Genomic DNA, 144179 nt, shown 5'->3' with positions numbered 1-144179 from the left:
CATTTACAGATGTTCCAAAAACGTTTTCCACATTCCTCATTCTCCATTCTTTGTGGGGAATCACCGTTTATGTTAAAAAAAATCAGTAAAGACAAAAACGTCACTAGCTAATAATACCAAATATTAACAATCATTCTCAAAATTTTCAAACCACAAAAAAAAAACTAAAAATTGAAATCAATCAATCACCTAATTAAAATGTAGTTAAATCATCCAAAAAATCAATTATCACAGGAAATAATCGGGAATCCCCATCAGGGATTAATGGGGTGGGAATGGAGATTCCCGTGTAGCGGGCATACCTTTCTCCATCCCTACCACATCCCCATCACGGAAAACAAGATAATTCCCATCACCGTCCCATGAGGATCTTTATTGAGATTCTCCATTCCTATCGGGACGGGTCACCGATGGGACAGGGATCCCGCCCCATATACATGCCTAGATTTAGTGTGTTTAAAAATAAATGGTCAAAGTTAAATTGAACATGAGCTTGAATATTATTTTTCCAATATTTTATGTTGGTTTATTTTAAAGGAAATTACATCTAAAAAATCAGATTTTAATTTTAATTTATGTTTATGAAAATCATTTTATCAATTTTAAATCTTAAAATATCAGAATATCACAACTTTAATTTTGTTTTTTTAAAATTTTTTAGTTAGTCACTTTTAAAAAACAGTTTTAAAAAGGGTAAAATGCATAAATATTACAATTAAGTACAAAATTACAACTAAATCATATTACCAAACTTAATTCTTAATATGTCATTATTCTTTATATATTATGATTTTACACCATAATTTAAAAATTATAGACTCCAATTCATAAATCATAAACCCTATAAAATATATTTTAAACTTCTAATTTATAAATTCTAATCTTTAAAATATATTAAAAGTACTGATTTTACTAGTTTGACATAATCCAAAATTATGACTTGACATAGTTGTAAATAGTTTTTAAAGGATGAATTTCTGTGTAATTTTCCCTTTTAAAAAAAACCTTTTGGAAAAATCTAAACGAAATTATGTCTTGCCTTAATGGGCTGGGCCAATGCGGGAATTATCCAATGGCGTTCTTCGGGCCATGTGGAAACTGATGTCAGCTTGACAACTCATGTGGCGGGCCATTTGACGAGGCGTATTACAAAATTACAAAGATGTCGAAGAAATATTCTTCGCACGCCAAACATCGAATTTTCTGGCTTGTACATTCATCCAGCTCTAAGCATTTTGATCTTTGTTGCGGAATTTGAACACAGATGGATGAGCAGAAAGGATCCAGAGGAGAAGGTAAGAGAGTGGTGGTGATTGGAGGAGGTATTGCTGGCTCTCTTCTCGCCCAATCCCTTCAATTCGATGCTGATGTTACTCTTATTGATTCGTATGCCTTTCTTCATCATCCTCTTTTCTCATTTTATTGATTCTAGCATCGCTTTATGCTTCATTTTTCATTTCTTCAGTTTTTACTTGTAATTGTCATTATTATCTTTTTCTCTTTTAATTGGACTCTCATCATCCATGAAGTGAATCGAATCGCACAAGAACAAGTTGCTATTTCTGATCATTAGTTTAGTTTACCCCTTCAAATATGAAATTTTAGCGAAAACTGTCCAGAACTGTGTTTAATATCTGTAGTTTGTGTATTTGAATTCGCCTGGCCCGGGTACGGGCAATTGTGTGTATATACTTGCAATACTATGTTCTATGATGTTCTTGTTTAGCCTATTACTGTATAGAGCTAAATCACAAGCTGTACATCCAATCTTAGACTGTAATTGATCAATGATGCAATTCATCATCCATGAAGTGAATGGCACAAGAACAAGTTGCTATTGGCGTAGATCTTTGTGAACATTAGTTTAGTTTACTCTTTCAAAAATGAAATTTAGAGAAAACTTTCCAGAACTGTGTTTATTATCTGTAGTTTGTGTATTTGAATTCGCCTGGCCTGGGTACGGGTAATTGTGTGTGTACACTTACAATGCTATGTTCTATGATGTTCTTGTTTAGCCCATTATTGTATAGAGCTAAATCAGAAGCTGTACATCCAATCTTAGACTGTAATTGGTCAATGATGGAATTGCATATGTTAGAGAAGAATCCAATATTTAGTGGTGAAAATTAGTTTAGTTTACGCTTTCAAAAATGAAATTTCAGAGAAAACTTTCCAGAACTGTGTTTATTTATCTGTAGTTTGTGTATTTGAATTCGGCTGGCCTCGGTACGGGTAATTGTGTGTATATACTTGCAATGCTATGTTCTATGATGTTCTTGTTTAGCCCATTACTGCATAGAGCTAAATCAGAAGCTGCACATCCAATCTTAGACTGTAATTGATCAATGATGCAATTGCATATGTTAATGTTAGATAAGAATCCATGGTGCTAAGTGAATGCAAAATTGATATCAGGAAGGAGTATTTTGAGATCACATGGGCAACCTTGAGAGGTATGGTGGAGCCATCATTTGGGGAGAGATCAGTGATAAATCATAGAGATTACTTGACAAACGGCCGTATTGTTACCTCTAAAGCAACTAACATCACAGACAAAGATGTATTAACTGCAGAAGGCCAAGTAATTCCCTATGACTATCTTGTCATCGCTACTGGCCATACAGATTCTGTTCCGAAGACTCGGAGAGAGAGATTAGCTGAATACCAAGCAGGTAAAAACTATGGGAATGAATGCATATACCTTTTCAGAAACATTATAGGTCGTGAGTCCAAGGAAATTGACATTATGCATGTCCATATCATATATACATTACCCTGACTTATATTTGTGTAAGTAAGGTTGTACTTTGTAAGCAAAATTTTACAATATATAGGATTGCTTAACATTGTGTTTAGAGTATTGGCCTATCTCTATCTTACTGTAAAATAGTATTGGTTACTTTGGAGGGAAAAGAAAAATTGAAAAGAATCACATTGCCATCAGACAATAGTATTGCAATTTTGTGATTGAGTTCCAATGATATGACTACTTCATGAATTCATTAATTATCATGTTATTATTTGAAAAATTATTACCTATATATTGCTGTCCTCTCTGCTTAAGTTAATTATGTTCTGCTTGGACTGGCAGAAAATGAAAAGATTAAGTCTGCCACTTCTATTTTGATTGTCGGAGGAGGCCCTTCAGGCGTTGAACTTGCAGGAGAAATTGCTGTTGATTTTCCAGAAAAACACATTACTCTGGTGCATAATGGATCAAGATTAATGGAATTTATGGGACCAAAAGGTGCTGGTAAGGCTCTAAAATGGTTGAGATCAAAGAAAGTTGATGTGAAGTTGGAGCAAAGGGTTGATATAAATTCTACTTCCGAGTTAGATGGTAATAGTAGCAGAATATATCATACTTCCAATGGCGAAACTATCAAAGCAGATTGTCATTTCCTATGCATAGCGAAACCACTGAGTTCAGCATGGCTCAAGGATACTGTCTTGAAGAACAACTTGGATTCTTCTGGATGCTTGGAGGTTGATGAACACTTAAGAGTCAAGGGGCAAACAAATATATTTGCAATTGGAGATATTACTAACATTCCAGTAAGTTATCAACTCAATTTTGCTAAGTTTTTAAACTGCCTTCTTTTGCTACTTGCTAGGATCTTTAAATTTTCCAGTGCGATCGCACATAATTGATTCAGGTTCAATTAGATTATAGTTAGTTCCCATTTAATTGAGAAAAAGCAACTTTGATAGTGCTCCAGTTTTTTAATTTCTAAAAGAGTTAGTATGTGGATCTTTGAATTTCAATTTGCTCTCATTTTTTAAATGACTATGGTTTATTCTCTGCTGACATCAATGGATAAGTTGTGAACACATCTGGCGGTGGTACCACTACAGACTACTTTGCTCTCTTGTTTTAGCTTATATCAGCATGATTTTTTTTTTCTTTTTTAAGACAATCCCATTTTCTGTGTTAGCTGAAACTTGAGTCCTCTTCATCCTGTCTAGTTTATGTGCAGACAGAATGGAAAACTATATAATTCTATGTAATACATCTTTGATAAGATTGAGAATCGTAACGCTGCACGTTAAAATGATACGATTTATATAACAGGAAATGAAACAAGGGTATTTGGCACAGAAGCATGCTGAAGTAGTTGCTAAGAACTTGAAGTTATTGATGGCTGGAGGAAAAGAATGTAAGATGGCTGTTTATAAGCCTGGTTCAGAAATAGCAATTGTTTCGTTGGGAAGAAGAGATGCTGTAGCTCAATTTCCATTTACAACCGTAATTGGCATTATCCCTGGCATATTAAAATCCAAAGACTTATTTGTGGGGAAAACTAGAAAGCAAAGGGGCCTGGAATCTCATGTAGTTCTGTAAATTGTGTGACATTGTACATGCATATTTAGCTCCTTAATTTGTGAGCTGTGGTGCCATTTGTTGTTACTTGGATAGTTTGGCTGGAGCTTGAGTTGAATTTTGGAAGATGCGAGTGCCAAAACTAATCAAACATGTATACTTGTTTCTATGCTATAGCAGATTTTTTCATGGGGAATGGGATAAGTTGGGAGTTGGGCACATGTATTATTACATTTTTTTATTTATTTATTTACTTTGTGATTGATTGATACTTGTTTTGTATATTAATGCTATATGAAGTCTTCTATATATTTTCTTTTTGTTAATTTCAGTGGTTTGAGTTCAATGAATCAGATCAATGAAATGTTGGTATTTGTTTGTTGGAAGAATGACTAGTTGCGGCTTTCAAATTGGGATTTTTGTTCAGAATAATGCTCCAAATGAGCATTATTCGCTGCAAATGGCCCGATTAAATATTGCTCTCTAGATGGTGTTGATTTAACTAGGATGAAGTTGGACGAAGTTTGTCCGTCTTCTTTACATCCTTGTAATCCAAGCATTAATCTTAGGTTACACAAGATATATAGAAGTCAGATGAACTTTATCAGATTCTTTTATGGTTTTGAAGTTGGAAGAACTTCGTCCGACTTCACCCTAGATAAGCCAACATTATATGGAGAATAATGTTTAACCGGGCTATTTGCAAGGAGGAGCATTATTCTGAGCAAAAGTTTCAAATTGTGTGTTTTTTACTAACTATAAAATTAAAGAGGATTTTCTGTTAACAGTTTTATTTCTTTTTCCTTATTTTTCTGCCTCTATGCTCTCTATTTTGATGAAGCTTCCTCACTTATTTTTAGAAGCATACTGTTAAATCTTTTTTGGGTACAAGCATACTGTTAATAGCCAATTCCTGATGTTTTTGTAAATACATGAAACTATATTTGAATTTTTATTTGTTTATTTAATAGTTTTCTCTTATAAACATTTATAGTTCGTAATGAATCAGATTTGTGCAATAGTTTGACATATTTAGTTATATGTGGTGTTAATATGAGTCAGTATAGTTAGCAAAATATTCTAGCTTTCCTAAGTTAAGTTTGAAAGTTTGTGAGGTTCAATTATCCTTTAATTACCATATGTATTTAATTAATTTTTAATTCAAAATAAAATAAAATAAAAAGTAATTAATTATGGTCTAACTCTCAACTCATAAGACCAGTAAAAAAAATACTTAAAATATGCTTTAGTATTTAGCTAGTTTGAAAATTAGTAATTCAAAGTTCAAAATACTAATAGTTTCTCTTTTTACTTTGTCATCTATACTAGTACCATTAAGGACTACCATCTATATATAACCACATCGGTAATAACGTTCATCTTCTACAACCATTAGTAGCTGCTACTATTTTCGGAGCTCGTCAATAATGGGTTTTTGTTTTTTTCCTTCTTCTATGTTACTTGTTCGATGCACATACAATGACTCTGGTCAAATTTCGATTCGAGACATTAAATTTTGATTCGAGATGTTAACGAACCAATATCAAACCTACCTAAATTGGGTATCAAAGTGTAACAAGGAAGTAAAGTGAAATGGAGTTTTATCTTATTGTTTTGGAACTAAATAAGAAATAGTTTAGGATGTTGTTGGAGGTAATGGCAGTGATGATGATTGCAGCTATATAATAATATCTGTCCAAAAAACTGCAGGTAGGATACTAAAAAAGGACGACTGCAACACTGTATCGCCACTTAAGTTTACCCTCACTATCTCTTTCAATCAATCCATCAATCATTCGATTATTCCCATTTTGATACTACAAATTAAGTCATCATCCTAATATATATATATACTCTCCTTCTCCTATGGCTGTGCTAAATTCGATCTCCAGTATAAATTAGTAATTAAACTTAAAAGGCAAATGATGGATGTAGCTTGCCTATATACCTATATCAGGGATGATGACGTCTTAAGGATAACGGAAACTAGCTGTATGGATATGATGTTTTTATATTTTATGACCATACTGTGACATCAGCTACCTACGTACCTATCTATGGATATATATGGACGACAAACCGATTTAGTTTTGGTCTAAAAATGCAATTTTAAGTCTAATATTTAAACAACGTGATGTAATTTTAGACGTAATTATTAGAAGATGAGTTTTTTCTATTAACATAATATATGCGGTTTTGATTCTTGTTAGGAGATTAGAATGTTGGATTTTGTTTTTTCTATTAACATAATATGTGCGGTTTTGATTCTTGTTAGGAGATTAGAACGTTAGAGTTTGGAGAGTGTTGAAAATGTAAAATTCGATATTAATAATAAGAGTGAAATTCTACAATATTCTTGCAATAATTCATGTACCAATCAATTAATGTTATTTTGTTCTTAGAAATCATTTTTCATGTTATGGTATGTAAGGACAGAGTAGTGGTAGTTCCGTCTTTGTAGTTCTCGTAATATTATTTTATATTTATTCTTGGCATAATATCTTTTTGGCTCTCCAAACTATAACTTCAAAGTCAACAGTCAATTTTTTTAATTCAATCTTTAAATTAAGGAAAAATTATTAATTGAGTCTCAATCCTAAGCAAAATCTTTAATTGAGGCCTCATCGAAAATCATTAATTGAAGCCTCATCAAAAATCATTCCGTTGAAAAGTTTCATACCCCTTTCCTAAACTCATTTTGAATCAACATAGAGATCATTACAGTCCATATATTAAATATAGTCATGGTTTTTGATTTTAGGATAGGATGAAACTCAATTGATTATTTTTACTTAGTTCAGGGATTTAATTAAAAAATTTGATAGTTTGAGATCCTAATTGACTTTGAAACTTTAGTTTGAGGAGCCAAATGAATATTATGCCTTTATTATTTGTGGTGTTATTTTAATATTTCAAGGGTAAATAATTTATTAGTCCCCTTATTTTTACCGAACACACTGTTTAGTCCTCCTATTTTAAAAAACACATTATGAGGTCCTTATCTTTTGTCAATATTAACCCTTTGGTCCTTATGTCTACTTATTTTTAGATTTTTAACTGTTATATTTGACATAAATAGACAGACAGAAAATTACAGAGTAACATGATCATTTCGTATAGTACTGTGGCTATCCTGAAACTAAGATATGTTCGGTTAAATATTAAAAAAACATATACAAAAGGACCAAATGATTAATATTGATAAAACATATGGACATTGTAATGTGTTTTTCAAAATAGGAGGACTAAATAACGTGTTACGTAAAAAGATGGGGACTAATAAATTATTTAACCATATTTCAACGTAGTTGAGCTGGTTTAAAATGAATATTTCAATATAAGAGGTCATGCGTATATGTCTTATTTTATTTTAAAAGAATTTTATTTATTTGAAATTTATTTTCCAAATTTTTTTATAACTACATTAGCATTATTAAGAAAAATTCTGATGGAAAATCTGTGAATTGCAGAGAGGATGACCTAACCCTTCGATGGCGTCTTCTTCCTCGGTGGCCGGTGACGAGCCGTTCGCCATTGCGCATCTTTTTGATCGGAATTCTTTCGCTCGCTACTCTAATCATGTCTCTGCTCCTAAGCGGCCTGAGTCGCGCAACTCTCCGCCCTCCTTTGCGGAAGCTGTGAAAGGCTCGTCTTCCTCAATGGCAATCCCTGCGCCATCCCATCCGACGGTAACTGAAGAGGGAGGCTTCATGATAGTCAAAATTCCCCAAGAAATATATGAGGAAAGGATCAAATCTGTGTAGCACTCTGTAATCGGTAGAGTCACTCTGAATAAGGGAGATCGGCCATGGAGGCAAGCGGGGCTAAAACAGAAATTGAATCAGGTATGGAAACGCAACCTAGACTGGAATCTGATTTCTCTTGGGAAAGGGTTTTACCAAATAATTATGCCTGATGCTAAAGCACTTCAATCTGTTTGGGGACTTGGTGCTATTTCGCTAAAACCAGGCATAATTAGGTTTTCGCCTTGGACGCCTGGATTTAATCCGGAGGTACACAAGTCCACTTCTGCACAGGTCTGGGTTAGGCTATATAATCTGCCCTAGGAATTCTAGGACACCAGAATCATAGCTAGCATCGCTAGAGCAGTTGGGGTTCCCATCCGATTTGACCAGAATACGGTAAATGGTGAATTTGGGCACTACGCCAGAGTGCTAATTGATGTTGAGTTGAACAAGGAAGTTCAATCTAAGCTCCGAATTGATACTGATAACCATAAGTCGTGGGTTTACTTAGAGTATGAGAACCTCCCAATGCTTTGTGGTACTTGCTCGGCTATTGGGCATTCGTCGGCGCATTGTCGATGAAATGTTGAAGCACAACAGCGGGTTCAGAAAGGAAAACAGCAGATATTGCCCAAATCTGGGCGACGGGTACAATCTGAGCATAATAATGGTAATGGTTCTCGAAATGAGGAAGTGAATTTGAATAAAGAGGAAGTCCCAAGTGATGCAGGTGATAAAGACCTGTTGAATAATCCTTTGCAAATGGTTATACACAAAACTCAGGCCCCAGGGATTGGAACTGACAGAAACGGGGTGGAGACTTCACTATGGGGTGATTGCAGCGAAGAGGGAAGTCGCTCAGTCTTTGACTCAGAAGGATTTGCACTGATAGTAGCGGTTGTACTGCCCAAAGAGGTAAATTTCCTAACTGATTCTCCTGAATGGACTCAATATGTGAATAGATCGAAGAATAGAGTTTTGAGAAATAGTAATGAATATGCAGCTGAAGGAAGTGACTGGATTACTGCTCGGAAAAAGCCTAAGGCCAGAAAGCTAAAAGGCAAAGTTAGTAATCCTGTTAAATACACATGAAAATTCTGTACTGGAACTGTAGGGGAATCCATAACACGGGTACCCAAAGAGCGCTCAGGCTAATCTGCAGATCGAATAACCCTGACCTGGTTTGTATTTCTGAACCAATGGTGGACTTTGATAAAATTCCGGCTTTCTCCCAAAATGCCAACAATTCCATTTGGCTATTTTCGAGGATAGGAATAAGCAATAGATGTGCTACCATTCTTAGTCATGAGCAGCATATCACTATCAGGTACAGTTTAGCTGCGTAATGCTTTCAGATTAGCTTTGTATATGGTAATAATAGCGCTGGTATGAGAAGAATTCTTTGGGATTCTGTTCTTGATATTTCTAACTGTGATAAACAGCTCGTTTTGGGAGATTTCAATGCAGTTATGGGTGCTCATGAGAAAACGGGGAGAAATCCTTCAGAAAGTAGCCGTCACAACTTTAGGGATTTTATCCGGAATGGTGGCCTGAATGAGGTAGAGAGCACTGGTTTATAGTTTACTTGGTCGAATGGCAGAATGGGGGATAATCATGTGGAATGCAAGCTAGATAGGGCCTTGGTAAATGACAACTTTATTGATAGCTGGGACAGAGTTAATTGCTCGGTTTTACCTCGCAACAAGTCTGATCACTCCTCGATCATTCTCAATTGTGCTTCTGGCATTGCCTGTAAAGGGAGATTTTGTTTCCTCTCTATGTGGACCACGCATAACTCTATTCACAAGCTTATTAGTGATCACTGGACTTCCTGCAATATCTCTTTGCCGCCAGCTCAGCTTCTGTGTCATAAGCTAAAGACTCCCAGGCCTAAGCTCAGGACTTGGAACAAAGAAGTCTTTGGCTTGGTGAATAAAAATATCTCAACTGCCTTGGTCAAACTGGAAGAGATTCAAGCCAAAATATCTAGGGAGGGTCTCAATGACACTTCCTTTGCTCAAGAGGCCGATGCGCAGCAGGACCTGGATCTTCAGCTGTATAGATAGGAACTGCTCCTCAAGGATAAAAGCAGAGAAAAATGGTTAAATGCAGGGGATAGAAACTCAGCCTTCTTTCACCGCTCAGCCAAAATTCAAAAGGTACAGTCTTCTTTGAATAGCCTTTTGATCAATGACACTATTGTGCAGGATGAAAATGTTATCTCACAGCATGTTGTTAGCTACTATGAATCACTCTTCACTGGAAGTCTTCGGCACATCGATTATGACGCTGTCAACTCTGTAATCCATCGCAGTGTGACGTGTTGAAACACCTTTCCACATGATTTTGATTTGACAAAATTATTTAAGTTAATCCATGATTAAGAGGCAATTAAATTTAAGTGCTTTGATTTAATTGTACTAATATGTTTGTTCAATGGTGAGTATAAGTATAAATGAAAACAGAATAAAAAAGTAAGACATGACGAAGTCAGCATAAGCTAAGTGGAGTGCAACTCAGCAGAACAGAAGAAAAGCAAGCTTCAGAACAAATGTTTAAAAATGAAGCTGACCAAAGAAGCTGAGTGAAACGCAAGTCCTTCTCGAAACTAAAACTTGCAGACGAAGCTGACCACGGAAGCTGAGTAAGAGTAACTCAGAAACGAAGAACAAAAGCAACGTCATTAAAGTCGAGCTGAGTGTTCGTCAGGACAACATGAATGATCTGTTTGCTAGAAGACAAGATCCGACAACTGTCTACACCAATAATAGAAACCTTGGAATTTCGCACAGAGTCAATTTCGAGATGCATGGGTCAACTGTCCGTTATCTAAAAGACGAACTGGCACTAGAAGACACACCTGCGGGAAGAAGACAAATCTGACGCCTGCGGAATTCAGACGACAGGATTGGCCTGCAAATCAGAAGCTGACCAGAACAATGTTGCAAGAAAGAGCCGTTTGAATCCAACGGATAATTCCGGATTCAAATGATTGTGTCTTCAGATTTCAACTATAAAAGGACAAGTTCATGCTTAGATCCTAAGCCAATTTTGCCAAGAAAAATACAAGAGAAAAAGATAAAATATACAAAGCACATTCAAACAAGAAAAAGATCTTACACCAAACTTCCATTTCTGTGTAAAAGCTAGATTGATTTTGTAATCATCTAAAGTGTTCTTCATCTAGAAAGAACAAGTTTGTATCAATTGTAAAATTGAGAGAGTGGTGCTAAGTACTCGGTTTTAAGTACTCAGTGGTAGAGAAATCTAGGTGTTCGGTTATAGCACTTAGTAGGAGTTGAGTAGACGAATAGAGGAAGGTACTCTTGCATATTCAACTGCCTTGTAAACGGTTTGTGCTCTACCTTTAAAGAGCTCAGTATTGGATTGAAAAAGCCCGGAGGGACTCTGGGGACTGGACGTAGGCGGAGAGGCCGAACCAGGATAAGTCGTGCTGAGTAATTTCTAACTCTCTCTCTCAATATATCTATATATGTGTTGTCTGATTAAATTGCTCAGGATATAAATTGTAAAAGCTGACACTGAGTAATCTTGGTGCTGAGTTGGAAGCTGACCTCAAGTGTTAATTCCCAGCTCACAAGTAAAACAGTTCTAGTCAGCATCTGACTAAAGCTGTCTTACATTTCTCGGTCGTGCTGACCTAAACTAAGTTAAGTAACTTAAAGAATTAATTAAGTCAGCATTATTTAGCAAAAAAGTTACATTAGTTCCTAACCCCCCCTTGGAACTAATCACATAGGACCAACAAGTGGTATCAGAGCTAAGTAGCTCACTACTCAAAGATATAACTATCTTGAGCTGATCCCGATAAATGGCTGAGAACAGCACTCGTTTCCTTCCAGGAAATCAAACAACACAGATACTCCCTGAGGGATTATCAATTAGTCGACCTCCCTTCTTTTTCGGATCAAATTATACATTTTGGAAAAACAGGATGAAGAATTTTATTCAAGCTACAAACATGAGTGCGTGGCTTGCAATAGTTCAAGGCCCATATGTGCCTTATAAAACTATTGACAACGAAAAGGTTGTCAAGAGTGAAACTGAGTGGTCAGAAAATGACCTTAAAAAATTACAAAACAATGCTTCGGCTATCAATATGCTTCACTGTGTGCTAGATGCTGCAGAATACAATAAGATTTCAGGTTGCGAGTCAGCACAGGAAATATGGAAAAAGCTCGAAGTGACCTATGAAGGCACAAGCAAGGTCAAGGAATCCAAAGTGAACCAACATATGAGATTATACGAACTGTTCGAGATGAATGAAAATGAAGACATCTCGGAGATGAACTCAAGGTTCACCAATATTATAAATGAGCTTAAGAGACTTGGAAAGAACTTCACAGAAGAGGAGCAGGTGAAGAAAATCCTAAGAAGTCTCCCTAAGAGCTGGCAAGCTAAGAAGACAGCTGTGGAGGAAGCTCAGGACTTGACCACGTACAAATACGATGAGCTGATCGGATCTTTGCTGACTCATGAGATCTCTATGAAAATTTTTGAAGCCAAAGAAAAGTCAGAGGGCAAGAAGCAGAAATCACTTGTCATGAAAACTGACTCAACCGAAGCTGACTCATCAGATGATGAGGAGATGGCCATGTTCACAAGAAAGATGAAGAAGCTGTTCAGAAAGAATGATAAGTACAGCAAGAGGCCATACAAAAGAGGCGATAGGTACAAAGCTGAGTCCAGTGACAAATACAAAAGGGACAGCTCCAAGCCTGTCACGTGCTTTGAGTGCCATCAAACTAGGCACATTAAGTCAAGCTGCCCTAACTTAAAGAAAGAAAAGAAGGGAAGCAAAAAGGCAATGGTGGCCACATGGAGTGACAGTGATGAGTCAACCTCATCAGAAGCTGATGAAAATGAGACAACAAATATATGCTTCATGGCCGATGACGCTACTGACCAAAGTCAATCTGAGCAAGCTGACCTCTCTGACGGTTCTGACCAAGAGGAACATTCCAATGAGGTAACATCTCTACACTTGCTTAGAAATGAAATGGTTAACGCCCTGAGTGATTTATATACACTGACTAAAAAGTGTAACAAGAAAATAAAAGCACTCAGCAGGCGGTGTGACGAGATTGAAGAGGTCAAACTCAGTGACCTTCGATATCTTCTCCAAGACAACTCAACTTTGCATAACAACATGGAAATCATGCACAAGTTTGTCTCGGAAGTCCAATCAGATTCAAAGAAACTGAGAAAGGATGTCACAACCCTACAGAACCAAATAAAAGGTTCAACCAAAAATAAATCCCACGCTGAGTACTCAGGTACTGATCAGCGTAGACATTTCACTCAGTGTGACTGTTGTGGGAAAAGAGGACACATAATAGATGTGTGTTGGTATAATAAGTGGACGGTCCAATGTGACTTCTGCGGAAAGAAAGGTCATACCACTAAGGTATGTTGGCATGCTCAGTACAATGGTGCTGACCAAAGACAAAGTCACCCTAAAAGGGTAACTCATTGTGACTTCTGTCGTAAACAAGGCCACACCATAAATATATGCCGTCACAAATTAAAACATGATATTGCACCTGTTTATGCTAACCAACGAGGACCCAAAAAGAATTGTGTACCTAAAGATGAATGATTCAAAATGCAGGTAAGCCTGAGGTGCGTGGAGAAGTCAAAGCTTTGGTATATTGACAGCGCATGCTCGAGGCATATGACTGGTGATGAAACTCAGTTCATCACACTTGAGCTTAAACGAGGTGGTAACGTAAGCTTTGGAGACAATAAAAAGGGTAAGATAGTTGGATCAGGTACTATCAGAGGTAACCCTACTATTGAGTCAGTCTCCCTAGTTAAAGGTCTCAAATATAACCTATTGAGCGTAGCTCAGCTGTGTGACAGCGGTAGAAAGGTTGTATTTGATGCCACTGAGTGTCGAATACTCGAGGGTAAAACAAACAATTTGATTTTAACTGCCCCTCATGTTGACAATGTATACATGTTGAGTTTAGAAAAACAGTTTTCTAAAAATATATGCTTAGTGTCTAAAGAGGATAACTCCTGGCTATGGCATAGGAGACTTGGTCATGTAAGCATGGACCTCCTTGCCAAATTAGCTAGAAAGCAATTAGTTGAGGGATTGCCCAAATTGAAATTTGAGAAAGATCAATTATGTAATGCTTGTCAGCAAGGTAAACAAACGAAGAAGTCTTTTCAAAGTAAAAATATTGTCTCAACCAAGAGACCATTGGAATTACTACACATGGACCTTTTCGGACCTGTCCAGCCACTTAGCTTGGGCGGTAAGAAATTTTCCTTAGTCATTGTAGACGATTTCTCTCGGTATACTTGGATCATCTTGCTGAGTAGCAAGGATGAAACATTTGAGATGTTCACAACATTGATTAAAAAGCTTGAAAATGACAAAGACCTAAGAGTAGCTCATATTATAAGTGATAATGGTGGAGAATTCGAAAACTAACAGTTTGATGAATTCTGTGAAGTCAGTGGCATTGACCATAACTTTTCTGCTCCTAGGATGCCTCAACAAAATGGGGTAGTTGAAAGGAAAAACAGAACAATAGTCGAAATTGCTAGGACAATGCTGAGCGAAAATAGGCTTCCAAAGTATTTCTGGGGTGAAGCTGTCCACACAACATGTTATATACTGAATAGGGCTTTAGTTAGACCTATACTCAAGAAAACCCCTTATGAACTTTGGAAAGGACGAAAGCCCAACATTGGCTACTTTCGTGCCTTTGGGTGTAAATGTTTTATACTCAACACAAAAGATAACCTTGATAAATTTGATGCTAAAGCTGACGAAGCGATCTTTTTAGGGTACTCAACTAACAGTAAAGCATATAGGGTGTACAATAAGCGAACTCAGGTTGTAGAAGAGTCTCTACATATTGAGTTCGATGAAACTGACCTTGCAGAAAAGACAACTCAGTCTGCCGAAGATGACCCAAGCTCAGCTTCCGCTGACCAAAATGGAGCTGCTGAGTCGTCACCACAAGGGCTGACCAAAGGTAAACACGAACCCAAAATTACCTTCGCTGACCAATCTACTCCTGCAGATATTGTAGAAACACCTATTCCAGACAACTCAACATTGCCCAAAGAAATCAAAATTCCAAGAGGACATTCAGAGAAGTCCATTCTTGATGCTGCTGAAAACAAGCTGATGACAAGAGATCAGCAATGTTGCATTCGTCTCAGTACATGAACCAAAGAACTTCTCAGAAGCTGAGCACGACGAACATTGGATCAATGCTATACAAGAGGAGCTTGATCAGTTCAAAAGAAACGAGTAAACAGATGCAAACTGAGTTCGAGATGTCTATGATGGGTGAACTCAACGTCTTTCTTGGACTTCAAATCAAGCAAGGAAAGAATGGCATCTTCATTAGTCAGTCTAAGTACGCCAAAGAAATGTTAAAGAAATTCGATATAGAAGAATGTAAGCCCATATCAACCCCAATGGGTACTGACACTGTCCTTTGTGCTGACGAAAAAGGTAAGCCTGTAGACAGCAAGTTATATCAAGGTATGATTGGCTCTCTACTTTATCTTACTGCAAGTAGACCTGACATTCAGTACTCAGTATGTTATTGCACAAGATATCAAGCTGACCCCAGGGAATCTCACCTTATAGCTGTAAAAAGAATTTTCAGATATTTACAGAGCTCAGTTAATGCAGGTTTATGGTATCCAAATACAAATGACTTTACACTCATTGGATACACTGATGCTGATTATGGATGAGATAAGCTAGAGTGTAATAGTACTTCAGGAGGGTGTCACTTCCTTGGAAGCTGTCTAGTATCTTGGTTCAGCAAGAAGCAATCATCAGTGGCCTTGTCAACAACTGAAGCTGAGTACATTGCTGCTGGAAGCTGTGTGGCTCAAGTCCTATGGATAAAGCAACAACTTGAGGATTATGGTGTAAAAACAGAAACAATAGAAGTCAAATGTGACAACAAGAGTGCCATTGACTTATCCAAAAATCCAATCCAACACAGCAGGATGAAGCATGTCAGCATAAGGCATCACTTCATAAGGGATCATGTACTCAAGGGTGAGATCAAGAGAACCTACGTTCCTACAGATGAACAACTTGCGGATATCTTCACAAAGCCTCTGGCTCGTGAGCAATTTAATATACTAAGGGAAGCTATCGGTATGTCTAATCCTCTTTACTAAAATTATATGTCTAAATCGAATGATGAATGATTACCATGCTGAGTGATCTGGGCTATATGAGTAACTATTGCATGCTAAGCTAAATATGAACTATATCACTCCATGCCGAGTAGACATACATACTAGTGATTAACATAAGCTGAGTTACTAAGCACGAGAACAATCCTTCTACGTAAAACTGACTTTCTAGAATCTCAAACGATTAGGCTTCTCGAAACTGAGTAAAACTCTCATGCACAATAAATGCTAGCACGCGCATTAATAGCCACCTAGGATGACGTAACCGCAATTATTAGAAAACACATGCGCCGATTGTGTCATAAATGCCAGAATTATTGTCGATTGATCATCTCGAGGAAAAACGGCTACTCCAACGTATCAGATCAACTCGGTATCTCTATAAATAGTGGACGAATTCCCACTTGTATCTCTTTACACTCAAAAATTCTGGCATTCTATCTCTCTCTCTCTTAAATCCCAAAACCTCTCTAAAATTCTTGAGAAAATGATGTCTGATTCTAAAAACATCTCTGGCGGCGATTACGACCAAAATCGCTCCGATGAAAACCCTTCGTCTCCTGCTCAGCAGGAATATGTAGAGACCTCCAGTGAGCCTCAAGGTCATGGTCAGCATGACCAATCTAAGGTCAGCACCTCCGGCAAAGACCCTCGAGCTGACCAAGCAACTCCATCCAAGAAACAGAAAAAGAAGAAGGAAAAGAAAGACAAGCAACCTGATGAAAAGGAATTTGTTCAGGTTTACAACTGTGTAAAATATTGTGAGGTACTTCGCTGCCGGTGGTTCTCCCCAAGTTTCGTAACAGCTGAAAAGCCGTTCTGCGAATGGATCTCTAAAAATGGGTGGTCAGAATTCTTTTCTCTGTCTGGTAAAACTTACCCCCGGTTAGTAAGGGAATTTTATTCAAATCTCAAAGTGGATAAGGAAAACGCCGACCATCTAGTCACCAAGGTCACAGGAAAGGACATCACAATAACTCCATCCTACCTAGCAACTTTGCTAAAGCTGCCGAATAAAGGTAAAGAATTCAGAACCACAAACGTCAAACTTGACTACCCTGTTGAGTTCTGCAAACTGACGACTCACAAAGGGGAAATAGCTAGTACATGTATGGGTCAGAATCAAAAAATGGCTCATTACATCCTTGTTGAAACACCTTTCCACAAAATTTTGATTTGACAAAATTGTTTAAGTATAATTAAAAACATATTCTAAACACACTAAGTTTAAATGCTTTGATTTATTCTACTAATGTGTTTGTTCAATGTTGAGTTAAATTGCTTATAAGACATAAGGATTAAAAGGCCCAAGCCCAATACAAGAGTCAAAGCCCAATACAAGAGTCAAAGCCCAAGTCAAACGGTTCAAGACAACTCGGCCCGCGTATGTCAAAACGTTGTCGTTATGGACAAAACGCAACTCAGCGGAAGAAGGATCTAGAAGACCTTCAGGGAACAACTTCGGAACGAAGCTGCTGAGTTGATTCGACAAAGCGTACAAGACAGCAGCTGGCTAAGGAAAACTTCCAGACAAAGTGTTTCCACTTTGGGTAAAGTTCAGACGACACAGTATGATGTCCAGTTGACTTTACCATAAAAGGAGAGACATTCTGCCGAGCTGACCAAAAGCTGACCGAGGACAGAAGATACTAAAATCTGATTGGCCGAGAGCTCTGAGCAAGTCAGGATGACAACGACAGGAAGCCGTTTTCCTCCAACGGTTATTTCAAAATTCGAAATGACCGATGCCTCAAGACGTCTCTATAAATAGTGCCATCAGAAGCTTCATTCAATACAGAACTTGATCAAGCCATTACGCTGACCAAATTTCTACGCAAGTTCTGCAAGCAAAAAAAGCAAAGCAATCTTACACTAAATTTCATATCTTTTGTGTAAAAGTCTAGAGTGATTATTCAATCATCTAAGGTGTCTTAGCAATCATTGTTTAGGACAAACACTTATCATTTCTAGAGATTAGAAAGGAGAGGCTGAGTACTCGGTTATAGTACTCAACGAGAGATTAGGATTGACTAGAGGTATAGAGGAAGGTACTCTTATTATACTCAGTTGCTAAGATTGTAAAAGGTTTGAGGCTCTACCTTTAAAGAGCTCAGTAGAGGATTCGAAAGCTCAGAACGTGTTTCGGGGATAGGACGTAGGCTTAGAAGCCGAACCTGGATAAATCTGCTGAGTAACGTATTTCTTACCTTAAACTCCTTATATATATTGCTTGCTTAAATAACCAAAAACTGACCAAGTAAAGAGGTCAAGCTGAGTTGTGCGCATCAAACATCTGAGCTCGGGAATAGACTTTAAGTGCTATATCCTGACTCAAATTAAGAAACTGACCTAGTCACCAGTTGACTAAGCCAGTATCTTGCTATTTACTCAGCACCGCTGTTTAAAACCTTTTCTCCTAAGAAAAGAAGTCTGCCCTAAATTAAGAAAAAGTTTAAATAGTTCCTAACCCCCCCTTAGAACTATACTTGTAACGTTATAAGGGACCAACAATCCTGACCAACTTCATATTCCCTAAAATCAACTCTGCCTCATCAGCATCCAATTTCGAGCAAAACTTCATCTGGCACATGCTGACCTATAGACCACTCAACATGCCCGTATTTCTTGTCGGTGCATTTCAACGGAGCACATGGAAACTCAGGATGGGCTCCCTCATCATGAGAATTCTTGAAGACCAACAAATAAACACGGTTGATGAAGCTGAGTCATGGCGTACTGAAATTACAGCGGCACTGCTGTTTGGGTTAGCATACAACCAACCTCTTAAGTCTAAGAAAGGAAAGGGGGTTGTTGAAGAGAATGAGGAAGTAGGTAATGCTGAGGGAGGAGCACAAGCTATGCCGACCAAGAAAGGAAAGACGGTGGTGGCAAGCAAGGAGCCTGCTGATCGCACAAGGCAGGACAAGAAGAGGAAAGCTGACCAGTCAGCAAAGGAGATGAACACAACTCCTAAAAAGCTAAGAATTGTATCCAGTGCAAAGAAAGGTGATGCTGAGCAAGGTAAAGAGGCACCTAAGTCAGCAGAAAAACTGAAAAGGCAAGTTGAGCCTGAGGAAGAGAGTGAAGATACTCCTGAACAGCCTCTGAGAAAGAAGAAGAAATCCTCTGGACTTACCCCAATCGATGCACTGCCGCTTGACTGTGTAATCTCTAAAGATTCACACTTTGTGAAAAGTCAAGAGATTGATCTTGAGAGAACTCCTGCTGACCAAGAAGAAGAATTGGGTAATCTTGGAGGTCAGTTTGATGATGAAAGGACAGATGATGTTGAGCTATGTAAAGAAGTTAGTGATGAGCAAAACCAAACAGTTGGTACTGAGCGGGTTGAGAATCTAACTAAGACAGTTGATGCTGAGTCCACAGAACAAGCAAGAGCTGTGGAAGATCTCAATGCTGACCTTGGGTTAACTTCATCTTCTGAGTCCCTTGACTCCATTGCTGCTGATCCATCTCCTCCAACTTATAAGTCCAGCACTGGCAAACAACTCAAGAGAAAAGCTCAAAAGTCTCCTATCATTGATCTTCTGGACGATTCTCCGCTAAAGGAACCAATCTCTAACCTTACCACACTCCAGTTCCAGTTCTTCAACAATGCCATTGAACCAAATTTGGACCAACTCAAGGAAAAGCAAGCCACTGTTTCTCAAGCTGAGGAACAAGCCAAGACTCCTGAAAATCCAATTCCTGCCGAGCAAGAGCTCGAAGTCCAAGCTACTCAAGACAATGAGCAAGCAAAAGAAAATCCTACCCAAGTTGGCTCTGAAGTGCCTCCTCCTGCACCAACTCAACTTCAAGCTGACTCTGAACAGGTTAATATCTCTACCGATCCACCTCTTCCAAATCCTTCGACGTAGAAAGCAAACCAGTCAGTTCTTGATGCTGACCTAAACAAAAGTCCAGCCGCTGACCATGCTGACACATCCAATTCTGGACAGCACCAAACTCCTCCTCCATCCGGTGCTATTCCAATTCCGGCCACTTAGCATCATCCTGATGGGACTTATGCTTACTTGCATGCAACTGAGTCTGGGTGAAGAATCATTGACTCAGCTCAATCACTACTCCAGGATATTAACCAATCTCATGCCGATGCTGATGGGTCTGTCCATGTTGAGCCTCAACACATATCCTCTGTCACTCAGCTTCTGGCAGAAATCAAAGGTCTCAAAGACTTGCTGAGTGTCATGACAACCTTCCAATCTCAACAACCCAAGCAAGAATCTATAGTAAAGCTGGCTGAACTCCAGCTGACAATGGTCAATCATATGAATGCTATCCAGGGCCAACTCAACGCCTTGTCAGTTGCGAACCCACTCTATGTAACCTCTGCTGAGGTTCATCAACTCTTTACCCAGCTAAGTTCTGAGCTGACCGGGATGCGTGAATTAGTCTCCTCCTCCTCCCAGTGTTCCATTGAGCAAATTATCGAAGCTGTTCGCCTACTCAACTTGAGTAAAGAAGAAATGGATACTGACCAAGTCAAGATAAATGAGATTCTGCAGTATTCTCAAGCCATCCTTAACCATGTCCGTTATACAAATGCCCAACGACAGTTCTATGATTCGGCTCTGCTCAAAATGTACCATCAATCATATGCCAAGCTGACAGAATCCATCACTTGGATCGGGAAATCACAGGAGTATCTATTGAGCATGCTAAGTGCTAATATTAGGATCCCTGCTGCCACGATGGACGATGGCATGGCTGTCTTCGACGGTCTTCGGGAGAGTACGAGTCAACTCCGAGCATACTCTGCCAAACTCACTCGTGCTGCTCTTCACGAGACCTTTATTCCCCCTTCATCTGATGCCGGCAAAACGGGGGAGAAAGAACAAGCTGATGGAACTCAGCAAATGGGGGAAGCATCCGGCAGTCAGCAACAACACACCGCCAAAGGAAAAGGCAAAGTAAATCCTGCTCACCAAGCTCAAGTCAACAGGAAGAAATAGATTGGCTAGTTGTAGCTTTTGACTTGTAGTATTATCTGGCGTGTTATGTTTTGTTATTGATGACCATCTATATATATTCATGCATCCTTTATTCAAACTGACAAATCTTATGTGATGCTTACTTACTTATTGTGCTATGTGTTGATCTGTCTTAATTGAACAAACAAACAAAATTAAAATGGAACATACTCAGTACACATTAGCTCTGATACATCCCTCCATAAACTCTGATACCTAAACTATCCATGTATCAAACTGAGTAAACGTATGTTTCAAGATTAAACTCTTCTGAAAGCTGACCTAGGCTCATCTGAATTAGATCTTGGAAGGTCTAGAATTGAACTAAGTCAGTATAGGCATGTCTTAATTTTTCTCGATTAAATCTTAGAAGGTTTAGAGTTAAGTTAAGTCAATAGATGCATCCCTTACGGGGGAGTAACTTCAGAAGCATAAAAAGAATTTCAATCATGGGGAATCTCAATGTTGAGTTCCATTAATTAAATATTTTGCCAACATCAAAATGGGGGAGTTTGTTGAAACACCTTTCCACATGATTTTGATTTGACAAAATTATTTAAGTTAATCCATGATTAAGAGGCAATTAAATTTAAGTGCTTTGATTTAATTGTACTAATATGTTTGTTCAATGGTGAGTATAAGTATAAATGAAAACATAATCAAAAAGTAAGACAGGACAAAGTCAGCATAAGCTGAGTGGAGTGCAACTCAGCAGAATAGAAGAAAAGCAAGCTTCAGAACAAATGTTTAAAGATGAAGCTGACCAAAGAAGCTGAGTGAAACGCAAGTCCTTCTCGAAACTAAAACTTGCAGACGAAGCTGACCACGGAAGCTGAGTAAGAGTAACTCAGAAACGAAGAACAAAAGCAACGTCATTAAAGTCGAGCTGAGTGTTCGTCAGGACAACATGAATGATCCATTTGCTAGAAGACAAGATCCGACAACTGTCTGCACCAATAATAGAAACATTGGAATTGCGCACAGAGTCAATTTCGAGATGCATGGGTCAACTGTACGTTAGCTAAAAGACGAACTGGCACTAGAAGACACACCTGCGGGAAGAAGACAAACCTGACACCTGCGGAATTCAGACGACAGGATTGGCCTACAAATCAGACGCTGACCAGAACAATGTCGTAAGAAAGAGCCGTTTGAATCCAATGGATAATTCCGGATTCAAATGATTGTGTCTTCAGATTTCAACTATAAAATGACAAGTTCATGCTTAGATCCTAAGCCGATTTTGCCAAGAAAAATACAAGAGAAAAAGAGAAAAGATACAAAGCACATTCAAACAAGAAAAAGATCTTACACCAAACTGCCATTTCTGTGTAAAATCTAGATTGATTTTGTAATCATCTAAAGTGTTCTTCATCTAGAAAGAACAAGTTTGTATCAATTGTAAAATTGAGAGAGTGGTGCTAAGTACTCGGTTTTAAGTACTCAGTGGTAGAGAAATCTAGGTGTTCGGTTATAGCACTTAGTAGGAGTTGAGTAGATGAATAGAGGAAGGTACTCTTGCATATTCAACTGCCTTGTAAACGGTTTGTGCTCTACCTTTAAAGAGCTCAGTATTGGATTGAAAAAACCCGGAGGGACTCTGGGGACTGGACGTAGGCGGAGAGCCGAACGAGGATAAGTCGTGCTGAGTAATTTCTAACTCTCTCTCAATATATCTATGTATGTGTTGTCTGATTAAATTGCTCAGGATATAAATTGTAAAAGCTGACACTGAGTAATCTTGGTGCTGAGTTGGAAGCTGACATCAAGTGTTAATTCCCAACTCACAAGTAAAACAGTTCTAATCAGCATCTGACTAAAGCTGTCTTACATTTCTCGGCCGTACTGACCTAAACTAAGTTAAGTAACTTAAAGAATTAATTAAGTCAGCATTATTTAGCAAAAAAGTTACATTAGTTCCTACCCCCCCATTGGAACTAATCACACGGGACCAACATGATGGATGAGGATAATGGCAATCTTACCGGGAGACCCTCGAACTCTGAGATTAGAAATGCTGTTTTCAACATGAGCAAAGATAGTTCTCCGGGGCCTGATGGATTTGGAGGAGTGTTTTATCAGCACTTTTGGGACATTATTGGGCTTGATGTATGCCAGATGGTTCACTCTTTCTTTGATACTGGATATATGCTCCCTGGATTAAACTCTAGCATCATTGCACTCATCCCTAAATTTGAGGGAGCCAATGAGATTCAGCATTTTCGGCCTGTTGCAATGGGTAATTTTAATTACAAGATCATTTCAAGAATTATTTCTGACAGGCTTGCACCTATTGCCTCCAAAATAATTTCTGAAAATCAATTTGGGTTCATAGCAGGAAGAAATATTCACCATTGCATCGCTGCTGCTTCTGAAGGTGTAAATTTGCTTAAAAAGAAATGTTTTGGGGGAAACATGGCCTTGAAAATTGATATCAGAAAGGCCTTTGACACCTTATATTGGAACTTCCTACTTGCTGTGCTGGATGCTTTTGGATTCTCCCTGAGGTTCAGAAATTGGATACTGGAAATTCTGAGATCAGCTAGAATCTCAATTTCTTTAGGTGGTGGAATCAAAGGTTTCTTTGGTTGCTCTTGTGGAGTCCGTCAGGGCGATCCTCTCTCATCCACGTTGTTTGGAATTGCTGAGGATTTCCTTGGCAGGTGGATAACTAAGCAGGTTGATGATGGTAATTTAGACCCTATGATTTATGCTAGAAGTGATGCTTTTCCCTCTCATCTATTATATGCAGACGATATGATGATTTTTTGTCGTGCCTCAGTCAAAAATATGAACTGTATCAGGGATTTGTTTACACTTTATGAAGCTAATTCTGGTCAAGCAGTTAACTGGGAGAAATCGCAGGCCATTTATGGAAATTTCATAACCGCGGCTCGCAAAATTCGGCTTTCTGACACACTAGGCATTAGGATGGCCTCGCTTCCCTTTAATTACCTAGGTGTTCCTTTTTTCCAGGGGGCACCTAGGGCTAGATTTCTTTAGCCGCTTGTTGACAAGTTCTTAAGCAAGTTCAGCATATGGCGGGGTAAAACCCTATCGTTTGCAGGTCAGCTAACGCTGATCAATTCCTCTCTCACTGGTGCTCTTGTGCACTCATTCCTCTTGTACAAATGGCCAGTTGCCTTGCTTTCTTGGATCAACAAAGCTGTTCGTAACTTCCTTTGGATCGGAGATAGGGATAAAAGGAAGTTAATCACTGTCCCGTGGAGAATCTGCTGTCAGAAAACAACCAATGGAGGTTTGGGAATCAAAAATTTTAAGCTCTTTAATCTAGCATTGATTGTAAAATTCTGCTGGGAACTTCTGCAGGGTAAGAGCTTTGTGGCATCCTTGATTAGGATTCGTTTCCTTGATCCATCTGGCCTAGCAAAATGTCTCATTGCCACCTCCACCATTTGGCCCTCTTTGCGAGCTACATATGATCAGGTTAGGTTAGAGTCTGTCTGGTGGTTTGGGGAGGGATCCGAGCTTAACTTCTGGACCGATAGATGGATTGTGCCTTCCGTTGCTGATCAGATTGGGATTCCTCGGAAAGAACAGGCTAAACTTCACACACCTCTGCATGAATGCAGATTGAATGGGGATTGGATTAACCTTCAGAATCTCCCTGATAATGTGCAGGATAATGTCAGACGCGTTGATGGTACTGACGAGGCTGACGCTTGCATTTGGCAGCCGGCTGACTCCGGAAAGCTAACGGTGCAGGACTATTACCGTAAGCTCAGTCAAGGGGAAGCGGTCACTTGGTGCAAATTCCTTTGGAATCCTTCCGTTCTAGAAGAGCCGTCACCTGTTGGATGATTCTGAACGGCAAATTGGCGGTTCAGGAACAGCTTCAATCCCGAGGAATGAATCTTGCGCAGAGATGTGAGCTGTGCAAAGTTGAAGGTGAATCAATTAATCATCTGTTTGTTAATTGTCAGGTGGCTCAGGAGATGTGGAATGTTTTTTTTGGCAAGTTTGGCGTTAGCTGCTATCATTTCTAGAGATTAGAAAGGAGAGGCTAAGTACTCGGTTATAGTACTCAGCGAGAGATTAGGATTGAGTTGAGGTATAGAGGAAGGTACTCTTGTTATACTCAGTTGCTAAGATTGTAAAAGGTTTGAGGCTCTACCTTTAAAGAGCTCAGTAGAGGATTTGAAAGCTCGGAACGTGTTCCGGGGATAGGACGTAGGCTTAGAAGCCGAACCTGGATAAATCTGCTGAGTAACGTATTTCTTACCTTAAACTCCTTATATATATTGCTTGCTTAAATAACCAAAAACTGACCAAGTAAAGAGGTCAAGCTGAGTTGTGCGCATCGAACATCTGAGCTCAGGAATAGACTCTAAGTGCTATATTCTGACTCAAATTAAGAAACTGACCTAGTCACCAGTTGACTAAGCCAGTATCTTGCTATTTACTCAGCGCCGCTATTTAAAACCTTTTCTCCTAAGAAAAGAAGTCTGCCCTAAATTAAGAAAAAGTTTAAATAGTTCCTAACCCCCCCCTTCGAACTATACTTGTAACGTTATAAGGGACCAACAAGTGGTATCAGAGCCTAAAAGCTCACTGTAAAAGGTTTAACAACCTTGAGCTGATCCCCACTATGGGCGAAAACAGTACTCGGTTTCTCCCAGGAAACCAAACAACTCAGATATTGCCTGAGGGGCTGTCCATCACTCGGCCTCCCCTATTCTTCGGGTCTAACTTTACCTTCTGGAAGAATAGGATGAAAAATTTCATTCAGGCTACAAATATGAGTGCCCGGCTATCTATAGTGCAAGGCCCATTTATACCTGTCGAAGTTGTGGCTGGCCAAACAGTTGTAAAAGCTGAGGCCAAATGGACAGAGGATGATCTCAAGAAGCTTCAAAATCACGCTTCGGCTATTAATATGCTTCACTGTGTGCTCGATGTTGCAGAATATAATAAAATTTTAGGTTGTGAGTCGGCGCAAGAGATCTAGAAGAAGCTGGAGATCACCTACGAAGGAACCAATAAAGTAAAAGAGTCCAAGGTGAACCAACAGATGAGACTGTACGAGCTGTTCGAGATGAACAATGATGAGGGCATATCTGACATGAATGCAAGGTTTACCAACATCATAAATGAGCTCAAGAGACTTGGGAAGATCTTCACTGAGGAAGAACAAGTCAAAAAGATACTCAGGAGTCTTCCTAAAGACTGGCAAGCAAAGAAGACCGCTGTTGAGGAAGCTCAGGACTTAACCACCTACAAATATGACGAACTCATCGGCTCGTTGCTGACCCATGAGATATCAATGAAAAACTTCGAGGTGAAGGAAAAGTCTGAAGACAAGAAGCAGAAATCTCTTATCATGAAAGCTGACTCCACTGATGGGAGCTCAACAGATGATGAAGAGATGGCTATGTTCACAAGGAAGATGAAAAGGCTGTTCAGGAAAAATGACAAATATTCTAAGAAGCCTTACAGAAAGTTTGATAAGTATAAAGCTGAGTCCAGTGACAGCAAATACAAGAAAGACAACTCAAAGCCCATTACATGCTTTGAATGTCATCAAACTGGCCATATAAAGTCAAGTTGCCCCACGCTGAGGAAAGATAAGAAGAACGGCTAAAAGGCAATGGTAGCTACATGGAGCGACAGTGATGAGTCTTCATCAACAGAAGCTGAGGCCACCGAGTCAGTGAAGATATGCTTCATGGCTGACGAACTTGCTGAGCCATACGTCTCTGAGAATACTGACCCCTCCGTTGCATCTGACGATGAGGAGCAATCAAATGAGGTAATACCACTTTCCCAGCTCAGAAACGAAATGGGTAATGCCCTGAGTGATCTCTATACACTTGTCAAAAAGTGTAATAAGAAAATTAGAGCACTCAGCAGGCGCTGTGACGAGGTTGAAGAGGTCAAGCTGAGTGACCTCAGATACCTTCTTCAGGACAACTCAACTTTGCATGATAACATGAAGATCATACATGAGTCTGTCTCTAAAGTCCAATCAGTTTCAAAGAAACTGAGAAAGGACGTCACAACTATCCAGAACCAATTAAAGGTTCCAAATAAAAGAAACATTCCTCTGAGAACTCAGTACCAAGGTACTCAGCAGGGATGGAATCCCCAGCGGAATGTCTAGTGTGACTTCGGTGGGAAGAAAGGCCACACCACAAAGGTGTGCTGGCATGCTCAGCACTGGGGTGCTGACCAGTCAGTGAGACAACCTAAACAGAAGGTCAGCTGTGACTTCTGTGGAAAGAATGGCCATACTGTCCAAGTATGTCGCCATAAAATAAAATATGATGCTTTACCTATTGCACCTAACAAGCAAGGACCCAAAAAGAATTGGGTACCTAAAAGTAACTAGTTACAATGCAGGTAAGCCTGAGATGTGCTGAGAAGTCAAAGATGTGGTATATTGACAGCGCATGCTCGAGGCATATGACTGGTGATGAAACTCAGTTCATCACGTTTGAGCGTAAACGAGGAGGAAGTGTAAGTTTTAGAGACAACAAAAAGGGTAAGATAGTAGGGTCAGGAACCATCGGAGATAATCCTACTATTGAGTCAGTCTCCCTAGTCAGCGGACTCAAATATAACTTACTCAGCGTAGCTCAGCTATGTGACAATGGGAGAAAAGTTATATTTGATGCTACTAGATGTAAAATATACGAGGGTAAATCAAATGAGTTAATTTTAACTGCCCCTCGCATAGATAATGTCTTTATGCTAGACTTAGAGAAAAAGTTTTCAAAAACTGTATGCTTAGTATCAAAGGAAGAAAATTCCTGGCTATGGCACATGAGACTTGGTCTTGTAAGCATGGACCTCCTGGCCAAATTAGCAAGAAAGCAATTGGTTGAGGGACTGTCTGAACTTAAATTTGAAAAAGATCAATTATGCCACGCTTGCCAAGCTGGAAAACAAACCAAACAATCTTTTCACAGCAAAAACATTGTCTCAACTAAGCGTCCGTTAGAGTTACTACACTTGGATCTCTTCGGTCCAGTCCAGCCACTGAGTCTGGGTGGAAGAAGATTTTCCTTGGTCATTGTAGATGACTTCTCTCGGTACACTTGGGTCATCTTGCTGAGTAGCAAGGATGAGACCTTTGAGACATTTTCAAATTTGGTAAGAAAAATTGAAAATGATAAAGACCTAAAATTGGCTCACATCCGAAGTGATAATGGTGGAGAATTCAAAAACCAAAAGTTTGTTGAATTTTGTGAAGCCAGCGGCATTGACCACAATTTTTCTGCTCCTAGAACACCTCAACAAAATGGGGTTGTTGAAAGGAAGAACAAAACTCTGGTTGAAATAGCCAGGACAATGCTGGATGAGCATAGGCTTCCAAAGTATTTTTGGGGAGAGGCTGTTAACACAGCGTGATATATTCTTAATAGGGCTCTAGTTAGACCTATATTAAAGAAAACCCCCTATGAACTTTGGAAAGGACGAAAGCCCAACATTGGATACTTTCGTGCCTTTGGCTGTAAATGTTTTATTTTGAATACCAAAGATAGCTTAGCAAAGTTTGACTCAAAAGCTGATGAGGCTATCTTTTTAGGCTACTCAACAAACAGCAAAGCATACAGAGTTTTCAATAAACGAACTCAAGTTTTAGAAGAGTCAGTACATGTTGAGTTCAACGAGACTAACCCTGCAGGTAGATACCAGCCACTGACCGAGGATGATCCACACTCAGTAACCGCTGACCAAGAACCAGCTGCTGAGTCATTTACTAAAAGGCTGGCCAAGAGTAAGAGTGAACCTAAGATTGTTTTCACTGACCAGTCTACTTCTGCAGAGATTGTTGAAACACAGACAGAACAAGACATAAATCTACCTAAAGAGATAAGGATTCCAAGAGGGCACTCAGAGAGTGCAATCCTTGATTCTGCTGGGAATACCCTGATGACGAGGAATCAACTCAGGAGGTACCTCAGCAATGTAGCCTTCGTCTCAGTTCAGGAACCTAAGAACTTCGCTGATGCTGAGGAAGATGAATTCTGGATGAGCGCAATGCAAGAGGAACTTGACCAATTCAGAAGAAACGATGTATGGGAGCTAGTGCCACATCCAAGGAATCAAAAGACCATTGGAACAAGATGGGTCTTCCGCAACAAACTGGATGAGCAAGGAAATGTAGTCAGGAACAAAGCAAGGCTTGTAGCTCAGGGCTGCAGTCAGCAAGAAGGTATTGACTACGGTGAGACCTTTGCCCCAGTGGGAAGGCTAGAAGCTATTAGGATCTTATGTGCATATGCATCTTACATGAACTTTAAATTATTCCAAATGGATGTTAATAGTGCATTTCTTAATGGAGTTATAAACGAGGAAGTTTATGTTAATCAACCTCCAGGGTTTGAGGATCCAAAATTCCCAAACCACGTTTATAAACTCAAAAAGGCTCTGTACGGCCTCAAGCAAGCACCACGTGCTTGGTATGAGAGGCTGACCAGTTTCCTGCTGACTAGAAATTATGTCAGGGGCAAAGCTGATACAACCTTATTCATTAAGAGAAAGGGTAAAGATACCCTGCTGGCTCAAATTTATGTTGATGATATAATATTTGGTGCAACTAACGAATCAATGTGCAAGGAATTTAGCAAACAAATTCAGACTGAGTTTGAAATGTCGATGATGGGAGAACTCAACTTCTTCCTCGGACTTCAAATAAAACAAGGAAAGAATGGCATCTTCATCAGTCAAGCTAAATATGCCAAGGAGATATTAAAGAAATATGACTTGGAAAATTGCAAGCCAATATCCACTCCTATGGGCACTGACACTGTCCTCTGCGCTGACGAGAATGGTAAGTCAGTAGACAGCAAATTGTATCGAGGTATGATAGGCTCTCTACTTTACTTAACAGCCAGTAGACCGGACATTCAGTTCTCAGTATGCTACTGTGCTAGATATCAATCTAACCCTAAGGAATCTCATTACATAGCTGTAAAAAGAATCCTTAGATACTTGCAAAGCTCAGTGAACGCAGGTTTATAGTATCACAACACTCATGGATTTACACTCGTTGGATACACTGACGCTGACTATGGTTGAGACAAGCTAGAATGAAAAAGCACCTCTGGAGGATGTCATTTCTTAGGAAGCTGTCTTGTATCTTGGTTCAGCAAGAAGCAGGCGTCAGTAGCCTTGTCTACCACTAAAGCTGAGTACATTGCTGCTGGTCATTGTGTAGCTCAAGTCCTATGGATTAAGCAACAGCTTGAAGACTATGGTGTTCAAACAAAGACAATTGAGGTCAAATGCGACAACATAAGTGCAATTGATCTATCAAAGAACCCAATTCAACACAGCAGAATGAAGCATGTCAGCATAAGGCATCACTTCATTAGAGACCATGTACTCAAAGGTGAGATAAAGCTGACCTACGTCCCAATGGATGAGCAGCTTGCGGATATCTTTACAAAGCCACTGGCTCGTGAACAGTTCAGCATACTGAGAGAAGCCATTGGTATGTTTAATCCTCTTCAGTAAATTCCTGTTCTAAAATGTAAATTTATGCTGAGTGAATTACTATGCTGAATGATTTATGCAAATGCATGCTGAGTGATTGTTATGCTGAGTACTTAACACAAAATACACATCAATACTGAGTCAATATGCACACCGGGTAGTAATCTTAAACTGAAAAATCATCCTTTCATATACTACTGACCACTCAGAATCCAAAACGCTTAGTATTCTAAACGCTGAGTGTTAGATCCGTTGCACTTAATGCTTAAGCACGCAAACAGCCACCTAGGATGACGTATGCGCCGAATGTGTCATAAATGCCAGGATCTTTGTCGGTTGACAATCCCAAGGCAAAACTGACACATGGATTCGATAAGATCCACTCTTCATCGCTATAAATAATGGGTAAATCCCCATTCTTTATTTTCTTTACACCTACCGAATTCTAAGGCAAAGCTTTCTCTCTAAAAACTCCCAAAGCTTCCCAAACTTGTTCTGAAACTATGACTAAAGTTTCCGTCAACATCTCCGGTGCCGGTCATCCTAAGACCAGCTCCGATGAACCCTCCAGGCAAACCTCTGTGCCTAAAACTACCAAGGTCACTACGCCGAGTAAAGGAAAAACTGGGCAAGCTACTTCCTCCAAATAAAAACCGACCAAAACCAGAACCTATACCAAGGTCTTTGGTAACATTAGCGAATGGAAAGTGGACTTCTCACGATGGGTCTCTGAGTCCTTCGTGACTTCCGAGCAACCCTTCTGCAAATGGATATCGCAAAATGGATGGACCGAGCTGTTCTCTATTAAGGATCACACTTATCCTGACCTAGTAAGGGAGTTCTACCACAATCTCCGTGTTGCTGATGACAACCAGGACTATCTGGCAACTGTGGTAAGAGAAAAGACCATTTTCATAAACCCTAACTATCTAGCAAACTTGCTAAAGTTGAAAAATGAAGGAGCAAAGCTGAGAAGATCTGGAGATCATGACGGTACTGGATACGAAGTCACCTTCTGTAAACCTGAAGGCCACTCAAGAGAAGTCTCTAGTTCCTCTATGGGACAGCACCAAAAGATGGCTCACTATCTGCTGACCTACTTCATTTATCCTAAGATCAACTGCACCACCTCAGCAACGAACTTTGAGCAATGCTTCATATGGCATATGCTGACATACAAACCAATCAACATGCCAGTATTCCTGATTGCTAGGTTCCTACGAAGCACTGGAACTCTAAGGTTGGGCTCGCTCATCACTAGGATCCTCATTGATCATCAAATAGACCTAACTGATGAAGTTAAAGCTAGAGGATCTAAAATCACAGCAGCTTCGCTGAGGGCTTTGAAGTTCAATCAGCCTCTGAAGAAAGGAAAAACTGCTGCTGCTGGTGAACAACAAGCTGAGGAAACAGCTGTCCCGAAGAAAGGGAGAAGAACTAAGGCTCCAGCTGCCCGCAAGAGGAAAGCTGTTGAGACCCCTTCAAAGAAGGCTGAGCCTAAGGCAAAGAAGCCTAAGTCAGTTGCTGAACCAGGTCAGGAGAGACCTAAGTGAGCTGAGAAAAGGAGCAGGCAAGATGAGCCTGAAATTGAGGAAAGACAAGATGCTGATGAGCAACCTCAAAAGAAGCAGAAGTCTTCTTCACTGACTCCAATTGATGCTATCCCTACTGACATCATTGTTCCTGGTGACTCTCACTACACACAGTGTCTAGGAACTATAGCTGAGCATCAAGAAGATGAGGTGCATTTGGATGATCAGTTCATTGCTCAAGTTGAGGAAGTGCTAGATGGTGACAGTTCAGAAGATGATGAAGAAGAAGAGGCCAGCGGTCAGGATGATGCTGAGGACAATGAGGAAACAACCAGTGAGGTTGAAGCTGAGCAAGCCAATACTGAGTTGGCTGCTGGAGAAGAACAAGAACATGACCAACACAATGTTGATCAAGTACAAGAATAAGCTGACCAGCTTAATGCTGATCAAGAAGCTGATCAAGAAGAAACTTCTCCATCTCACTCATGAGAGTCTATCCAAGCTGACACTCCTCCTCCTCGCAGAAGAAGATTGGTTAAGGCAGGTCAGATGACAGTCAGTGACATTCCTGTTCAACAACCAACCCTTCCTGACTTTGTTATTCAGAAGCCAACCAAGGACCCCTCTGCACTTAAGCTGAAATTTTTCAGAAAGCAACCATCCTCTACTCCACCGGCTTCTCTAGAAAAGCAAGCCTCTGTTTCTTCACTAAAGGAACATGCCGACTTGAATGCTTCCGCAAATTCTACGAGTCAAGTGGAATCAATTCCCGTCGATGCTGTCAATCCAAGTCTTGTGCTGACTCAGAACATTCCTGCCTCAGTTAGCACCGACAGCATCCAGATTATTTCTTCTCCAATCAACACCTCTGCCGATCAATCAGTTCTACCTGAAACACAAGTGCAGATTGGAAACTCACTTCCAGTCACTGACCACGTCATTCCCTTGACTCCTCTTCCAATCGGTCATACTGATGTCACTGGACAACTTAATGAAGGCTCTCAAAGTTACATAAATACCACTGAGTCTGGCAAAAGAATAATCGACTCAGTGCAAGCATTGATCAAAGACCTTCAACAAACTACTCCTCCTGCTGCTGGGTCTTCCACTATTGAGACAACTCAGCTTTCCCAAGTCACTCAGCTTCTCAACGAAGTTAAGGGATTCAAGGATTTGCTGAATGTCATCATTACCTTTCAAGCCCAGCAAGCTAAGCAGGATTCCATTGCAAAGCTGGCTGAGATACAGCTGACAACAGTTCAATATCTCAACGCTCTTCAAGAACAAGTTCAGACTTTGTCAGCTGCGAACACACGCTATGCTACTTCTGATGAAGTTAAAATGCTCTTTGCTCAGCTTCACACTGAGCAAATCAAAACCAACGAGCAAATGGTCTCCTATTCTCAGTGCTCAGTGGAGCAAATTGGTGAGGCCGTTCGATTGCTGAATCTGAACAAGCAAGAGATGGATACTGACGCTATGAAACAAAATGAAATGCTGTCTATCACTAGACAAACCTTCAACCACATACGTCACAGTAATGTTCAGCGTCAATACTATGACACCTACTTACTCAAAACATTCCATCAAGTCATTGCTGGTCTGACCGATGCACTTACATGGATAGGCAAATCTCAAGCCTTCACAGTCAGCATGATCAGCGCTGCTGAGCTTAATATACCCGCCGAGGTCTCAGATAATGGAGTGGCTATTTTTGATGGTGTCAATGAAAGCGCCGATAGACTTAAAGCGTTGTCCATAGAACTGACCAGAGCCGTCTTAACCGACGCCTTTAGGATTCCTCCTCCCGATGCTGACAAAACGGGGGAGAAAGAACAAGCGAGAACACAGCATGAGTCTAGTCAGTCCAAACAGAAGAGAAAGAAATAGATATAGGCTAGCTCAGTATAGGCTAAGTATGTAGTCTCTATGCCTGTCTTGAACTTTTGTTTGTAAACACTAACTATCTATATTAAATATCAATACTTGCATCTTCTGTTCAAACTCTGAGTTATGAATTATTTTTATACGATGCTGTGTATTATGTCATTATGTATCTTCAATAAAATCAGCTATGTTTAAAGGCTTATAAAATTTATTGATTGAACCCAATGCTGATAACATGTTTGACATTGACTTGAATGTTTATAAAACATCGTCTTATAAAACTCATTGAACAACAAATTACTCAGCGCTCTCTGAGTGCTATAATTTCCACTTAAACACTGAGTAAGATAGAATATGATCCATACGCTGACCTATATCTGAAAACTGACCTTAGACTTACTCGATTAAAACATTTAAATGTTTAGAGTAAAACTAAGTCAGTAGCTCAACCCTTACGGGGGAGTTTGCTAAGTTATATTAGGTCAACTATCATGGAGGAGCTCAACACTGAGTTCCTCGCTGAATAGTTTTGCCAACATCAAAATGGGGGAGTTTGTTGAAACACCTTTCCACATAATTTTGATTTGACAAAATTGTTTAAGTATAATTAAAAACATATTCTAAACACACTAAGTTTAAATGCTTTGATTTATTCTACTAATGTGTTTGTTCAATGTTGAGTTAAATTGCTTATAAGACCTAAGGATTAAAAGGCCCAAGCCCAATACAAGAGTCAAAGCCCAAGTCAAAAGGTTCAAGACAACTCGGCCCGCGTATGTCAAAACGTTGTCGTTATGGACAAAACGCAACTCAGCGGAAGAATGATCTAGAAGACCTTCAGGGAACAACTTCGGAACGAAGCTGCTGAGTTGATTCGACAAAGCGTACAAGACAGCAGCTGGCTAAGAAAAACTTCCAGACAAAGTGTTTCCACTTTGGGTAAAGTTCAGACGACACAGTATGCTGTCCAGTTGACTTTACCATAAAAGGAGAGACATTCTGCCGAGCTGACCAAAAGCTGACCGAGGACAGAAGATACTCAAATCTGATTGGCCGAGAGCTCTGAGCAAGTCAGGATGACAACGACAGGAAGCCGTTTTCCTCCAACGGTTATTTCAAAATTCGAAATGACCGATGCCTCAAGACGTCTCTATAAATAGTGCCATCAGAAGCTTCATTCAATACAGAACTTGATCAAGCCATTACGCTGACCAAATTTCTACGCAAGTTCTGCAAGAAAAAAAAGCAAAGCAATCTTACACTAAATTTCATATCTTTTGTGTAAAAGTCTAGAGTGATTATTCAATCATCTAAGGTGTCTTAGCAATCATTGTTTAGGACAAACACTTATCATTTCTAGAGATTAGAAAGGAGAGGCTGAGTACTCGGTTATAGTACTCAGCGAGAGATTAGGATTGAGTAGAGGTATAGAGGAAGGTACTCTTGTTATACTCAGTTGCTAAGATTGTAAAAGGTTTGAGGCTCTACCTTTAAAGAGCTCAGTAGAGGATTCGAAAGCTCAGAACGTGTTTCGGGGACAGGACGTAGGCTTAGAAGCCGAACCTGGATAAATCTGCTGAGTAACGTATATCTTACCTTAAACTCCTTATATATATTGCTTGCTTAAATAACCAAAAACTGACCAAGTAAAGAGGTCAAGCTGAGTTGTGCGCATCAAACATCTGAGCTCGGGAATAGACTCTAAGTGCTATATCCTGACTCAAATTAAGAAACTGACCTAGTCACCAGTTGACTAAGCCAGTATCTTGCTATTTACTCAGCGCCGCTGTTTAAAACATTTTCTCCTAAGAAAAGAAGTCTGCCCTAAATTAAAAAAATGTTTAAATAGTTCCTAACCCCCCCCCTTGGAACTATACTTATAACGTTATAAGGGACCAACAATCCTGACCAACTTCATATTCCCTAAAATCAACTCTGCCTCATCAGCATCCAATTTCGAGCAAAACTTCATCTGGCACATGCTGACCTACAGACCACTCAACATGCCCGTATTTCTTATCGGTGCATTTCAACGGAGCACAGGGAAACTCAGGATGGGCTCCCTCATCATGAGAATTCTTGAAGACCAACAAATAAACACGGTTGATGAAGTTGAGTCATGGGGTACTGAAATTACAGCGGCACTGCTGTTTGGATTAGCATACAACCAACCTCTTAAGTCTAAGAAAGGAAAGGGGGTTGTTAAAGAGAATGAGGAAGTAGGTAATGCTGAGGGAGGAGCACAAGCTATGCCAACCAAGAAAGGAAAGACGGTGGTGGCAAGCAAGGAGCCTGCTAATCGCACAAGGCAGGACAAGAAAAGGAAAGCTGACCAGTCAGCAAAGGAGATGAACACAACTCCTAAAAAGCTAAGAATTGTATCCAGTGCAAAGAAAGGTGATGCTGAGCAAGGTAAAGAGGCACCTAAGTCAGCAGAAAAACTGAAAAGGCAAGTTGAGCCTGAGGAAGAGAGTGAAGATACTCCTGAACAGCCTCTAAGAAAGAAGAAGAAATCCTCTGGACTTACCCCAATCGATGCACTGCCGCTTGACTGTGTAATCTCTAAAGATTCACACTTTGTGAAAAGTCAAGAGATTGATCTTGAGAGAACTCCTGCTGACCAAGAAGAAGAATTGGGTAATCTTGGAGGTCAGTTTGATGATGAAAGGACAGATGATGTTGAGCTATGTAAAGAAGTTGGTGATGAGCAAAACCAAACAGTTGGTACTGAGCTGGTTGAGAATCTAACTAAGACAGTTGATGCTGAGTCCATAGAACAAGCAAGAGCTGTGGAAGATCTCAATGCTGACCTTGGGTTGACTTCATCTTCTGAGTCCCTTGACTCCATTGCTGCTGATCCATCTCCTCCAACTTATAAGTCCAGCACTGGCAAACGACTCAAGAGAAAAGCTCAAAAGTCTCCTATCATTGATCTTCTGGACGATTCTCCGCTAAAGGAACCAATCTCTACCCTTACCACACTCCAGTTCCAGTTCTTCAACAATGCCATTGAACCAAATTTGGACCAACTCAAGGAAAAGCAAGCCACTGTTTCTCAAGTTGAGGAACAAGCCAAGACTCCTGAAAATCCAATTCCTGTCGAGCAAGAGCTCGAAGTCCAAGCTACTCAAGACAATGAGCAAGCAAAAGAAAATCCTACCCAAGTTGGCTCTGAAGTGCCTCCTCCTACACCAACTCAACTTCAAGCTGACTCTGAACAGGTTAATATCTCTACCGATCCACCTCTTCCAAATCCTTCGACGTAGAAAGCAAACCAGTCAGTTCCTGATGCTGACCTAAACAAAAGTCCAGCTGCTGACCATGCTGACACATCCAATTCTGGACAGCACCAAACTCCTCCTCCATCCGGTGCTATTCCAATTCCGGCCACTGAGCATCATCCTGATGGGACTTATGCTTACTTGCATGCAACTGAGTCTGGGTGAAGAATCATTGACTCAGCTTAATCACTACTCCAGGATATTAACCAATCTCATGCCGATGCTGCTGGGTCTGTCCATGTTGAGCCTCAACACATATCCTCTGTCACTCAGCTTCTGGCAGAAATCAAAGGTCTCAAAGACTTGCTGAGTGTCATGACAACCTTCCAATCTCAACAACCCAAGCAAGAATCTATAGTAAAGCTGGCTGAACTCCAGCTGACAATGGTCAATCATATGAATGCTATCTAGGGCCAACTCAACGCCTTGTCAGTTGCGAACCCACTCTATGCAACCTCTGCTGAGGTTCATCAACTCTTTACCCAGCTAAGTTCTGAGCTGACCGGGACGCGTGAATTAGTCTCCTCCTCCTCCCAATGTTCCATTGAGCAAATTATCGAAGCTGTTCGCCTACTCAACTTGAGTAAAGAAGAAATGGATACTGACCAAGTCAAGATAAATGAGATTCTGCAGTATTCTCAAGCCATCCTTAACCATGTCCGCTATAAAAATTCCCAACGACAGTTCTATGATTCGGCTCTGCTCAAAATGTACCATCAATCATATGCCAAGCTGACAGAATCCATCACTTGGATCGGGAAATCACAGGAGTATCTACTGAGCATGCTAAGTGCTAATATTAGGATCCCTGCTGCCACGATGGACGATGGCATGGCTGTCTTCGACGGTCTTCGGGAGAGTACGAGTCAACTCCGAGCATACTCTGCCAAACTCACTCGTGCTGTTCTTCGCGAGACCTTTATTCCCCCTTCATCTGATGCCGGTAAAATGGGGGAGAAAGAACAAGCTGATGGAACTCAGCAAATGGGGGAAGCATCCGGCAGTCAGCAACAACACACCGCCAAAGGAAAAGGCAAAGTAAATCCTGCTCACCAAGCTCAAGTCAACAGGAAGAAATAGATTGGCTAGTTGTAGCTTTTGACTTGTAGTATTATCTGGCGTGTTATGTTTTGTTATTGATGACCATCTATATATATTCATGCATCCTTTATTCAAACTGACAAATCTTATGTGATGCTTACTTACTTATTGTGCTATGTGTTGATCTGTCGTAATTGAACAAACAAACAAAATTAAAATGGAACATACTCAGTACACATTAGCTCTGATACATCCCTCCATAAACTCTGATACCTAAACTATCCATGTATCAAACTGAGTAAACGTATGTTTCAAGATTAAACTCTTCTGAAAGCTGACCTAGGCTCATCTGAATTAGATCTTGGAAGGTCTAGAATTGAACTAAGTCAGTATAGGCATGTCTTAATTTTTCTCGATTAAATCTTAGAAGGTTTAGAGTTAAGTTAAGTCAATAGATGCATCCCTTACGGGGGAGTGACTTCAGAAGCATAAAAAGAATTTCAATCATGGGGAATCTCAATGTTGAGTTCCATTAATTAAATATTTTGCCAACATCAAAATGGGGGAGTTTGTTGAAACACCTTTCCACATGATTTTGATTTGACAAAATTATTTAAGTTAATCCATGATTAAGAGGCAATTAAATTTAAGTGCTTTCATTTAATTGTACTAATATGTTTGTTCAATGGTGAGTATAAGTATAAATTAAAACATAATCAAAAAGTAAGACAGGACGAAGTCAGCATAAGCTGAGTGGAGTGCAACTCAGCAGAACAGAAGAAAAGCAAGCTTCAGAACAAATGTTTAAAGATGAAGCTGACCAAAGAAGCTGAGTGAAACGCAAGTCCTTCTCTAAACTAAAACTTGCAGACGAAGCTGACCACGGAAGCTGAGTAAGAGTAACTCAGAAACGAAGAACAAAAGCAACGTCATTAAAGTCGAGCTGAGTGTTCGTCAGGACAACATGAATGATCCATTTGCTAGAAGACAAGATCCGACAACTGTCTGCACCAATAATAGAAACATTGGAATTGCGCACAGAGTCAATTTCGAGATGCATGGGTCAACTGTCCGTTAGCTAAAAGACGAACTGGCACTAGAAGACACACCTGCGGGAAGAAGACAAACCTGACACCTGCGGAATTCAGACGACAGGATTGGCCTACAAATCAGAAGCTGACCAGAACAATGTCGTAAGAAAGAGCCGTTTGAATCCAATGGATAATTCCGGATTCAAATGATTGTGTCTTCAGATTTCAACTATAAAAGGACAAGTTCATGCTTAGATCCTAAGCCGATTTTGCCAAGAAAAATACAAGAGAAAAAGAGAAAAGATACAAAGCACATTCAAACAAGAAAAAGATCTTACACCAAACTGCCATTTCTGTGTAAAAGCTAGATTGATTTTGTAATCATCTAAAGTGTTCTTCATTTAGAAAGAACAAGTTTGTATCAATTGTAAAATTGAGAGAGTGGTGCTAAGTACTCGGTTTTAAGTACTCAGTGGTAGAGAAATCTAGGTGTTCGGTTATAGCACTTAGTAGGAGTTGAGTAGACGAATAGAGGAAGATACTCTTGCATATTCAACTGCCTTGTAAACGGTTTGTGCTCTACCTTTAAAGAGCTCAGTATTGGATTGAAAAAACCCGGAGGGACTCTGGGGACTGGACGTAGGCGGAGAGGCCGAACGAGGATAAGTCGTGCTGAGTAATTTCTAACTCTCTCTCAATATATCTATATATGTGTTGTCTGATTAAATTGCTCAGGATATAAATTGTAAAAGCTGACACTGAGTAATCTTGGTGCTGAGTTGGAAGCTGACATCAAGTGTTAATTCCCAACTCACAAGTAAAACAGTTCTAGTCAGCATCTGACTAAAGCTGTCTTACATTTCTCGGCCGTGCTGACCTAAACTAAGTTAAGTAACTTAAAGAATTAATTAAGTCAGCATTATTTAGCAAAAAAGTTACATTAGTTCCTACCCCCCCCCCCCCCCCCCATTGGAACTAATCACACGGGACCAACATGACGGATGAGGATAATGGCAATCTTACCGGGAGACCCTCGAACTCTGAGATTAGAAATGCTGTTTTCAACATGAGCAAAGATAGTTCTCCAGGGCCTGATGGATTTGGAGGAGTGTTTTATCAGCACTTTTGGGACATTATTGGGCTTGATGTATGCCAGATGGTTCACTCTTTCTTTGATACTGGATATATGCTCCCTGGATTAAACTCTAGCATCATTGCACTCATCCCTAAATTTGAGGGAGCCAATGAGATTCAGCATTTTCGGCCTGTTGCAATGGGTAATTTTAATTACAAGATCATTTCAAGAATTATTTCTGACAGGCTTGCACCTATTGCCTCCAAAATAATTTCTGAAAATCAATTTGGGTTCATAGCAGGAAGAAATATTCACCATTGCATCGCTGCTGCTTCTGAAGGTGTAAATTTGCTTAAAAAGAAATGTTTTGGGGGAAACATGGCCTTGAAAATTGATATCAGAAAGGCCTTTGACACCTTATATTGGAACTTCCTACTTGCTGTGCTGGATGCTTTTGGATTCTCCCTGAGGTTCAGAAATTGGATACTGGAAATTCTGAGATCAGCTAGAATCTCAATTTCTTTAGGTGGTGGAATCAAAGGTTTCTTTGGTTGCTCTTGTGGAGTCCGTCAGGGCGATCCTCTCTCATCCACGTTGTTTGGAATTGCTGAGGATTTCCTTGGCAGGTGGATAACTAAGCAGGTTGATGATGGTAATTTAGACCCTATGATTTATGCTAGAAGTGATGCTTTTCCCTCTCATCTATTATATGCAGACGATATGATGATTTTTTGTCGTGCCTCAGTCAAAAATATGAACTGTATCAGGGATTTGTTTACACTTTATGAAGCTAATTCTGGTCAAGCAGTTAACTGGGAGAAATCGCAGGCCATTTATGGAAATTTCATAACCGCGGCTCGCAAAATTCGGCTTTCTGACACACTAGGCATTAGGATGGCCTCGCTTCCCTTTAATTACCTAGGTGTTCCTTTTTTCCAGGGGGCACCTAGGGCTAGATTTCTTTAGCCGCTTGTTGACAAGTTCTTAAGCAAGTTCAGCATATGGCGGGGTAAAACCCTATCGTTTGCAGGTCAGCTAACGCTGATCAATTCCTCTCTCACTGGTGCTCTTGTGCACTCATTCCTCTTGTACAAATGGCCAGTTGCCTTGCTTTCTTGGATCAACAAAGCTGTTCGTAACTTCCTTTGGATCGGAGATAGGGATAAAAGGAAGTTAATCACTGTCCCGTGGAGAATCTGCTGTCAGAAAACAACCAATGGAGGTTTGGGAATCAAAAATTTTAAGCTCTTTAATCTAGCATTGATTGTAAAATTCTGCTGGGAACTTCTGCAGGGTAAGAGCTTTGTGGCATCCTTGATTAGGATTCGTTTCCTTGATCCATCTGGCCTAGCAAAATGTCTCATTGCCACCTCCACCATTTGGCCCTCTTTGCGAGCTACATATGATCAGGTTAGGTTAGAGTCTGTCTGGTGGTTTGGGGAGGGATCCGAGCTTAACTTCTGGACCGATAGATGGATTGTGCCTTCCGTTGCTGATCAGATTGGGATTCCTCGGAAAGAACAGGCTAAACTTCACACACCTCTGCATGAATGCAGATTGAATGGGGATTGGATTAACCTTCAGAATCTCCCTGATAATGTGCAGGATAATGTCAGACGCGTTGATGGTACTGACGAGGCTGACGCTTGCATTTGGCAGCCGGCTGACTCCGGAAAGCTAACGGTGCAGGACTATTACCGTAAGCTCAGTCAAGGGGAAGCGGTCACTTGGTGCAAATTCCTTTGGAATCCTTCCGTTCCCCCTAGAAGAGCCGTCACCTGTTGGATGATTCTGAACGGCAAATTGGCGGTTCAGGAACAGCTTCAATCCCGAGGAATGAATCTTGCGCAGAGATGTGAGCTGTGCAAAGTTGAAGGTGAATCAATTAATCATCTGTTTGTTAATTTTCAGGTGGCTCAGGAGATGTGGAATGTTTTTTTTTTGGCAAGTTTGGCGTTAGCTGCTATTTTAATAGCGGGATTGACAGTTTCTTTAGCAAAATCCGAGAGATTCGAGTGAGGAGGAGATGGAGGAAAGGCTGGATATTCTCTGTGGTTACATGCGTATGGTTCATATGGTTCATTCGGAACCGAGCTATTTTTGACAACGATCTCCCTTCAATCCAAATTCTAAGATATCAGCTGCTGCACTATATCAGTAAGAATTCGGTTGCTGCTGTCCGCGAAAGAGCACCGCCTGAGTCAAATTGCATAATTATCAGATGGCTGGCACCGTTGTCGGGGTGGCTCATGGTAAACACGGATGGTGCAGCTTGTAATTCTGGGAACGCCGGAGCAGGAGGAGTCTTCTGAAACAGCAGATGCTTCGCGGTAGGAAGTTTTGCGGTTCCGATTCAGGAAGCGACGGCACTTGTGGATGAACTCAAGGCGATTATCTTTGCAGTTAATGTTGCGTGGGAGAGAAATTAGAGAAATCTTTGGATTGAATCCGACTCTAGCCATGCGGTCCATCTTCTCCGTAATAAACGGACGGAGGTCCCGTGGAGAATTAAAAGGGAATGGTGCAATTGCTTAGCAAAATTATGTGATATGAGCTGGACAATCACACACATATTCAGATAAGGCAACCAGGTAGCGGATCGACTTGCTAGCTTTGGTCAATCGGCAATTACTAATCACTGGTGGGATACGGCTCCACACTTTTGTCAATCTTTTCTGTTTGACGATTTATGTAATGTAGGTCACATTCGTTTTCTTTAGGCTTTCTTTCCTTTTGCTTTTGTTTCTTTTCTTCTTCCTATCTGTAACTCTTCTATTTTTTTTAATAATATTCGGGTTGTTGGCTGTGTCGGGGGTGCCAACCTAGTTGGGATGTCCGGCCTGCCTTCGCGTCCCAACCTTCACTCAAAAAGAAAAATTCTATTGTACTTCTGGTACAATACAACTGTCCAATCAAATAATGTCACTTAATATAGAAATCCCGTAAGTTTTCTTTTAAACTTGAAATAAGATAGAAACATAGTTGAAGGAGGATTAAACCCTTATTTAGGGTAATTTTTTTTAAAAATTATTCTATTGGACTTGATTAAAAAATATTCTCTTGGAAGGGGCTGTTTTTTAACCAGAGTTATAATATATTTTACTCATTACGGCGCCATTGACGCTGTAATGAGTTAATAGGCAGGAATCCAAAAGGGATTCTTCCAACTAGTGGGACAGTGGCGTGAAGCCACTGCCCCAAACAATTATAATTTTTTTTTTATTTTTTAAAATAAAAATTATAAAATAAATATAAAAAGAAATTAATTTATTATTTTATAAAAACAAAATTATATATTAGACTCATGTTGATAAATTTTAGTTTTATAGAATTTTGATTAAAATTTAAATTAGATTTTGCTTTGAAAATGTTAGGTTTAAATTTGCACAATTTCATACGTTAGGTTAAATCTGTACTTCGCTTAAAACGTTAAAGTTAAATATTTAGTGCATTACTAACAAAAAAAAATATATAGTACATTAATAACACAGTAAAATATTTAGACAGTTTCAAAAAAAATTATGATTAATTTATCGGTAACAAGTTTTTTTTTAAACAGTGTAAAATATTTTAGTGTATTATTAATATAGTTACATAAAAAAATGTAAGAAGCTGCTTTAATTTATAGACAAAATGGTTTAGAATGTCCGATGTGGCTAAATAATAGTCAAACAATTTTTTTCAAATTTTCAGTAATGTATGGTTAAATTGATCTTGCTTGGAAATATTAGGGTTAAATTTACACAATTTCATACATTAGGGTTAAATCTGCACTCGCTTGAAATGTTAAGTTTAAATATTTAGTGCATTAATAACATAGTAAAATATTTTAGACAATTTCAAAAAAAATATTGTGATTAATTTATATGTAAGTTTTTTGAAACTGCCTAAAAAAATTTGTTTTACACACCACGTGTAAAATCGTCCCCCAACCGAACAATCATGTATTCACCACTGTTTGATCCTGATATTTTCAGTGAATTATAGATTTTGTTTAACGTATAAAATAGTCTAAACCAGAAACCAGTTTTTTCAAAATTTCGGTAACACGAGGTTAAAATTGATCTTACTTATAAACGTTAGGTTAAATTTAGACTATTTTATATGTTAAATCAAATATATACTTCACCGAAAAAAATTAAAATTTTGGATTTAAAGCCAATTTTGAAGTGCTAATTTAGCATGCGATTATTATTTATTGAAAACAAGGGATTGGAACGACCACAGCTTCAAATTTCGTAGAAACATGAAGGCTGAAACTACTTGTAGTTATAATAGTCCAAATAGTCGAAGGAGCACGTACCCCCTATTTGTGGAATTGAATTTGACCCTTAATCCAATTAATATTATTACTAGAACTTTTACTAATATTAATATTTATATTCAATTTAAAAATTATAAATATATGTTTTTTTATTATTTAAAAATAATAATAATAATTCCCTCCTCCCTTTAAGAGAGGAGAGTTGGGCAGTGGCTTCACAAAGCCACTGCCTAAATATTGCAGGAATCCTAAACATTAAACAAGGGACTCTGCTTTTGCAAAGTCCTTTAACTTTTTATACCATTACGGTGTGCACTGCACTGCACTGTAATGGTTTTTGTTTTTTTAACCACAGTACAAAATAACCCCTTGGATGGAAATTTATTTTAATTAATACCATTTAAATAATTATTTTTTTAAAGAACCCCAAATTAAGGTTTAATCTGTTAAAGGAGGGGCCGAAGTCCGCTATCGTGATCTGAATAGGGAGAGGAAGTTATAAACATTGGAGAGTGTTGAACATGTGTCACTTGTTGATATGTGAACATATTCTCGCAGATCGGGATTTGGGATCTCTCAAGCAGGGCCGATCTTGACAATTTAGGGGTCTTAGGTAAAATAAGCAATAAGGGACCTTTTAATAATAATAAAAATTATACATAACAAAATAGGTCTTTTAATTTTTTTAACAATGACCTTTCAGAAAGAAATAAGTTCTTCTATATGATTTTATCAGTATTTATATTTAAATAAATAAATAAATTTCATATATAATATAAAGCTAAATTTTTTTTGAGCCCCTCTAACTCTGAGCCCTAGGCCGGCGCATCCCGGACCGGCCCTGCTCTCAAGCCTACTTGGTCCGTGTTTAATAGGGATGGGCATTCTATGGGTTGATTTGACGGGATGAATGGAAATTCGTTGGACCAAAGATTATAAGAGTGAGTAGTATTATAAGTGGCAAGTGAGTGTTTATATTTGTTTAATATTACCATTTATACATATTTTTTTTTTAACATGGATCATCTTCAATTAATTAATATTCATCCATTTTTTAATTGATGAGGTGTATTACATCCATATATATAGAATTTATCCATTATTAATTATTTTCAATGGATTTTTTATTTTTATAACACTTTTTAATTCATTTTTATTAAAAAAAATCAATTTATAAAATTCAAATAACTTTATTTTTTAATTTATAATAATTATACAAAAAGAATTATAACTAAAAATGAAAATATTACCATTTTTAAGAAACGAAGAGGAAATTTTGTTTGACACTTGTACTTTTTACCCAAAACACTAAAACGAGGCATAGTAGAAATTCTTCATTTAAACGAGGCATCCTTATCATTATATGATGCATATATATATATATATATAGTAGTACGTACGTACATAAGTTGGTTCCATTAGGTTTGGGGGTTTGGGGCTGGCTAGTGACGTCCGCTCATGAAGTAAGACGGCGCCGTCAGGTGATTGGCCCCCCGCCCCCATCATTAAAATAGGATCTCTGCAGAATAGAGAATCTCTAATTATTTCTTCCTCCAAAAATGGCTGCTTCCGCAATCATTTGCATCCCTATTTCTCATCTATAAATTCCCCCCTCCCTCTCACTCCATTACCTAACCTCAAAAGAAATTTAATCTTGCTTCTCTCCAACCTTCTTTCTTCTGATCTTAAATTAAGAAAAAATGGCGCATCATAACAAAACCTTGTTCGTAGCACTTTTGCTCCTGGTAGTCGTCGTTGAAACAGCTTCTTCTGCTTATGCTTCTGGTCTGTTAATTTCTCCAAACCCAAAACCAGGTCTAGAGATCATCCGAAGCAGCAGAAAGGTTAGCTTTGTTTTGTTTTGCTGTTTAAATTTATCATTTCATCTCAGTTTATATAAATTAGTTGCTAATGTTTATATGTATGACTGCAGATTCTAGTGGGATCAGTTGGTGTAAATGGAGAGCAGCTAAGGACGGTTCCATCTGGTCCAGACCCTCTGCACCATAACGGAGCTGGTCCCAAGAAACCAACGACTCCTTGACTTCTCTTTCTGAACCATCTTTTTTGGTTAATGTAGCTAACTCAGCTCTTTTTGTACGGTGTTTTGTTTTGTTTTGTTTTGGTTAGTCATATATATAGATAAACTTACTTTCTGTATGTAAGTAATGGTATTTATTTATGTTCTTTATTCTGTGTCTCCTCTTTTTTATTTTATAAATCAAATCACTTATGCATCCATCTTAAATTGTTTATTTTAGAAGGATTGGATACCTTATGTTTTTGCGCCCTAAATGATGCTTGTTTATTGAATTACATAACCTTAAACATAAATCTATAACCTAGCCGAAATACACAATGCAAAACAAACAAAAAAGACCTAAAAGATTTACTTTTGATTTGGTTTTATCTATCTATTACTTCTTTCTAGATTTTGCTTTTCGCTACGTTCTCTGTTTTTTTTTCTTATTGCAAATCGCCACTATTTAGTCATAAATAGCTTTCTAAAAATGGAATGGAATGGAATGAGGGGTTTGAATAAAATAAGCTTGTTCTGGATATTCGGAAAGTCTGAAAATTCTGGTTTGCTTTAATAGGTTTGAATGAGTATAAATGTAATTGTATTAGTTCTGTAAAACCCAATTTGAAGGGGACTAAGTTTTTGTGATTAGGGTATAAATAAATTAACTATGAAGTTGTGCAAGTAAGTGGGTGGAAATTAGGCAGGCAGTGTCAAAATCAAGCAAGACTATTTGTGGATTGGATTTTGTTGATAGGAATGGAATAGAAGAGAATACTGCCACATATAAGCTGCATGCGTAACCAAATATATGTATGTATATATCATCATGAACACGTCAGTTCCATCTTTTCAAACACCAAGTCAGAAGAGAAGAAGAGCCTTGATATCTCAGTCAGTCCACAACCAAATATATACATCACAATAACCTAACAAATCGAATTTATTTCAAACTATACACCATAAGTTTTGTTTAGGATACGTCTTTTTATTTACTACCAACAAGCAGGACCTGGAGGAAGCCAGACCTCTCGCACTCAGAACTTCAAGGGTGTAAACGAGCAGAGTCGGGCCAAACTTTAGGTAGGTTGGGTATTGACTCATTAATGTTTCGAGTCGAATCCTTTTGAACCGAATTTGGTCGAGTTTTGACCGAACCTGATCGATCCGAGCTTCTAACGAGCCAAGTTCATCATATATGCATAAAATAAGTACCGTAGAAAATAAAAAAAACCTTATAACATACTTCATATGAGTTTAAAATACTTATAAAGGAAAACAATCATATTATTGTCGAGATTCCAGAATACTAGATGGTGCTTGTGGCCGGAAAATACAAGACTCGGAGAAAAAATTCAAACAATAAAATATATATTAAAGTTTATAATGTATCTGTTCCTTAACCTAATTGTCTAGCTAAAAACTTAAATGTCTAAGCTTTTTTTTATCATTTTTTATGGGTTAAATCTTATTTGAGTCGTGAATTGTGATGATAATAACCAATGAAAGATATATAGTAATTAAAAATAATCGAGCATGGTCGCGAGTTTTCGAGTCGAGCCTGAAGAAGTTCGGACTCAACTCGTTAGTGCTTGAGCCGATCTCGAACTCGAGTCGAGCCTTATCGAGCCGAGTTTTGATCAAGCTTTCATTGAACCAAGCTCGAATAGTTTGTGAACTACAAAAGCTCGTTTGCATTCTGAGTCAGAACTAGACCTGACAATTTCGCATTCGAATCGTGTTCGTGTCGTGTCATATTCGGGTTCGTGTTGAAAAAAATAAACCCAAACCCAACTTAAAAGCATTCGTGCCACAATCGTATTAACCAGTTCGGATTAGTGTCGATTTCGTATTGTGTTTTTGGATTACCTATAATTTTGTTATGCATATATATTAATGATAAGTTTAAAAAATATAAAAATATAAGATACTGTTTTTATAATATTAGTATATTAACATTAACCATCGAAAAGTCTACTAATATCATGTTAAAGATAATGTAATGTGTTTATAACAATTTAGGAGGTTCGAATCATATTTGTAAATAATAATTATAATCTTATTATTTTTATTTTATAAAATGACATATGAAAATACGAGAAAATATAATAATAATTTTAAATGTTCGTGTTATTTCGTGTCATTTTCGGATTGACATATCAACCCTAACTCAACCCAAAAATTTGCATGTGAGTTTCGTGTTAACCCAAAAATGACACATTACCCACTAAGCTAAACCTAAACACTAAAATTACATGTTGATTCCGTGTCGTATAATCAGATCATGTGTATTTTTGCCACCTCTACTCAGAACCACCCTAAATATGGATTGTTTTTCGGTTTTCTAATCTTATTATGATGGTTTTAACTCATTTGTTTTCAGTCAATTAAAGTTCAAAGTGGTTAATTAACTAATTGAGTTTGTATTTAATTACAAAATTCAACTTAATTAACATATGATAGACGATAAATTTCTCCAAGTTTGTTCAAAACGACTCAATCTTACGTTTGTATTGACAGTCTAAACTAACTAACAGTGTTAAAAAAAGTCAAAAAGTCAAATGTGAAGTGATTTTTATCCCTAGTCATAGTTAAACTCTCAACCACTAGGCTAAGAGTTTCACCACTCTTAAATGGTACAATTTACCTCAACATCAGTAGCCAAAAGCAAATTTATCCCTAAAGTTGATAAGTTTGGTCAATTTGAGAAATAATTAATCAAATTGTCTTTTCAATCATGAATCTTGCCATCTATACTTCATATATGTGTTACCTTGTGTTTCACCCATATTTTAATTTAGGCCAATTTCACAATTAATCTACTTAATTTGGTCCAAATTAAAATAATTGATTGAGTTTGGGGGCAATTGGGTAATTAGGAAATTTAATTTGGCTTGGATTTGGTATTATTTTGCCAATTGTATTTTTTTTATCAAAATATGTGAGAAATTAGAAGTATTTGGCCGATTTGGTAATTTATCAATTATTCTGGCTGAATTGGGTAATTAACCCGTTAAATATAGTGTACAAATTCGTGGAAGTTGGAAAGTTGGGAAGTGGAGATAGTGGGGAGGTAATGGAGCTGAAACATGTGTTAGTGGGAGAAAACAGTTATGGAATTTGCTTGCTCATCAGTTACATAACTTTCTCACTAAAACGTGGAACTTGCTGAAACGCGGAACTTACTTGATGAAACATGGAACTTTCTGAATTGACAGTTTCCAACATATTTTTTACAGAAAAAAAGTATAATTCAGCAGCAAAAAATAGTTAGGCAATGAGAGCAGTTACGAAACTTATAGGAATTTTCTCACTAAAATGTAGATCTTATTGATGGACAGTTACCTACTTATATTTACAGTATAAATACAAGTTTTGGCATCAGGGAGAATAAAACAACTCAATCAACAATCAAAATAATCAACAAAACTCAACAATGACTCAAAAGTCTTAGCAAAATCTCTACAACAATCTTGTCAGTCTCTTTCGATTTTCAATTGCTTTAGTTCTACAAACTTTTTTGCAATTTTAAATTTCAAGTTCTGTAATCCTTTCAATTTTATAATCTCAATTTCAATTATTCAAGCATTCATTTTTATTCTCAATTTCAATTTCGGTATCGTTTCCTTCAATTAATCATGATATCCGTAGATATAATTGACGAACTTTAGGCTCTTTTATGTCCTTTAAATCTTTTACACAATCTTTTGATCTATAAGTTAGATTTCCAATTTTTGTAAGTTTTCCACAAACTTTCTGGCACGCTCGGCACAATCCAGTTCAACACCTTGCTACCTTTATATTAATTGATAATCAATTAATTAATTTTTTTATTTATTCGCAAAATAAAAATCCAACTTAAACAGAGGTATATAAGGTAAAACTCAATTAATATGCATGAATCAAATAAAGAGGTTCGGAACAAAAAAAAATTCTCTACAAAGACATATATTATGGAACAGATGAACTAATTTGTAGTGGAAGTTAAACCACTCATCCTGAATAATCATAAGTCTAAATTTATAACTTATCCTAATTATTATAACTTATCCTAATTATTTATAACTTTGTTTAGTACCATATTTACCACGTAACCACGTCTTCGATTTTCTAAATCATCATTTTTGAGGTTTTGTCTCTCTAAAGATACACTTTATCTAACCTAACAATACTATTTTGCGCATAACTAAAGCCTTTGCCTTCATTCCAATGTTGGGCTTATGGAGACTAATATATATAGGCACAACTGAAGCGATGGGCCCAACTGCAGCGATCCAACTAAATGTTAGGGTTTCAGACGGTTAGGGTTTCAGGAGTATAAATGTAACATCTTTCTCTGTAATCCGTATCTTATTCATTATGCCCCCAGACGTAGTCATTCTAATTGAGTGGCGAACTGGGTTAACAATTCTTATGTTTTTGCTTATTTTTCGTTTATCGTAATTTCAATTATTCCTAACATCCAAAACCCCAACCAATCCAACATAAATCAATAAAAAAATCAACGATCAAAACAAACACAATCAAATACACTTCAAACAGCGAATACATGCAGAATTCCCTTCCAATTCCAGCAGCCATTCCCAAGCTTCCGAGCTTCAATTTCTCGTTTCTCAAACAATTTTCAAATTATTCCATTTGTTTACTCATTCATAATTACCCGAAAACGTATCCTTCCTAAGTTTTAGAACCAATGTTCTTGCTCCCCAATTCCAGCAGCCCATTTCACTTCGGCAAACACCATTTTTTACCCCTCAAATCTATCCTAAACCGGCCCCTTTGAGTCCAATTCGACTAATTACATTTTCGGTTAATCATTAGCACCATTTCCACTTCGGATTCCTCATTTTATTCAGCTATGTAGCTGTATTGTTTTAAAAATCGGTCAAGGCATCCGTCTAGACAGAGATTTTTAGAACACCGTCCCGATTTTCACTAATCGGCGGTATAAATCGGTTGACTGATTTTTGACCTCCTAGACGGGTCTAGGCGGTTCCAAGCGGCCTTTTTGAAAAAATTGATCCTTAAATTTTATGTCAATTTTTTTAATTTTAAAAAAATTATTAAATAACAAAAAAAAACCTTAAACTATTATATTTATTTTATTTTGACACATTTTGTTATAAATGTTATTTTATTGATCTATTTGTTGTTTTTTTAAGGATATTAATATAAATAATATTAAAATAGGTATGTTTTTCTATCCTAAATATTTTATAATATCATTTTTACATAGAATAATTCATATATTAATTGTATTTATATAATATTTTATTTAATAAAAAATAAATAAATACAAAAATACAAATCCGATTAATGTCCGATTAATCTCCGATTAATCTTTAAGGGCATTGTCCGCCCGACTAGCGTTTATCGTCTTTTACAACCTTGGCTGCTGCCTCGTTCTCGATTCCACGATTAATTCCATTTTAGTCAATTACCAAGTTCAGCAACTCACCCATCACATACTCTTCAGTCTCGGCTTGTAATCTTACTATAACAGACAACCTCAACACTGACAGTTCGACGTCAAAGCGACACCATGAGTTTGTTAAATTTATTTATAATTCCAATTCATATTTTATCACATTCAATTCCGTACAAGTTTATATTTATTTACATTCTTTGAAATAGAACTATTATCATGCTAATAAATCATGTCGGTTCGTAATCGCTTCCATTTCTTTCCAATTGTAACAAAAAAAACATTATACATTTAAAGAAAAATAAAAACTTCTTTGGGTGTCGTTTTTCATTTCCGATCCAACAAATAGTTTAATCTAGTTAAAAGTTGCGTTTAGTGCAACTAGGTCAATCCTAACATTTCACATCCAATCGTTGTGATCCTTAAGAAATCAACTTATTAGGTACACATTCCATCCGTTTTCATAAACATATTTTTGAGATTCCAATTCTCTGACACGCCCACACACATCTCACACGAACCAAGATTGAAAATTAATATAATTCGTAAAATATCGCTAATAATAATGTTTTTATTTTATGTATTGATTTTTAATGAGTAAGAATATCGCTATTTCAATAAAACGAGAATAAAATTCATGAACTATAACCGTTAAGATAATTAGATAACATACGAATAATGAAAAAATAAACGGATAAAAGTTTGAGTATATCCTATCGTTAAGTAGTGTTTTCCATCTGCTCTATGAATCCAAATGCCACCACCGGCCACCGTCCCCTTCTATGCTTCCCTTCTCGACGCCTGTACCGCCACAAAAAACCTAAAAACTCTCATTCAAATCCACGCCCAAGCAATCTCTCACGGCATTTCCCACCATGATTTCATCCGCTCAAAACTCGTCGCCGCCTACGCTTCCTGCACACAAATGCGCCAAGCCACTCTCCTTTTCCACTACACCAATCGCCGGAGCACTTTCCTTTTCAATTCTCTCATCAAAGCATACGCATCTCTCCAACAATTCTCTCCCTCTCTCGCCATTTTCCGCGACATGCTCGACATAAGAAAGCCGATCGATCTCCACACCCTGCCGAGCGTCCTAAAATCCTGTGCTGGATTATCATCCCTGAGACTCGGTCAACAGGTTCACGGAGTCGTATTAACCAATGGATTCGCTTCAGATCTAGCCAATTCGAATGCGTTGATCAATATGTACTCAAAGTGCGGCGATCTAGGGAGAGCACGGACGGTGTTCGATGAAATGGCTGTGAGAAACGAGGTTTCATGGACAACGATGATGGCGGGGTATGGAATGAATGGGGAAGTTAGTGAGGTGTTCAATTTGTTTGAGAAAATGGTGGAAGATGGACTAATTAGGTTAGATGCTGCTTGTTTTACGGTTGTTTTGAGTGCTTGTAGCCATGGAGGAATGGTGGAGAAGGGGACGGAGTATTTTAGGATGATGGAAGAGAGATTTGGAGTGAAACCTGTGTTGGAACATTATACTTGTATGGTGGATATGTTGGGGAGAGGTGGAAAAGTTGAGGAGGCTGAGGGATTGATGATGAAGATGATGGAGATTCAGCCTGATTTTGCTTTGTTGAATGCTTTGTTGGGGTCTTGCAGAATTCATAACAAGGTTGAAGTGGCTGAGAGAGTGTCACATAAAATCCATGGATTGAGGTTAAGTTTATCATCAGGCCAGTGAGTGACTGCGGGATTCCCGGTTCCGGGATGGGAAATCCCCGATTAGAATCTCTGCCGGGCCGACATGTGATTGTTTTGTCTTCCGCAGACAAGCCGGGTCATTCGGGGTCCTGGTTCCGCCACTGCAATTAAACCCTAAACCCAATTTCAGAGAGGGCGAGCCTTGGCGCAACGGTAAACGTTGTTGTCGTGTGACGAAGAGGTCACGGGTTCGAGTCTTAGGAGCGGTCTCTTGCCAAGGGAAGGTTTGCTCCTAGTACACCCTTGTGGTGGGACCCCTCCCCGGACCCTCGCTCAGCGGGGACGCGTAATGCGACCGGACCACCTTTTTTTTTATATGTATGTTATGATTCGAGTAGTCTAGAACTAATTTTTCTATACCGTTGTAAAACGTCTCAAAATTGAACTATATTTGGACTATGAAATAAAAAAGTGGATCGTTTTGAACAAACTCAGCAATCTCCTGTTATATATTTAATCAATTTGGATTTTGTAATTAAATACAAATTCAATTAGCTAATTAAATACATCCAACTTTAATTTGTCGGAGACAAGGAGCCAGAACCATCCATGATAATGGTGGTTTCATGGTTTCAGTGGTCGTGGGACCTAGAACTATCCATATTATGGGTAGTTTTGAAGGGCATATGGGCCTCTCTAAGTCTCATTGTCTTCGCTTTTATCTATACTAGTCGAAAACCCGTGCGATGCACGGGGTATGAAACTTTTATGTAATTTAGATAAATAAATAAATTGACATATTTACTTTTAAATAATTTTATATTATACTATGAAAAAAATTTATATTATGTATATTTGAAATTAATATATATTTTTTAATAATAATTCAAATTAAATTAATTTTAAAAATGATTGATCACTTTTTTTTATAGAAGTTTAACTAAAGATGAATGATTTATTTATTTTTACAAAATTCAATGATTTGTACTTTTTAGGAATTTTAATACATTTTCATATTCCAAATATTTTGTGAAACAATAATAATAAAACAGCAGATTAAATAAGAAATATATTACAATATAATAAAAAATCAAAAATTGAATTAAACTATAATTCAAATTAAATATTATATTTACGATATAAAAGAATTACAATATAGGTTAAACAAAAATTAAATTAAACTAAAATTAAAATTAAATATTATATCTACGATACAAAAGAATTACAATCTATGTTAAAATGGAAGCAACATCAATATATTATTCTATAAACTATTACAATCAATACTTTTCTAATATTGCATATGAAGAAACTTTATCAATTCAATATGTTACATATAAAAAAATAAAATTCGTAAAAATTAGTCACAAATTCATCTTGATGATAATTATTTTAGTTGATGGAATTTCATGATCACCAAGTATTCGAATTCAATTATTCATTCCACTACAATAACCCAATATATCTAATTGAATCAGTTTAAGATGATGATTTCTCCTATTTTCATCTCGTAATATCTCATCAAGACATTCGATCAATTTGTTCTTCATTCTTTCACTATATAGAATATCAGCCATACTCGCAGATATCACTTGTTTGACTTTATTAATATTTTCTAATAATTATATATTCTTGAATTTTGTAAGTAAGAAAAACAAACAAAAGAATTGAAAAAAAATGAAGGGACGAAAAAGATAATTAGAAGAGAACCATCTTCCTCTCGGGTTTTTTTTTTTTGAAAATAAAAGAGAATGTCGAGACATAAGCGTATAAAAAGGAGAGTGAAAATATTTTTTGCCCATTAATTAAACATTTTATTTTTTCTTAATGAAGTATTAAGTCCATAAATTAATTTTAGTTAAATAGAATTAAATCTCAATTGTAATCACTCAGTACAAAAAAAACATTTTATAATTAATATGTGAAATTAATTATATTAATTAGAATAATTATGCTCAACATTTGAGAATTTGAAGAGATTCAAATAATAATATTTTCTTAATTAATATTTTTCAATAATTTGTCCAATGATCATATTTCATTTTCATCTATTAAAAACTCTTGAAATACTAACAATTTTGTACGAACCATAATATAATAGTTAAAAATTATATAAGCCATTGTTGCAAAAGCAATTATCTCAATATCCATAATTAATGTACATTTTTAGGATTTTGAGCATCAAAATTTATTTTTATTTATCTTGATTTTGAATTCGTATCTAGCATAATCCACATTCTTCAAGAATAAACATCTTATCAAGCGTATTAGACGCTTACAATCTCATTGTCTAGAAAACTGGAAAAAAATAACTTCTTGATAATAATAATAATAATAATAATAATATAACATAATTTATATTGAAATAAACTTCATTGTAAGCATAATATTCCAATATCCCTTTAATATTTTATTTAATATGTCTAAAATTTCAATGAACAACTATCGTGTGAAACTTCATATCTATTTATACCAAAATACATAAAAATAAAAAATACAATCCATATCAATTAGCTAAACTCAAACTAAAAAAATGAGTGGATTTCAACATGTTCCGAATTAGAAAAATTAATCTAACTTCAATTAAAATTAAAAATTGAGTTCATAAAAAGCCGAAAATCTAAATGTTAGTTAGAGTTAACAATCAAAACGATAACACCTAGGAACATATACTAAAAAAGAATGCAAATATACAAAATCTTTATTTTAGTCATTTTGAAAAATAAATAAATAAATAAGAAAACATGGATAAGGTAGCGAGAGGTATGGAATCTGGATAACGACAGAAATGGAATTTCATCTCTGAAAGATGAAAATATAACAATAATTGTTTAATAAAAATAAAACAACAGCACAATTGAGAAAGCCAAAAATTGAGTTCATATAAAGCCGAAAATTTAAATTTTAGTTAAGAGTTAGCAATCGAAACGATAACACCTAGCAACATATACTAAAAAAGAATACAAATTTATAAAATCTTTATTTTAGTCATTTTGAAAAAAAAAAGACAAATAAAAAAGAAAACATGGATAAGGTAGCGAGAGGTATGGAACCTGGGTAACGACAAAAATGGAATTTCATCTCTGAAAAATGAAACTATAACAACTATTGTTTAATAAAAAGAAAACAACAACACAATTGAGAATAAACATAACTACAACATATGAAAAAAAATCGAATAATTACCTTGAGAAACATAAGAATTTCTTGTAATTTTTGACACTTTTGTGTTTTTCGGTTTTAGTTGTTTATGCATTTTCTATTTCTGTCGGATTTCTTCAATTGAAGCAATCAGTTTAGAAAAAAAAAACAAATAAAAAAGAAAACATAGATAAGATAGCGAGAGGTATAGAATCTGGGTAACAACAGAAATGAATCAGAAAGATGAAACTATAACAACTATTATTTAATAAAAATTAAACAACAACATAATTGAGAACAAAATAACTATAACATATGAAAAAAATCGAATATTTACCTTCAGAAATATAATACTATCTATCGTGACCAATGAATATAATAGTGGAATACTATCTATTATGCTTTATATAGAAGTTTATTTGTGACTTTTGGATTTCCTTTGCTTTGTGTTTTTTCATCTTCCCGTAACTCTTGCTTTCTTTTATTATTTTAATTAATAGGCTAGTAATTATTATTTTTTTGGTAGAAATAGGCTAGTAATTATTTAATATATTATAAATATAAATTTGTTATTTTTAATTAATTAAATATTTATTTTTAATTAATTGAATATTTTTAATCTGATTTTTTACTACGTTGACAACTCATCAAAAAGACTTCTAAAACACTTCTTTTCATTTCTCTCTGCTTCCGTAATTATATATAGTATAGATGTGTCCAAGATATGCCCCAATGAGATCTCTGTAGATTTTGCGATTTTTTTTTTTTGTTTAACATTTATTTTTGTTTTAATGTGATTCTTTTTATTATGTTAGGCATTCTCACTATTCAACTCAAATTCACTTCTTTTTTTAAGGTATATTTGTTGTGTATTTATTTGATGTGTTTGCCAATCAAGAAGAAGATAGAGAAAAATAGAATAAAAGTTTTATATATACATATAAAAAATAATAATGAAACGAGAAATCTCTGATAGGTTAAGGAAGGGAGATGAGAATGTCATCCCTATATTTGTATATCTTCAAATGTTGTAACTCATATTGGCAAATCTAGATATCTTTATTCCCTGTGTTTTAACCGGAGTTAGTATTAAACTTTTGTTTGGGAGTTTAGAGGTTAACGAGGTGGGAGTTAAAGGAGGTAATGAAAAAGAAAAAGAAGTGCTGAAAATGAAAGTTAAAAATTAATCTTGTTTGAGTGTTTATAGAAGGTAAACGAGAATTAAAAGTTTAACTTTATTTGAGGGTTCAAATATATAGGGAAATAAAAATTAAATTTACTCTGCAGAAATAAAAAAATTTAAATCAACTTTACATTACTTTCATTAACTCCTATTTTGGAAGTTAGAGTTGAAAAGTTCAAGGAAGTAACATTTAACTTCCACTAAAATTTTACTCTCTAGAAACAACTCCCAAATAAGGTTAATATGATTCAATCTTTAATTACTTTCATTTAACTCTATTAACTCCATCCCAAACAAGAGTTAAAGTATCAGGGTTAATAATCTTAAAAGAACGTCGATGTCATTGATTATTATTATTTTGACATTATCTTGTAGGTGCAAAGTAAAATGAGTAAATTATTCCCATAGCCACTGAAATGTATCCATTTTAATATTGTGATCACTGAACTTCATTTCTTAATAGTATAACTATTGAACTTTACATTTTTTAACATCGGTGACCACTCAACTTTAACTACCTCTTTAAAATTACCGTTAACGATCTCAAAATGAAAATATTGAAAAATTAAAGTTGTTCAGAACGACATTTATCATGAAACCACATTTTTTATTTTCCAAAATCACATTTTTTGGAGTTTTCCCTCTCCAAAAATTCAATCTCTCCCCTAACCAAATAACACTTAAATAATCTCAAAACGCAATTTCAAGAATTAAAGTTCCTTAAAATATCATTAACTCTTTAATTTTTTTTTATTTTGAGATCGTCAACGGCCATTTTAAGGTATTGAGTGGCCACCGGTATTAAAAAATGTAAAGTTCAGTAGCCATACTGTTAAGAATTGAAGTTCAATTACTAAAATGTTAAAATGAGTAAAGTTTAGTGACCATGGGTGTAATTTCCCCAAAGTAAAATTGTATGGAAAAGATAGTGGTTGAAAATTTGAGTTGGCATTTAGTGGTGCTAAGTTTTGGGCTCTGGTGTTAATCACAAGCCTTTCTGGTTAGAAAACAAAACATAATTTGATATTTGATATTCATTAACTTTTTTTATTAACAAAATAATAATTTGATTAAAAAATTAAAAAAATAACAGTGTTTTATATTTGTTGCCTAAATATTATGGAAAATATGAGAGATTAAGTAGATTTTTTTTTTTTTTTTATGAATCGTTTGAGTCAAAACATATATAAGTTTTATAAAAAAAAAAAATTACCATTTACAGCCGTTATAAGATTTTAACATTATTTTAATTAAAAATATTTTTATATATTACCTAAGTTTGTTATATTTTGAAAAAGAAAAACGAAGTTTACCGGTGATTTTTACTTGGTGAGTAACGGACCAAATTAACGGTTAGATCTAGTGTCTAGATTTAACTTTATCAGGTGAAAAGTACCGCAAAGATTAAACTGCTTGAATGCAAAAACAAATAGACATCGGAATCGAGCCCCGCACTTCAAGTTGACAGATTCAATGTGGCCTCAAGCGACGCGCCATGCGAGACACGTCCATCTGAGTGGGCTCTCATCATTTGCCAACAATGCATGCCAGTTTCCCTCTCCCCCGCTCCGTCTATCTTTCGCGTTTCTCACAAATTGGCTTAATACCTATGAAGCAGTGGCGGAGCCAGAGCTCAAGGTCCGGAGGGGCTCAATTGCATGAAGATTTTTTTTAATAACGACTTAAGGCTTTGATTCATAGTAGTCAAATCGAAATTTTCAAATTTTTGATAATATAAGGGTAAATTTGATCATAATTGGAAAAATTAAGATACAAAACAACTGAGATTCAATATGAAGTAAGGATAAGGTGCAAAAATACGCTAATGTTTACACCTAAGAATAATTTTACCTCTAACGTATAAAATGGTGCAATTTTACCCTTAATATAGAGGGAGATTTGAACACAAACCACTTGGATGTAGAGATACCTTTAATTATCACTACAACCAACTATGCAAACTTAGTTTTATGTTATATAATTACATTCTACATTATAAGTATTAATTTTAACTATTTTGGGGGCTTCTCGGGACTGAACCACTATTCGTCAAGGGTGTTCCGGAGGGTCGGAGGGTCGGGAGACCCTCCCTTACCCCCCCTAGATCCGCCCCTGCTATGAAGGCATATGGGGAATTAATCGGGGAAGCCCCATGAGGGCATATTAGGGACAGACACGGGTATTCCCGTCCCCGCCTGCATGGAACAAAACAATCCCATCCTCCCCACGGGAATTCTAATTGCGCTGTATGCAACCCTAAACCCAAGTGACGATGAAAAAGCAAATACCATTCATAGTTTAAGGAATCCAAATAGCACATACTCAGAAAAGGTAATATTTCATGAATATAGGCATTTTGTTTCAATCATATTCATACACATCTGCAGGAACATATCCACACAACTTTAAATGGTAAGATAGAAGATCTAACATTTCATACACATGGTCACTTTCAACATGAGATTTATCACCAGCTGCAAATTCATGAACACCACATTCAATCTCAATTGAACTAATACCTGGCTTCTTTTGTATACCAAGAGCTTTCATTCTCCTCCTAACTTTACTAGCTCCATCCCATCTTCCCTCACCTGCATATACATTTGAAAGCAACACAAAATTCGAGTCGTCAAAAGGATCCAAATGTGAAATATAGTTACTCAATCGTTCCGCTAATTCGATATCTCCATGAACACTGCAAGCAGCTAATAATGACCCCAAAACAACTTCGTTAGGCTTCATCGTCATGTTTTGTACTACACTGAATGCATCTTCCAATCGCCCTGCGCGGCTGTAAAGATCAACTAAGCATCCATAGTGTTCAATTCTAGGAGATATTTTGTGTTTTCTCTTCATGAGATCAAAATATCTGAGCCCTTCCTCTACGAAACCAGCGTGGCTACAAGCTGTGAGTGCTCCGGTGAAGCTGACTCCGTCCGGCTCAAATTCTTTCTGCATTAACTCAAAGTACTCTAAACATTGCTCTGCAAATCCATTGGAAGCAAAACTCACTATCATAGAATTCCATGAAACCAAAGTTCTTTTACTCATTTTGAGGAAAACTTGATGTGCTAACTCAATGCATCCACATCTAGAATACATATCAATCAATGAATTACTTACCCTAACATTGTTCCTAAAATCTTGCTTCAAAATGTACCGATGAATCCACATACCTAAACCAAGAGCACCTAAATTTGCACAGGCAGATATAACTACAATAATTGTCACATAATCAGGTTGTAATTTAGAAATCTGCATTTCTCTAAACAATTCTAATCCTTCCTCAAAATGCCCCTTTTTAACAAATCCATCAATAAACACAGTCCATGAAATCGCATCTCTCTTAGGCATTTCATCGAACAACTCAATTGCACATTCAATTTCCCCATTTCTCATGTATCCATCAACCATTGTGTTCCAAGATACTGAGTTTCTTACCTTTAGCGCATCGAAACACAATCTAGCTTTTTCTACCTGGCCGCACTTAGCGTACATGTCAACAAGCGCAGTACCTACCATCACATCCAAGATATCGAACCCTAGCTTTCGCGCATAAGCGTGAATTAAGGGGCCAAAAGATTCGCCGTCCGAGGGAAAAGCGGAGCAGGCTGAAAGAAGTGTTATGAGTGTGACGTGGTTCGGTTCGACGCCAGAGAGACGCATCTGGGTGAATTTTGAGGCGGCTTCCCGGAGTTGGCCTCGGCGGCAGTGGTGGGAAATGGAGGAAGTCCATGCTACAGTGAGGTCTAAAGGCTTGTTAGATTTGGGAATAGGATATAAGTTAGGATGGAGACTTCGATTTTGATTTTGACTTGGCTGTGGTGGCGGTGGTGGTGATTTGGTGCCGGCAAGTTGGAGGAGGTGGGTGGATGTGAGAGCGGGGGAAGACATCTGTTCAAATACTACCGTTAAAACCAACTTCTTTGTTTATTCTGCTTCTACTATGCTGACGTGGAAGAAAGGGTGTTAAATTAGTCCGTCTAGCTGGTAAACTATATGAGCTAAAGCTCGGTTCCAGTGGACTCGGCTCGAGCTTGGTCGGAAACATATGAAGACATGACGTAATAGTCAGATATATCTCTAATAATCTCTAATAAAACATATGAAGACGTGGCATAATAGTCAGATATATCTTTAATAATCTCTAATAATCTCTAATAAAACATATGAAGACATGACGTAATAGTCAGATATATCGATCTCGGTCCTCGACACTGAAAACCCATCGGGTCCGGACGCTCTGCTTCCGGATAAGAACGTCTATCTAATGGCCCCTGAGTTATTGGCCAACCCTGACCAAAAGGTAACCTATAAAAACCCCATCATAACCCCATAAATGTAACTGTTTCTTTCTCTAAGCACTCGTGCTTTCTCTCTCAATACTCCCATCTACTGACTTGCATCGGAGTGTTTTCAGAGGAAAGCTCAACAATCTCTATTATTTTTTAATTACTAATCTTTAATTTAAAATAAATTTATTTAATAAACATAAAAAAAAGTAATTAATCTGTTAACTAATCACAACTCAAGTAGCTCATAATAATAAAACACTTAGGGGAGATTTGGTTTGGGAGTTTCAGGAAATGGTAAGGGTAAGGGAAATGAGAGGTTTCATTCCTTTGTTGGTGTTTATTTTGCTAATTCAATGATTCCCTTTGCTTTTTTTAGTTTTGGGTTTACCTCTAACTCCTCTAACCCGTTCCCCACTCCCCCTAAGGTTTTCTATTCCATTTCCCCTCTCTTTCTAACTTAAACTTCTACACTCCTTATAAAATTCTACTTTACTCTCTATTTTATTTTTTTTATTTTTATTTTGGTCTCTATATTTTTTTTACATTTCTTTATCTTTGGATTAATTTCATTTTCGTTATATGTTTTTAATTTTTTTACTCAAAAAATATTTTTGACTAAATTTTACTTTTTTTTTTATTTTTGTTTAATCCTTATATTTATTTATTTATATTTTTTTATCACTAGATTAATTTCACTTTTGATCCTTATACTTATTTATTTTTACCTTTTTACCCTGAAAAATAATTTTGACCAAATTTTTTTCTTTTATCATATTATTCAGTTTTAATATTTATTTTTAATTATTTTAAAATAATTATTTTCTTTTTAAATATAATGTTTATGCATTTTCTTTGATAAATTTTATTTCAGTTTCCTCTATTTCATTATCTTTTGATTTTAATTCTTATATTTTATCAATAGAGGCACATGTATGTATAAAAATTGTTGTCAAAGATTTTCTTGGTGAAAAGGACAATAAAGATGCTTAAACTCTTTTCGGTGATGAAATATTATGCTTAGAAGACTATTGGCTTTTGTTTTTTGTTTTTTTTTTAATTTGTATGAACTTTGTTAAGTTTAAATTTTAACTTTTATGAACTTTATATTATTATCAATAACGGTAGCAAGTGAGTGACATTTTGGATTGTTTGGGATTATATATGAAGTTATTTCACGTTTTATGGAAACTATAGTAAAAGAGTTGAATTTTTTATTATTATATATGAAGTAAAAAAAAATAGTTTTGATTCCCTATTTGAACCAAACATCCACAAAGGGATTGGGGTGGAATTACATTCCTTTTCCTAAACATATCCAAACATATAGGGGTATGAATGCTTATTCATTTCCTTTCCTTTAGTTAATAGCTTATCTGTCTACCTGTTCTCTCTCTATTTAACATTTAATAGCTTGTCCGTATGCACGTTCTCTCTCTACTTGGTCATACACGATAATAGTATTAACAACTACTGTACATGCACAATCACGCTGATAGGTCATCTGCAAATCGTGAGTTTGTCTTCTTCAACTACCAATAGCAGCTAATAATTTTGGAATTCAGCCATCATATGTAATTGTTTTTTTTAATCTTTTAAACTCATTTAGAGTATTTTAGAGAGGATAATTTTTTTAAAATCTTTCATACTAATAGTATATGATGAATCTGGTTAAAACCTGTCAATGCTCGGTAAAAGTTCAGCTCGATCAAACTCGGTGCAGCCAAAACTCGATTCGAGAGGATTCAGCTCGAGACATTAACAAGTTAACAATATATAGAATCAAATAAATAAAATTGAAACTCCATATATGTTTAATATATAAAAAAAAATTGTTCGCAGATGCTTCAGAAAATAACAACACAAATACATAGTTTCAAGATTACATAACAAGCAGTTGCTATCAGAAAATAAAAGAGCTTCTCAATGGGGGAAAAAAAGAACTGAAATGAATTCTTCAACCTCTGTATTCAGAATATTACTATACATTGAACTTGATGCTACATCGAACTAAATTGGGAAAATTTGGGATAAGGTACCAAAATAAGCCTAAAGTTTTTGGGGCGTATCAATTTAAGCTCCACGTACAAAACAACACTAATGTAGTCTTAACGTTTACAAGAGTAGTAATTTAGGCCTCGATAACGAAACGTGACACGTCATTCATATGATTGCCAACAAGACATGGAAAGAGAAATCAGAACTTAATCGAGTAATATGAGTAATATGAATAATGCGTCACTTTTTGTTATCGAAGTCTAAATTAGTACTATTTTGTAAACGTTAAGCCTATATTGTACGTGTATCCTAAATTAATACTCTCCCAAAAACTTTAGAACTATTTTGGTATCTTATCTCTGAATAAACTACACAAGAATTCTCATTGTCTTTCAATGATTAGTACCATCCTTCATTATCATGCACGGATCCAGGGTAGCTAGGGGGTTTCAGCACCCACTAGTCGTCGAAACACTAAAAAAATATCAATTTAGCATCCACAAATGACAAGAGATCACCAAAAACAATGCTGTCGGTGAATTGTTGATCCGTCACCGACCATCACAAGAAGTAAAGGAGTCTGCAAAACCAGCTGGTCTTGCTGGAATACTATCTTTGCTATCACTCGAACTAGCATTACTAATCCCAGTGCTGTCTGAATTTTGCCAAACTTTTAGCATCTGGGGAAGTGGTAGACTGTAGTCAATGCCACCAACATCGTTTGATTCATCTTTAATAGGTTTCCATCTCTCAACGAGCAGGCCGAGCACACTCACCGCGTGCCCCATTTCTGGTCTATGGTTAGGGTCTCTTGCAGTGCAATGTCCAGCCAATTCAGCAACAATGGAAATGCTGTCAAAAGTCTCGTCATTTACTCCTAGAGTCGGGTCGACAGCAGCCATAAGCTTCTCTTTGCTCGACTTGATTCGCCAAAACCACTCTGCTAAGTACCGGCTTTCCTCAGAACGTTGCTCATCAAGGGCTGCTAATCCAGTTAGAAGTTCCATTAACACAACCCCGAAGCTGAACACATCAGATTTAGTTGTAATCTTTCCCATCACTGTGGAACATGAAAATGTAGGTAAAGTTAGTTGTCAAAGTGAGAATATCAGATGAATTGACATGTTAAGAAAACATGGAATCATGTTCAAGACTGACATGGGGTGTTAAGAAATGATTTACGATTCTGAGATCGAAGAACAATACACTCGAAACAATACACCAGATGACAGCTGAGAGATATTTGATATAACAAAATGTTCCATAAAGTAACTCAACATGAAATAAGTAACTCAACATGAAAATGCTTAGTAATATGTATGATTATGCAATTGATGTTCTATAATGCTCTTAACACAAGTTCTCGAAAGAAGATAGTTCGATTCGGTACAGCCAAGTAAATTAAGCAGTTCATAGAGATCAAATTGTTTCAGTAAAACAGAAAAGAAACCAGACAGAGTATAAATTACCAGCATATTCGGGTGCAAGGTATCCGAACGTTCCAGCAAGTCTAGTCACAATAGACCTCTCTCCATCAGGAGCAAGTTTGACCAAGCCAAAATCTGAAATCTTGGCATGAAAAACATCATCTAGAAGAATGTTTGCAGATTTGAGATCTCGGTGAATAAAGGTTTCCCGGGCCATACTATGAAGATACTCCATCCCTCTGGCTACATCCAGTGCAATGATCAGCCTTCTTGTCCAAGACATAGGCTCTAAATCCAGTTTTTTCCACTCAAAAAGATGTTTGTTTAGAGAACCCTGAGGCATATACTCGTAAACAAGAAGTCTTTCATTGCCTTCGATAGCATAACCGAGCAACGAAACCAGATGTCTGTGCCGGACCTTAGAAAGAACAGCTATTTCAGCTTGAAATTCATCCAAAGCTTTAGAGCTTGTAACCCCAGAATCCATTCTCTTAACTGCTATTTTGGTCCCATCGTCTAGTTCACCCTTGTAGACAGTGCCAAATCCACCATGACCAAGTTTATTTTCTGAGGCGAAATTCTTAGTCACCTTGCGAAGAACTTGAACAGATATGATCAGGTTTCGACTCTCAATTAAGTGAGAGTTTTCCATCATACTGGTACTATTACTTGAAGAACTAGTGGCTGTTTTAGCGGACAAGCTCCCAATTGCAATCTTAACAACTTTTTCTGAATCAAATGGATCTCTGGGGTGAACTACAATGGAACTAGGTGGCTCTGGCATATCTTTTCTCTTCCTACTGTATATAGCTAGAGCAATCACTGCAAGAATAATTACTGATCCGACAATAATGCCGATCACAATTATTAGTTTGTTTTTCCCAGATTTTTTGGATAGGGATGGATACGGGACAGGAGTCACAGGATCAGAAGAATTTCTTTTTGAGCTTACATTTGGAGAAGGTGGAGCAGTGAGTGGTGGTGGTGATTGTGTAATACCAGATGGAGGGCTGTTTGGAGGAGAGACAGGGGAAGGAGGTGTCTGGCTCGGATTACTAACTAAAAGAGGATTTCCATCTATAACGAGTTTCATACTTTTCTGGAATTTGGGTAATGGAGGACTAAGATTGTTGCCACTAATATCTAACAATGTCAAAGATTTCAAGTCAGTTAAATTCTTAGGAATGCTTCCACTTATAGAGTTTCTGCTAAGGATGATTTTAGTCAGTGAATCTAACTTGGCAATTGAAGGACTAAGAGTACCGGTAAGATTACGTCTAGGCAAACTAATGATAGAAACTTTAGATTTGGAATCACAATTCAATCCCACCCATGGCCCTTGACAGGGATCATTACCAGACCATTGAGAAACAACATTTAATGGATAATTCAAACCACCAAGAAAATCAATAAGTGCATAAACCTCTGAGGCACATGAAACTCCAGGTTTAGATTGGCAAAATAAGTTGGAATCATAAGAAAACTTACCAGCCTTAGACATTGGAATTGAACCCATAAACAGATTGTTATTCAAATCCAAACTATTGAGCTCCATATCAGCCAATGCCTGAGGAATCAAACCAACAAGTTTATTACCATTAAGATCAAGCTCTTTCAACAAAGACAGATCTCCAATGTTCTCCGGGATAATCCCGGTGAATGAGTTCCCTTGAAGCCATACTTGCCTCAATGATGTCATTTTTGCAATCACATCAATAGTACCAGTAAGACCACCTCCTTCTTGGTTATTCAACCACAAAACTGTCACCGAAGACTGCTCAAAACTAGCAGGAATCTCACCTGAAAGTCTGTTATACGAAAGGCGTAGAGCATTTAGAGATGAAAGACTGCCGAGAAAATCAGGCAATGGACCAATTAAATTGCAGCCTGAGCAAGATAGATTTGTCAACTGAACAGAATTTGCTAAATCATTTGGAAGAGACCAACCAGTAGTCTTATTGAGAGGATTCTCATCTAGGGCTAGAACACGAATGCTACTAAGTCCATAAAAGAAATCCGATGGGATAGTATCAAACTGATTGAAATCCAAAAATGCAAACTCTAACTCAGATAATCCTTTGAACGAGGGCAATTTACCATAGAAACCATTGTTCTGAAAGCCTAAATTGTAAAGCTTAGAGAGCTGATTGAAATTAGGAGGGAGAGAACCCTTAAGCCCCAATTTCTGTACCTGAATTTGAGTAATCCGAGCATTAGAACAGAACACATGAGGCCATGAAGGAGGACCACATGGATCATTACCAGTAGACGGCCATTTGAGAAGCTCAGAGTTATCTAATCCATCCTTGAAATCCATAAGAACCTTGAAATCATTGGGATCTGTAACACTAGAAGCCAATCTGATCAAACACAACAAAAATACTCCGCAAAACTCAAAATTATCAGCCATGAATCAAAATCAAGGAACAATGCGCCTCCAAAATCCTACAAAAACAACTCACATACTAAACACAAGCAGAAAGATACAAAAACAGCTACATTGAGATGCTTTTCATCTGTATTTTTCGAGAAACTCAACTAAATTTTCATGGCGATGATGATGATAATTGTGTAGGAGTGGTCTTTTTCCATCTCATAAATGGTGTCGGTGTGAGTTTTTCAGTTGATTCATGGATTCATCATCGATTGCTGAATTGACTATAGTGCCCTTTCGGTGGACAGTGACACTTGTTCAAAGGAGATACTTGTCTGGACTGGACGACTGTATCTTCCGCTAATTGCTAAAGGAAGTAATAGTATTTTATTTTATTTTTTAAATTAGTATTAAAAAATCAAACCCCAAAAAAGCAATCACAGGGAGTCAGAGAAATAATAAAGAAATATGATTACAAATTATTTTGTCGTGAACGGGGATTTCTTGGGATTGGAAGAGACATAAATTCTTAAGTAACACGTGTTTTTTTCTTATTGGAAGAAAAAATCAAATTGTTCCCTGTAAGTATTTTTTAATGAACAAAAAAACAATGTTAGTACGGTGTTTTCTATGGTTACTTTGTTTTTGACAAAGTAAATCTTACTTTCTCTTTTTCACCATTGAATGATGGGGTGTAAAATTCATCCAATGGTAAAAACACACAAAATAAAACTTACTTTGTAAAAAACAAAGTAAGCATAGCATCTACCATGTTATTACATCAACTCGATATATCCTAAATTATTTTTCAAATCATTTTTTTTTGTCAAAAACAAAATAATCTTAATTTTTTTCAATTTTAATATTTCAATATGCATTAAATTTTAATCTTTATGGATGTGTTTTTTACTATTCTAAAACTTATTTTCCAACTATGACATTAGAGCAGTAGTAAATACAGGATTATTCGGTTGGGAGCCGATTTTACATGTGGTGTGTAATTTTTTTTTTAACTAAATCAATCTTGTTCAATTTTTTTTTTTTTTTTTGATATATATACGTGTTATAATCTGAATGGTTAAGAACCAATTTTTAAGTACCAGTGTAAAACTTCTCAAAATTAAGATATATTGGCCTAATAGTCTCAAAAAATTTAGAATTTTGGATTTAGAGAGTGTTTAACAGGACCTGTGTCTAGGGCTGGACACGGATCTTGAGAAATTGGATTGGACCGAATATCCGAATAAAAAGATCCAGAATTGGACTCAATTGTTGAATTTTTTCAAATAATTGGACCAAACTGGACCGAAATTATCCAAAACTGGACTGATAACCGAATTGGATTGGACTGGACCGAACTAGATTGAAAGAACTGAAGATTTATCATATTAAATTTATATTTTATATGAAGTTTTATTTTTTCCTATTTAGTGAAGTGTTGTTTTTCCTATTTTTATTTAAGGTATGTTGTATTTTCTATTCTTATTTAAGGTAGGTTAGAATTATTAAGGTGATTTAAGGGAGGTTATATTTTCTATTCTTATTTATGGTATGTTAAAATTATTAGAGAGATGATTTGTTAGGCAAACTGTACTTTCCTTGTCTCATTTCCTATTTAAGAGAATCAGTCGGTACTAATTGATTGTGCAATTGGTTAATAATTGTTTTTTCTTCTATATTCTTCTCTCTATTCTCTATATTCTCATTCTTTTTTCTTCCTATTCTAAAATTCTAGTTCATGAGAATCCCAGTTCACCAGAATCCTAGTTCTTACATCATTTCCTCAATTTCCTTTCTAAAGTGAAGTCTAATTGTTTACAATTTCAATTTCAGGTATTGTTTCTTGTTGAGCGATTTCCGCAAGTGCACGGTTTCACTTGTAGTAATAAAAAGATATCGATTCCACAGGGAACGTTTTGATAAATAAAAACTTATAATTTTGATTAAATTCGTTTTCTCGATGTTAATAGAAAAATCGTTAAATGGTTTAAAAGATATGGATTTTGATTCTAATTTTGCCAATAGTTTAGATTACAACTTATAGAAATTATGTTTAGATTAAACTTAATATCCAAGGTTTATATACTAAGTAAGAACACAACTTATAACTTTGATTTGTTTATATAGATGTAACAATTTATCAAGGGATAAGGTACCAAAATAGGCCTAAGGTTTTTGGGGAAGTATCAATTTAGGCTCAACGTTCAAAATAGCACCAATATAGGTTTAACGTTTATAACATAACATAATATCAATTTAGGCTTAACGTTTACAATATAGCATCAATTTAGACCTCACGTACAAAATAGCACCAATATAGGCTTAACGTTTACAAAATAATACGAATTTAAGCTTAACGTTTACAAAATATATCCAATTTAAGCTAAACATCACAATTAAATTAACCATATTATATTATTTTTCTATTAACTTTATATGTTATATTTTTATTTAGTTCTATTTTCTTATTTATTATAATACGATTAATTAGTATTTTTGTCCATTAAGATCTTATATTTGTTTTTCATCAATGATTTTATGACTACTAAATTTCATTGCTCATGTAATATATGCAAACTAAAAGTAATTGAATATCCAAATATTTGAATATTGTGGATATTCAATTACTTTTAGTTTGCATATATTACATGAGCAATGAAATTTAGTAGTCATGGAATGGTTGATGAAAAACAAATACAAGGTCTTAATGGACAAGAATATTAATTAATTGTATTATAATAAATAAGAAAATAGAACTAAATAAGAAGATAACATATAAAGTTAATAGGGAAAGAATGGTTAATTTAATTGTGACGTTTAGCTTAAATTGTATATATTTTGTAAACGTTAAGCTTAAATTCGTATTATTTTGTAAACGTTAAGCCTATATTGGTACTATTTTGTACGTGAAGCCTAAATTGATGCTATATTGTAAACGTTAAGCCTATATTGGTGCTATTTTGAACGTTGAGCCTAAATTGGTACTTCCCCAAAAACCTTAGGCCTATTTTGGTACCTTATCCCATTTATCAATTAATTCAATTTAATAGGCATTGAACTGTAATCAATCTTTCCTATTCGGCCTAAGACTGAAAACCTTAATCAAATTCGAAATCTAAACCGATTATTTGGTATTCCCGCAATGATCAAATATAAACCCGAATTTGCTTAAGTGTTCAACAAAGTTTTCATGGAAAATATTAGATTTGTTTATAAACGTTTTTATGAAAACACCAGTTAAATTACTTAAGAATATCACTTAGATCAAACTCAAAATAACAATAGTAAAGATAGAATTGTATTGAAAAGATATTTCATTAGTTTGATTTGAAACGTCATAAGTTAACAGAGAAGAAGAAGCTTGGATAGCATTTTAACTAACTGAGTTCCGGGCTGTCAATCCTTTCCTCAACTTCGTAGGTTTGTCAGACCCTGGGGTGCCTCCTACACTGGTTCCTCTCGCTGAATCCTCAAAATAGCACCTATTCGGTCAAACTACAGAGCATAAACTCGTCTTCGAATAAAACTCTAACGTAAACTATAGATCTATATCTTGTATCTAACTATTTGTACAACTTGTATAACAAGTATGCTTTTAACAAAATTAAACTAAAATCTCTAACTCCTTGAACGCTGAAATGTCTCCTCTATTTATAATTGTTCAAGAGGTGTATTGAAGGAACGTGTCTATTGGTGAAGAGTCGTCTCTATCCGGATGAAAGGATGCGTCATTTGGAAATTAAAACATGTAAAATGTGTTTTAACATCTTGCTGTTTCTGTAGAGATTGTGAGAACCTCTGTCGCGGCTTTAGGAGTAAGGAGAGCTGGTTGAATTTCGCATTTCTGGTGCTTTAGAATGCGCGTCGCGATCGAAATTTCCAGAATCTCGATTGCGATAGAGACTTTGTAAAGCTTCCTTAGTTTGATTGCTGAATCTCTAGCACGACCTCTGAATCTCGTACGCGTCTTTCACTGAAAACTTGATTTCTTACTCGTTTTTGCTCCGTTTTAGCTTCTATTTGGATTTTTCCAAATAATTTAGCACCTTGCATAATAGTAACAAATACCAACGTAAAATCCTTCCAAAAGAATATAATCAACATATTTTTCATACGAAATAGACATAATTATGCATGCTATTTTAGGTATATTTTGGACTTATCATTTCTCCTACTATTTCTTTTGGTTGTTGGTTAAATCCTAAAATTTATGTACATATGACAATCAAAATAGATCAATTAATTTGGTAGTGTTTGACTTTAGTCAAATTTTGATTTTTGTTATTGAATTTTAACTCGTTAGAATCTGGTCAAGTTTTTTTTTTTGCTACTATATTTTAATTTGTTGCTGTTTAGTTTAAGTTGTGCATTTCTTAAGATTTTCCTGTGTTAAGATATTAAAATTGTTAATCTTGAAACTAAGTTACTCATTTGTTCTTTAGCAATTCGGTTCACCAATTACTTTTTTTAGGTTGAAATTAATATTTGGTATTATAAACACATGTTATTTATTTTTTGATTAAGAATTTTATATATTTATTATCTTGTAAATTATGTTTTTATTTTATTTTTGGTATATGTATTTTATTATTTAACTCATCAAATAACTGTACTGGATTGGACCAGACCGAATCCCCGAATCTCCGAATTGGACCGGACCGAAATTTTCAATCCAATCCTGGAGATTCTTGAATCCTCGAACTGGACCGAACTGTGCCCAGTCATGTGCCAATTTTGAGGTGCTAATTCAACACCCGATCTAAATTTTTTGGAGACATGATGGCCCGGAACTACCACAATCTCAAATTTTGTGGAAACAGGAGGGCCGAAACTACTCATGGTCATGGTGGTTCCGACGGCCGGAGGGACCCGGACCTGTATCCACCCCTACATAAGAGAGAGAATTTTTTTTTAGTTTACCAATGTAATTTGTTAATTTGATTTTATATTAATTATATTTCTTAATTTGTGTAAGATACCATAGACTAACTTATATAAGGGAATGAAGTGAGTACTCAATATTCTTTTTCAAACTAAATATATCATTTTTCAGTTTAACTTGTTTAAAAAGCTTGTTTGATCCTTTGAATTTTCAAATTGTTTCAATAACTCTCTCAATTTGTATAAAATATCCAGATAGCCCCTTCAACTTGCGTAAAATGTAATCAATTAAACACTCGGTTGTAAGAAAAAATAAGTAATATACATAAGGTTTGTTTAAGTAAACTGGTTAAGGTCGGGGTATGTGGTTCTAATATTAGAGAATACAAGTTTTATAGTTGAACAAGTAATATCTTCCATTTTAATATGTTTTAGTCTATATGAATTATGTAATAACATTCTTTTTTTTTTTAAGGAAATGTAATAACATTCTAAAATGCGTGCAACACATTTTCCGCATGCAGCTTACTTTTTTTACAACTGAATGATTAATTGATTATATTTTAAGCAAGTTGAGGGGTATCTGAATATTTCATGCAAATTAAGGAGGGTATTGGGACACTTTTAAAATTCAGGGGCAATCAATTTTTTTGGACAACTGCTGGGAGCAAATGATGTATTAAGCCTTTTTCTTATGTGTTCTAAAGTTTTTCATCAAACCAATAAATAGGAATAAGGTGAATTTTTTTTTACCGTCGGGAGCAATTTTATCCCTAACATCTAAAATGATGCAATTTTCTTCATAACGTTGACATCCAAGATTAATTTTATCACTAAGGTTGGTAAGTTGGATCAATTTCAGCCATCATTAGAAAATATAGATATTTTTGTTCTTTATTCTGCACCAGTTACATATCCGTTGGTTAAAAAAAAATTTCACAATTTTTTTTGTGATTTAGTAATAGAATTGGAAATTAATTTTTTTTAAATTCGACGAAATATTTAGATTTTTTTGTCCAACTTGTACAAAATACAATATAATTTTTTCACGTCTATTAATGTGATTTTGATCTGTTTCTAATGAGTAATAAAATGACGCAAATATAAAATGTAGATGACAAGATTCGTGACTGAGAAGACAATTTGATTATTAGGTTTTGTATGCACTTAATTTTAAGTGTTGGAACTATTAAATTATGTATGTGTTTGATAAATATTAAAAATAGGTATTGAATATAAAAAATATTAGTTTATAATGTTTTACTTCAAATTTTAAGTTAAATATTTCAACTTATCAAAATAAATACATAATTTAAATGATTGAAAAATAACAGTTAGTAAATACAGTTAAATTAAATTAAGTATTTAATAGTTTAATTTAAATTATTAAATTGGTTATCAAAACGGCACCTTAGGCCTTGTTTAATAAGCCACTTAATGACTTAAATTAAAATATTAAGTACTTATTTAATTTAAATGTGTTTAATAACAATTATTTATCCACCACTTAAATTAATAAATTAAGTTAAAAATCACTTATTTTGATAAGTCAAAATATTTAACTTAACATTTTAAGTTAAACATTATCGACTAATATTTTTATAATAATTATATCACTCAATATTTTCAGCACTTATAATATTCAGTACTTATTTTTTCAGCACTTAATTTTCAGTTTTATCAAACACCTCCTTAGTTAGACTCACTACAAAAAAAAGTCATTTACCGACGCAATTTTTCTACTGTACCGACGGTTAAAACCGTCAGTACAAGTAGTACCGACGGTTTTTGTAACCGTCGGAAAAGTGTTGTTATTGCAGCTGTTGCTACTTTACCGACGGTTTTATGAAGGCGTCGGGGTAAGGTTTTTCAATAGGGGCACTTTCCTATCCGCGGTTTAAACCGCCCCTAGCATCTGTTTCCAATTAAAAAAATACCGACCGAAATTCAGTCGGTAATCCGTCGCTAAAATTTTATTAGCAACATATAAATTTACCGACGAAATTTCTATCTAAATTCATGATCAAATAATTTTGGGATTGCAGCCTCAATCTGAGGAAGCAAACACCTTATTACAATTTACATCGTGTCAATAACAAAATATACCAGTGATATCAACCTCATCTTGGCATCAGAATTGTCAAAATTAAAACTAAATAAAACTAAAATTAACTAAATCTGAAGTAAGCAAAGTGACCAATTTTGATGATATGTTGAAAAATATCACCAACATAATCAGAATCAGAATCAATCTCAGATTTTTGTTGACTACGAGTAACTTTCCACCATGTTCCTGAAATTGTTAACCCCAAATAAACTATCAACTTTGTCAATCGACAACAGATTAAATAAAAATTACTTACAAAGTGGGTTCCTCAAGTAGAAGCAGCAGGCTCCATCTTTCTAGCAATGTAAAATGGCAAAAGGCAAACTGAAACAATTTGGGATAAAACGGAAAACATATCAGAACAAGGTGACTATGAAATGTGAGATCAACACATGTAAAGAATAAAATTAGCAATTTATTAAAATAGAGCCAAGAGAAAAAAATAGGAAAAACAAGCAGGAACTGATAGTTAACAATAGAAATGAATCAAGATAATTGCTTATGAACTATTTACAACTTTGATTTGTCTGTTCTCAACCCCACGTTTCTTGATTAACTCAATAGTTGCAACTATCGTACCACCTGCAATCAAACAAAAAGGGCTTAAAATCAACAGCTACATGAAATGAAACTCTCATTGGATAACACTTTTCCAATTAAATATTACAGCCCCACATAGATAGCACCAGAAGAAAAGAAAAAACAGAACTGCTCTAAAGGTGCAAGCTCATGGCAATTAGAGTCCCATATATGCACAACAACAACACCAACAACAACAAGAGCTGCAGTTATACAACTGAAACCACTTCAGGAATATGCTAACCAATCAAGAACAGGGCGAAACCAAAGGAAAAAATCTAGATGGTGAAATTAGAGAGTTAATTGTGTTGTAGATGACCACTCAAGGTAAGTCTATAATAATTTTTGTAGATAGTAGGGCTATTCATGAGTTAATTTTGAAGTTAGTGGAGCTCTCGTCATACTAGCAAAATGGTATTCAACCATTTTATGATGGGGAACATGTGTTGATTGAATGAACATAAATTGGGACCCATATGCACTACATGCATATCCAGGTGGGAGCTCTACTCTTAATGACATGTTTCAAGACAACCCAACCCAAAACTTCATTTGAGAGACTAACACCTAGAATGCTTCTAAAAACATGATTAGAATGACACATAATTCAAAATATTTTTGTCTCTTTCATTTCGGGTCTGAAGTCTGACAGTCATAAGCCAATCTAATTGGAAATAAGAGCAGCAAGTTCAACTCTGCTAGTAACATGTATAATATCAAAGTGAGACTTTAACATGGTATCATTCCACAGAATATGTATATTTTCTGTAAAACAACAAGCTAAACAGGTTGAATGATGAGGTAACATGTTCATAATCAGTGAAGATGTTCACTATCAACAACAACAATGAAAGATATAATAAACTGAAGCGAAAAGCAGAGTGAGAGCAAACAGCATACCAAGTGTAGCCATAATAGCTGGAAAGACGATTATGCCCACTGGTTGAACCCTCAATTTTCCAATAGGGTATTTGTAAATATTTATGTTTTTCATAGAAACATGAGTGAACCAAAGTATACCACCAGCCATTAGATCAAGTAAAGAATCTAAAGTCGATGCAGCAATAGCTATTGATCCACTCTTTACTGTAGCATATATCTGCACATTGACCAAAATTATCTCTATTCATTCAGCCCCAAAGAGTAACTTATTTGAATGTTAATTTCCTAATGTTATCTATCTAAAAAGAAATCAGAAGAGAAGCAGAGTTTGACGTTACCTTAAACGCCAAGAGTAAAACATTAGCGTAGTTGGAGATTTTCATGGCCATTTCAGCTTGTTTCTGCGAAGCCAAGTTGAATATTTTAGTGAAGCCAAGTTGACAATAATGCAGCCAATAAAATGCACAACATATAGTGAAGCCACCATAACTATCAGAATATCTACTCGATAGGGCCATCCTTTACCTCTATCATTACTCATCCTGTACTCTTAATTCAAAAGTAAACAACTAAAAGGGTGAAATGGTATCCTTAGAAACTTCCATAACTATTTCAGCGAAAGATCCATTTTAGTTGATTCAAAGACTCTAATCAAAACAAAGATTACTAAGAAAGGGCGAAACAGATAATAGGATTTATTAAACAACTGCAAGAAATTAAATCTATGCAAGTTCTTATTAGATATACACAAGCCAATAGATCGAATCAGCTAAATTAAGATCAGATACTTCAGGTCTTAACATGTACATGAAAAATGAAAATAAAACAAGAGCATGTAGTAAGAAGAAGAATAACAAAAAGTTTGGAGTTCAAACAACTAGAAAAATGGATTTGATTATCATCCTCCCTGCAGTCGATTCAATTCAGGGGAAAAAATAGGTCACTCAATCCACTCTGACAATAGCAAGAGACTGAGACAGGTTTCAACAATGAAATTAGTTACCTCCATAACATCCCATAGTCTATCAATAGATTTTCAAGTCTGCACTAGTACCTCATTTACTATTAATATAGAAAAGCTACTACGTACCTTGATTGCCCTTTGTCTCTTTGGGATCCTTCTTTTCCTTTGAAATCCCAAAAACATCATGACAGATATCCTTCATGGAGGTAGAGACTGTGCGAGCACAACATATTCCCCCCTGTTAGTTCTAACTAAAAGGGAAGGAAATGCATAAGTTTGAATAAAGAGATTTTCGTACACTTTTGAATTCAGATTCAGATGTGCCACAAATTTCAATCAGCTTGACCTTGTCTATCTTTAGCTGTGTACAAGAAAACGTCAACCACATAAGCCTAAAACGCAAAAAGTAGTTTCATTTTTCTTAATTCAATCATCAGCTATTAGAATTATTTACTAACCTTATGTCTCTTTGAACATATATAGAAAGAAACAGCAGTAAACACAGGCTGGGTGAAGTCTGCAACAAACCTCCTTTTCACTTCAACAGGTCATTCTACGCAAGCACATATGAAAATATAGCTAATTTATACCAGATGGGAAATTTCAGGATCTACTAAGGCATTTTTACGAACACAAAAGAGGCATAAATTAGAATCTAACATTGCATACGGTCAAATGTAAACATATGCCCTGTTCAAAGTAAACTATGGCATGTCATATTCTTCACCATAAAAGATAATCAACCCAGTAACAGGATAACTTGGAGAACAAATTGCTTGGTACATGAAATGAAAATCAAGAAAAGAAGTCATAAATAGTTCACTCGTTATGCATGAATCATCCAAATTAGTACAAATTAGTGCATGAAAAGAAGTCATAAATAGTTCACCGGTGGCCTATGCCAATTCATGGCACACAAGTTCATTTTATTTGTGCATTAGGAAACAAAATAAACAATTGAATTTCCAATTGATAAAATAAAACCCGCTCTAGGGAGCCAAAGGATATGATATCAAAAGCTTCATTCAAGTCTATAGGATGAAATGAAATGATTAGAACCATAAAATATACTGAGAGGTAATTAGAAAATGTACTTGGAAGTTAAGGATATTTTCTTGTCCCCAGTATTTCAATGCAGCCAAGTCAATAGGCATGTGCAGCAGCTTCTTCATCATCATATGCCCCTATAACAAACCCAGTTTCAATATACCACAAAATTCTAAATCAATAAAAATTCAAAGTCAAAACAAAATTAAATATTCGAATCTTGCACCAAGTAAAATGCTATCCTCCTTTTCGAATATTGAGTAAGAAGCGCCCAACAGATCTTCCCGAACTACATACAGAACCTACCAAATTAACAGGGGAGATAAGAACAATGGGCTAAAAACACCATTAAAAGAAGCAAATTAGACCTTCATCACAAAACTGAAATGTCAGAACTTGTTCACATATATAATTAAGAGTAATACCTTTCGATTGGCAGTTCCGAAATTGGTACAAGGTGTATGAGAGATCGATAGAAGTATCTCCCAATATATCAGAGTCAAACATGAGTGAGTGAAGTGTTAAAATGCCCCCAAAAAGATTGAGAAGAAGCCGAGGCACACAATTTTTGCGACTCCCTTCAATTTCAACTCCTCTACTTTCTCAATGAACCCAGGAACATGATTCAAGCTAACATACAAGCCAATTACATCAATTAAAATCCCCTAATTCGACAAATCTCAATATAAAGATCGTAATGCCTGATGGAGAACACGAAGAATTTCTCATACCTGCAAGTTGGGGTGAAGGCACCAGGAACACCGATGATGGCGATCTTCTTACCGGTGGCAAGTGAGTGGATGGAAACCTGCTGGAGCTGATCTTGCTCGTCGAAGTGAGCAAGAGTTCCGCCAGGCAAAGTATCACCGGCCGCAATCGGAGCCCTAGTTTGGTCTTTGATTAGTGATAGAAATGAGAAGAGTAATTGAACGGAGTGAAAGTAAATTGATAAGAACAAAAATTACTTTATTAACCCCATTTATGTTTAAAATTTACAAGAGAAAAGGAGTTAGTTGTATGAGATAAAATTGAAATAAATAAAAGTAAATAAATAGCCTTTTCATAGCGACAGTTTTTAAAAATGCTTTTAAAAAAGTGTTGGTATAGGGTATTTTTTTTTGTAGTGACTATTAAAATAATTAATATATTTTTAATATTTTTCTTCTAAATTTTTACAATTTACCAAAAATTCTCTCTTTTTAATTTCTATGGTTTAATTAAAATTATTTACGTTAATAAATAAACATATTTTTATCTATAATGAAAGCTTCAATGGAGAAACCTAATGGATTTCTATAACCTTTAAGGGACGAGTAATGAACTCGAATCTAATCAATAAGTAAATCAACAGATTTAGGCTTACCTCTTGTAGTGAATATATGTTGAATAGCAGCGGAAGTAATTGACACTGCCTCCATATCACCGATCTAGGAGGTTACCACACCAAAGGAGTAATCACCATTGATTCACGGACTAAGAACGAAACTCAAAGACAAAGAAAGAAAGAGGGGACATATAGGAGAGAGCGAGAGAGAGTCTCTATCTTATGTTTCTTGTCTTAGGGCTTTAGACTCCCTAACTATCTATTTATAGCTAGGTTAAACCCTAACCCTAATCCTAATCCTATTTGGATTAGGTTACGGGCGGGCCATAAATAGATCAGTAAATGGGTAAAGACCCGTTTACTCCATTTATCCTTACATTTTCCACTTGCACGTAACGGAAACATATTCCATCACTTTGTCTTGTTCATACTCACAAATAGTTTGTGCGACCGACATACAATCGAGAATTCAAACGTTGTATACTCGTTGGAGATATACAACCTCTCGAATTACGTGTGTAATTAAGAAATGGTATGATTTATCATAGACTTTATATTACATCCACTGTAATTGTCATTATCTCAACAATTCATCTATATTCACAAGCGTGCACATATGCACAACTATCTGGATTTGCGAAATATAGGATTACTAGATGTGAACTTGATAAAGTCTTTCTCTCTTACTACGTTCTTTCCATAATAATTCATTTTACTTGCCCAGTTGGCCTCTGTCCGAGTTGAATTAGTACCTAGCTCTTGAGGGCATCCTTCAAAAGTAGCCAAAATGAATTACACTTCTTGAATTAGTGAAGGGTATCAAGGATAACGTTTCGAGAAAAAACTTATTTTTTCACGTAGAGAGTCTCACGCTAGGTCCTTTTTCCATCTCTTGGCTACAAAGCACACATGGTATGAAAAACATGTGTTATGGTGTTCTAATCCTTCCATATGAAGAAAGCACATGTCTATGCTCAAAACAACATCATACGATAATAAGCGCACTTATTTAATTAAGGGACACTCAATTAATTACAAATGACACTTTTTAAAGGTCAAATAACAATTACATATTGGGGTGTGTATCAGTTCAAAAACCGAACCGAACTGAAAAAACTAGATATCGAAATTAAAAAATATTTGACACCGATCGACACCAACATCAAATTGAATAGTATGTAAAATCAAAATATAACCGAACCGAAATATTCGGTTCGGATTTAAACCGAACAAACCAAATCCATACTATATATAATAGCGGAAGCAGAGAGAAATAAGGAGAAGTGTTTTAGAGGCATTTTTTATGAGTTGTCAACGTAGCAAAAAATCAAGATTAAAAAGATTTAATTAATAAAAAATAACAGATTTATATTTATAATAAATTAAACAATTATTAGCCCATTAATTAAAATAATAAAAGAAAGTAAGAGTTACGGGAAGATGAAAAAACACAAAGCAAAAAAAATCCAAAAGTCACAAATAAACTTCTATATAAAGCATGATAGATAGTATTCCGTCATTATATACATTGGTCATGATAGATAGTATTATATTTCTGAAGGTAATTATTCGATTTTTTTTCATATGTTGTAGTTGTTTTGTTCTCAATTGTGTTGTTGTTTTATTTTTATTAAACAATAGTTGTTATAGTTTTATCTTCCAGATCCATTTCTGCCGTTACCCAGGTTTTATACCTCTCGCTATCTTATCCATGTTTTTCTTTTTTATTTGTCTTTTTTTTTTCAAACTGATATCTCCAATTGAAGAAACCCGATAGAAATAGAAGATGCATGGACAACTAAAATTGGGAAACACAAAAGTGTCAAAAATTACAAGAAATTCTTACATTTCTCAAGGTAATTATTCGATTTTTTTTCATATATTGTAGCTATTTTTGTTCTCAATTGTGTTATTGTTTTATTTTTATTAAACAATAGTTGTTATAGTTTCATTTTTCAGAGATGAAATTCCATTTCTGTCGTTACCCAGGTTCCATACCTCTCGCTACCTTATCCATGTTTTCTTTTTTATTTGTCTTTTTTTTCCAAAATGACTAAAATAAAGATTTTGTATACTTGCATTCTTTTTTTAGTATATGTTGATAGGTGTTATCGTTTCGATTGTTAACTCTAACTAAATTTAGGTTTTCGGCTTTATATGAACTCAATTTTTAGCTTTAATTGAAGTTAGATTAATTTTTCTAATTCGAAACCTGTTGAAATCCACTCATTTTTTTTAGTTTGAGTTTATCTAACTGATATGGATTGTATTTTTTATTTTTTTGTATTTTGGTACAAATAGATATAAAGTTTCACACCATAATTGTTCATTGAAGTTTGAGACATATTGAATAAAATATTAAAGAGATATTGCAATATTATACTTACAAGGAAATTTATTTCAATTATAAATTATGTTATATTATTATTATTATTATCAAGAAGTTATTTTTTGACAGTTCTCTAGACAAAGAGATTGTAAGCATCTAATGCACTTGGTAAGATGTTTATTCTTGAAAAATTTGGATTATCCTAGATACGAATTCAAAATGAAGGTAAATAAAAATAAATTTTGATGCTCAAAATCCTAAGAATGTACATTAATTATGGGATATTGAGATAATTGATTTTGCAACATTGGCTTACATAGTTTCTAACTATTATATTATGGTTTGTATAAAATTGTAAGTATTTCAAGAGTTTTTAACATATGAAAATGAAACAGGATCATAGAACAAGCTGTTGGAAAATATTAATTAAAAAAATATTATTATTTGAATCTCTTCAAATTCTCAAATATTAAGCATAATGATTCTAATTAATAGAATAAATTCACATATTAATTATAAAACGTTTTTTTTGTACTGAATAGACTTACTACTTCATTAAGAAAAAATAAATTTTTTAATTAATGGGCAAAAAATATTTCCACTCTCCTCTTTATATGCTTATATCTTGACATTCTCTCTTATTTTCGAAAAAAAAACGAGAGAAAGATAGTTCTCTCCTAATTATCTTTTTTGTCCATCCATTTTTGTTTTCTATTCTTTTATTTGTTTTTTTTGCTTACAAAATTCAAGAATATATAATTATTAGAAAATATTAATGAAATCAAATAAGTAATATCCGCGAGCGTTGATATTCTATATAGTAAAAAAATGAAGAACAAATTGATTGAATGTGTTGATGAGATATTACGAGATGAAAATAGGAGAAATCATCACCTTAAGTTGATTCAATTGGATATATTGGGTTATTGTAGCAAAATGAATAATTGAATTCGAATACTTGGTGATCATGAAATTCCATCAAGCAAGATGATTATCATCAAGATGAATTTGTGACTAATTCTTATAAATTTTATTTTTTATATGTAACATATTGAATTAATAAAGTTTGATCATGTGCAACATTAGAAAAGTATTGATTGTAATAGTTTATAGCATAATATATTAATGTTGTTTCCACTTTAACATAGATTGTAATTCTTTTTTATCATAGATATAATGTTTAATTTTAATTGTAGTTTAATTCAATTTTTGTTTAACATATATTGTAATTCTTTTATATCGTAAATATAATATTTAATTTTAATTATAGTTTAATTCAATTTTTAATTTTTAATTATATTCTAATATATTTCTTAATTAATCTCCTATTTTATTATTATTGTTTCATAAAATTCCAAAATATGAAATGTATTAAAATTACTAAAAAGTACAAATCATTGAATTTTGTAAAAATAAATAAATCATTCACCTTTAATTAAAATTCTATAAAAAAAATTAATCAATTATTTTTAAAATTAATTTAATTTGAATTATCAATAAAATATATATATTAATTTCAAATATACATAATATAAAAAAATTCACAGCATGATATAAAATTACTTAAAAGTAAATATATCAATTTATTTATTTATCTAAATTATATAAAAGTTTCGTATCCTGTGCATCGCACGGGTTTTCAACTAGTTATTTAGAAAATTAAAGACAACAAATAAAAATCATTATATTTCCTCGTTAAATTTATCTCAACAACCAAAATATTTGAAATACTTTCAATATATATGTAAATTGTTGCGGTTCGGTGTTTTACATTTTTTATCAAACCAAACCGAACCAAACCGAATACATGTATCAAAACTAAAGCCGATATTGAATCGAAATAAAAACTCGAATTCAATCAGTCTGGTATGCGGTTTAAACCTGACCGGTGTACACCCCCTACTCACCTATTTTGAAAGGGTAAGTAAAAGAATATTCACTTTACAGAAAACCCAAAGGATATATAGTACATGCTTTGTCAAGAGAGCATTGGTCATTTAAGCTTGAAGAACCACTCTTTAATTAAAGGTGCCCGTAAGAGTTGGTGAAATTTGAAGCTTAGAAGAACTCCAGCAAGCCATGGCAGAAGGACAGTGTACCAAGTGATGGAGGGCATTGGTCCCCACTTCATTACAAATGGCACAGCGGTTAGCCACGTCAATGCCCTTAAAGAAAAGCCGTTCACGACGGAGTGAGAAAATTAAGGGTGTTTGTTTCAGCTTTTCGGATGATCATTTAGTATTTCACTTCAAACCACATGAAATGTAGCATTTGATTAGATTTATATAAATTTGGCCATGGATCGGGCTCGGGCCGGCATACCAGACTTTTATGTAAAAATGCTCGGTCCAAACTCAGCCCAACCTGCTATTAATTTAGACGGGCTCGGGCTTAAAAATTAAATCACAAGTCCAACCCATATAAACTCACCTAAAAATATATACATAATTTTTAATTATAAAAAATAAAATTTATACTTAAAATTAAATATTTAATATATAAATTAATAATTAATATTAATAGACGGGCTGGGCTAGGCTGACCTGTGCTATTTTTGTCATTCCCAAACCCATCCAAAAAATAGACAGGTTTTAGCGGGTCTAGACTGGGCTGGGTCTATAGCCATCTTTCATCGTCCAACCCCGATCCAAGGGACACGGGCCTGTGCGGGCCTAGCGGGTAACCAGGCCCATGGACAGGTCTAGGTTTATATAACAGCATCGTTAAATATATGCAAGGTTTTGAATCTTTTCACAAAAAACTTATTTTTTGAGATTTTCATAATAAATTGTTTGTAGTTATTTGCTATTAAAAAAATTATCTTCTTGTTTTTACCAAATATATTTCTTATTTAACATTATTTCTGTTCCTATAACATCACTGTCGAAAAAACAAGTTTTTGTTGCGTTAAATTTTTTATTTTCAATTACTTGTTTATTTAGATTATTTTTATTAATTTGTATAATACATTTTTTATTTTATAATTTATTTGTTGATTAATTTAAAACATGTTCATATTAGACATTTTACATACTAACAGCAACAATTCAATATAATTTTACCAAACATTAATAACTAAACAGCTAATAATAAACAACTAACAACAACAACAAATAGCTTACTACAACTGCAAAAAGCTAACAGCAGAAACAACAACTATTGGCTAATGACTGAACCAAAATAGGCCCTTAGCCAGACTACACTAGAGGAACATTTTAGTCCGAAGGGGAACTTCGAAGCTCCAAAAGACGGAGCACGCGGTATTAACAAATTTTTACTATTACGTAGACACAAATGATAATGAAAGGTAATATCCGTTAGAGTTGATTGTTACTTTAAATTTTTTGTAGGATAAAAAAATATTAATTAAAAAATAGAGACCGAATACATAATTTTATAAGCAAAAAACAACTTTTTTTTGGTAATAAAAGGCAAAAGGTAGGGACTTAAGTATTAGACATGAAGAGAAAATTGATTACTAAATCCCTCAAAGTAACAAAAAAAAAAAAAAAAGTCACAAGCACTAAATATGCTCTTAACGGAGGCTTTAGTAATATCTAAAACTATGCAATTTTAATATTAACGTTAGCAATCAAGAACAATTTAACGCCTAATATTAGTAAGTTGGGTAAATTTTTGAGAAATAATTCATCAAACTGTCTTCTCAGTCACGAATCTTGTCATCTACATTTCACATATGTGTCATTTTATTACTCAACACATGAATAGATATGAAAATAATAAAATTAAAATTAAAAAATTATACTGTATTTTGTACGAGATTGATAAAAAAAATCTAAATATTTTATCAAATTTAAAAATATTAATTTTTAATTCTATTATTAAAAAATGCGAAAATTTTCTTTTTAGAACTAGCTATGCAACTGGTACATAATAAGAAGCAAAATATTTGTGTTTCACAATAATGTCTGTGATTGATCCAACTCGTCAATATTGCGTTAACATTGCTCTTGGATGACACGTTAGAAGTAAAATCGTACTATTTTAGACGTCATGATAAAATTGCTACTAGCTGACAACGATATACGAGTTGTCATTTGGTGTCAAAACAGTCCAAATAACACGCATCAATATATAATTAGTAGTTATTTGATTTGTGTCACATATATTTTAGACTAATTTGACCTAAATGTTAAGTTATATGATGAAACTAATACCTAAATTTAATTTTAAACTAAATTTATTATACCAAACAACTTGAAGTACCAAATTAATTCATTTTTTAAGTCATTGTTACTTAAAAGGGATGAAAACTAAATTTAACCTTAACGTGTAAAAAAAATGCAGATTTAACTTTAATATATTCTAATGTTTCCAAACAAAATCTATTTTAGCCATACATTATAAAAAAAATTAGAAAAAAAAACTACTTTGACTGGTATTTACTGTCACTTCGGACCTTCCAAATATCAATTATGTCTAAAATATTTAGAGGGTATTTGTTTTAACTTTTCGGATGAGCGTTTAGTGTTTCATTCCAAACCGCAGGAAATATAGCGTTTGGTTAGGTTTATATAACCGCAGCGTTTAGCATTTTCTCTGGAAACTGCAGCGTTCTGGAGCGTTTCACGAAAAGCTCCTATTTAGAGCCTTTCATAAACAACTCTTTGTACTTATTTGTCATTGACAAAATTATCCTTCTTATTTCCACAAAATATGTTTATTCTTTAACATTATTTATATTTCTACAACATAATTATCGGAAGAACAAGGTTTTGTTGCGTTCAATAATTTTTTTATTTTTTATATAGATTATTTTTATTAATTTGTGTAACACGTTTTTTTATTTTATAATAGGATAAGGTACAAAAATACCCCTAAAATTTATAGCTAGGAGCAATTTTACATTTAACGTCTAAAATGGTGCAATTATACTCCTAATGTTGGCAACCAAAAACAATTTTACCCTTAACATTGAGTTGGGTCAATTTAAGAAATAATTTATCAAACTGTTTTCTTGGTCATGAATATTGTCATCTACACTTCACATGTGCACTATTTTATCATTGTTAGTAATAGATTACAAACATATGATTAAACGTGAAATTTTCTTTAAGAAAATAAAAAAAATATATTGTCTTTTGTATGAGTTGGACAAAAAAAATTCAAATATTTCACCGAATTTATAAATATTAATTTTCAATTTTATTAGTAAATCATAAAAAATATGAAATCTCTTCTTTATAACTACTGATATGTGCAATTGGTGTAGAATAAGAAATAAAATATCTATATTTTTTAATAATATTTGAAATCGACCCAACTTGCCAATGTTAGGGGTAAAATCGTTCTTAGTTGCCAGCGTTATGGATAAAATTGCACCATTTTAGACGTTAAGAGTAAAATTATTCCTAGTTGTAAACGTTATGGACATTTTTTTTACATTTTTCGTTTCATAATTTCATCGTTGATTAATTTAAAACATGTCCATTTTAGACATTTTAAATCCGAACATCAACAATTTAATATAATTTTACAAAACACTAGTAATTAAACAGCTAAACAAACACCTAACATCAACAACTAACAGCTTACTGCAACCGTAAACAACTAACAGCAACCGCAACAGTGAACCAAATAGGCCCTTAGTGTATCACTAACCAAATTATAAAAATTCTGTTAAAATGCTAAAAATTATCTACTACATGTAAGTTAGTGACATTTTTTTTTATCAAACTGTGTCTAAAATATTTATTGTGTTATTAATATAGTTCAAAGAAACCAACAAAAAAGTATAGGAAACTGGTTCAATTTATCGACAAACTTGTTTGGAAGGTCCCGTGTGGGAGTTAAATAACAGTCGAATCATTCTTTTTAAATTTTTGATAACGCATAACTAAAATTGATCTTGTTTAGAAACATCATGGCTAAAATTGCACAATTTTGTAGATTAAGACTAAATCTGCACTTGCTTTATAATGGTATGTTAAATTTGGCCCTTATCCCAAAAATAATAATAATGGTGGAGATACTATATGTGTAAACTTGAAAATACCGATCAAACCAATTTTTTTAGATTTTTGATAATAAATGGTTAAAATTAATCTTACTTGAAAATGTTAGAATTAAATTTGCATCATTTGCATCATTTTACAGGTTAGGATGGATCGGGGTAATGGTAGGTTTTGACATTTTTGCTGTGGGGAAAATTACAAAAATGGGTGTAATGGGAGGCCCATTTACATTTTAAGACCTATTATTGTTCAACTTACATATATAGACTGATTTAATTTGAAATACCCATAAAACCCTTCATATATATAAGACACTTAATCAGATCATCCCCTCTTCTCTCTTTTTACGCGATAAATCTCACTCTCACTCTCACAGTTCGCGATTCTCTTTTTTTTTTTCCTTAAGATCCTTCATCAATCAAAGCCCAAGACTTGTCATGTAAGTATGATGTTAGTTTCATATGGTTAAATCGCTTTGAACTCGTTGATGTTAGTTTCAGTAGCAGTTTACTTTTGAGGTTATAAATTTGTAAATCTGCTGAACTTCGTGCGGAAGATCGCGTGCTTCGCATATTATGATTTCGTTTCGCGAAATCTTAATATGCGAAGTCTATTGAAGGCTGTGTATGCGTTTGTTATTCGCATACTTCGCGGAATTCGCATATGGAATATACGCGAAGTATGCGAAGATATGGTGTTCCAGCATTGGCTTCGCACACTTCGCATATTTTACATATTTGCGAAGTATGCGAAGTCTGCGAATGTATTTGCGAAATATGAGAATTCGCATATTCGAATAACTGCGAATTATGCGAAGTGTATGTTATTTCATGATGTTATTTCATTCTGTTATCTCATTCCTTTTTTTTTTGTTTATTATTGATAGAAGCATGTCAGACCAGTTTGTGTTGTGTGTGATCATGTGGAATGGCCGGTGGAAAACAGTTGGTAAGACCATGACATACGAGGGGGGCGAGAAGAAATTGATGAAGCTGTCTCCGGGATTGAGCTTGGAAAGGCTGCAAGAGATAGTATACACTACTGCTCATGTTGATCCAATGTCATTTGATCTGCGTATGACTATGCAGTTAACTATCGAACGAAAGCAACTACCTGGGGCAGTAGTTCCGATTGTTGATTCAAGTGATGTTGAGTGTTTTTTAGATTATTGTCGGATGAAAACTGACGTTGTTACCCCACTATATGCTAATTTTGAGTCACGAACAATCCAACCGCGAGTCACGAAGGTAGAGAATGTTATTCATTCAAGTTGTGATGCCAATGCCACAGTTGTATTTGAAACAAATCCTAAAGTAGACAACACAACTGTTGAACGCCCCCTCATAGGTGAGGAAAAGAACCAATCACTGAGTGCAATATTGCATCCCACACTCCTGGTTTAGATGATATTAGCTCGAATCCGGTTTATCATCGGGAGGACCAGATGTATGACGATGACATTTGGGGTCATGATGACACAGAGGAAACGGTAAATGATGGACAACCTACCCCTCCGAGACAATCGCATTGCGAAGCTGTTCCCCAAAGCAGGGTATTGGCAGAGAATGTAGAAACAATAAGAAAGAGGAGTGATCCATTTCGATGGCTACCTGAGATCCATGATGCACCCAAGGAAGAGATGGTCGCGTGCATATTTTCATACCCGTCGTTATAACATAATGACAGCAAACATTGCTGAATCATGGAACGCGGTAATGGTTGAAGGAAGACGTTTGCCCATCACAATGTTGATAGAGTACATTAGAACTACTGTCCAACGATGGTTCTACGAAAGACAAACAGCGGCTGGTAAATATTTTATACGTTGTCATTTCTGGTAATTTAGATGATACATAAATACATTACCTTCATGTTTCCATTTCCAGGAGCACGAGAACATTATCTGTCATTTTACGGTGAACGGAAGATGAAGAAACATGTTACTAAAGCTATACCATGTACATTCAGTGGAATAAACCAACACACATTTCAGATTGGGGACCGAGGGAAAGGGGGTATTGTTGACTTAGATGCAGGTACTTGCACGTGTAGGCAATGGCAACTTTCTCAAGTTCCTTGTAAACATGTATGTAAAGTTGCATGTGAGAATCGACTAAGTAACGCATACCAATGGGTTGATAAATATTACACCAACAACGCAGTTATATTAGCTTACGCAGAGTGTATCTACCCACTCGGACCCCAGACGGAGTGGAAAAACTGTGACCCTCCAAGGAAGGTGCTTCCCCCTGTAAGAGGTGCTGCCCCAGTTGGACGACCAAGAAGTCAGAACAGAAGACCGTCATAAGGTGAAAACCCATTGCCAATGGTATGTAGCCGATGTGGGAATAGCGGGCATAATAGGTTGAATTGTCACCGACCGTTGCCAAATACAATTCAAACTCCAAGTACAATAGCAAGTTCACGAAGTTCTAGGACTTCGAACAATTGATGCGGTTTGAGCAGAATTTGTCCTTATGTTTTTGTAAGAACAAGTAGCCTTGTGTTTTTGTAAGAACAAGTAGCCTTGTGTTTTTGTAAGAACAAGTAGCCTTATGTCTTGTGAGATTAATTATTGTAATGAATTTGTACGATGAAGCTTTATTATGTTTTGTAGAATTATGTGTTGTTGAACTAGTCAAATAATGTATCGAAATAATGTGTGTTTTAGTTTGTGTAAAACAACTTTGCGAATATATGGACAACTTCGCGAATTCAGAGATATGCGAATTCGCGAATACACCAGTATGCGGATCAGGAGGTATGTCCGCGAAGACACCAGTTTGCGGATCAGGAGGTATGTTCGCGAAGCTGATATGATTCGCATATGCAATGGTACCTTCGCGAATATGAATACTGCGAACTGACAACTTCGCGAATTTAGTGATATGTGAATTCGCGAATGCAATGGGCACAATATATAACAGAAGATATAACAAGTACAAAAACCACCAATAGTAAAACTCAAAATTTATACAGTTTGCCATGGAAAATTTCAAAGACAACACGTAATCTAAGGAAATCTCCGTCATTTGGGTCTAATTCATGCACCTGCCGACCAGCTGTTAAAAGTTGAGAAAAATGCACACCAACATCCCACAATCGTTCGATGCTGTTCTCTGTTGTGGAGTGTCCGGTAGCCTAGTCCACCCTATCCGGTTGTCCTGATTTTGACCAGTCCACCCTATGGTTTTGCCAATAGCGTATGCAAGTACGGTCATGGGCCTCTGGAGTACTTGACCCAGCTTCTCCTCACTGTCATTAGAAAGACAACTATCATATATGTACATGTGCATATTCATTGTATTTAGCACTCCTAATATCCAGTGGTTTCCTTTTATGTTGAATGGCATGAATATTCGCTTCAAACCCTTCCATGGTCTCATAAACATGTCATCTCTCCCATTGATAGTATTACACACGTGGCCCATATCCAGATTGTGTGACAACTGTATATATCCGGTGAATTGGCTATCACATGTAGTCTAGTCCGCATCTAAACCATTCTCGAATGATTGGCGCCGCAACAGATACATGAATGCATCGATGTGCTAGTTAAAAAAGAAATGTAGACATAAGTCAAACACATGCTTCACAAACATATGCATCACAAACAAACAAACCATAATATTTAAAAGCAATACCTCCCCGTCCCAATATTTTCCCGGTGTCTTAGCTTGTATGAACCACGGGATTTCCGGCTGTAGTGGTTCTGTCCCTTTAACGGGCCTTGATGACTTTTTGTTGCAAAAATTCCTTCATACCTCATACGTAGACACATCGTCCTTATCAATCCGGTCTGACCATGACGTAGGTACAGGAGGTGCTTTAGGAAAGGTGGGACTCTGTGATACGACAATATCCATGCACTGATCTGCCGTCTTAGTTCCCTTCTTGGCTACCTTCTTAGTTCCCTTCGTAGCCAACTGCTTACACCTTTTCTTTTCTTTTCCTCCGTGTACGGTGTTATCACGTGATGTGATTGCTTCCTTTATCGCACCGCCCTTAACGGCTGAGGCTGATGCACATCATCTATCACGGCTTGTGTGTTCTCGCTTGAAGTGATAATTGCTTCCTGTCAAAACATAACGACTAACATCCTGTAAGGAACATATTTAAAAATAAATATAAAACTACATGTATATAAACTATCATATACCTTTTCAGGGAGCATCTCTTGTGGTTCCGTGTCATCGCCGATTTCAATCACCTCCCCACACTGATCCTCCTTCCTCTCACCCTCTTCTTCCTTATCCTCTCCACACTGCTCTTCCTTCCTCTCACCCTCTTCCTTCTTATCTATTCCACTCTGTTCCGCACCATGCTCTTCTACAACGTTCGCCTCCCCCACATCCCCACCTATTTCCCCCACAAAGTCGAAATTAGTATACATATCACATCCAATATGCTCTCCCATCCGATCTGCCTTACTCACAGCCCGTAGATCCGCCATCAACTGTCCCTTCAACTCCACCCTCAACTCGTCCTTCAACTCCGCCCTCAACTCTCCCTTTAACTCCACCTTCAACTCTGCCCTCAATTCCTCCCTGAACTCCACCTTCAACTCTGCCATCAACTCCTCCTTCAACTCCACTCTCTCCCGCCTATTAGACTCATTGAACTCCGATCTCATCTTCCGCTCGAATTCATCTGCCAATGAATCTTTAAGTTCCACCTTCAACATTTCAAATCTCTCCCGCATCCTTGCCTTCCTTTCTTATTCCTCATTTGCCTGTACATTCACTTCATTCTTCTTCTTACACCTCTTCTTGTTTCTAATTCTGTCCTCCTAATCTATATAAACATACTCTTCCTCCTCATTTCCAACATCCTCTTCGCCCTGATTACCTACAACATTCTATTCCTCACTCTCTACAACATTCTCTTCCTCATTATGTACCTCATTCTCTTCTTCATTGTTCTCCTCTTCTTGACTTAGCTCAGACCCCTTATAAGGTGCGAATAACACATCAAGGTCAAGGTCTACAGCTTTCCCATCAAAATAATCCTTCATTGGCGCATACCAATCGCACTTTGCCTCGTCTTCCTCGATAACAAGTTCAGATGCTTGCACATCAGCTGACTGAAAACATGAAAAATCAAACCCAACTCCATAAGCACATGTTACTTACATCCAAAGCACACATTAATTATGTACACAAGACATATGTACTTACCTTAAATATTTCTTCAGCTTCTAAATAAGTTATATTCTTTGCACTTATCCACCGATATATACGAGGGTACACGTTCTTTGGTCTCCTCAAATAGTATTTAGGGGGTGCACGTAATATCTCCAGTATCCAAGCCTACAAAGTATTAAATAAAAATCATTACAGTTGAAATCTAACATTTAGTAAATCACATGAATATAGGAAACATACATGGAACGCTTGTGCTAATCCATGAAGCTGATATGGGACGGCCTTCTTCTTTCCTTCTTCCGCGTTGTACGCGTCAAATGCATGCTTCCTTCCTGGGATCCCACGTCCCATCGTCTTGTACAGCTCATTCCAAGCAGGCACACCACATGGAAACGAGTTAAATACAGTCGGGAAATCTGTTAGGTTGATGATATTGTCATCAACCCTTTTCACTGCATCAGTTGTGAGTAGGAACCTGTGTATAACGAACAACATAGCCATTGCCACCGCATCATCGTTATTTTTTTTCCCAATTAGTCTCTAAGAAGGTATCGAATATATCTTTGTGATTTATGCTCTCTCTACCTCCAAAATAGAGATTCCTCAATCTGTTTTCCCTTTTATAATTGCTCATCCGTTTAAAAATTGGTAACGGATCACCTAGTCTCAATCCGGTTACGAGTGCGAATTCACGCTGACCGAATTTCACTTCAACACCATTGATTTGGAACCACATTTCTCCGGATTTACCCTCTTTCGGATTGATCTCCATTGTAAGAACCCCATGGCATAGAGGAGAGGACAACGAATACACTTCGAAGTCCACCAAATGACCAAAACATGTTTTCCTGAACATGGCCAACTGCACTGTGGATAATCTTTGTTTCACTTTCTTCATCACCTCAGCATCAGAACGAACTGTGATAGTATCTCTCGTATCATAGGCGTAGGGGTACCTAAACGTGTCTTTGATACTCTTCTTAAGTGTCTTTGATGTCCTCTTCTTCTTTTTGGAATTAGACTTAGAATGATCACCCTTCCAAATCATACAGTATATCAAATTAGTCAAGTAAATACTCACTTCGCGAATATGACATTCGCGAACTGACAAGCGCATTTGCGACTTCGCATATGCGGAACAATAGCATATGCATCGACTGCTTCGTGGACATGAGTTTACTTCGCAGATTTTGCTCTTCGCGAAGTAAACTCATATTCGCGAACTGGTCGATTCTGTAAAATTTGATCCCCCCAACTGATTTTAACTATTTCTAAGTATCATTATAACAAAATGAAGCTATGAACCAACGAAAAAACACAATAAATTTGCAAACCCTACTTCTAAATCGCATGAGAAGTAAAATCATCGTAGTATAAGAATAGAAACGTTAAAACCTAAACAGAAATCACACAATAACATACCTTCTTGCCGGTTCTTGCCATTGGAATCGGTTGGAAGTCTCTGGAAGAAGAAATGTAAAGATTGGAGGAGTTGAAGATGTTCGTCGTTCGAGATTTTTGGTGTTCGTCGTTCAAGTTTCGCGAATGGTTTAGGGATGAAATGCAAAAGTTCTAATATATATATGAAGGGCATTTCCGGAAAGTTTTAAGGGCATAGTCTATATATATAAGTTGGTTGATAATGGGTCTTAAAATGTAAATGTGCATCCCATTTGACCCAGTTTTGTAATTTACCTTTTACGTGGAAACAGGTAACAACTACAAACTAACACAAATAGGTAGGAAGAGAATGGAGTTGTGAAAAGTGAGGGCGACACGACGCAACATTTTGGGGCCATAAAAACAAATCCATTTAAAACGAATTAACCAACAAAAAGACAACTACTGATGAAACTCTCCCAATTGCATTTGTGGAGCAAGTAACCACCAAAGCTCATGGCGACGATGATGAGCCTTGTTTCTCCCGGTGGCCACCGGTTTGCTTCCGGCCCGCGTTTTAACCCTCCGGTTAGAACTAGACCAAGAGTTAGAGCGGCTTTGGTTGAAGCCAGACCACCGATAACGGTTCCAGTTTCCAGAGATGTCAAATTAGCGGTAGGAGTAGATCGAACTGATGACCTCCAGGCGGAGGGAAGGGCTATGGCTCGTGCTGTCAATGCATCCATCTATAGCCCCGAGCTTCTTGCTGCTAATTATGGGACTAGGCCTTTCAAGGTTGCTCTCTGTCTTCTTATTTATTTTTTCTTTGTTTTCTTTGTGCGGATGTATATGAATCTAATCAAAATTGGATTTGGCAGCTGTTGCAAAGGACTCTTGAAATTTTGACAGGACTAGGCTCATTTGGTTTGAAACTATGGCTGGACCAGAGGAATGGGGTGTTCGATCAAAATAAGAGAATTCGAGCCATTGAGCTCAGGAGGATTTTCACCCGATTAGGGCCTACTTTTGTCAAAATAGGGCAGGGCTTGTCTACCAGGCCTGATATCTGTCCTTCTGAGTATCTGGAGGAACTCTCTGAGCTTCAGGTACAATTTGGGCATTTGACATTTATATCTGACTTTTTTACAATTGAAGATGCAGATCAAATTGAAATTCATAATTGATTTGACTGGAATTGAAGCATTCTTAGTGAGGGACATCTTCCTACTAAACCAAGTTTTTCTGTTGCAATTAACTCTAATCATAGTAAGCTTTTTGATTGAATCACTTTCATGTTCACTTTGCAATTGAACAGGATGCATTGCCTACATTCCCTGACGCAGAAGCATTTCTATGCATTGAGACAGAGATAGGGGTACCACTCGACACTATTTATTCACGTATATCCCCATCTCCGATTGCAGCTGCCAGCTTAGGCCAAGTTTACAAAGCACAGCTCAAGTATTCTGGACAAATTGTTGCTGTTAAGGTCCAACGCCCTGGCATTGAAGAATCTATAGGACTTGACTTTTACCTGATTAGAGGCCTTGGATTTCTTATCAATAAATATGTTGATTTCATCACCAGTGATGTTGTTGCTCTTATTGATGAATTCGCAAACAGAGTTTATCAAGAGCTCAATTACGTGCAGGTTGTTCTTGCCTAATCTCATTATTGTCTCATGTGAAACGCCCCAATACTTATTGTTGAAAAAATTAAAGGCAAAGTGTCATAATTTCTAGCTTCTTTAACTTTAGTCAAGTATGTATTGCCTTATTGTTTTGACCTTTCATGATCACAGATATTTGAGCTTTTATAATTTCTTCGACAAGCGTCTTTAAAGTCAGTTTTATTAGGATGCTGCAGGAGGGGAAGAATGCCAGGAGATTTAAAAAGTTGTATGCTGACAAGGAAGATGTCCTTGTTCCAGATGTTTTTTGGGATTATACAAGTGGCAAAGTTTTGACCATGGAATGGGTAGAGGGAGTAAAATTGAATGAGCAAGTTGCTATAGAGAGTCAAGGTCTAAAGGTTCTGGATCTAGTGAACACTGGTATACAGTGTAGCCTTCGACAGCTTCTTGAGTATGGATACTTTCATGCAGATCCTCATCCTGGTAACCTTTTAGCAACACCTGAAGGAAAACTTGCTTTTCTTGATTTTGGAATGATGAGTGAGACACCAGAAGAAGCAAGGTCTGCAATAATTGGTCATGTCGTTCACATGGTTAATAGGGATTATGAAGCCATGGCTCGTGATTACTATGATCTAAATTTCTTATCTCGTGATGTAGACGTGTCTCCAATTGTACCAGCACTACAGAATTTCTTTGATGATGCACTCAGTTACACTGTGAGTGAACTAAACTTCAAAACTCTAGTGGACGGCCTGGGTGCTGTTTTTTATCAATATCCATTTAATGGTGAGTTAATATGGTTTTTCTGCTATCCTTTTGATGAACTTACTGTTAATTTTCTAGGTCTATACATGTACTGTGGACTAAAGTCAATTAACTTGGTAATATGGTAAAAAATAGCCTCTAGGTGGTGTGCTTATATTCTGATACCTCTGCTTCTCAATTGCTTGCAGTTCCGGCATATTATGCATTGATATTGAGATCACTCACTGTACTCGAAGGTCTAGCCCTTTCTGCTGATCCAAATTTCAAGGTGTTGGCTGCTTCATATCCCTATTTTGCTAAAAGGCTTCTCACAGATCCAAATCCATATCTAAGAGATGCTCTTATTGAGTTGCTCTTTAAGGATGGAAAGTTTAGGCATGTATTCATCAAATATTAATTTTATGCTGTTGGTTGAAGATGTTGTTGGATAGTGTTTGATGTTTAACTGAACCCGTTGATTTTGTTTTGGTTCAGGTGGAATAGACTTGAAAATCTACTTGTAGAAGGAAGCAAAGATAGAGATTTCTCTGCAAAGGATGCTCTACAACCTGTTTTAAAGCTCTTATTGGCTCCAGATGGTGAAGAGCTTAGAAGTTTAGTGATTAAAGAAGCTGTTCGAGTGACCGAAGCTATTATTATGGGTTCCATTGTGGATACGTACAATTCCATCCCCGATTTCATGAGGTCTCTATTCTTTAATGGCAATGTGCGAATTCTTACAATGAATGAGACGGAAATGCAAAGCATGATAGAGCTTCGGGATCAAATCTTTAGGATATGGGGCCGCCTTCAATCCGCTGATGATTTTGACCCGGCACTCCTGCAACCTATAATACAGGTAATTAGAGATAAGTTTGAAGTATGACATGTTCATCATACTTTGGCATTGCATTTATCACTTCAGAGATATTTTTACTTGCTTCGTACTTGGAATCGTAATAATAAAACTCGAGGAAACTAACTAGAAAATGATGATATGCAGGTGCTTCAGCAACCTGAGGCGCGCAGCCTTGGGGGCCGTGTTATTGGTGGGATTAGCCAGCGTCTTGCAGCGCGGTTGTTACAACAAGTACTCCGATCTCCTTCAACAGTTTCTGCTTCAACTTAGGTGTTAGCAATATCTTCTGATAGTGGTAGATTAAGACTTATGTACTTATGAAAACAAAATGACAAACAGATATACAAATTACAACCAAACACATCCTCAATGACTCAATTGTTATTTGTTCTTCCGGGCTGCGCCTGAGACTCATTTGTGTATAATTGAATATAAAATCAATCATAATTATAAAATTGGTTTCAATAGTATTTTATTCCTTTGGTTCTTATTAAATATTTGAGATGATAGCTCATCTTATTCTATATTAATTACTTTGATTTTATCATTTTATACGAATTGACCGGTGCAAGGAGAAAATTCTACTATAATCTGGTGCAGGACATCTAAAAAAGGTGCCAAATGTCTAGTCTGAGGAATCTGGTAATTGTTTTGGATTTTTATATATTAAATTAGTAAAGAAAGATTCTGTGCCTGCACTTATAATATAAGTCCTTGTTTTATTTTGTTGTAGCTGAGAAATTGCCGGCCGAAATTCAACTGTGTATTTTACTACATATATATTGATTGCTATAGTCGGAGGAGGAATCAAGGAATCATCAAAAATCATGAAAGGCAGTGGCTTACTACCATTGAATGGAAGACGGGACAAAGACGAGGAATCACTTGTGCTATTCAAGGAGTTGCATAAACGGGAAAAGGATCGCCTTGCCACTCTCTTACAGCCCATTTCTGATGAGTTTGATCCCAAGGGCGGTACGTACTCCCACATCCCTATCCTGTTCTATGGACTTTGTTATTATCCGTGTCATGTATCATGTAATTAAGAAGACCAGAAATGTTCAAGTGCAGGGAGTTCTGCACTTTATAGAATTGCATCCGGGAAACAAGGATCCGGATATGAATTCCTTGGCGAAAACAGCAAAAACGATTATGATTGGTAATTGATTTACTTAGTTGTTAAAGCTTAAATCTCTGCAGCATTATTCTCAACTTATGTGATATTTATCAAGGTTGAAAACACCACCGGCAACTCCTCTCTTCCCGTCTCTGGAACTGGAAGCAACTTCTGCGCCGGAACTAGTAGTTCAACGGGAGATCCCAATTCTCCAACCCCTTTCTCGGGTATTTGCTATTTTGAAATTTAGTGATGTTTCTTACCATCCATAAATGTCTCAATTCCTTACTAAGTATATGCAATAAGTAGCTACCAATTAGGAGTCTGTTTTTACAATGGATCAGTTTGCAAGCAACACAGAGCCATTGAAGGGAAGCACTCCAACTCAAACTCCAACACCAAAATCAAAGCCAAAGATGGTTCCGAGGTCCACTACTCCGGTACATGGTCAAAGACCAAGGATCTTTGAGAATAAGAATCCCCAAACGATTCAAAAAATCACCGGACTATCAGCCAATCCAAGCAAACAACCGCAGAAGATTATAACGTCAGCTAAAGTAACCACCCAAAAAGAAACTCAGTCAAATATCTCAGTCCAAGATACCAAATCAAAGACTAGTAGCCGTAGCCATAGCCGAGGTGTTTCACCTAGTGTGAGGTCAAGAGTTCCAGCTCAAATTCTGGGAATTTCAAGTGACACCCCTCCTAATTTGAGGACAGATCGTGCAACCTCTGCTACACGAGGTCGACATGTACCAAGCAATGCAACATTGCATCAGAAACCAGACTCTAGTCCAACAATTCATCAGAAACCAGACCCTAATCCAACAATTCATCAGAAATCGGAGTCTATTCAACGGTCAAGAAGGCAGTCCTGCTCACCAAGCGTAACAAGGGGCCGGAAAGAAGGTGAAGCAATCTTGGGAACTCAAACAAAGAAAGTTCAAATGGGGAATAATAATAATAACAACAACAACAACGGGACTCAAATCCTCGGAAGTAGAATGGTAGACAGAGTATTGAATGCCAGAAAATTTGGAGCAGAAGAAAGAGAGTCAAAGTTAAAGGCTCAAACTACTACTAGTTGGAATAATGGAAGGATTCCTGGTGGTTTTGTAAGGACAATTCCCAAGAGTTCCCAAGACAAAGCTCCAAAGGCAATTAGCAATTGCTAAGGGAACTGGATCGGGGAAATTACTAGTACCGCACGGACAACAATTAGCGTGAGAGTTGTGTTCGTGATCGTCTATTGCTATTAGATGGTCATGCCCTCTGTAAATTATCCTCAAAAAAGTTTCAATAAAAGATTTGGCAAAAGGTACCATGAAGTCTATGATCATTATGATGTTGGTGTAATTTGCATCTAGTCTTTCATCTCAAGCACATGATTTTTTACTTTTGTTCATATTAAGCTCCCAAGAGCATTTCTACGTAAATGAGCCGGGCCGTTCATAAGCGGTTCAATAAAAGCTTGATGGTGTTTGGTTCGATTTGTGAACGAGCTGAGTTTAAGCACAACGAAGCTTGGTTCGAAAGCTCGATTATAGGTTCATGAACAAGCTCATGACCAAACTCAATTATAATGTTTATGAACATGCTTGTGAACAAGCTTGGTTCGATATTTTTTATTAATATTATTGGTACAAAGGGGGGAATGCTTTTTTTTTATTAATATTATTTCTATAAAGGGGAAAATATAAAACAACGTAGTTTTTTTTGTAAATTTTAGTTTTATAAATTTCAAAACTATGTAGTTTTGTGTTAAACAGATTTCAAAGCAATATAATTAATGAACATAATTAATAGGTTGTTTGCGAGTAAAATTCGTGAACTGAATTAATGAGCTGTTTGTGAGCAAAACTCGTGAAATGGCTCACGAGCAGCTCACGAGCAGAATGCTCGAGTTCGTCAATTTTCTGACGAGCAGAGTTTGAGCAGGCAGAGCTCGATTTGGTTTGGCTCAATTACAACCTTAAACATCTCTAATGGGGAGAACTTGGAAGAGTCTTGGTAAGTTGCTTGTAAGAGTATATTGTATTGGAGAAAATATCGCCACTTTTGGCATTTTATTTTTTTTAATAAAAAATAATATAATTAAACATTAAGATATCTTATTAGTTAACATAACAATATTTATAATTAAAATAAATTATACATTTTCCAAAAAAAATAAAAATAAATTATACATAAGATAAGATAATTATTAGTGGTAATTTTTGGAATTGCTTGGTGTTGGAGTATTTTTTTTAAGCAAACGTGACGTGGATTAAAAAGATTAACGGATTTTATGTAGACAACTAATTGGCTTAACATGTTAAAATGAAACTCAATCCTACTCTGCCTTCTGTAATAGAACTAAATTTTATCTTAAATATGTTAACAGAATTTAACTCTAATATCTGCAAAAGTAAATTATAATTAAATATCAAGAAAAGCAAGGAGATATTTTGCATAATACTACTCGTTTGATATATAACCGGGTTAGTGTACGACAATTTATTAAAAGTATTCATTGTAAAAATACTTATATCGTCCGAAGTAATTTTACTTCTAATGTTTAAAATTGTACAGTTTTACCTTTAATGTTGACAGCTAAGATAAATTTTACTCATCAAAATGTCTTCTTGGTTATGAATTTGTCATATACACTTCACATGTGAGTCATATCATAAATATATGATTAGTAACAGATGATAAACATATGATTAGACATGAAATTTTTTTATAAAAATAAAAAATATATTGATTGTTGTACGAGTTATACAAAACAAAAATTCAAAATATTTTGCCGAACTTGACATTTAACTGGTGCAGAATAATGAACAAAATATCTGTGTTTTATAATAATGTCTGAAATTGAAATTTAGGGGTAAAATTAAACGTTAATAAAAAAAATATATATTTAACCTTAAAGTAAAAAAAGATACAAATGCACAGACTAGCTTGATTCGACTGTCATATTAACCATTCCAAATAAATTCGTCAAGAAAGTGAAACGGTTGCATACATTTTTGTTGATTATTTATAATTATATTAGTAATACATTAAACATTTTGAATCCTTACACTAAATATCTTAGACATAATTAATGATTTGAAAGTTCGTATTTTCAATAAGGTAGAAATAAATTCAATCTTGCTAAGCAAGGGAATAAATTTGTACATTTCAAACCTTAGGACCAAATCTACACTTTTCCGAACATATTAGGGGTCAAATTTAGCCTTTATCCCCTTTTTCTTCTTCCCAATAGAATGTTTTAGCTGACATGAAAAATATTTTGCAAACAAGAAAATGTTGCTCAAGGAACTATCCAAAAAGAAGTAAAAATTTACCTAAGCAATCAACCAAACATTCAACTGAAAATGAGAGCCTAATGAGCAAAATATACAATTTCCATAACATGCAACAACCAAATCTCATTTCCAACTAAATATTCCAATCTTTCAGTTTCAAATGTTCTTCTTCCTTGAACGGATTCTGGCATTGTACATCAGTTGCGTTCCTCTTCCAACGAGGCACATCCCAGTACAGAGCCACATGCCGGCTCGCACATTGGCTTAGCAGCCTTCCAATTCAATGGCCTGACTACTGGATTGCAAATCCTCACCAAAGCCAATCTCACAATGTCAAATCTCCCATTTCCTGCTTCTTCCCATTTCAGAACCTTACCACCTAAAACATATAATTCCTCTTTTAAGGTAGCAAAACCGTACCCAAACGCTTCCAATGCCCGTGTGTGGTTCGGAAGAATGACTGGTGGAAGTGCACCTACATTGTACCACTCTCCATTATCAGAGTCTCTTGCTTTAATCAAGCTTTCACCCCAATCGATAACTGTATATACTCGGCCATCACCCATTACCTGAACCGAGAATTGCATTGCTCTCGAGAAAGGCCAGATATCCTCTATTATGCACCATGTTTTGTTAGACAGGTCAAAAACTTGAGATGCATTTATCTCTGATAGGCCTACTTGGTCACTCAAAATATGAAATTTTCCTTTATATGACAAGCCTAAGCAATCCATCTGTGGGTTGGGCATTGGTGGTAATTCCTCCCATCTGCAACCAAAGCTACGTTATAACAGCAGAACTCGAAATTAAGAATTCAAATGAAAGGAATTATGCTTATGAATCTTGTGTAAAAGCCAAAATCTGTAATTATTGAGACTAAATAAACTATGAAGAAATATTCAGAAAAGTACAGGAAGAATATATAAGAACAGTCTAAGAATTTGGGCTATAAAATTAAATACGCATGACAGTGGTCTGAGATTTAAGGCAAGGAGTGGTTGATCCATACCAAATTGAGAATACTACGAAGAAGAAGCTTAAAAACAACGAAGATCAAAGCCAATAAAGTTAAGTCTGAAACCTAAGAATCTTATGATTCGCGATTCGAATTGTACGATTCGAGAAGTTTACGATTCAATTCAATTCAGCTCTATTTCGAGCCGGATCCTCATCACCGTTCATCAAAAACTTCAACAACACTAACTACTAAACTCGCTCTCCTCTAGTCCGATTATTATTTATCAAGTTATCAACTTAAACTAGTTCCATTCAATCATTATCAAGTTGACAACAAGGCAAAAGAAACAGAGTAAGAAACTCAAACTCTCCATCTCCACTAAGTTATTAGACAGTCCGATTTGGGAATTAGTTTTATTAGGATCGCATTTGCATTAGATTTGAATTGTAAGTAATTGGTTGATATGATTTCTTTTTTGACATCAAAATTGCATTCCTAAACGAATATTTGATAATATTTCGAGTTCAACATGGTAAATATTTTATTTTAATATAGTATTATGAATTTGAACCGAATCTTACCATTTGATTCGAATCAAGAATCGAATCTCGATTTGACAACTATGTATACAAATAAGTATGCACACAACATGTATACATAGGCACTGGATAAAAGCATAATCACTCAGCTAAAGTCATTATAATCCAATTAGAAGTTCCTAATCAATGCTTGCGTGAAAAAAATAAAAAATAAAAAAAAATTCAAGAAGTTACATACTTGTCTGTTAGTGGATCATAAACCTCCGCAAGAACAAGGCCTCTGGGACAAGACAAGTTGCGTCCCCCAGCAACAAAAACCTTACCAGAAATAATGCTGCAAGCAAAATGAGAACGCGGTGTTTGCATTCTTGCCATGCTTTTCCACTCATTGTTAAATGGATCAAACTGAAGGACATGATCAGTTATCAATGGCTTTTGATGGGGAAGTGAGAGATCATTTGGTGCATATGATCCGCCAATCACTAGGAGTTTATTATTAACACAAACACAAGAAAATCCAAAGTGATGCAAGTCACCATTATGCTTTGATGACTTTGGCAAGGGATGCCATCTATCAGCTTCAGGATCATAAGCAACCCACTGGTTGTTAGATTGCTCAGTAAGAACAAACAGCCAATTCCCACACCATCCTTCTTTAGCTTTATAGCAGGCATAATCCGAGCTACGAATTAAATCTCTCCATCCCTTTGAGACAGCTTCAAGCCGTCCATGGTGACCATGCGAGACCATTGCAAGGCAACGCAAAGCCACGTCATCTGGTAGTCCGGGAATTATAGGTTGGTGTACATATTCCCTACAAAGCAATCCAAATGAACAAGTAACAAATCTTAACTTTTCATACAGCATACATATCATAGTTGTTAAAGGTAGTGAGCCTTGATTGCACAAGGTGAGGCACCGTTTAAAAGGCTCTCGTATTGTGCGCCAAATCTGGGCTTCGGAGCCTGAGTCTAGGCACGCCTCAGTAACATATACTGTTTTCACTAGGGCGTTAAACAAATGATTATTAATCTCAACCACTAATCTAATTTAAATAAACTTAATCTTGACCTTTGATCTAAATAAGAATATAAAGAGACGTAAATATAGAAAGACTAAAGGGATTAAGAGCAGAGTCACGTAAAGAATAGTCTCCATTCAAACATAAACTACAACATACAAACAGAAGAAACTGCGACATGCAGAAGACTATGGAGAGGACGATATTAATCTTGAGGATGATCTTCATGATGATTATTAGCTTTTCTTTGTGTGTTTTTTTGATTGACAATGAATGGTTATTAGTTTAGTAGCATTAGTTAGGTACTTAAATTAAAGACGCAAGTATATGTTAATGTCTATGTAACGTATGAACTTAATTCAGTGTTTTTGACATTTAACTCCAGGACCCCTTAGCGCCTTAATTGGCCTTGATTCATAGTTATGAAATGGCTCAATACATCAGTTGCCCCCTAAACTAGTCCAAAAAGGTTGATTGGCCCCATGAACTTACATGGTGTCTCATTAGCCCCCTACTTGCTTAAAGTGTCCCTAAATCTATAAGAATGTCATAAAAATGTACAAAGCAAAAAGTTAATTTGTTTTAAAGACTTAAAATCAAGAATTAAGCCTTTTAAGTTTTGAATTTTTTTACGGATTTAGAGAAATTGCAATGTAGGTCACTTTAAATAAGTTAAATGGGTCTCTGTAAGCATGTTCAGGAGGCTAATAGGTCATTTTAAACAAATTTAGGTGGACAATAGCTTATTGGAAGCAAGTTGATATGTAAGTTCAGAGCGCCAATCAATCTTTTTGGACAAATTCAATTCAAGGGGCTTTTGATGTATTAAGCCTTTTGAAATACTTGGAATCAATCTAGGGAAACAGGCATGCCCTTTTTCTTTTCACATCTAGTCTTGACACATGATTTTAAGAACATTGGTTCCTTACAACTTCCAGCAGGAATACAAATTCTATTGATACAATCTACTAATTGTGGAATTTAATGTGAGATTATTTCTCTCCCTCTTCAAAAATGTGTGAAAAACCTATCTAATTCTGACGAAGAATTTCTTGATCTCTTTACTAAAAAGAAAATCGATATAGCATAAATTAAATTGCCCAACGAATAACAAGCAATTCCGGAATTCACAGCGATTATGCGTAACAAGTGAGATAATAAAGAGCACATACTCACATGTATGAAACGCCGAAGACATGCTCATATACCGGTAGATGAAATCATGTTAACGAAATGGCCGTGAAAAAAGAAATGCGAGGCTGCAGTAGTGGCAAAGATCCAGTTACGAAGGATAAACGAGAAGAAGAAGAAGAGGAGGAGAAGGCCAGTGTGAATGGAGAAGGAATTTAGGTCTGAATTTGTCGTTTGTGATTCTCAAAGCTTCAACCAGCAAATGAAGTTTGCCAAAATATTAGGGGGTTGAAAGTAATTTAATTCTCGGTAAAAGAAAATAAAAGAGGATAAGATCACCTAAGATTAATATATTAACATAATTAAAATATCTCTTTTTTTTTTTTTTTTTTGGTAGAAAAGGAAAAGAAAAACGAATAACAACAAACTATCTAGGAATTAGCCTAGGGAAGCTAACCCCAATCCTATCTTCTAAGAGAAGATGAGAGATGAAACTAGGGGAAACAGGAAGGGTAGTAACGCCTAACGTCCCTTCATGGCCCGCCGCCGCTAAGCGATCAGCAACACGATTCTGCTCTCTAAAAATGTGTCTGAACTCTACGAACTCAAAGGAGGAGCAAAGCCTTATAATAGCTTTGATGAGGTTGCGATTGTTAAGACCCATAGAATGATTCTCAGAAATCATTTTGATTGCTTCCAAATTATCAGACTCCACAGAGAGCCTCTTAACACCCAGCCTTTTAGCAAGATTGATTCCAGTAAGAATAGCCCAGAGCTCCGCAGAAAAGGAAGAACCCAACCCTAAATTCTGGGAGAACCCAGAAAGCCAGACGCCCCCTACATCTCTAAGCACACCTCCAGCCGCAATCTTACCGTTACTGAGGCAGGAACCATCAGTATTCAGCTTCACAACCCCCTCTCTTGACCTGCTCCATCCCACGAGATGGACATCACAACACTGAGAGGCTCTGGCAAGGGACTCTCCTTTGAAACTATCGATAATAGAGAAAAGTTTTTCGAGAAGAAATCAGCTAAGTTTGTCATAAAAACAGTTTTATCTCCAAAAATCTCCTCGTTTCTCCATTTCCAAACTTGGTGACAGATAATAGCAAAGAAAATGTCACCATGCTCCATGTATGGAAGCAACTTTCCTCTAACACCATCAGAGAACCAGTCGACCTCAGAATGTGCCATGAAGGAAGAGAAAATATGGTGTGGGAGAATTTTCCTCCAAACATCTTTACTATTAGAGCAATCTCTAAGAGCATGGCACAAAGTCTCGATATGGCCTCTGCATCTACTGCAAGCTCCAGAATCAGCCAAGTGCCTTCTGTGCCTATCCGAATTAGTAAGAAGCCTGTCCTTAACGCCCAGCCACAGGAAACTCCTAATACGGAAAGGAACTTTAAGGGTCCAAATCGACTTCCACACATCCGAGGGAGGATCAGATCTAAAGAGAGAGAAAGCTTCAAAGGCCGATTTGCAAGAATAAACTCCATTGTTAGTCAGCGCCCAACAGTGCCTATCCAAGTCTTCCTCTTGATTACTCACCTTCACTCCCCGCATTCTAAGGAGAGTCTCAAGGCTAAAGAAAGTATCAAACTTTGACCAGATCCAGTCCCCTTCTGAGTCAACCACATCGGCAATCCTCCAGTTGCGTATATCACTAGGCGGGGGGGAAGAACACACCTCAATTAACGGTTTATCCCCAATCCAGTTATCAAACCAGAAACTAATGGACTTACCATTCCCCACCTCCAGGCCAACTCCCAAGCAGAACTCATCAAACACAGCACTAAGTCCTTTCCAGAGGAAGGAACAATTAGCAACTCTCTCTTTCGGGCCCCCAAAGATTTTGTCTTTCCGATACTTACCACAAAGGAGGCGAACCCAAAGAGAGGAGGGGTTTTGCCACATACGCCAAAGGAGTTTCATTAATAAAACTTTATTATTGTCCTTTGCTTTCCTAATACCCAGACCCCCAGAATCTTTAGGCTGGCAAACCTCACTCCAAGGCACAAGATGGATCTTCCTACCCTCCGCAGCTTCCCCCCACAGGAACCTATGGTTAATCTTGTCAAGATCATTAAGCACAGGATCCGGAAGCTTACAAGCCTGCATGATGTGATTGGGAGCAGCACAATTAACAGATTGAATTAACGTGAGGCGGCCAGCGAGAGACAGAGTCTTGGCTTTCCAAGTGGCACACTTCGAATTAGCTTTATCCAAAGTCTCTTTGAAGGAGCCTTTAGACACACGCTCACTATGGAGGGGAACGCCCAGATACTTCCCAAGAGAATCAGTAAGAGGAATACCTGAGAGATCACTTAATCTCTTACAGACTCTCTGATTCATATTCTTAGAGCACATCATCCTAGATTTCTGGATATTAAGCTTCTGCCCAGAGGCCGAACAAAAACAATCCAGAATATCCATAATGACTCTCAACTGCTCCTCATTACCCTCAAGAAAGATAAGGACATCATCTGCAAAGAATAAGTGAGTCACCTGGGGACAGAAGCTGTTGATCGCCACAGGGTGGAAACTCCCATTATCAATCGCATCCTGAATCAGGTGAGAGAGCCTCTCCATAGCAATAACAAAAAGGAAAGGGCTCATAGGATCCCCCTGACGGATTCCTCTGCCCGGGGAAAATTCCTCCGACATATCCCCATTGACCATAACTTGAAACACAGGAGAAGAAATACATACCTTAATTAAACTTCTCCAGCTGTCCGGGATTCTAGCTCTCTCAAGGCTCTCCATCAAGAAATCCCAATTAATTCGATCATAGGCCTTCTCTAAATCCAGCTTCAGAGCCACAATGCCTTTCCTCCCCTTCCTAATCTTCATCGTGTGGACCATCTCTTGGGCGATCACCACATTATCCATCATTTGTCTACCAGGCACAAAGCTACCCTGATTCTGACAAATGATCGCAGGAAGAATGCCACGGATTCTATTAGCCACAATCTTTGTAACAGTTTTGTAAAGAACATTACAAAGACTGATAGGTCTCATATGCAAAAAGGAAGAAGGCTTATCAATCTTAGGAATCAGAACCAGGAGGGTTCTATTAACCAGCTCAATATCCTTCGAACCACTGAACACCCCCAAGACAAAATTATAGATGCCTTCCTTCACTACATCCCAATGCTTATGGTAAAAGCCCGCCGGAAGACCATCAATCCCAGGAGCTTTAGAAGCCCCAATGCTGAAGATAGCTTGGTCAATCTCTTTTCGGGAAATAGGTTGAAAGGCCTCCTGACTACAATCCTCACTGATTAAAGGAAATGTAGCAATAGAGTGAGCCCTCTCCAAAAGAACAGGTTCCTCTTTGAACAGCTCTCTGTAGAAATCCAGGGCTAAGTTCCGAATAACCTCATCTTCATAAACCCAATCACCATTAGAATCCTTAATGGCCTCAATTCTATTTCTCTGCCTTCTGATCAGGGTAGAGAGATGGAAGTATTTGGTATTACGATCCCCATCTCTAATCCAGGACTTCCGAGACTTCTGGAACCAAAGGAACTCCTCCTGCCTAAGCACAGCCTCCAGCTCCTTCTGAAGGGTTCTGAGGAGGCCCTCAAGGCTATGATCAAACCTCCCCTCCAACCTGCGTTGAATGCCCTCCATCCTCTTTAATAACTTGTTCTTCCTTCTGATAATATGCCCAAACACATTCCTATTCCACCCCTGCACCTTATTCCTGAACCCTTCAGCAGCTTGCAGTACATACGAATGAGGTCTCCAACTCTCATGAACGAACTCTTTAAACTTAGGATGGGACTCCCAAGCCAACTGATACCGGAACGGTCTCTTACCCCTAGGATGCTTACCTCTCAAAAGTCTAAACAAAATAGGACAATGATCCGAATGACGGAACGGGAGGTTCAACACAGAGCACTCGGGGAAGGAAGTTAGAGCTAAAACATTAGCGTAGACTTTGTCCAATCGAACAAAAGTATTATTACGCTTCCAAGTGAATTTATGACCAGAAGCCCCCAGATCGGAAAGCCCACATAAATCCATACTATTCTTGTGATGCAGACAGCGATTAACATAATGATTGGATCCCCCTCTCTGATCACTCATAAAGGCGATATCATTGAAGTCACCCGCCACAAACCAGGGCTCCGAAATGCTGACACTCATAGAATAGAGAACCTCCCAGAGCCGTTTTCGATTAGACAAGATAGGGTCAGCATACACAAGGGTAATAAAAAAGGGAGTATTGCCGGAAATACTCACTTTACAATGAATGAACTGCTTATCCATGCTAAGAATATCAAAATGAATCCGATCTGGCCTCCAAAAAAGCCAAATCCCCCCAGCCCGGCCAGTTGCCTCCGATCTAACACAGTGCCAGTTCTTAAACTTCTTAACCACCTCATCTGCTTTCTCACCACTAATCTTAGTTTCCAAAAGAGCAAAACAAGATGGATTAAACTGCTTAATAAGATCATTAATATGGATACGGGTAGCCTTGCTAGCCGCACCCCTAACATTCCAAAATAACAAATCCATAGAAAGGAGGACAACTGACCACACCCCTACCCTAAGCTAGGTATTTACTAGGGGCTCCTGAGAGCCTTACCGAGCTACCCCCGGGCCCCCTCTTATCTGGAAACGCCAAAGTGTTAAGGCCACTTTTTTGTTTTCCTTTAAGCTTTTTCATATTAGTTTTGTTAACTCCCATAGATTTCCCAATCCCAGGATCAATACCAGGAACATGAATACTAACCTCATTTGAATTCTTCATCCTTCTAGCTGCAAGGGTCAGGGTCCCCCCCTGGGCTTCATCCTTAGAGACAAAAAGTGGGTTCACAGATTCAACCACCTTCTCGACTGGATCTACAGACTCTAATCCTGGAATACTCTCATCCATATGATTCTCATCTTGGTCTGACTCTTGAACTTCCTCAATCATCAGGGCCCCAAATCTGGACCCAGGCAAGGCTACTGAAGAAACCCCAGCCTCCTTTCTAGCTTTGAGGACAGGCTTCTCCTTGACATTTGGAATAACAGTAGCTTTAGGAGAAAGGGACTTAGAATTTGTGTTGATATCAGGAGGACGATTGTGAACCACTGCAGGTTGATTCCTACGTCTAGCGGGCCTCTTTGCCACCATCCAGGGACCAAAGTTCCCTTCATACCCCTGGTTCCCTCCAGTAATCCGCACACTACTCTCAACCCTCTCTATAACAACCCTCTCCCTTTTAGGGCAACCCTCCTGAGAATGACCATACATGCCACAATCATAACAGATGTTATGTAAACCTTCATACTCAATAAAGAACACTTTATCCTGAACACAGAACTTAGAAAGTAAAGGTTTAGCCAGATCAACATCTATACATACCCTAGCAAACTTACCCCTAATGGCCCCAATTGTAGTCTTGTCCACATGGTGGACCTTACCAACCAAACCTCCTATTTTACTCAGAAAGTTTTCACTATAGTACTCAATGGGAAGGCCCGGGAATCTTACCCAAGTCAAGATCCTGTTAACCGAACAGTCGTGAGGATTAAAATTAGGAACCCAAGGCCTTAAGGCCAAAACATGATTGGAAATGATATATGGGCCTCCCTTGATAACCGAATTATAATCCTCAACCCTAGTAAATTTAATGACATAGTAGTCATTTTCCAGGTCAGTAATACTGACTTTACCTTTCCTTGCCCACTGCGCTTGTATTCTTTGGGCAAAATAGTTAAAACTAATTCGCTTACCCAGGACAGTAACAATCAAAGACACCTTCCACTTCTCTCTAAGCTCACGCTTCTCTGCAGCGGAAAGTCTAATGACCGGACAGAGAGGATCCTCCTGGCCATTATCTTCCTCATCAGAATCCGAGAACATATCATCAGAATCTCCCACCATTAAAACTTCCTCTAAAACCGGCTCTTCCTCAGCCACCCCCATGACCGTGTCCTTCCAAGAGTTTTTACCAATCTCGCTCATCTGAACCCTAGGTCTAGGGGAGACCGTCTTCCCATGAGCTACTCCTACAACACCCACCCTTCCCGAATTATTAGAAACATCCAGACCCGAGGCAGCCTGCCTCCCCGTCGTAGCCCCTGCCTGCCCCTCACAGCCCGGAGGAGAGGATCCCGCGCAAGGCACTGCGCCGACAGCCCCAGCCCACTGCCCGACCGAGGAGCCGGCAGCGCCTGGGCAGTGCCCGGCACTATCGGCGCATAGCCCTGCGCCAGGCACCCCCGGCCCCACTTCTCCCCTCGAGATTGGGGGAGCCTTACCCCCGGCATCAGAAAACCCAGCCGCCCGTATCTCCCATTGATCCGCACCCAGCCGCGACAACCTTGTCGAATCTGCCATTAAAATATCTCAGTTAAATCATATAATTATTTATTTTTGTAAATAAAAAAATTAAATTAAATATCTTATTGGTATATGATATGTAAATTCCACTGTAAATCGTCATCGAGATCTGTGGTTTTTCCAGACCTTCGGACTAAGTAGATCTACACTTACCTAAACTTTTACGAACAAAAAAAATTAAAATTTTAAATCGAATAGAATATTTTTAAATTTAATATTTATTTTTAATATTTAATAAATAGTTATATTATTTAACATTTAATTTTAAGTTTTATCAAACAAAAATCTAATACTAAAAATAAAATTAATTTTAACCTTCTTTCAAAAAATAAAAATAATAATTTTAACCTATATTAAATTTTGATAATTTAAGTTAAAATTGGTAAAAATGTTAATGAAATTCGGATTATTTTATATGTTATGACTAAATATGACTTCATTAAATGTTAAAGTAAATTAGCCATTATCATATTATTATTTAAATGTCATGTGACAACCGAATTTTTTAAATAATAATTATGCTCAAAAAATTTAATGTATTATTAATAGATTTACAAAAAAAAATACTGTTAAATACCTCATCATAAAATATTTAAATTCACCTTTTAAATATTAATTATATTTAAAATATTTAATGTGTTATTAATAGAGTTAAAAAATCTATTAAATACTAACAACTAAAATATATTACATATAAATTCATAGTAAAAAGATTTGTCAAAATGTTTAAAAATGTTTATTGTGATTTCTTCTAAAATAAAATCATATAATTACTAATGAAAAAATATATATAAATTTTAATTTATAAATAATTTATTTTAAATATTGATGCAAACTATTTTTTTTTAATTTTTAATAATATAAAATTAATAACAAACGATTATGATTAAATTTGTATATTTTTATATTTTATCCAAAGAAAAGAAATGAAAAAAGAACGGGCTTACGAAATTTATAATGAAGACGAAAGTAGACAAACCTTACTCGGAACAATTGGGAAGCTGTTGGGGAAGAAGAATCGCGACGGGACTAGAATACTCCTTCTGCAAGTAACCGACTGACGTCAAAACGGTCAAATTCAAATTGTAAATATAACAATTTCAGGCCGACGAAGTCGATAGATTATCTGGTTGTAGAATCGAACTATCAATCCACCAAAATAGAAGAGTGATTAGCATATCTGGCGGCGATGGAGAGAAATGGAGGCAGGTTATCGAAGGGAATGTTAGCTCTGCTTGCAGTTCATGCTGTCAACGAGTATTACAGGCTGCCGTGGAAACCTCCGGTCACTGCGGGGCTTCTTGTAGCCAATACTCTCACCTATTTGAGACCTGCTTTCCTCCGCCGTTTTGTCCCACCTATCCATGAGGTGTGGTTCAATCCCTACCTCATTCTTAAGGTATACGTTCAATTTCCTTCTCCAATTCCACTTCTAAACTGCTATTTTCTTCCATTGTGTTGTGTCCGATGTATTAATCAATTAGATTCGAACCCCGATTGATTAGCAAGTTAGGTTTTGTCTATGCAAGGAATGTAGTTGAGTAGTCTCTGATTTCTGACTCCATTTATTGCTGGCTTTCTTTTAATTCTAATCATGTGCTTTTTTTCCGAAAATGTTGCCATTTCTTTTCATTCCCGTAAGCGATTTTGGGAAAGTCAGATAAATGCTAGATGAATTTATCACTCATATTAGGAATTAGTCTGAATTTTTGCATATTCAGAAGAGGTTTATGTGGTGATTCTTATCAAGTTATAGACATGATGCTGACTTATGTTGCTTTAGGCTGTAATAGAGCTTTTGCTTGTGATGCTCAGCTCGTTAAATAATTGACCAGCTCGAGCTCGATTTCGAGTTCAAGTGCACGTGAGAAGCTCACGAGTTTTACTCGAGAGCAAAGCTCTTTAATTCTGTCGATAAACTTAGTTCGCAAACAGCAAACAACTCATTAATTATGAAATTTGTTTAACACAAAACTACATAAAGTTTATACAAAATTGCGTTGTTTTATATTTCCAGAAATACTATTACCTATTACTTGCTCACCACTGTTCATGAACATTATAAATCCAACGTCTATAACCGAGCCTTTTCGCGAGCTTTTGAGCCGAGTTTTGCCCTACTCAAGCTCGGCTCGTTTATAGATTGAGTCAAACACGGTCGAGCTTATATTGAGCCGAACGAGTGGCTAGGCTCATTTACAACCCTAGTTGCACGGACACTTAGCGTGGCTGCGTTTCGTGTCGGTGTCCATTTTATTTTGACGGTTATTTTAGGAAGGTTATGTTTTAGAAATAATGTTTCCACCGTGTCCATGTCTTTGCAACATAAATGCTGGCATATATTAGTACCCTATCTCTTTTGTTATAAGATTCTCCATTTGATTTAGCCTTCAAAAATAGAAAATTCACCATAAGTTATTGCATTTGAATTCTGCAGCATAGGGACTTGAAACGGTTCTTCCTGTCAGCATTCTACCATGCAGGGGATACTCATCTTGTCTACAACATGATGTCTCTCTTATGGAAAGGTATTCAGTTGGAAACTTCAATGGGAAGTACTGAATTTGCATCTATGGTTGCTGCATTGCTTACCATGTCTCAGGGTATTACGCTATTACTCTCAAAGTCCCTTCTCTTGTTCTTTGACTATGACAAACCTTTTTACTCTGAGTATGCTGTTGGATTTTCTGGTGTTCTGTTCGCCATGAAAGTTGTCCTCAATTCTCAGTCCGATGGCTATACATTTGTGCACGGACTGGTTGTACCAGCACGCCATGCTGCGTGGGCTGAATTAATTCTAATCCAAATGTTTGTTCCTGGAGTCTCATTTCTTGGCCATCTTGGTGGTATTCTTGCTGGAATTCTCTATCTGAAGTTGAAGGGAAGGTCAGGTTCAGAACCATTGACTTCAATAATCAAAAGCTTTAGCACTGTATTGACTTGGCCCTTAAGGTCTGTAAGAAGCTTGTTTCAACGCCGGCGCCAGAGGATTTCTGGTCGGGGAACTGTAGGTGGGAATAGAGCAGGAAGGTCTGTGCCTGTGTTGTGGAGGTGTCAAGCATGTACATATGATAATTCTGGTTTGTCAAGTGTGTGTGAAATGTGTGGGATAGACCGAGGTTCCAGTCAAGTTCCTCGGCAATTTGATGGCCTCACGTTGGAAGAAATGCGCCGGAGGAGGATTGAAAGATTTGGTTAATGATTTACAGGTACAATTCTATTAGGCATAAGGCCATTTGGCCCCCTAAACTATACATCCAAAATCAATTAGACCCTCATTCTCTTCAAATCAGCAAAGGGGTCCTTATACTGTTTTTAGGTGGTTAATCAACCCCCTCCTCTTAACTGCTCTGTGTGCCTTCTTCTCCCTTAACTTCTCCCACTTGTAATCCTGCTTTTATGCTCTATTTTAATCCGTTGAAACCCGATGCAATTTAGCATTTTCTATCAATGGATTATTATTATTATCATTACATCTGAAAGGAGATTCTGAATTGTTTAACCCAATTTGGATTGTTTTTTCATTGAAACTTCTACTACCAAAGTAAGAAAATCTGGCAGCTCTTTCTGCAAAACCAAGATCAGCTGTGAATTCCACTACAGTAGAATTCAAACCCAGTGGTTTTCCAATTTGAGGAATTTGATCCATTGGGTGCAAATTAAGCTTGGGCGGCAGTGAATTAATGGGAGTATAACAAAAAGTGTTTGTAATGAGATCTTGCCGGAATTGTTGCGTTATTAAAGATATTTCCCGCTTTTCCTATTAATTCCTGATCATAAAGCTCTCGATGGATATGTTAGAATTAGAGGCTGTTGGCGACAAAACCATTGAACTCAGAGCAGAGTCAAAGTGGAGAACAAGGGCCTAATTGATTTTGGTTCTATAGTTTAGGGGTCAAATAGGCTTTATTTATGCCTATTCTATTATTCTGATTGCTCCCATTGTTTTGAAAACTGAGTTCCTGATTGTTCATCATGTTTCATCTTATTTGTTAATATCAATGGTACAAAATACAAATATGTTGAACGAGAGAAATATGTAAGCAATGCAATTCTAAACCTGTGAGTAGTTACTAAAAATTTGAGCTGACATGTTGTTTTTTCTCTTTTCACTCTGTTCTTGTCCGAAGCTATAGATTTTAGGGAAGGTTTGATATGAATCTTTTGTGCTCTTATTTACTCTGTTAAATTGAGTCTTGCAACACATATTTGCATTCTTTCGTTCCTTTTAATGGGCTGAATTAATTTTAGGTGAAGTTCCGAAAAAAAACTGTGGTTAGATGCATGTGGGTTTTTTTTTCCAAACTGGGCTCATATTTTTTTCGACCGGGATGGTCTTTGATAATTTCAAAATTTAAAAATTTATGATATTTTAACCAATTTTAATTTTTGAACTTTTTAATTTTGAGGTCATTTAGATGCTGAGAGGAAAGAGAACGAATATTTAGATAGAAAAAGTTGCGAAAATAATGATTTTTCAAAATAAAAAAATTTAGTTCCATAATAAATATGGTACTAACAATTTTAATTTTTGAAATTTTTCATCATGTCTTTATGGGTCAACCAAAAGGATTTTTAAAACTAAAACTCTGTTTCTTGTTTGAACAAAAACATCCACAAGCAATTTTAATGTAATCATAGAGGGTTTTTTCGGAATTTAGCTTTAATTTTAAGTCCTGTCTGTTCAAAAGCTTTTGGTATGGTATACTTGCTGTTCAAACTCTATGGTTATTGCAAAAGAATGAATTTAGCTTTCATGTGAATTTTATGCCTAACCTTTGCTAGATAGTTCAAATTCAAATTTCATTAATGAAAGATGAGTCTTTTCTTTTTATTTGCAGTTTTATGTTCTGATCCTTAGGTGGCGTTTGGTAAGATGTAATGACCTTCGTAATGGAATGACCATTACATCGAAGGTTTATTACCATGTTTGATTGCATGTTACAATTTCATTGTAATGGAATGAGAAAATCTTGAGTTAAATTTTGTTGAAGAAATCTTGTAATCCTCATTACATAGAAAAATGACTTGAATTCTCATTACATTGTCATCTAACCTCTCATTTCTCAAATCTCACCTCTCAATCTTACATCTCATTCTTGTCAAAAATACAAAAAGTAGAAAAACATGAAAATTGAAAACGAGAAAAATGACAAAAAAAAAAAAAAAACCGAAAAAATGCGAAAAATAAAAAACCGGAAAAAGGAGAAAATAGAAAAATGGTGAAAAATGTTGAAAATGGAAATTGAAAGAAACAAGAAAAATGTAAAAAAAATACGAAAAAGCGAAAAACTATATACTAATTTATTGATTTCGGTTAATCTAATTTTGTATTTGATTTTTCACATTTTTCGTTGATTTTAATTATGTAAATAAAATTTTATGATTGCATTTTAATTAGGAAAATATAAGTATTGTAATGGTTATTACATTCCATTATAATTGTCAACCAAACATGGTAATAGAATCACTATTCCATTCCATTACATTACAACTTTGATTACATTACGACATTGATTATATTACATTGCATTACGGCATACCAAACGGACCCTTAGGTGCCGTTTGGTTCGCGGAATAGAATGGAATGGAATAGAATGGTTATTCCAAAGGAATAGAATAACAAAGAATGGAATAGAAATTCTTAGGAATTACTATTCCTATGTTTGGTTAATGGAATAAGGTAGAATGGAATAGATAATTTTTTTATTAAAAAGACAATATTATCCTCAAAAGTAATTTCTTATTTATTTTAAAATTTTAATTTTTTATTATAAATTGTTCAAATATTTAATGTATATTATTTTAAAAAATATATAAAAAATAGAAAAATGGGAAACACGAAAGACGAAAAAAACATGAAAAATACATTAAAAACGAAAAAACAATAAGAACATGAAAACGGAAAAATTGTAAAAACACGAAAAAAGAGAGGTAAAAAACAAAAACAAAAGAAAAAAATGAGATAAAAGTGGAAAATGGTGAAAACGCGAAAACATATAAACGTGTTAACACAAAAAAAAAACACACACACGGAAAATATAAAAAAACAAAAAAAAATGTGCAAACCGTAAAAAACACAAAAACATGAAAAAAGTGGAAAACACGAAAATGTGAAAAAAAATGAAAAACGTGAAAAAATCGAAAAACACGAAAACATGAAAAAGTGTTAAAAACACGAAAAATGCGTTTGTAGCGTTTTTTTATGTTTTTCCGTGTTTCCCAAGTTTTCTTGTTTTTTCCGTTTGTTCACGTTTTCGTATTTTTCACGTTTTGTCATGTTATTGTGTTTTATTTTGCATTTTTTCGATTTTTCACGTTTTAGTTTTTCGTTTTTTCCCCTTTTTGTTTTTTTTTCGCGTTTTTGTATTTTTCGTATTTTGTTACTTTTTCATGTTATTCACGTTTTTCCATGTTTTCGTATTTTTTCATATTTTTTTTTGTTTTTAACGTTTTCGTGTTTTAGCATTTTTCGTATTTTTTCGCATTTTCGTGTTTTTATTTTTCACGTTTTTTAATATTTCGTGTTTTGTCACTTTTTCGCGCTATTCCTATTTTGAGTTTTTCGTGTGTTTGCTTTTTTTTGCGTCTTCGTGTTTTTCGCATTTGTTCACGTTTTCATGTTTTTCGCGTATTTTATTATTTTATTTTTTGCATATTCTCGTGTTTGTAACATTTTCACATTTTTCGTGTTTCATATTTTTCGTATTTTTACATTTTTTAACGTTTTCGTCATTTTTCCATTTTTCACGTTTTATATGATATAAATTATGGATTGACCAAAATTTATAAGATTTGGGAAAGTGATTAGAGAGACGATTGAGGATTTAATGGAGGATAATTTTGTAAATTACAAAAATATAATATTAGGAATAGGCTATTCCTAACCTAAATTGAAGAATAGCTATTCCATGAAATCAAGGAATATGGATTCCATGGAATAGCTATTCCACAAAAAAAATCAACCAAAGGTGGGAATAGTTATTCCTTAGGAATAGACTATTCTATTCCCCCTCTATTCCGCGAACCAAACGAGCCCTTGGGGTTTTAACTACCTACTAGGATTTGAAATTGCAAATCTGAAAAAAAAAACTCATCTTCTACTAATGTGGTTATCTTCTATTAATAAAATTTGAAATTTGAAATTACAATGTTGTACTTAAAATTCTATTATTTTATATATAGAGGCTAAATCAATCTTACAAATAACCATATTATTACTGTTTTGTGAGATAAATTTTGGAGTCTCTTTATTGCGCTATTATCGTTAAGAGACGGTGATTTGAAAAAGAAAGAAGACAATGTGTCTTATTATTGTTGACTCTCCATTCCATTTGAGGAGATTGTATTCTTATTTCCTTTATATATTATAAAGTATAATCTTTTTTTTTTATAACTTCAATCATTTTTTTTAGGGTAAAGTTCAAATAAAACCCCTGTGGTTTCACTAATTTTCAGATAAAGGACTCTGGTTTACTTTTGGTCAAAACAAGGACTAGGGTTTCAAACTTGGATTAATACTATTAAAACCATCTTTAACGACCTGAAAATGAAAAATTTCAAGAATTAAAGTTGTTCAATGTCATATTTTCTATCGAACTACATTTTCGATTTTCGAAAATCATCATTTTTGGAACTCTCTCTCTCTAAACACTAACCTTCTCTCTCTTTACCAAACATCATCTAAACAATCTCAAAATAAAAAAAGTTGAAGAATTAAAGTTGCTTAGAATATTAGTAGTTCTTAAAATATGTCATTTTTGAAGTCGTCAAAGGCGATTTTAATAGTATCAATCGAAAAAGTCCTTATTTTGTTAAAGTTAAAAACCTCAATCCTCGTTTTGATAAAAAGTAAACCACAGTCCTTTATCTGAAAATTAGTGAAACCATAAGGGTTTTATTTGAACTTTACCCTTTTTTTTTATAACTTTTAACAATGGTTATACTGTAACTGAAATAATTTTTGAATTTTATATAAAAAAATTTGGATCAGAGACTCTTTAAATGAGAGGGTTTAGGGCAGCCGAGCCTCCTAAATAGGAGGTCTTAAATGGGTGCCTAGGCCGGTTCCTTTTGAGTCGCCCTTGATATTATTTCTCAACAGGTAAGAGCAACTATAATAGATGTATTTTCATGTAATTTACCAGAAAAAAAAATTGTAACCATAGTTGTGTGCACATTGAACGAATGACCAAATTTATGATAGATCTAGGATTATTAGAAGTTGTCAGTATCAAGATTCTGACAATAGAAAATTAGGGTAGAAATAGAATTAGGGGTAAATAAAAAATCGTTCAAACCGGTAATCGAGTTTCCAATTGAATCGAAAAAATCGGTTAATCAAAACTGATGGTTTCAGTTCAGGATTGAAGAAACATATTATTTTGATTTCGATTTCGGTTTAAAGTGTAAAAAGCTAACGTTTTTTGGTTAGTCGAACCATTTATAAGTTTTTAATAATACATCAAATAATATATTTATTAATAAATAAACTGATGAGATAAGAGGCAAAATTTCCCAATCAAGCCCACTAGCTCAGTCCCATTTCTGTTTTTATAGCCCGCCCACTTTATCTTGGTATATAATATATTTTTATATCTTAATTAAAAAAATTGAACCCAATTTATAAAATTTAAACCTTAAAATATATTAAAAATAGTAATTTTATTAGTTTGATATATAACTATAGATAAGTTTGTATTTTTTTTAAAGCAATCATGGATATTTAACATTATTTAAGTAGTTAAGTTTGGTAAAAAAAAATTATGGCTAATCATTAATAAACCGTTAATCGAAAAACCTAACAAAATACGGTTAACTATTGATACGTTTAATTGATATATATGAAGTGGTTTTGGTTTTAATAGTTAACGGATTAAAATAATCTCTAATGGACCGGTTAAACAAAATGTCTTCACTCTTAAATAGAATATAAGCAAGAAAAGGAAAACAGATAAATAGGAAGAGATGAACAGCAGATAACGAAGTAAGAGAGATGAGAGAGCGAAAGGAAGAAATAGAATATTCATTGATTTTATATGGATGATTACAATGGTAAGATACATCTCGTGTAAATAGATGTACTAGCTATGAGGTGGCAACGGTCACGGAAAATGAAAATTCTAGTATTACATGAGTCGGCCACATTAATTAATGATATTAACCGTCAATCACATTAATTACTAGTCTTAACTCAGTCAACCACGTTAATTACTATCCACATAATAATTTCCTTTTTGCGCATTCTTATCTCTGAGATGCAATCATAGTTGTAGCCTCCGAGTGGTATCAATTGAAGAAAGACTAAGCCATTGAATGAGCAACTAAGGAGTAGCAGTATTGTCAATGATGACATTGCGAGTGTTGAGCACCTTAAATGGCTGAGTGAAAAGAGCATCATCCTACAGGGGATGCAATGTTGTCAAGATTGGTAAGAGAGGATTGAGTTTCCTCTTTTTTTATCGTCTTTTTAATGGTTGAAGTAATTGCTTTTTAATTCTATAGTTAGATGTAATTAATTTATTAATATAGAAGATGTTGTATAAAATTATTTTTAAAAATAATCCACTATTTTGGTTTATTCTTTTTTTTTAACTCTAAATAGAGAATTAATGGTATATCATTTCCTTTTTGAAACCGAAAAACAAACATACAACATAATTTATTTTTTCCTTTTACATTGTTTCACTTTCTGAATTATTTTCTATTACCTCTGTGTAAATGAGACGTCCCCTAAAAGATAAAGAAAAATACATAAGAAGACATGGACGGCTCTTGTGGAACTGGTCTAAGCGTCCACCTAAACCCTCCCATTTAAGGGATATATATATATAATTCAATTACAATACAATATTTATTGAGATCATAATTGTTAGAAATTATTCTCATAAATAATTAATAGTAATTAAATATAGGAAATAGGAATACATACTTTGGAATCGATATTCAATAACAATAACACACATCGTCTTTTTTTTTTTTTTTTAATCACCACCTCTTAAAAAACAATAGTACAATATAGACTTCCAAAATTTAACCATATAATTATTAGGGTGAAAGTATTTAGCCTTTACTTACAAACCAAAAAACTAATTTCAACATTTACGGAGCGGTATAATTTCAAACCTCGTTAATAATATATATATATATATATATTTAATTTCAAGCTTTATTTGGTGGTTCTAATAATTGATGTTGCTAGAACATGAAATTGCACATGAAAAAAAAAATCATTTTTCCTTAATGACACTTGAAATTACACTGGCCGATAAATGTTAGGGTTAATATTGCATTGTTTTGTACTTTGTTCCTCCCCAGTAAACATGACTATCTCACAATAATATAGTTTTTAATTTTTTGTTCTCCGTGAATTGTTGCGAAAATGAAATATTTATTTACTTCTTCTTGGTGTAGTCAATAATTAATTAAAATTTATATATATTAAATTCAAATTTGTAAAAATTGAATTTTAAAAGCTATCTAGAGCCTTTAAAATACTGCCAATGAGGGTTGGTCCGAGTGGTAGGAGTTAAATCTATGCTTGTCAGGTTTGAGCTCCGAGACCCCGCTCTGTTAAAATTTAGTTCTTATTAGTAGATAATCTGTAAATTTCACTTTGAATCTTCATCGAAGTTTGTGGTTTGCCCTGACCTTGGGAATAGGTATTACCCTAATCTAAACTTTTACAAAAAAAAAAAAACCCTCTAAAATAATGAAATCATCCATGTAAGAAGGAACTGATTACAATGAGGATACTTGTCCCCACTAAGTTTTTATAATTTTTAAAAGTTCATGTAAAAAATTCCAAAAATTTAAAGTTTGCCCCTCCAATTTCTATTGTCGCTTCAAGTTCTAGCTTTTCTATCTCGTTCTCAAGGTTGAAGAAAATAAAGTTTTTTATTTTTTTCTAATCAAAATGATGTCACTCTATTTAAGTGGAATATCGTTGTTTTGATCGTTTTTATAAGAGGAAAAAAAAATATAAATATCTAAAATTCTAAAATAGGAAATTAGAAGTCTTAACCGGAATGACCATAACCCTCAAGGTAGAGAGTGATGATACGATCGATAATGTCAAAGCCAAAGGCAAGATCGAGGACAATGAAAGAATTCCATCGAATCAACAACAATCAATCTTCGTCGAGAAGCAGCTTGAAGATGGCCGAATCTTGGCTAATTACAATATAAAGGAATTACAACCAGTCATTACGAATTCGCCCACTTCCTTCCCCGTTCTCCAACAATAGTTCAATTTCAATCCCCAAGAACCAAATCCCTAATTCCTAAAAAATTTCGAACCCCTAAAGGTAAAAATGGTCGATCATCGTTCATCACTCACCTCTGACCGTCTCTGCTTGTCCGTTGCTTTTCTTCCCCATAAGGTAATTCCTCTTTTCTTCTCACTCGTTTTCTTTTCTTCGGTTTCTTTCTTTTTTAATTATTAATTATGATTTCTTATTAAATACGATTTATTTTTTGCTGCTTGATTGATTAACTGCTCTGAGTATGTGACTGTGTATAAGGAGAGTTTTAATGGGAGAGGGTTTACTTAGGACGAATTTTTTTAACGGGATTGTAGTTGTAATTTGTAAAATTGACGTGATTCCTTTGTAATTGCTAATTTTATAAAAGTAATTGTAATTAGTAATTGCTTTGAGGTAACTTTGTATTTGTAATTATAACTTTGTAATTGCGAGAATTGTTTGTAATTACATTTGTAAATTTTTAATTGCTTAAAATATTAGAATTGTAATTGTAACTTTGTAATTGGTAATTTTGTAAAGGCCATTGTAAATTTGTAAAATGTAATTGTAATTATCAAATATAAAACCGACAAATAGCTCAATCTTAGTAAACTTAGAGACTTGAACTTAGTTCAATAGAACTTTTATATCATAAATTTTTTATATACTATATATATAATGCGTTCCCACTAGTTAAAAGTCTTGAATCTGAATACTGCGTGTAAGAAGATAAAATAGAAAAAAAATTGCAATAAAAAAGTAGTGAAACACATATAGTAAAAATAACAAGATAATCTTTTAAAAAGATAGACATTTATGTGAAAAAATTAAGATTTTTTATAATGCAAAAAGTTAAGAATTAAATAATTGATTTAATTCTTTATAATAATAAAGTTTTATTAATGAAACTCCTTTGGCGTATGTGGCAATGCCCCTCCTCTCTCTGGGTTCGCCTTCTTTGTGGTAAGTATCGAAAAGATAAGATCTTTGGGGGCCCGAAAGAGAGAGTTATCAATTGTTCCTTCCTCTGGAAAGGGCTTAGCGCCGTTTTTGCTGAGTTTTGCTCGGGGGTTGGTCTGGATGTGGGTAATGGTAAGTCCATAAGCTTCTGGTTTGATACCTGGATTGGGGATAAACCTTTAGTGGATGTGTGCACTTCCCTCCCCCGCCTAGTGATATCCAAAACTGGAGGTTAGCCGATGTGGTGGACTCTGAAGGAGACTGGGTTTGGCCTAAATTTGATTCTTTCTTTAGCCTTGAGACTCTCCTTAGAATTAGAGGAGTGAAGGTGAGTAATCAAGAGGAAGACATGGATAAGCATTGCTGGGCGCTGACTAACAATGGAGTCTATTCTTGCAAATCTGCCTTTGAAGCTTTTTCCCTTAACAGGACTGATAATCCCTCGGATATTTGGAAGACCATTTGGTCCCTTAAAATCCCCTACCGCATGAGGAGCTTCCTGTGGCTGGGCGTTAAAGACAGATTACTTACTAACTCAGATAGATACAGAAGGCATTTGGCGACCTTTGGAGCTTGCGGTAGATGTAGAGGCCATGTTGAATCATTGTGCCACGCTCTTAGGGATTGCCCTAAGAGTGAAGAGGTTTGGAAGAAAATTCTCTCTTATCATACTTTCTCTTCCTTCATGTCCCATTCTGTGAACGACTGGTTCTCAGATGGTATTAGGGGAAAGTTATTGTCTTATATGGAGCATGGGGACATTTTCTTTGCCATTATCTGTCATCAAGTATGGAAATGGAGGAACGAGGAGATTTTTGATAATAAAGCTGTGCTTTTGCCTAACTTAGCTGAGTTCTTCTTGAAAAAACTCTCCTCTATTATTGATAGTTTCAAAGGTGAGTCCCTTGCCAGATCTTCCCCGAGTAGTGATGTCCACCTCGTGAGCTGGAGCAGGCCGAGAGAGGGGGTTGTGAAGCTGAATACTGATGGTTCCTGCCTCAGTAATGGTAAGATTGCTGCCAGAGGTGTTCTTAGGGATGCGGGAGGCGCCTGGCTTTCTGGGTTTACCCAGAATTTGGGTTTGGGTTCTTCCTTCTCTGCGGAGCTCTGGGGCATTCTCTCTGGGATCCAGCTGGCGATTAGGCTGGGTGTTAAGAGGCTTTTTGTGGAGTCAGATAACTTGGAGGCCATCAATATGATTTTGGGTAGTCATGACATGGGTCTTCATAGCCGCAACCTTATTAAAGCTATTAAGAGGCTTAGCCCCTCATTTGATATCCTTGAGTTCAGCCACATTTTCCGGGAGCAGAACCGTGTTGCAGATCACTTGGCGGCGGCAGGCCATGAGGGGGTGTTAGGTGTTTCTACCCTTACCGTTCCCCCTATCGCTCTTTCTCCTCTTCTTTTAGAGGATAGGATTGGGGTTAGCTTTCCTAGGCTAATCCCGGTGTAGTTGCTTGTTTTGCTTTGCTTTCCTTTCCTTTTCTACCAAAAAAAAAAATTGATTTAATCTTGAATTGGTAGGAATATAAGGACTAATATTAGAATTTGTAATAAGAATAATTATAATGGTAAGATATACCTCATATAAATAGATGTATTAGCTATGAGGTGGCAACAGTTACAGAAAATGACAATTTTAGTATTACACGAGCCAATCACATTAATTAATGATATTAACTCAGTCAACCATATTAATTATTAGTCTTAACTCAGTCAGCCTGTTAGGTCCTAGTCAAAACTCTAAAGAAATTCTAAGAAAATAAGAAAACGTTTTGCTCAAGGTGAGAACAATAACCACCGATTTTTTTATTGATAATTCCTCCCCTATTACTCACAAAAGAAGAGTTTAAATAGAATTCTAAATAATAACTTCTCCTGATTTGTAGAAAGATAATGCCTACAATTTATCTAACTAAGGATAATGCCTAACCATATCATTGAATTCAAAAAAGCAAATAACGTGTTCTAGTTAGACCACTTCTTTGCAAATTTCTACTTTAGTCCCCGTACTTAGAATAATACTTCACTTGGACTCAAATGGAGATAAGAGGCTTATCAATACCCCTCCCTATTACTTTAACATTGTCCTCAAGGTTAATGTCATGACCCAAGTGGCATCCTCTATAGTTAAGCACTTCAGTTTCTTATTCTTCAGAAGCTACTTCATCATCTAACCCCTCTAAAAGTAACAACTTCGGCACCTTGCATTTGTGTCCTGGAGTGAACTTCTCATCACAATTGAAGCATAGACCTAATGAATGTAGTTTTTGAGTTTCTTCCCATGACAACTTTTTAATTGAGGTAGATGCTTTGAACATTTTTAGGGAAGAGCCAAAATTGGATTGGCTGAAAGGTGATTCAGCTTTTTCTCGACGAATCAATTGCTCATCCCTCATCCTTGCAAGGCTAATAACTTCTTTCAAAGATTTTGGTTTAAACATCCTTATGCCATCAGCAATCGCTAGTGTCAGGCCACCCATGAATGTGCCCACCAAAGCCTTCTATGTCCATCCTTGCACTCTATTTCCCAGCTTTTCAAATTCCTTTTGGTAATCACGTAATGATCCTGGCTGCTTCACTCTCGACAAAGCCTCATCAAAGTCTTCACAGTCAGTTGGACCACAACGAGCCCATAGTTCATCTTGGAAAATGGTCCATGTCACTTCTCGATCTTCTTCTTTGTAAGCTCCACGCAGCCATTGCCACCATTGATTGGCTTCCCCATTAAGGTGGAAAGCAGCTATCGACACTTTCTGAGCTTCACTAGTCCCTTGATATTCAAAGAATTGGTCTACCTTGTTGAACCATTCTGTTGGATCATCTCCTGCATATTTGGGGAATTCCAGCTTAGCCATTTTGGAAGAGAATGTCGACCTTCCTCGGTCAGTGTCGTCAAATAAATTGTCTCCACTACGATGGGGAGGTTTTTGTGACCCGCTACTGTGCGCTCCTTCTCTGTTGGAAACCACAGTGTCTGCTAATTTAGAGAGGGTGTCTTCGAGTTGCCGAAATTTCACTATGCCATTTTCCATTTCACATGACACAAGATACATGACAGACATTTGTTTTCGTGTCGTCTGATATTTTTTCGTGATAATATTTTAAACTTCTGTCATTTGAAGGCTTAATTAAAAACGCGCTCGATTCTCATATGACGCTACGATGATAGTCTTCTATCATCGTAAAGAAACGCGATTTTGATTGAAAAGCCACTTAACTATCAGATGAAAGTTGTTAAATAGCATTGTCATTGTTGTCAGAGAAAAAAAAATCTAAAATTTTCTAAGTTTTGCGGGCGGAGCAAAAAGTACCCAAAATTTTAACGCGCCCAAATTTTTTTACGGAGTATAAAATCCACTCTGAAAACCCTAATTATTTTTCTCATCTTCTGTGTCGATCTTAGGCCTGATTACTGCTAACTCTCACTTTCCCTCTTCTTGCTCTCCCATTCTCTCTTTTATTGTTTCATAATCTATTGTTTTCTCTCAGGGTTTTAGGATGGCACCAAGGCACCACCGGTCAGTCCCGATGGAGGCAGCCACGAAAGCAGCAATATGAGCCTTTGACTGGTCTGTTTGGATTGGGGTTAGTGGAGGTTAATTAAAGGGAGGTTATTTTTCTAACCTTGCTTGGGTAGGAGTTTAAATGGAGGTTATTTTTCTAACCTTGCTTAACCTTGCTTGGGAAGGAGTTTAAGTTTAAATGAAGGTTAAATGAGGTTAAATGGAGGTTCAAAAACCTTCAATTTCAGTCCCACCAAATTGTTGGGATCTGGAGGTTCTCTAACCTCCACTCCCTTTCCCTCCCTTCCCTTCCCCTCCCTTTAATTAACCTCCCTTTAATGAACCTTGTGAAACCTTCATCCAAGCGGACCCTAAAATTGTTGAACAAGTTAAGTTCCTTATGCCTGTTGTTAATTTTGAAGTTGTATCTTACCAATTTTTACACTTTTGTTTTCTTCCTTAAACTTGATTTTTCTTCCTTACCAATTTCAACCATTAGTCTTGTGGCCTCCCAAACCCTAAGATGGATACTTTTGCTGGTGTGGTGATTAAGTACGGGGTTGAGGTAATTTAATTTTCCAGTTTATTTACTTTTATGATTTGGGTGATTTTTTAACTTCTAGGGTTCTTGTTTGAACTTGGTTTTGAAGGGTAAATTTTTGTGAGGAGGAAAATGAGGCAAAACTAAATCGAGCTTCTAATCAAGACCAACTTAAAGAGGTTTTGAACTTTTGAAGACTGAAGTCTATGGATCCAGTTCTTGGTTTAAGATCAGAAATAACTCTGTACTTCAACCGCATAGTGCAGGTAATTCCTTGAATTGAATATATAATTTGGATACAAAGAGAAGATGATGTGTTAGATTTGGAGTTCAGATTTGGTCATGATCCTTGAATTGAATATATAATTTTGATTAGGTATTTTTTATGGTTATGAATAATGGAGATCTTTTAATTTCTTATATCATTATTATACATCTAGCCATGGAGGAAAATCTAGAAACTTTATGCTATTTGTTCCTTTTATACTTGTTTTTTAAATAAGCAATTATAATGGGATACAAAGAGGCATGTTTCCACAAATATCGCCGAAGTTTAAGCCAGAAGTTAGAGAAGAGGCAATGAAGTTAGCTCTTGAATGGAAGTCAATGATGAAGACACACTGGGAGAACTCTATGGAGGTGTCTAGTTTTTTGCAACTTTCGGCTGCCTTTAAATTGTCCTCGTCTTTCAATCGCGATGAACTTGAAAGTTTGTTTGATGCTATTTCTCAGAATAAGCAGGATCTTCAATTACGACAGGCTCTAGGATTTGCAGAGGGCGTATCTGGTAAGTCATTGTTCCTAGACTCGTAGAGCATACTTCGTCGATCATGACAAACCTTATTGCTGATGAAATCTTCTCACGAAGTCTATGGTTGATGGTAATTGTTATATTTAATGTTATATGCTAAGTTCATAAGCGAATCAAAATAATGATCCTGGTGGGCGTCCATAGTCTATACTTTTCCATGTGATTTTTCTGCTGCTTGTCCATAGGATTAGCTTTTCATCATAGTTGTTAAAGGTTTGTCTAAGGTGCAGCGTTTCTCGCATGAGAAGCTTAAAGACAGGCAATATTCATAAGGTGTGTGCCTGGATGCGCCTTTCCAAGCCTCTCGCGTTGCCTGAGGTGTGGCTAGGTGCTGATTTAGAATAGATACAATATCTTTTAGGGTTTAAAGTAACTTAGTGCACCAGAATCCCCTTGCACCTTAGTGCGCCTTGCACGTTAAATAACTATGCTTTGCACTTAATATTTTTGCCTAAGTGATCATGTCGGAGTTACAGCCTGCAATAACCATGTTGCTAAGCAAGACCTAACTTTTATTGCTTGTCTGAAATTTCCATATTCTGCTTTTGTATATTCACCTGCTGCTATAATATTTTGTACTTGTCTTGGACTTGTGATTTTGGTTGCATCTTTTTGTTGTCAATCCGAGATATAAATGAATGAAGCATTGGGATTGAATGTAGTGTAAAGTATTATTCTTCGGAATTACCATTTCAATTTGATCTATTTGTAATGAACGGTTTTGTCTTACTCTTTGTTTAGTGATTGATCTTGAGCAAGTTCATGCTTATGAATTCAGGAGTAACTAGTCTGGTGGCTGCAACACTTGCCATATGGTATTCTAGTGTACTAATCGCGTCTTTGTGGAGATGGAATGGTATTCTAGTTAGGTCTTTATCCCTCCTGTACCCAGAAACACTGGATTTACTTATCTTTACCTCGATTTGCGCTTCTTCTTTTGTTTGTTTCATACAGAATAATCTTCAATTTTAAAGCTCGGATATATTGGTGTACTGGTACTTTATATACCACTCTTAGTTGTTCTAGAATGTAGTAATTACTTCATTGATTCAGGGCTTTGTTCAACCATTAATGTTCCTTCAAGTGGTACTAATTACTAAACATCCTTAAATTTCTGCTTGTTTGCTCCACTCTATAACATTGCTTACCCTTTCTTATGGTAAAGTAAAAAGTCAGATCTCAATTTCATTCTGATTTTTTTTTTTTATGGTGGTTATGTATGACTATTTCAGGGAAAGCAATAACATCAAACCTAACACAGTTGCAATCAAAGGCAACTCAGGCCTCCCAGTTCGTGGCCAAGCATGGTGTTTCTTACTACAAGCAGATATTAGAGCAGAACAAGCAGCACATCCTGGAACCACCCACTGTTGAGAAATGCAATCTTTTATCAAAGCAGTTGTTTTACACTCATCTTGCTAGGTTAGTATCCACTTCTAACGAACAAATATTTTGCATATTTAATTGATCTCTAGCTCAAGCCAGATTAAATTATATTCTCTGAGCAATTCATATGCTTATGCCCTCCCACTACTTTATGCTCCATGGTTCACCAAAGCCACTTTTGCAAGGTATAATATTTATTCATATTCATTTACTGATCTCATAATTCTACATGAAACAACTATAAATTGCAAGTACACATTCTATACTTCTAATGCCAATTCAACTCCCTAATCTGCTGAACTAGTTAATTTGTAACTTAAATTCATGAGAATGCATCATTAATTACTCATATGCTTAGTTAATTGATGTCAATTTCTGACATAAACAACACTATTATAATGACACTCCGCTTAACACTTAGTTTCATCCTGGCCATATATAGATCACCCAGGTTCGGGTCCATAATCAGTGATAATTGCCCCCCTATGAAGGCTCGTTTTCGCTATGGCACTGGTGGATTCCTTAACTAAGCCAGTTGAATTGTAACATCCGTTTCTAAAAATTCTAATATTTATTTATCTCGAAATAGATAACGTTAATTAATTACGATTTAAAATATATTATTGGGTTTAATTTAATGTTTTTAAGTGTAAATTAAAAGTTCTGGAAAAGTTTTATTAAAAGTTATAAATTTAAGGACTAAATCAAAATTATTTCAACTACCAAATGATATACCTATACGAATTTGCAAAATAATAATAATAATAATAATAATAATAATAATAAATAATTAATATGTTGTGATGTGTCATATTTTCAAGACTTAGTATATATATTTTTGACACATGTTTAAACATATGTCAAAATAATTTCTAAGTTAGCCTATATCAATTGCATTTGATATAAAAGATTATTTTATTTTCAATAAATATAAATAAAAAAACAATGGAGGTGAATGAAAAAAGGGGATATTATATAGATATATACATTTTTATAATTGAGGAAAAAAAGAAAAGGGAGAGTAGATTGATCAAGAAAGAAAAAGAGGGAGGTTTTTGGGAAAAATGTTTTTCGGCTATCAAACGGATGACACCGATTAATTTTCGGTAACCGACGAGGACGTTTTGAATCACTTTTTGGTGATCGACGATAATGTTTTGGATCAGCTATCAACGGATTACACCGATTAATTACGGTGTCTGACGATGACATTTCGGTAACTGTATTTTAAACCTAAATTATTTTTAAAATGTTCTAGAGTATGATTTTGAGTAATTCTGGTTTTAGTACTCGTCGAATTTTAATAGAATTATTTAGTGTCTACGAATTACTAATAAAACATAAATTTTAGATAATTGTCCTTCAGATTTTCCAAAGTGAAATTTAATTCGGTATTAATAAGCTTTTAGTAGTGTCACGAGTTTAAAATATAATCAGTCCAAAATAACTACGTCGATTCCAAATTACTATCTCAGTAACCGAAAATAATCCAATAAAAATATTTCGATTCTATAAGTAAACTATTTTAAGTAGCTTTAATAGTTAGAATTAAAAATACTGTGAAAATAGAAGGACTAATACTGATATTTACCAATTAGAGTCGGTGTAAAGTAGAATATAAAATTTGTATAAGAATTTGAATATAAAATTAGTACGAATAGATTTATGATAATATAACGAGTCTAACCATATATCCAGTCTAAAATAACGATTCCGGTTTAGTATTACACGTTACAATTTCGGTGAAAAATCAGAATAATATGATAAAAGGGTTTGGTTTAAAATTTAGATATTTGTGTAATATTTGAGTGACCCTAAATTCTTGGAGTTCGGTGAAATTATTAAGCTATGAAAATTTTATGGATTTTGAAGACTGTATGTATTATTTAAAATATTTGAATATTTTGTAAAATAAATAGTTCAATGATTTATGATTTCGATACTTTCGAATTGAGGTCGAGGAAAATGAATTTGAGGATATTATGCGAATTGTTTTTAGTTTGAGAAAACTATTGTGGTTGTTGGTTATTATTTATGTGATTTAGATTGAATTTCAAATATGACTTTTATGTTGTGATATTTTGAAAGAAAGATAAAATGGTTTTGTCCATCTAGGATTGCCCGGGGTAGGAGTTGTAAGTTGTAAGACCATACCTAAGGACGGTATGGTCAGAGTGCACGGCTGGTAGTTCTAACGTTAGGCAAGGCGAGATATGAATGAGATATCTCGATTATTAATATGATTGATGTTATGATAAGCTACACGGGTGGAATTCAAGGATGGACACATACGCAAATTTTGTATTATGTTTTGATAATGTTTGATGATTTGAATTATAATGTTTTACGTTTGTTTGATTACGATTTGATTCGTTTTGATAAAGTGATTTATATATATTAAATTATATAGTAATAAAGTGAAATATATAATTAAGTTATTAGCGAATCAATCAACGTGTCAACAAGTTAAAATGAGTTCATAAGCTAAGAGAACTACCTAATTAAGAGAACTACCTAAAATAGGTAGAACTATGTGGCTTTGATTCCCGATTTAAAAGATTTAAAGATGTTCGGGATACGTAGAAAGCTCAATAGAATTATCGAGTTCCAAGCCAAATAATTAAATAAATTTTAGGGAGTCCGAATAAATTTTTATATATTAGAATATAGGTTCGGGTTTCAAGCTGTTCGAAGTTCGTTATCCTATATTCCGTTCATACCCGATGCCGTTTAGGGTCGGGTGTGACATGGATTATGAAGGCTCATTCGGAAAGTTCTCAGCATGGATTAATCCAGCGAGGTAATACTTTAGTATCTTAAAAGCTTTTAATTCAGTGTTTAATGCAGAGGAGATTAATTCAACTGGTATAGCTGTAACATTTTTATGTGAGTTACCATGATTTGATGCAATTTATAGCATTTTCTGTTATAATATGATGTTTCAAGCATCTATCTTTATTACTTTGAAGATCACACTTAATTAACTTGTGTATTTTATGTTTAGGGAGCAAATGGATGGAAGAACCTGCAAAGGATAAGCATAACAAGTCATGAGATTCAAGGTTTAGGTTTTTAGGCTTCTTATATAGTTAAATGTTAGCTTTGTAATGACAAATCTTTGGTTAGGATTGTGATCTTCACATATGTACAAGTTTATTGTTATATATAAAGGTTATTTGCACATTATTTACAAGAAACTTTGGTTATTTATACAGGTTTATGAAAAAGGTAAAAAAAAAAACAATAACAAGATTCTTATAAGAAAATGTCATACTAATTACGTTCCAACAACAGGATTTAATACAAATTATGTCATGTGAATTACGTTACAACGACAGTCAGGAAAATAAAAACTGTCATAACATTAACATAATAGCTTCATTTTAACTTGATATTTTGATAGATTATTTAAAAATGGTGTCATGAGAATATATATATTCGACCACAGTTGTTATTAGATAAACCCATATAATTAGTGGTTAGATGACATGTCACTATTTGGTCGCTGTAATGTGAGGCTATTACGGATGACAGAACGTGACCGTCATCTGAAGTACCATCAGATGGCAGCGAGCCCTGTGACAGATTTATATCTTGTGGGATGACGATTTTTAACCGTCATCTGAAGGGGGTTTTGGCGTAGTGTTTGTCAGCGATACCGATTTCGATTCGGCACATGCTGTGTTGAAGCTCCCCAAGCCCTGTCTCCAAGTTTTCAATTCTTTCTTTGTTTGTTGACATTGTTAATCAAGCTCTGATACCAATGTTAGGTCCCAGTCAAAGCTCTAAAGAAATTCTAAGAAAATAAGAAAACGTTCTGCTCAAGGTGAGAACAATAACCACCGATTTTTTATTGATAATTCCTCCCCTATTACTCACAAAAGAAGAGTTTAAATAGAATTCTAGAAAGATAATGCCTACAATTTAGCTAACTAAGGATAATGCCTAACCATATTATTGAATTCAAAAAAGCAAATAACGTGTTCTAGTTAGACCACTTCTTTATAAATTTCTACTTTAGTTCCCGTACTTAGAATAATGCTTCACTTGGACTCAATGGAGATAACAGGCTTATCACAACCATATTAGTTACTCACCTTTCCATGTTTGTATGTAACAATTCCCCTCTTTTTACGCATTCGTATCCTCGGGAATGGTAAAATTCTAGAAATTGGGATGCAATGATAGTTGTAGCCTCTCAAGTGGCATTAATTAAGGGAAGATTAAGCCATAACAGTATTGGCAATAATGGCATTCTGAGTTAAATGCCTGAATGACAAAAGCATCATCATCCGACAAGGGAGGCAATGTTGTCAAGGCTGATAAGAAACGATTGAGTTTCCACTGTTTTATTGTTTTCTGATTTTAGTAGTTGAAGTAAGTGGTTTTTACATGTCTATGTGTTCGTTGTTTTTCTTCCCCACAAGGTAATTTCTCTTTTCTTTTTCTTCTCACTTGTTTTCTTTTCTTCGGTTTCTTTTTTTTTATTTTTCAATTATTAACTGTGATTCCTCATTAACTATAATTCGTTTTTTTTTTTGCGTGATTGATTAACTGCTCTGAGTATGTGACATTGTAGAAATAGAGTTTTACTGAGAGGATTGTAGTTGTAATTTGTAAAATTGATGTGATTCCTTTATAATTGCTAACTTTGTAAAGGCAATTGTAATTAGTAATTAGTAATAGCTGTGAGATAACTTTGTATTTGTAATTATAACTTTCCAATTGTGAGAATCTTTTGTAATTACTTAAAATATTAGAATTGTAATTGGTAACTTTGTAAAAGTTATTGTATATTTGTAAAACGTAATTGTGATTATAACGATAATAGTAATTGTTAGGAATTTTAAGAAAGTCAATATAAAACGGACCAATAGCTCAATCTTAGTAAATTTAGAGACTTGAACTCGGTATTGATTTGAACTAAGTTCAACATAACTTTTATATGGTAATATATATATATATACTATATATATAATTTGTTTCCGCTAGTTAAACGTCTTGGATCCGTACCTACGTGCAAAAAGATTAAAAAAGAAAAAAATCGCAACAATTATAAGAGAGACGAGCAAATTGGTATAGCAATAAAGAAGTCCTGAGACACATATGGTAAAAATAACAAGATAATCTTTTAAAAAGATAGACATTTATGTGCAAAAATCAAGATTTTTTTTATAATGCAAAAATTAAGAATTAAACAATTGATTTAATCTCGAATTGGTTGGAATAAAAGACTAATATCACGATAAGTTTAATCATGTGGGAAGAACTTATAATCCTCTCCATCACTTCGTGAATTTTGTGAGATTTTATTTCTTACCGTTTTTTTTTGTTAGTTCTTTTTTCATCTAACAAATTTAGTATTAATTTATTCCTTAAGCATTTTTATAATATAATATATTATAATTAATATAAATAAATAAAACGGGCCAATAGCTCAATCTTAGTAAATTTAGAGACTTGAACTCGGTATTAATCAATGATTTGAACCCAGTTCAACATAACTTTTATATGGTAATTATTTTATATACTATATATATAATTTGTTCCCACTAGTTAAAAGTCTTGATCCGTTTTTTAATGTAAAAAGATAAAAAAAAAGGAAAAAAATCGCAACAATTATAAGAGACGAGCAAATTTGTATAGCAATAAAGAAGTCTTGAGACACATATGACAAAAATAACAGGATAATCTTTTAAAAAGATATACATGCAAAAATTAAGATTTTTTTTATATGCAAATTTAATCTCGAATTGGTTGGTTTATAAGACTAATATCACGATAAGTTTAATCGTGTGGGAAGAACTTGTAATCTTCTCCATCACTTCGTGGATTTTGTGAGGTTTTATTCCTTACCATTTTTTTAGGGTCTTTTACATAAAAAAACATGAATAGTAATAGTATTATAATTTAATCATTAATGTTATTTTAATTTATAATATATGAAAATTATTTCAAAAATATCACACGGTTAAATAAATATGAATTTCAAAATTCCTAACTTTTAGGGATTGTTACTTCTAGAAATGGGGTTTATTTAATTTGATAAAATTCATATTATTTTGTGACATTGTTGTGGATAATTTTTCAAACTTGGATTTTTGTGTAAATTTTCCTTTTTTTGTATTAGTTCTTTTTTCATCTAATGAAGATATAAACATTTTTATAATATAATATATTATAATTAATATAAATAAATAAAACGGACCAATAGCTCAATCTTAGTAAATTTAGAGACTTGAACTCGGTATTGATCAATGATTTGAACTCGGTTCAAAATAATTTTTATATGGTAATTTTTTTTATATACTATATATATAATTTGTTCCATTTTTGCATGTAAGAAGATAAAAAAGGAAAAAAATCGCAACAGTTATAAGAGAGACGAACAAGTTGGTATAGCAATAAAGAAGTCGTGAGACACATATAGTAACAATATCAAGATAATCTTTAAAAAAGATAGACATTTGTGTGCAAAAATTAAGAATTAAACAATTGATTTAATCTCAAATTGGTTGGAATATAAGACTAATATCACGATAAGTTTAATAACGTGAGAGGAACTTGTAATCGTCTCCATCATTTTGTGGATTTTATGAGGTTTTATTCCTTACCATTTTTTGTTGTACGTGTTCTTTTTTCATCTAACGAAGATATAAGTATTTTTATAATATAATATATTATAATTAATATAAATAAATAAAACGGACCAATAGCTTAATCTTAGTAAATTTAGAGACTTGAACTCGGTATTGATCAATGGTTTGAACCCAGTTCAACATAACTTTTATATGGTAACTATATATATAATTTGTTCCGTTTTTGCGTGTAAGAAGATAAAAAATGAAAAAAATCGCAACAATTATAAAAGAGACGAGCAAATTGGTATAACAATAAAAAAGTCGTGAGACACATATAGTAAAAATAAAAAAGATAGACATTTATGTGTAAAAATTAAGTATTAAACAATTGATTTAATTGGAATATAAGACTAATATATCGATCTTAAGTTTAGTAATGTGGGAAAAACTTAGTAGTCGTTTTCGTCACTTCGTAGATTTTGTGAGGTTTTATTCCTTACCGTTTTCTTGTTGTATTTGTTCTTTTTTTCATCTAACGAAGATATAAGCATTTTCATAATATAATATATTATAATTAATATAATATATTAGAATTAATATAAAAAAATAAAAAAAATAAATAAAAAAAACAAACAAACAAATAACGTCGGAAGAACCGACTACAGTGCAAATGGGCACTACGACATACCCTGCAAAACAGGGACATCACAAAGCCATGTGTTCAGTTTCATGGCATGTGACTGTTATTACAGAAACCTTATCCCCTAAAATTTTATCAGGTTCTGTCTCATGATATCACAGTTAATGCCTAATTATTTTTTTGATTTTTTTATGCCTATTTTAATATACTTAACTTCATGTATATTTGTGACTCGTTGAAAGATGATAAGGTCGTTTCTGGAAAAAAAAAAAAACTACCGACCTGTTTATTTTACCTACTGTTTGTTTGTTGTTTGTTGTTACGGTTTGCTGTTGCTATTGTCATTTGCTGTTTGCTGTTACAATTTGTTGTTTGCTGTTGGAAAAAGCTTCTTTTCAGAGATTCTCTGCTTTTGTAAAATGCTGCTTTTCAGATGTGAAAGGCAAACAGAAGGTCACTAACCAAACACCTAATACTGCTTTTCAGATTTAAAAGGCAAACAGGAGGTCACTAACCAAATACCTAAACTCTCATTTTTTAAATGAAAAGACAAACAGGAGCATGAAAAGGAGCAGCCAAACGGGCCCTACGAGATTAATTTTCGGTGGAGTGTATTTTTCGTCGTTGTGTCAAAAACAGTTTCAAACATTATCTACTATTGATATACAGTAAAACCTCTATATAGGAATGCACTTGGAACCGGATTATTTGTATAACAATTGAGAAGTTATTACTAAATAGAGTTTGGTCATAGAGGTTATTACCAAATTGGGACCGAGTTTTTTTATAACAAAATATAGGTTATTCCTATATAAAGGCTTTACTGTATTACGGTCTATAATATTAAAGACAGGGGCGGAGTCAGTCCGGAATCCGGGGTGCCAGAACCCCCACGGTCACTGACACCACCCTTGAGTAGCGGTTATAGCCCCCCAATATTAGTGTATATTTACTGTATGCCGTATTACTTCAATGATTTAGAGTGGTTGAGTTGGTTTAAGATGTATGCTTTGAAGTAAATGGTTATGAGTTCAAACCCCATCAATGTTATTTTATTTTGTAGAGTTTTTATTTATTTGAACTTTAACACTTTTGAACTCATTTTTATGGTATCTCTTTTCTATAAAACGAATTAAATAATCTACTCTATTCACGTTGGGCAGTTTTAATTTTTTAGCCGACACACCAAAACGACAAAATTTTAGAGTGTTGGAGGCTAAAATTTTTTTTACCATGCCCTTACGGATGGACTTTGAAAAATTACCCCAAACGCAGGGCTAAAATTAATCCCCTAAGTACGGATTCGATTAACAGAGTGTTATTCATTTCACATGCGTTATAAATATTCATTTTTAATAGTTCGAAATAATTTTTAATGTGTAATGTGGTTATGAAAAACTGTAAAATCCTTATTTCGACCTGTAAAAAAATATAATTTAAATCATAGATGAAATTAATAACACCTTTTTTATCTGTATTAGATATTCACAACTAACCAAATTTACGAATAAAGGCTTAATATGATAGAAAATAAAAAAAAATCAGAGGTTCAATCTGTCCAAATAAAAGATTAAAAGCTTAATATACTAAATAATAAAAGATTAGGGATTTTATGATATTTTTACCAAACAAAAATTACTAACGGATATCTCAATAAAAAATCCTAGAATATTGTACAAGTGTGTATAAAATATAAATGTGTTATTATTTTCGTTGATAGGTAATTTAATTGTTATTATTAATTTGAAACTAATCTAAACTAGTTTTATAAACTTAATTGAGTTGTGCAGAGGTAAATGCAGGATTGGTTATTGAATTTATATAGTTGTCTCAAAATAGTCACTTAATTTCAATTTATTTTAATAAAATCACTCAACTTTGAGTTTTGTCTCTAGACAATTCTGACGATTTTAGTAATTAAAAAACATTAAAATAATGACTTAAGTGACACGTCAGTAAAAATCAACTCAAATCTCTGATCGAAACCATATATGAAATCCACGTATGTGCCACCTGACTATCACGTGTTGGTTATTTTTATGAAAAAAGAATTAGTTTTTTTTTCATAAAAATAACCGACACGTGGCTGTCACGTTTCGTTTCCGTCAGAGATCTGAGTTGACGCATGTTAACGTGTTACCTACGTCATTATTTCGATGTTTTTTAACCACTGAAATTTGCAGAGTAATTTAATTGAGACAAAACTTAAAATTAAATAATTTTATTAAGATAAATTGAAATTGAGTGACCATTTTGAGATAACTATATAAATTTAATGACCAACGGTGCATTTAACCTTGATTTTGCAAGATATTTTTGTTATAACATTAAACTACTAATATATTAATATAATATAATTCAATTCTAGGTGGATAAGCATGTTATATAATGGGTTAGAGATTCAAATTTATAGAAATAATAAACAGAACATGGAGATCCATTTCCTGACTTTATTTATTTAGAGGTATTGGTTTTAACTTTTCGTAGCAATATTTTACGTTTTACTCCAAACCGCAGAAAATATGATATTTGATTAGATTTGTACAACAATAAATTTCAACTTTTTTAATAGAAACAGTAGCGTTTTGAAATTTTCACGAAAAGATCATTTTTAAAGTTTTTCATAAATAGTTATTTATATTTATTTGACGTTGAAAAACTTATTCTTCACATTTCTACAATAAATTTCTTTTTAATGTTATTCTTATCACAAATACTCTACACTTCAAGGTTTACAACATTGGTTTCAATTGTTATGGGATTTACATCAACTTTATCCATTTTAGAAAGGATTTTATATTTTCCAGCAAAGGTTCGAGGCTCGTCATTTCTATATTCGTGTAAATTTTCAAATGCAACGGGTTTCTTCGGCAGTGGTGATGAAATTACATTTTTGGATATAAGATTGTTAACTATATGTTATGCGAGTTTCACATCATTGGAGACAATATTAAGTCCAACCGGACCTACTTTATCGTTTTTTTAGGTTAATTTGAGCGTTTCAGTAATTATATCATCAATTTCATGTGTTTTCATTTGATTTAATTGTAACAAATACACAAAACTTTTAATCAACTGATTGTATTAAAGTTTAAAAAGAGTTTGTGTAACATCGATTTCCATTGTTCTGGGATTCACATCCATTTTAGAAGGGATTTGATATTGATATGTTGTAGATTTTCCTTTACTGGAATGCGTCCCTGTGAGGCGCCATTGTGATCGGTTGGGGACACTCCGATGCCATAGTCAGTAATATTCTTAAAGAGAATAAACAATAAGCACGAAGTAGGGATTCGAATAATGTACCTAGAATACTTCGTAGTGGGGGTTTTTTATACTGATTCCCATAACCATCGAAGCAATCCTTCATTTAATGCCTTTTAATGTAGTTTAATGCTACATTCTTTATGCTGACCTTTGAGGCCTTTAAAGAACCATTTAATGCTATTAATGACGGCAATTTCTTCGATAACAGCCTGGTGACACTATGGGCGGATCTTGGATGACGTGTCTATGTCTGCTTGGCGGACATACATCCTTAATGGCGAATGGTATTTATAAGAGATATCCACGTGGTAAGATCTTCGTAGCATCTGGCTTCTGGTATATGCCATGGCCTTTGACCAGGCGAAACTCCTCTTATGACGTTTCAATAATTATTTCGTTAATATGTGTTTCCATTTGATTTTATTATAACAAATACGCTAAACTTTTATTCTTAAAAGTTTAAAGGATGAAAATTGAGATTCACATTTACTCCTACTAGGAATAATAAATAAGTGAATTGAATGCATTAAATGCAATAAATAGTTAATGAGTAGTGTTGAAATTGAAGTAAAAGGTTAAGAAATTTAGATTTTTAAATTGTAAAATTGATAAGATTTTGACTTTTTATTCGAATTTTAAGATTTTTTGAGTCTGATTTAATGTACTTTGTTGGAGTTATAAATATCTTAACTATTTTCAACTCTCCAATTTTTATTTTATCAAAAAAAAAAAAATCTCCAATATTTAGAATTTAAAGAATAATTTTCACGGTTAAATTTAAGTTTATTTATAATAGATATGTTATAATTCCACTGAACTTTATCAATTTTAATATTATGGTTATTGAATTTCAATTTTTAACAGTATGATCATTGAACTTTACATTTTTTAACAATGGTGGTCACTCAATATGTCAAAACGATCATTAACGGCTTAAAAATTAAAAATTTGAAGATTTAATGATATTTTAAGGAATTTTAATTATTAAAAATTTTGGTTTTGAGGTTATTTAGGTGCTGTTTAGTTAGGAGAGGGTGACTTTTTAGAAAGAGAAAGCTCTAAAAAATGTGATTTTGGAAAATAAAAAATGTAGTTTCATTGTAAATGTCATTCTGAACAACTTTAATTCTTGAATATTTTCATTTTGAGGTCGTTAACGGTCATTTTGAGGAGTTAGTTAAAGTTGAGTGGCCACCGGTGTTAAAAAGTGTAAAGTTCAGTGACCACAATATTAAAATGGGTAAAGTTCAATGGCTATGGGTGTAATTTACCCTAAAAGTTTTAGGATTATTTTAATTTGTCAAAAGCATAATTAAGCCTCTGAACTTTACCTGTTTTAAGGATCAAGCTCCTAATCAATTATTTTTCCATATTGAACCCTTAATCATTAATTTTATTATGGATTTGACCCTTATTTAACTTTTCTATTGAGTTTGGAAGAGGAGAAGATCGATTTAGTGATTCTAATGCCCAAATTCACAAAATGAGAGAGGAGAAGATCGAGTTTGGAAGAACCTACTGGAAATTAATTTGTGTAATTTCTTATTGCTTTTTATTCTCTATTCTATCCTAATCAATGTACTCTTATATTTATTTGTCCACGTTATTAAGCCGAAACGTTCTAACAATGCATGTCGTCCAAACTCGACAGAAAAAATAAATAAAAACTGAATTTATAACAAAATCAATAATTACAGGTTTAATATAAAAAAAATAATTGATTAAAGATTTTATCTTTAAAACAGATAAAATTCAAAAGTTTAATTATGATTTTTGTTCGTTTAATTTCACCGTATGGATTTATAGCCGTAAATATCTAATGTGCAATTTATATATATTTATATAGATAGTACTTTCTTAGTCAACTTCCATTTTTCTATATCTTTTACTACTTGTTGTCCCACTAAGAACTTAGTGGAAGAAAAAAATAATGAAATAAAATCATACCTAAAACATAATAAAATCGAAAATATATGAAGAATAAAAATAAATAATAAAATATCAAAATAGATTTTTCATCCGATTAGATTCAGTTTAAACTAGAAAATTAAAAATATGGTACTAACTCTCTTAAATGATGTTTTCAATTGACTTTTTAATTAATATTATTATAATGTAAAATAAGCTCAAGAAAGAAGATTATATTTTATAATTTGACAAGTTGAGGGATTATATTTTATAATTAGATAAATTTAAAAAGTAATTTGTTACGATTGAAAGTTCCAATGAACAAATTTAAAAAGGTTATTTATGTATTAAATTAAACAAACTTACTAAGTTATTTTTAATTATCAACATTAAAAGGAACATCACCCGAATGAGAAAGTACAGTCAGCAGCAGCATGTGAAAGCAGATCGAGTACATATATAATACAATATTATAATAAAATCTAAAATTGTATTTTTTTCTCCATTAAAAAAAAAATCTCACCGTCATTTCATGACGGGGATTCCCTATCGTTTACACAAAATTAAAAACAACCGAATTAATCGTCAAATCACTCCTCCAAACTAACAGCCACAACCACTTTAGTCCAAATCAAAATATAAATATCAATCCAGTCCTCAAATTGGCAAACAAATTAGGACCAAATTTATCAAATGTTACTTCAATTTGGACTAAATTGATGGTA

The 144179-nt window shown here is 35.4% G+C and overlaps 11 protein-coding genes across 18 annotated transcripts in view; 6 read left to right on the top strand and 5 right to left on the bottom strand.

The window, feature by feature from the left end:
- Positions 1-1171: 1171 nt before the first annotated feature.
- Positions 1172-4603, top strand: LOC136224545 (uncharacterized). Its single transcript, XM_066012905.1, has 4 exons — positions 1172-1386; positions 2416-2672; positions 3092-3555; positions 4073-4603. Exons 1-4 carry the CDS (start codon positions 1265-1267, stop codon positions 4340-4342), a joined length of 1113 nt encoding a protein of 370 aa, XP_065868977.1. The 5' UTR covers positions 1172-1264; the 3' UTR covers positions 4343-4603.
- Positions 4604-53021: 48418 nt separating this feature from the next.
- LOC136223520 (pentatricopeptide repeat-containing protein At4g16470-like) lies at positions 53022-54424 on the top strand. The gene has a single exon (XM_066011561.1). The coding sequence runs from the start codon at positions 53033-53035 to the stop codon at positions 53981-53983; it is 951 nt and encodes a 316-aa protein (XP_065867633.1). The 5' UTR covers positions 53022-53032; the 3' UTR covers positions 53984-54424.
- A 6168-nt stretch (positions 54425-60592) lies between these two features.
- LOC136221702 (pentatricopeptide repeat-containing protein At1g05750, chloroplastic) lies at positions 60593-62249 on the bottom strand. The gene has a single exon (XM_066009130.1). It carries the CDS (start codon positions 62159-62161, stop codon positions 60629-60631), a length of 1533 nt encoding a protein of 510 aa, XP_065865202.1. The 5' UTR covers positions 62162-62249; the 3' UTR covers positions 60593-60628.
- Positions 62250-64486: 2237 nt separating this feature from the next.
- Positions 64487-68710, bottom strand: LOC136224325 (receptor-like kinase TMK3). The gene is made up of 2 exons (XM_066012635.1): positions 66027-68710; positions 64487-65617 (listed from the first exon to the last, which is right to left on the bottom strand). The coding sequence occupies exons 1-2, from the start codon at positions 68392-68394 to the stop codon at positions 65109-65111; spliced, it is 2877 nt and encodes a 958-aa protein (XP_065868707.1). The 5' UTR covers positions 68395-68710; the 3' UTR covers positions 64487-65108.
- A 6622-nt stretch (positions 68711-75332) lies between these two features.
- Positions 75333-79344, bottom strand: LOC136224326 (metal tolerance protein 4-like). Of its 4 annotated transcripts, none has more exons than XM_066012637.1 (11): positions 79244-79344; positions 79045-79120; positions 78866-78955; positions 78230-78324; positions 78070-78132; positions 77898-77984; positions 77146-77208; positions 76826-77024; positions 75861-75928; positions 75603-75670; positions 75333-75532 (listed from the first exon to the last, which is right to left on the bottom strand). In XM_066012637.1, the coding sequence occupies exons 6-11, from the start codon at positions 77955-77957 to the stop codon at positions 75508-75510; spliced, it is 483 nt and encodes a 160-aa protein (XP_065868709.1). In that variant the 5' UTR covers positions 77958-77984; positions 78070-78132; positions 78230-78324; positions 78866-78955; positions 79045-79120; positions 79244-79344; the 3' UTR covers positions 75333-75507. The 4 variants fall into 4 exon arrangements, with proteins under 4 accessions (XP_065868709.1, XP_065868711.1, XP_065868710.1 ...); XM_066012639.1 differs by having other exon boundaries at positions 75333-75517; XM_066012638.1 differs by having other exon boundaries at positions 75864-75928.
- Positions 79345-95404: 16060 nt separating this feature from the next.
- On the top strand, positions 95405-98688 carry LOC136222395 (protein ACTIVITY OF BC1 COMPLEX KINASE 3, chloroplastic). The gene is made up of 7 exons (XM_066010123.1): positions 95405-95765; positions 95849-96076; positions 96286-96621; positions 96837-97392; positions 97560-97746; positions 97846-98209; positions 98354-98688. Exons 1-7 carry the CDS (start codon positions 95487-95489, stop codon positions 98477-98479), a joined length of 2076 nt encoding a protein of 691 aa, XP_065866195.1. The 5' UTR covers positions 95405-95486; the 3' UTR covers positions 98480-98688.
- A 24-nt stretch (positions 98689-98712) lies between these two features.
- On the top strand, positions 98713-100827 carry LOC136222396 (uncharacterized). Of its 2 annotated transcripts, XM_066010124.1 has the most exons (5): positions 98713-98851; positions 98943-99184; positions 99281-99368; positions 99442-99553; positions 99671-100827. In XM_066010124.1, the coding sequence occupies exons 2-5, from the start codon at positions 99037-99039 to the stop codon at positions 100499-100501; spliced, it is 1179 nt and encodes a 392-aa protein (XP_065866196.1). In that variant the 5' UTR covers positions 98713-98851; positions 98943-99036; the 3' UTR covers positions 100502-100827. The 2 variants fall into 2 exon arrangements, with proteins under 2 accessions (XP_065866196.1, XP_065866198.1); XM_066010126.1 differs by having other exon boundaries at positions 98826-99184.
- Positions 100828-102415: 1588 nt separating this feature from the next.
- Positions 102416-106540, bottom strand: LOC136224231 (F-box/kelch-repeat protein At1g16250). 2 transcript variants are annotated; one of them, XM_066012504.1, is made up of 3 exons: positions 106310-106540; positions 104355-104930; positions 102416-103387 (listed from the first exon to the last, which is right to left on the bottom strand). In XM_066012504.1, the coding sequence occupies exons 1-3, from the start codon at positions 106339-106341 to the stop codon at positions 102817-102819; spliced, it is 1179 nt and encodes a 392-aa protein (XP_065868576.1). In that variant the 5' UTR covers positions 106342-106540; the 3' UTR covers positions 102416-102816. The 2 variants fall into 2 exon arrangements, with proteins under 2 accessions (XP_065868576.1, XP_065868577.1); XM_066012505.1 differs by having other exon boundaries at positions 106314-106539.
- A 7086-nt stretch (positions 106541-113626) lies between these two features.
- LOC136224301 (rhomboid-like protein 14, mitochondrial) lies at positions 113627-117661 on the top strand. Its single transcript, XM_066012595.1, has 2 exons — positions 113627-114010; positions 115049-117661. The coding sequence occupies exons 1-2, from the start codon at positions 113801-113803 to the stop codon at positions 115808-115810; spliced, it is 972 nt and encodes a 323-aa protein (XP_065868667.1). The 5' UTR covers positions 113627-113800; the 3' UTR covers positions 115811-117661.
- Positions 117662-128754: 11093 nt separating this feature from the next.
- LOC136222061 (uncharacterized) lies at positions 128755-134243 on the top strand. Of its 3 annotated transcripts, none has more exons than XM_066009541.1 (4): positions 128755-128885; positions 128971-129648; positions 130905-131094; positions 134063-134243. In XM_066009541.1, exons 2-4 carry the CDS (start codon positions 129390-129392, stop codon positions 134094-134096), a joined length of 483 nt encoding a protein of 160 aa, XP_065865613.1. In that variant the 5' UTR covers positions 128755-128885; positions 128971-129389; the 3' UTR covers positions 134097-134243. The 3 variants fall into 3 exon arrangements, with proteins under 3 accessions (XP_065865613.1, XP_065865612.1, XP_065865614.1); XM_066009540.1 differs by lacking the exon at positions 134063-134243 and having other exon boundaries at positions 128971-129127; positions 129302-129648; positions 130905-131762; XM_066009542.1 differs by lacking the exon at positions 134063-134243 and having other exon boundaries at positions 128971-129500; positions 129594-129648; positions 130905-131762.
- A 9619-nt stretch (positions 134244-143862) lies between these two features.
- The window catches only part of LOC136223492 (uncharacterized), an 873-nt gene continuing 556 nt past the window's right edge, over positions 143863-144179 (bottom strand). The window contains exon 2 of the mRNA XM_066011519.1: positions 143863-144179. This exon is cut by the window's right edge and continues 287 nt beyond it. The gene's annotated coding sequence lies outside the window, so the exon portion shown is untranslated.

This window comes from Euphorbia lathyris, chromosome 3 (assembly GCF_963576675.1).
Source record: "Euphorbia lathyris chromosome 3, ddEupLath1.1, whole genome shotgun sequence".
In the NCBI taxonomy this organism is placed as follows: Eukaryota; Viridiplantae; Streptophyta; class Magnoliopsida; order Malpighiales; family Euphorbiaceae; genus Euphorbia; species Euphorbia lathyris.
The sequence above is the reverse complement of the archived record's forward strand: the minus strand, read 5'-3'. Positions and strand labels throughout refer to the sequence as shown.

Excerpts from the sequence above, each read along its gene's own strand:
- LOC136224545 (XM_066012905.1), top strand. The coding sequence starts at position 1,265 with ATGGATGAGCAGAAAGGATCCAGAGGAGAAGGTAAGAGAGTGGTGGTG. Across the intron at positions 1,387-2,415 it reads GATGTTACTCTTATTGATTC|GAAGGAGTATTTTGAGATCA; the intron begins GTATGCCTTTCT and ends AATTGATATCAG. Across the intron at positions 3,556-4,072 it reads GAGATATTACTAACATTCCA|GAAATGAAACAAGGGTATTT; the intron begins GTAAGTTATCAA and ends TTTATATAACAG.
- LOC136223520 (XM_066011561.1), top strand. The coding sequence starts at position 53,033 with ATGCCACCACCGGCCACCGTCCCCTTCTATGCTTCCCTTCTCGACGCC.
- LOC136221702 (XM_066009130.1), bottom strand. The coding sequence starts at position 62,161 with ATGTCTTCCCCCGCTCTCACATCCACCCACCTCCTCCAACTTGCCGGC.
- LOC136224325 (XM_066012635.1), bottom strand. The coding sequence starts at position 68,394 with ATGGCTGATAATTTTGAGTTTTGCGGAGTATTTTTGTTGTGTTTGATC. Across the intron at positions 65,618-66,026 it reads CCTTGCACCCGAATATGCTG|TGATGGGAAAGATTACAACT; the intron begins GTAATTTATACT and ends CATGTTCCACAG.
- LOC136224326 (XM_066012637.1), bottom strand. The coding sequence starts at position 77,957 with ATGATGTTTTTGGGATTTCAAAGGAAAAGAAGGATCCCAAAGAGACAA. Across the intron at positions 75,671-75,860 it reads AGAACAGACAAATCAAAGTT|TTTGCCTTTTGCCATTTTAC; the intron begins GTAAATAGTTCA and ends AAATTGTTTCAG. Across the intron at positions 75,533-75,602 it reads CTACTTGAGGAACCCACTTT|GAACATGGTGGAAAGTTACT; the intron begins GTAAGTAATTTT and ends TAACAATTTCAG.
- LOC136222395 (XM_066010123.1), top strand. The coding sequence starts at position 95,487 with ATGGCGACGATGATGAGCCTTGTTTCTCCCGGTGGCCACCGGTTTGCT. Across the intron at positions 96,622-96,836 it reads AAGAGCTCAATTACGTGCAG|GAGGGGAAGAATGCCAGGAG; the intron begins GTTGTTCTTGCC and ends AGGATGCTGCAG. Across the intron at positions 97,393-97,559 it reads TTATCAATATCCATTTAATG|TTCCGGCATATTATGCATTG; the intron begins GTGAGTTAATAT and ends AATTGCTTGCAG.
- LOC136222396 (XM_066010124.1), top strand. The coding sequence starts at position 99,037 with ATGAAAGGCAGTGGCTTACTACCATTGAATGGAAGACGGGACAAAGAC. Across the intron at positions 99,369-99,441 it reads AGCAAAAACGATTATGATTG|GTTGAAAACACCACCGGCAA; the intron begins GTAATTGATTTA and ends ATATTTATCAAG. Across the intron at positions 99,554-99,670 it reads TTCTCCAACCCCTTTCTCGG|TTTGCAAGCAACACAGAGCC; the intron begins GTATTTGCTATT and ends ACAATGGATCAG.
- LOC136224231 (XM_066012504.1), bottom strand. The coding sequence starts at position 106,341 with ATGAGCATGTCTTCGGCGTTTCATACATGTGA. Across the intron at positions 104,931-106,309 it reads TCGGCGTTTCATACATGTGA|GGAATATGTACACCAACCTA; the intron begins GTATGTGCTCTT and ends ATTGCTTTGTAG. Across the intron at positions 103,388-104,354 it reads TATGATCCACTAACAGACAA|ATGGGAGGAATTACCACCAA; the intron begins GTATGTAACTTC and ends CTTTGGTTGCAG.
- LOC136224301 (XM_066012595.1), top strand. The coding sequence starts at position 113,801 with ATGGAGAGAAATGGAGGCAGGTTATCGAAGGGAATGTTAGCTCTGCTT. Across the intron at positions 114,011-115,048 it reads ATCCCTACCTCATTCTTAAG|CATAGGGACTTGAAACGGTT; the intron begins GTATACGTTCAA and ends TGAATTCTGCAG.
- LOC136222061 (XM_066009540.1), top strand. The coding sequence starts at position 129,390 with ATGTTTCCACAAATATCGCCGAAGTTTAAGCCAGAAGTTAGAGAAGAG. Across the intron at positions 129,649-130,904 it reads ATTTGCAGAGGGCGTATCTG|GGAAAGCAATAACATCAAAC; the intron begins GTAAGTCATTGT and ends TGACTATTTCAG.